General features: G+C 45.6%; 4 protein-coding genes across 7 annotated transcripts; 2 read left to right on the top strand and 2 right to left on the bottom strand.

The window, feature by feature from the left end:
• Nucleotides 1-44,634: 44,634 nt before the first annotated feature.
• Nucleotides 44,635-53,671, bottom strand: Chchd4 (coiled-coil-helix-coiled-coil-helix domain containing 4). Of its 2 annotated transcripts, XM_055628536.1 has the most exons (4): nt 53,472-53,671; nt 48,757-48,949; nt 48,064-48,162; nt 44,635-45,658 (listed from the first exon to the last, which is right to left on the bottom strand). In XM_055628536.1, exons 2-4 carry the CDS (start codon nt 48,851-48,853, stop codon nt 45,363-45,365), a joined length of 492 nt encoding a protein of 163 aa, XP_055484511.1. In that variant the 5' UTR covers nt 48,854-48,949; nt 53,472-53,671; the 3' UTR covers nt 44,635-45,362. The 2 variants fall into 2 exon arrangements, with proteins under 2 accessions (XP_055484511.1, XP_055484512.1); XM_055628537.1 differs by lacking the exon at nt 48,757-48,949 and having other exon boundaries at nt 53,472-53,669.
• A 141-nt stretch (nt 53,672-53,812) lies between these two features.
• Nucleotides 53,813-69,509, top strand: Tmem43 (transmembrane protein 43). Of its 2 annotated transcripts, none has more exons than XM_055628620.1 (12): nt 53,813-54,056; nt 57,496-57,645; nt 58,534-58,668; nt 59,061-59,155; nt 59,951-60,000; nt 60,268-60,337; nt 61,193-61,263; nt 62,484-62,605; nt 62,789-62,863; nt 63,512-63,613; nt 66,151-66,268; nt 67,690-69,509. In XM_055628620.1, exons 1-12 carry the CDS (start codon nt 54,045-54,047, stop codon nt 67,890-67,892), a joined length of 1,203 nt encoding a protein of 400 aa, XP_055484595.1. In that variant the 5' UTR covers nt 53,813-54,044; the 3' UTR covers nt 67,893-69,509. The 2 variants fall into 2 exon arrangements, with proteins under 2 accessions (XP_055484595.1, XP_055484596.1); XM_055628621.1 differs by lacking the exon at nt 53,813-54,056 and adding an exon at nt 57,172-57,215.
• Nucleotides 69,510-70,333: 824 nt separating this feature from the next.
• Xpc (XPC complex subunit, DNA damage recognition and repair factor) lies at nt 70,334-99,010 on the bottom strand. Of its 2 annotated transcripts, XM_055628487.1 has the most exons (16): nt 98,851-99,010; nt 94,177-94,381; nt 92,124-92,233; nt 90,263-90,383; nt 88,778-88,862; nt 87,978-88,135; nt 87,404-87,524; nt 82,816-82,905; nt 81,128-82,006; nt 79,890-80,050; nt 77,153-77,234; nt 73,999-74,133; nt 73,734-73,903; nt 73,172-73,265; nt 72,268-72,357; nt 70,334-71,319 (listed from the first exon to the last, which is right to left on the bottom strand). In XM_055628487.1, the coding sequence occupies exons 1-16, from the start codon at nt 98,942-98,944 to the stop codon at nt 71,104-71,106; spliced, it is 2,811 nt and encodes a 936-aa protein (XP_055484462.1). In that variant the 5' UTR covers nt 98,945-99,010; the 3' UTR covers nt 70,334-71,103. The 2 variants fall into 2 exon arrangements, with proteins under 2 accessions (XP_055484462.1, XP_055484463.1); XM_055628488.1 differs by lacking the exons at nt 92,124-92,233; nt 94,177-94,381; nt 98,851-99,010 and having other exon boundaries at nt 88,778-88,864; nt 90,264-90,332.
• Nucleotides 99,011-99,162: 152 nt separating this feature from the next.
• Nucleotides 99,163-105,498, top strand: Lsm3 (LSM3 homolog, U6 small nuclear RNA and mRNA degradation associated). Its single transcript, XM_055628586.1, has 4 exons — nt 99,163-99,228; nt 99,997-100,107; nt 102,452-102,547; nt 105,142-105,498. Exons 1-4 carry the CDS (start codon nt 99,208-99,210, stop codon nt 105,220-105,222), a joined length of 309 nt encoding a protein of 102 aa, XP_055484561.1. The 5' UTR covers nt 99,163-99,207; the 3' UTR covers nt 105,223-105,498.
• The last annotated feature ends 17,818 nt before the right edge of the window (nt 105,499-123,316 follow it).

Here is a 123,316-nt window from a genome sequence, read left to right as displayed (position 1 = left end):
CATTCTAATATCTGATAAAATAGACTTTCAACCAAAATTAATAAAAAGTTATGGGGAAGGACACTTCATACTCATCAAAGTAAAATTCCACCAGGAAGACATCACAATCCTGAACATCTATGCCCCAAATACAAGAGCACCCACATTTGTAAAAGAAACATTGATAAAATTTAAACCACATATACATCCCCACACATTAATAGTAGGAGACTTCAACACCCCACTCTCAACAAAGGACAGGTCAACAAAACAGAAATTAAACAAAGAAACAATATCTCTGACAGAGGTCATGAATCAAATGGACCTCACAGACATTTACAGAACTTTACACCCAAACACAAAAGAATTTACCTTCTTCTCAGCACCTCGTGGAACCTTCTCCAAAATAGACCATATAGGTGGTCACAAAGCAAGCCTCAACAAATACAAGAAGATAGAAATAATCCCTTGTATCTTGTCTGATCACCATGGAATAAAGCTGGACTTCAACAACAACAGAAATAGCAAAAAGCCTACACACACATGGAAACTGAACAACTTGTTACTAAATGACAGCTGGGTCAGGGAAGAAATAAAGAAAGAAATTAAAGTCTTCCTAGAAATCAATGAAAATGAAGACACAACATAGCCAAACTTGTGGGACACAATGAAAGCAGTGCTAAGAGGAAAGTTCATAGCACTAAGTGCCTTCAAGAAGAAATTTGAGACAGCTCATTCAAACAACTGAATGGCCCACTTAAAAACCCTAGAAAAAGAAGAAGCAGCCACACCAAAAAGGAGTAGATGGCTGCAAATAATCAAACTCAGGGCTGAAACCAATCAATTAGAAACAAATGAAACAATTCAAAGAATCAATGAAACCAAGAGCTGGTTCTTTGAGAAAATCAACAAGATCGACAAACCCTAAGCCAAGCTAACTAAAAGGCAGAGAGATACCACCCAAATCAACAAAATCAGAAATGAAAAGGGGGACATAACTACAGATACTGAGGAAATCCAAACAATCTTTAGTACTTACTTCAAAAGTTTATATGCCACTAAATTTGAAAACCGAAATGAAATGGACAATTTTCTTGATCGATTTGACTTACTAAAGCTGAATCAGGACCAGGTAAATCAAATAAATAGTACTATATCCCCCAAAGAAATAAAAGCAGTCATCAAAAGTCTCCCATCCAAAAAAAGCCCAGGACCAGATGGCTTCAGCGCAGAATTCTACCAGACCTTCAAAGAAGAGCTAACTCCAATTCTCTCAAACTATTCCACAAAATAGAAACAGAAGGAACATTACCAAACTCATTCTATGAAGCCACAATCACCTTGGTACCTAAACCTCACAAAGACTCAACAAAGAAAGAGAATTTCAGGCCAATCTCCCTTATGAACATTGAAGCAAAAATACTTGCAAACCAAATCCAAGAACACATCCAAGATATTATCCACTACGACCAAGTAGGCTTCATTCCAGGTATGCAGGGGTGGTTCAATATACGGAAATCCATCAATGAGATCCACCATATTAACAAACTGAAAGAAAAAAAACACATAATCTCCCTAGATGCTGAAAAAGCATTTGACAAAATCCAACATCTGTTCATGTTTAAAGTACTGGAGAGATCAGGGATACAAGGCACATATCTAAACATAGTAAAGGCGATTTACAGCAAGCCTATAGCCAACATAAAACTGAACGGAGAAAAACTTAAAGCAATCCCACTGAAATCAGGGACAAGACAAGGCTGCCACTCTCTCCATATCTCTTCAACATAGTACTGGAAGTCCTTGCTAGAGCAATAAGACAGTTGAAGGAGATCATGGGGATACAAATGGGAAAGGAAGAAGTCAAATTATCACTATTTGCAGGTGATATGATAGTATATATGAGTGACCCCAAAAACTCTACCAGGGAACTCCTACAGCTGATAAACACCTTCAGCAAAGTGGCCGGATACAAAATCAACTCAAAAAAATCAGTAGCACTCCTGTATACAAAAGACAAAAGGGCTGAGAAAGAAATTAGGGAAACAACACCATTCACAATAGCCACAAATGACATAAAGTACCTTGGTGTAACCCTAACCAAGCAAGTCAAAGACTTGTATGAAAAAAATTTCAAGTCTCTGAAGAAAGAATTAGAAGAAGATATGAAAAGATGGAAAGATCTCCCATGCTCATGGCTTGGCAGGATTAACATAGTAAAAATGGCCATCTTACCAAAAGCAATCTACAGATTTAATGCAATTCCCATCAAATTGCCAACACAATTCTTTACAGACCTAAAAAGAAAAATTCTCAACTTCGTATGGAATAACAAGAAACCAAGAATTGCTAAAACAATCCTCTACAATAAAAGATCTTCTGGAGGTATCTCCATCCCTGATCTCAAGCTGTACTATAGAGCAACAGTTATAAAAAACTGCATGGTACTGGCATAGAAACAGAATGGTGGATCAATGGAATCAAACAGAAGACCCAGAAATAAACCCAGACACTTACGGACACCTGATTTTTGACAAAGATGCCAAAACCATACAATGGAAAAAAGATAGCATCTTCAACAAATGGTGCTGGTCCAACTGGATGTCTACATGTAGAAAAATGAAAATAGATCCATACTTATCACCCTGCACAAAACTGAAGTCCAAGTGGGTCAAAGACCTCAACATAAAACCAGACACATTAAATCGGCTAGAAAAAAAAGTGTGGAATACCCTAGAACTCATTGGTACAGGAGAAAACTTCCTGAACAGAACACCAACAGCACAGGCTCTAAGGGCAACAATCAATAAATGGGACCTCATGAAATTGAAAAGCTTCTGTAAATCAAAGGACACCGTCATCAAAACAAAGCGACTGCCTACAGATTGGGAAAGAATCATCACCAACCCTTTATCTGACAGAGGACTCATATGCAATATATATAAAGAACTAAACAAGCTGAAAAGCAATAAACCAAGTAATCCACTTAAAAAATGGGGAACAGAGCTAAACAGAGAATTCTCTGTAGAGGAATATCGAATGGCAGAGAAGCACTTAAAGAAATGCTCAACCTCATTAGCCATTAGGGAAATGCAAATCAAAACAACCCTGAGATTTCACCTTGCACCCATCAGAATGGCCAAGATGAAAAACTCAAGGCACAACACATGCTGGAGAGGATGTGGAGAAAGGGGACCCCTTCTTCACTGCTGGTGGGAATGTAAACTGGTACAACCATTCTGGAAATCAATCTGGCGCTTTCTCAGACAACTAGGAATAGCGCTTCCTCAAGATCCAGCCATACCACTCCTAGGCATATACCCAAAAGAGGCTCAAGTACACAAAAAGGACATTTGCTCAACCATGTTTGTAGCAGCTTTATTTGTAATAGCCAGAAGCTGGAAACAACCCAGATGCCCCTCAACTGAAGAATGGATGCAGAAACTGTGGTACATCTATACAATGGAGTATTACTCAGCAATGAAAAATAAGGAAATCATGAAATTTGCAGGTAAATGGTGGGACCTGGAAAGGATCGTCCTGAGTGAGTTGTCCCAGAAGCAAAAAGACACGCATGGTATATACTCACTCATATAAACATACAACATAGAATAAACCCACTAAAATCTGTACATCTAAACAAACTAAGCAAAAGAGAGGACCCTAACTAAAATGTTCAATCCCCATCCTGAAAGGCAAAGAGGATGGACATCAGAAGAAAAAGAAAATAGGAAACAACCTCGGAACCTGCTACAGAGGGCCTCTGAAAGCCAGAAGAAAACAGGAAACAACGTTGGAACCTGCTACAGAGGGCCTCTGAAAGCCTCTGCAGTATAGACTGTCAAAGCAGATGCTGAGCCTGATGGACAACTGATGGGCAGAGTGAATGGAATTCTATGTAAGAAGTGGGAAATAGTAAGAGCTGGAGGGGACGGGAACTCCACAAGCAGAGCAACAGAACAAAATAATTTGAACACAGGGAACTTCCCAGAGACTCATACTCCAACCAAGGGCTATTCGTGGAGATAACCCAGAACCCCTGCACAGATGTAGCCCATGGCAGTTCAGTGTCCAAGTGGGTTACATAGTAATGGGAAGAGGGACTGCCTCTGACATAATCTGATTGGCCTGCTCTTTGATCACCTCCCCCTGAGGGGGGAGCAGCCTTACCAGGCCACAGTAGAGGACAATGTAGCCACTTTTGATGAGAACTGATAGACTAAGATCAGAAAGGAGAGGAGAACCTCCCCTATCATTGGACTTGGGGAGTGACATGCATGCAGAAAGGGGAGGGAGGGTTGGATCAGGAGGGGAGGAGGGAGGGGCTTATGGGGGGATACAAAATTAATAAAGTGTAATTAATAAAAAAAATTTAAAAAAAATAAAAAATTTAAAAAAATTGAAAACATCTCTATCGCTTTTATAACCTCAGATTTCAAATCTTTTTTTTTTTTTTTAACATGCTTTGGTTATGATAGTAACTCCGGGGTGTACTATGGTAGACTACAGATTTCTGTTGCTGTCAAGTGGCCTTGGAATTTGTTGTTTGTGTTCTCACACTGACTTCTACCCATTTGATGTCTTCTGGTGGTAGCAGGTTTAGTCATCTCCGATGGTCAGAGAATTCGGCAATAGACTCTAAATTGAATATTGTTTGGGGCTCATACTGGCCTCCTTGGGATGGCAGATAGATGATGTGTGTCTGATTCTGAGTACAGCTTTCTCTGTTGGTCTTTTCCATTTGTGTCAAGAGTCATCAGGGAGTGCTCTCTAATTTGAATGTTTCTCTGCCCAATTTGGACCTCAACTGCATACAGGACCACAGGCTGGAGGACCTCTCTGCTGGCTGTGCCCTGCTGTGCCCTCAGGCAGAGCACGCAGATTATGAATGGGTGTTGGTGTTTAGGGTCAGCAGCTGCAACAAACAAACAAATTCATGCTGGTGTCATGGATTCAGATTCAGCCGTGCAGCAGCTTGCTGGCCCAGCAGGTGCGGAGTTCCTAGCACTCAGATTTGGCTTAGCTTTGCCACCTTGGGCCTAGGACCCTGAAAGTTTGTCTTGTCCAGCTGGTCTCTATATCGGGTCCAGAAGAACCCTGGGTTGGGATTGGGGTTCTCCTCTGGTCCAGACACTGCCCTTGGAAAATGGGAGTGATCTAAGGTCTGGCTGATACAATGAAGTGCTCCTGAGCCATAGAGGCCCCACGTTTGGGTAGGCAGAAAACACCTTCTTGGTGCAGTGAGCTCTGTGATATGCTTGGTCCCTGGTCCCTGTGAATTGCTGGCTTCAGTAGCCAGGCAGTGGAGTGATCCTAGGTCTGGATGTTGGAGGGGATCTGCTTCCCGCACTCAGGTAGGCTGAGTGCCCCCACATGCCCCCACATTGGTGTCAAATACCCCCCATTTTTGCTGTATTAGCTTTAAGTCACTTTCTGAGTAGTTTAGGCATTCTTCTCTGGACAGCTCAGAGGTCAGTACCACTGGGACAGAGTTTCCTCTAGTGGCTGCTTTAGCCTCCTGATTGGCCCATTGTCTGTTATTCCCCTTTGCTGCCCTGGAAGTTCCCTTCTGATGTCCCAGGCAATGAAGTACTGCATAGGGGCCACCAGACCCACACCACGCTAGGCAAAAAGCACCGTGTTCTCAACCATGTCCTGGAGACAGTCTTGGCTGGAACCACGCATTCCCTGCACCCCGTAGGTCCCCTCCCCTGCAGGTGAATCAGCAATGTCAGTGTTTTGAGGTTCCTCCCTAGGTTATTCTTTGATCTTCTGCCACACAGATATAGTACACCCTGGTCGCTGCCATCTTGGAAAATCCTCAAAGTGTAAGACCTGGAGTCTCACTGCTCAGGAGCTCAGGATTGCGCCCTTCCCAGGAATTCTCACAGACCACAACTCGATGCAAAAGCAAGAGGTTTTATTGCTATCTCGATAGGGTGGCCCCTCCAAAAACAGGAGACAACCCTGAACATGCAAAGCACAGGGTTTTTATACCTGAAAATCAGATCATTTTGCTCCATAGTTTACAGCTGGTTGTAGATAGTTTACAGCTGGTTGTTTCTCAGAACAGTTCACCCCACCCTTCAAGAGCTCTCTGGACCTGGCTTCAATTCAAATAATCACAGTTGTTTTTTCTCATTCCCAGGTGGTCCCTCATTCCCCCCTTTTCTTTTTGCCTCAATTTTAACCCTAAAATTGTGGATCAACCTCAGGGAGAGGTTGATACTGTCTCTGGAGCATCAGGACCTGAACTGCATTTACATGTTCCCTGACGAAGGCGAGTACTGGTCGGAGAGTTTATTATTCCTGATGAGTTTCAGTTTTTAGTGGGTTGCTGGAGGCTTGGACTTTCCAGGTGTCTGCAGGTTGATAAAAAGCAGGCTTGACGTGTGATGCGTGGATCCAAGCTGCGATGCCCTCTACTTTGACGGCAGTTGGTATAGTGGTGAGCAGGACGTAATAAGAACCCTTCCACCGAGGTTCCAGATTCTGGCTGCAGTGTCGTCACACATACCAGATCAACCTGGAACTGATGGGGCACCTCCAAAGACCCAGGTGCATATGCACTGCCAACCTTGCTCCAAATCTTTCTGAATAAGCTGCAGTCCTTTCAGCCTGGACAACAAGTCGGAGTTACCACTAGTTATGTCAAAAGGATCCACAAGAAGAGCCAGGGGAGCAGGAACCCCATATAGTAGTTCGAAGGGAGTCAGGCCCAGTAAGGAGGGAGTATTTCTGACTCTAAAAATGGCCAAGGGAAGGAGCACCACCCAATCACTGTCAGTCTCCATGGTCAATTTGGTGAGAGTCTCTTTTAGAGTTCTTTTCATTCTTTCTACCTTTGAACTTTGGGGTCTATAAGCACAGTGTAATTTCCAATCGAGCCCCAGAAATCTGGCCACCTCCTGACTTACCTGAGCAATAAAGGCTGGCCCATTGTCTAACCCAATTACCTTTGGAATACCGAACCGAGGAAAAATGCCTTCCAGTATCTTTTTGGCTACAACCAGAGCCGTTTCTCTGTGGGAAAAGCTTCCACCCATCCTTCTGACAGGGTTCACACTCCCAAGTCACTCTCTCAGTCAGGGCAGTGAGGTTTCTTTCTGTGGTAGAATGATCTTACCTTTGGAGTCAATACATGCCCCCACATCGGTGTCAAATACCCCCCCATTTTTGCTGTATTAGCTTTAAGTCACTTTCTGAGTAGTTTAGTCATTCTTCTCTGGACAGCTCAGAGGTCAGTACCACTGGGACAGAGTTTCCTCTAGTGGCTGCTTTAGCCTCCTGATTGGCCCATTGTCTGTTATTCCCCTTTGCTGCCCTGGAAGTTCCCTTCTGATGTCCCAGGCAATGAATAATGCTTACCTTCACGGGCAGCAACAAGGCATTGAGCAAAGCCAGAATCTCAAGTCCTTTCGCCATCCCTGTTCCTCTGCTAGAAACTGCAAACAATCATGCTCCGGGGGCTGGATTTCTGGATCCAGCAATAAGGTGGCAGGGTTTAGCCCTGTCACTGGGGCAAAGGTGACTCTATAACTCTATCGTTATTCAAGAGCAAAGCCTGGTAATGCGTCATGCAGGCATTCATGAGCCAGGGATCAGGTGGCTGCCTTATGACACTCTCAAGGGCATGAGGAGCATAGATGGGGAGGTCCTGTCCCAGAGTCACTTTGTACTAGTGCCGCCACTGCCACTACTATTCACAGGCAGGTTAGCCATCCTGCTGCTACTGAATCAATCTTTTTGGATAGATAGGTTACTGGTCTCTTCCAGGGTCCAATTTTCTGTGTTAGCACCCCTTTGGCCATTCCCCCATTCTCAGCCACATAGAGATGGAAGGGTTTTGTCACATCAGGGAGTCCCAACACTGGGGCCAACATTAAGGCTTGTTTGATATTATCAAATGTAGCTTGTTCATCCTTTCCCCAGATGAAAGAGTTGTTGCCCTTTTTAAGGGCATACAGAGGTGCTGCCATCTCGGCAAGTCCCGGAATCCACAGTTGGCAAAACCCTGCTGTACCTAAAAATTCCCTCAGTTGTTTAATAGTCTGCAGAGGGGGAATATGAAATACAGTCTCTTTTCTAGCCTCCGATAGCCATCTCTTTCCCTCTGAATATATATCCCAGACAACTGACCTGTTTCCTGCAGAGCTGGGCCTTTTTCGTCTATGCTCCATAGCCAAGGTCACCCAGCTCTTGCAACAGCCGGTCAGAAATGAATAAACAAGTAAGAGAGACAATAGCAAGATGTGGGAGTATAGTTTTTATGGAGCTTCACAGTGTCCTTCACCTTTGGATTCTTTATTTTCACACACCAGAAAAAAAAATCACTCACTAAACATCTTTTTTTTAACATTTATAAATGCTGAGGTTAACTTTTTGTGATATGAAATTCTATGAGTTTAGACAAATATACAATTAAGGAACCATCTCTCTGTCAAATACAGAACAGTCCTTCACCTTGAAAGTCCCCAAAGCACACTTTTGTTTTTCATTTACTCACCACCATTACATCAGCCATCAACACTCACTTACCTGTTGCCCAACAATGTTGCTTTGAAGGATTATCTTATGAAGTAAACCAGTAAACACTGCCTTTATGGTCTCCTTTCACTTATGATGATTTATCACTTACCTACTCTTCTTTGTACTTCACAAAAAGTCACTGTATGGAAGTCCATCTGTCCATCCATTCCCTTATTGGGGCATCATCACTCTTCACACCTTAGAGTGACTGTGAAGAATGCTGCTGGAAACACTAGCCTAAAGGACTGTGTAGACATATGTTTTCACATAATATATATAGAGCCAGGAGTGTTCTCCATTATTTTGGATCTGAGTGAGTGATTAGAAAAGGCCCTCAAATTATACAATATCTTTACACTGGATTTTCTCAAACTTTTAGAGATCATTTCTCCTATTAAATTTATATCATTTGAATGAATTCCAAACTAATTCTTATGCCTTCTGGAATATGCAGAAGATGTGGCAAGGGCCTTTTTTCAGCCATAAAAACATGATATTGAACTATACTTTTACATTAGAAATGATATATCAAATCCTGTTACATGTGTATTTCACATAGGTGACAGTACTGTGTATCACTCAATATCTTGAAAGATCAACTCACAGAAATGTGTCAGTGCTAAACACACATTCCAGACCTGGCACAGTCACTGATTAAACTTGTATATCACTAGCTTTTAGGACTTTTACTGAGGAAGATAACTCAATCACTGGGTGTGGTGAAAGGTTAAGTTGGTTTTTTTTTATTAAGTCATATTGCCTGACAGTGGGTCATATGTAAACAAAATGGAATAGGATTTAACCTCTAAAAGTACTGAAATGTCGAGAGTAACGCTGAGGGCATGTGAATGGAGCGAACCTACGGCCCATAAGCTTCAGCCTAATCAGTATTTGCCAGATCACTCCTGCCTCTTCAGACACTCAAAGGCAAATGTAGATTTTATGCTCAGTCAAAAGCCAAAGAGCAGCTCTATTATTCCGGTAACTGATATTTCTCATCACAGCTTTGTCTACAGTGACAGCAACCACATCTACACTCTCAGAGATATCTTTTGCTGTGCCTACCTTGGGCCAGGCAAATGGACGTGTCCTTGAAGGAGGATACACTAAGTCAGACTTCACTGAGATTCTTTAGAGAGCACTCACTGGACACAAAGTGCCTACTGTCTACTACTTCCTTAATCCCACAACACCCTGGGAAGTAAGCCCTCCCCATCTGACAGATGAGTAATGTGTTCTCTGACAGGCTGCACCTCTGTTCCTGCCTCTATCATTATGTAATGGAACTGACACACTCTAGAGCTCTGGCCATGAACAAGTACTAACAGCTACACTCTAGGGCCTCTCTGGAAGCTTCTGTGAAACCCATCATCTGTGAACTACTCACTTTCTGCAGCATCTTATTTAAATTAGAGATGTAGAGCCCAGTCATCAGAGACTGTGACTTCCATCTTATTTCATCCTCAATGTCAGTGGATATAGAACGATTTAGTGTATGAACATAAGGAAGGGATTTGGGAGATGGCTCCCTAGATAAAATGATTTTTGTACATGCATGAAGTTTAGAGATCAGATCCCCAACAGCTGTGTTAAATGAGGCATATAGATTTATGCCTGTATGCCTGCACTGACCTGTCATCTCTGTTCAGAGAGGAGGAACCTCACTGCTCCTCTAGTCTAGTTGAAACAGTGGGGCTCAGGGTCAGGGAGGGACTTTGTCTCAACAAATAAGGAGGAGAGAAACAGATGACAACTGAAGATGATCCCTGGCCTCCACACACAAGGAGTCCTCAGCCACATGAGTATAGCACATACATCTCTCTCTTACAAACATAGAGACAGAGAGACAGAGACACACAGAGAGAGAGAGAGAGAGAGAGAGAGAGAGAGAGTCCTAGAGTACCCTCAATACCCTATCTTCAGAGCTTTCCAGAGTTTGCGTGTAGGGACAGCGTACCAGGTATAAATGTGACACACCATGCCGGAGTGTAAGGCAGAACTTTGATCTGTGACAGGCAGAGGAGGGCAGGGTCCAGGATGAGGCTGGACGGTGGTGAACATGTTTTCACAGTAAAAACAGGCTGTGGCTTCCTCCTCCCTGGATGAACACCACCTGATTACATGTGTGTTCAAAGGCTTATTCAAGGACTGACTCTCACTTCATATTCAAAAGTTTTTTTTTTTTATTGAACCATTCCTGATGATGAGCACTTGCCACCTTGCTTTGAAATCATCTGTACCTTTCTTCTAGAGTTCCCATCCCTCTCAGGGGCGTCCATGATCAATTTTAAACTGGAAATGTACAATATTTGATCATCATATTTCCTCTTTTTTTTCTTCCAGGTTTTAAATTCTCTCTGAAAGTTGCTATTTTTCTATCTATTGTGTGTCTTAATTTAGACATTGAGATTAGTTATAATAAAGTATTATTTGCTGATTCTAATGTCTGAGTATTTGAGGGTTTCTTAAATTGACTGCTCTTCTCGTGAGTTTCCCAGACTAGTCTTAAACTAAGTATGCTCCTTCCTCCTCTCCTGAGTCCTGGGTGCAGGTGTGTGTACCATGGCTTCAGGGGAGACTGAGGCAAGGTGCATATAGTATCACTCAGGCAAAGCACAGCCTCTTCCTGAATTCTTCATTGAGAATGAGGTGGCCATTCCTGCTCTTCAGAGACTCAGGTCCAGTCAGACATGACCTCAGCCTCAGCTATGTTCCACCTGACCGTGACCACCTCAGCTCTGACTTTTGCCTCTACTTCTCTGTTTTTCATTTCATTACTTTTTAGATTCACCTTTAAAATTTACTCACACCTGGAATCCTGAAACACGTACCAGAAACCAGGAAACAAAAAATGAATACTAAATGGAAGCCACATTCTCTCTGATAGGATTACCCCAGGAAAAGTGTTGCCTTTCACAGAGTGTAAAGAAAGCACACTTAGGACCATGGGTAGTCATGGGAGGCTCAGGAGTCCTCATCTCAGAATAGAAACATCACAGTGAATAAAAATTTGTCTGAATTAATCTGAGGAGTGAAGTGAGAAAAGTTGAGGTTGTCTATATGTCATAAACTTTTTTGATCCCTCTCAGGTGTTATAAGTGAACTTAGAGTGTGTGCTCAGCCCTCCCCAGGTGGCTGTTGCCCAAGACAGAGTGAGTGAGACCAACAGGCAGGTAAGATGCTCCCTGGAGATGTCTCATTTCCGTGCTCCCCAGCGGGAACTTCTGACCTTCAACAAACATGAAAACCACAGTCTGCAGAGATGTGTTAAAGACCCCTTCACCTAAGCTGTGCAGGATCTCCTCAGGCGCAGAGTCCTCCCCTGCCACATCCATCTGGGTAAGTGCTCTGGACCTAAATGCAGAATCAGAAGTCAGGACTCAGGCAGGCTGTGGGAGGAGGAGCACTGAGCTGCAGGGAGGTTTTCAGCATCTGCAGAGGAGACACTGAGCTCTGAACACAGAGGACTGTGTTCTGTTTTCTTCTTAGGATATGTCCTGAATCTCCTGAAAATAGTTAGGTTTTTTTACTAGAAACATCAATGTTTTATTTATGTTTGACTGAATTAAATAACTCACAATGAAGCACGATGTTCAATGCTCCTCAGATGCAGTATGTTTTAGTGATTTAAATTTACTTAATAATATGTCTACTATGGAAGTTGATTTTTTTCATTTTATATTTTAATTAAAAATCTTTACTGTTACTTTTGTCATTTTGTTACAGAAGTATTTGTGATGTGACTACTGTAATTTAAGGAATTAAAATTCCTTCATTGTATTTGGAAGGAAAAATCCTTTCTTGCAGCAACACAATCTACTAGAGGACACCTGATCTTACTTCAAGATTCCCACCAATATTTTCTCCTGAAGTCATTTGTCCCAATTCAGTTTTTTAAACTGCACACTTGAACCTTGGATCATTGTCTGGGCAGTAAACAGTAAATCATGTCCTCTAAGAGGACATCCAAGAGGAGGCGTTGGAATACTAGGTATTTTATACACAGTGGACACATGGTAGGTTCCCCTCCTGCTGTCTAAAGAGCCAGGAAGCAAAACCCAAGAACTTGAGAGGAACGTCTGTGTCCATAAATGTTTCTGGTGTTCTGGTCAGAGAATTCAGGGTGTCAGCAAAGCCTCATCCTGTCCTTCTCTGGGCTTGGTTGTCAGGTGTTCTCAGTCTATACCTTTTCATATGTGTTTAGTTACAAAACCAAATACAACATCAAATTCTCCCTGGAGTATATATCTTGTGTATGTGATAAAAGTAGGCGTCATTCAATATTTCAGAATCAACTAAAGGATCTGTGACAAACTAAATACAACTCAATTTTTCTGACCTAGTGACAGCCATATTTATACTTTGGTTTTACAATTTTAGGATTTTTTAAAATAAATAACTTTAAAATGGGGTGTAAAGTTGGGTATAGTGATAAAGAATTTTAATGCCAGCACTTGAGAGGCAGAGGCAGGTGGATCTCTTTGAATTCAAGGTCAGCCTGGTCTATAAGGTGAGTTGCAGGACAGCCAGAAGACCCCGTCTCAAAACAAAAAAACAAACAAACAAATAAAAATAAAGCAAAACAAAAACTGGGTGATGGAAGTAGATAATTTGTAAAAATATTAAGTTATGTGGACTTTCTACATTTGAACCAAATGTTGACAAAATGAAAATTTCCATATTCAATTGACATACTAGGATATTTGCAGCTATTAAGAGGTCAAGAATACATGAGGAAATGAAAGAAATAATACAACTGATACAGGTAGAAAATTCGAGAAGAGCGTGAGATGTGTGGGTGTATGTCTATTGTCTTAGCTATGAGGAGGCTGAAGTGCCAGGGTCACAAATTCAAGGCCCGCCTTTGCTACGTAATTAAATCTATTCCAGCATTCACTACTATGTCTCAAGAAAAGAAGACAGGAATAAGCCCTCCAAAAATAAGATATACAAGCAGTAAAGAGGCTCATGAAAAGATTTACTTGAACAAGGTGAATAACATTAAAGTCACATTGAGATACTTGTCAGTCATCAGAACAGCATCAGTCACTGACTGTCAGAGGGAAAGACAAACCCAGAACCTTTTGGGAAAGGTGTGGCAGATCTTGCTTCATCAAACACTCTCCATATGAACCAGAAATCACACTCCTTGTTCTACATAAATCATGTGAAAACATATGCCCACACAATCCTTCAGGCTCATGTTTCCAGAGACATTCTTCATAGTCACTGTAAAGTGTGAAGAATGATGATGCCCCAACAAAGGAATGATGGACAGATGGATGTCCATACAATGACTTCCCGTGCAGGGAGAGAGAAAGTAGGCTAGTGATAAATCATATTTTAAATTTAACTTTATTTTTTATAATTTATTTGCTTTACATTACAATTGCAGCCTCCTCACTCGTCTCCTCCCTAGCCTACCCTCCTGCTTCTCTCCCTACCCCATTCCCTTCTCTTATTTCTCAGAAGAATCTGGAAACAACCGAGATGACCCTCAACTGAAGAATGGATACAGAAATTGTGGTACATTTACACAATGGCCTACCACTCAGCCATTAAAAACAAGGATATCATACAATTTGCAGTATATTGCTTTTAGACCGATGCTGTGCACATGTTTCTGAGAGCTGGACCTAAGTGTTGGAGGAGAGCCTTGTACACCATGTTTTGGATGCTGATTTCAGTGCCCTGAGGTATGATTACCTCCTTGCCATAACATTCATTGTTATGAATGTTGAACCATCTCCTGTACCCACGTAACGTAAGGAATGTTCCAAAATTATCCATGATTGGTTAAATAAAGTTGCCTATACTCCTAGGCAGGGCATTAGTTAGGAAGGCATGCCCAAGATTCACGCACTAGGAGGAGTAGAGGATCAAGGGAAGGAGGAGAAGGAGACAGGTATGGAAGAAAAAGAAGGAAGTAGAGTATCCATGGGGTAGCATGGAGAAAAGTACATGGCTGGATAGGCTTGGCTGGGGAAAAGCAGCACAAATAAGAAGCATGTGCAAGTATTTATGGATTATTGATGGGAAGTAGCCCAGATAGGTATGATTAGAGAAACTGACATAGGATGTGAGCCTGGGAGATAAAGGGTAGATTAGGTGGTTAGTATGTGCCTTGCACCACATGATATAAGGGGGGATAGAAGGAAGGGAAGCACACACACACACACACACACGTACACAACACCAACACCAAAATAACAGGAATTAACAATCATTGGTCATTAATATCTCTCAACATCGGTGGACTCAATCCCCCAATAAAAAGGCATAGGCTAACAAAATGAATGCTAAATCAGGATCCATCATTCTGTTGCATACAAGAAACAGACCTCAGCAACAAAGACATTACCTCAAAGTAAAGGGATAGTAAAAGGTTCTCCAGACAAATGGACCCAAGAAGCAAGCTGGAGTAGCCATTCTAATATCTAATAAGACAGACTTTCAACCAAAATTAATCAAAAGAGATGAGAAAAGACACATGATACCTATCAAAGGAAAAATCAACCAGGATGACATCTCAATTTTGAACACATATGCCCCAAATGTACTGACACCCACATTTGTTAAAGAAACATTACTAAAGCTTAAATCACACATTGAACCTCACACATTAATAGTAAGAGACTTCAACACCCATCTCTTACCAATGGACAGATGATCGAGATAGAAAACAAACAGAGAAATAATCAAACTAACCAATGTTTTTAATCAAATGGGCCTAACAGATATCTATAGAACATTCCATACAAACATAAAAGAATATGCCTTCTTCTCAACACCCCTGAACCTTCTCTAAACTTGACTACACAGGTGGTAACAAAGAAAACCTTAACAGATACAAAAAAAAAAAAACTGAAATAACACCTTGTATTTTATCACACCACCATGGATTAAAACTGGACTTCAACAACAACAAAAACAACATAAAGCCTACAAATTCATGGAAACTGAACAACTCTATACTCAATGACCACTATATCAGAAAGGAAATGAAGAAAGAAATTGAAGACTTTCTAGAATTCAATGAAAATGAAGGTATAACAGAAAGTGGTGCTAACAGGAAAGTTCATAGCACTAAGTGTCTTCTTAAAAAATTGAAGAGATCTCATACTACCAATTTAAAAGCACACATGAAAATTCTAGAAGAAAAAAGCAAACAAGAGAAATATATGGCAGGAAATAATCAAAATCAGGACTGAAATCAATCAATTAGAAACAAAGAAAACAATACAAAGAAAAATAAAAATTAAAAAAAAAAAAAAAAACAAGAGCCGGATCTTTGAGAAAACCAAGAAGATTGACATACCCTTAACCAAACTAACCAAAAGGCAGAGAAACAGTATCCAAATTAACAATATCAGAAATTAAAATGAGGACATAACAAGAGACACTGATGAAATCCAAACAATTATTAGGTCTGATTTCAAAATCCTGTACTCCACAGCATTTGAATATTGTTAATTTTCTTGATAGGTACCATATATTAACTTTAAATCAAGATCAGGTAAACAATTTAAATTGGCCTATAAACCTTAAAGAAATAAAACAATCACTGAAAGTCTCCTCCACCACCACCCCCAAAAAAAAGCAAGCCCTGGGCCAGATGGTTTTATTTAGCACAGAATTCTACCTGACATTCAAAGACAAGCTAATACCAATAGTCCTCAAACTATTCCACAAAACAGAAACAGAAGGAACATTGTCAAACTCATTCTGTGAATCCACAGTCAGCCTTATACCTAAACTACATAAAGATCCAACAAAGAAAGAGAATTCCATACCAATCTAGGAAGAATACTGATGCAAAAATACTCAATAAAATACTTGCAAACTGAATCCAAGAATACATCAAAAACATCATCCTCCATGATCAAGTAAACTTCATCCCAGGGGTGCAGGGGTTATTCAACATATTAAAATCCATCAATGTAATCCACCACATAAACAAATTGAAGGAAAAAAAAAAAACATGATCATATCATTAGATGCTGAAAAAGCATTTTATACAAATCCAATACCTCTTCATGTTAAAAGTTTTGGGGGGAGGGGCTGGAGAGATGGCTCAGAGGTTAAGAACACTGGATGGTCTTTCAAAGGTCCTGAGTTCAATTCCCAGCAACCATATGATGGCTCATAACCATCTACAATAAGATCTGGTGCCCTCTTCTGGTGTGCAGGCACATATGCAGGCAGAATGCTGTATAAAAGTCTTAGAGAGATCAGGGATAGAAGGCACATACCTAAACATAATAAAGGTAATATATAGCAAGCCAATAGGCAACATCAAATCAAATGAAGAGAAACTTAAAGCAATTCCACTAAAATCCAGGATGAGACAAGGGTGTCTGTTCTTTGTATATATTCAATACAGTACTTGAAGTTCTAGATAGAGCAATAAGACAACTAAAGGAGATCAAGGGGATACAAATTGGAAAGGAAGAAGTCAAAGTTTTGCTATTCACAGATGATATATGATATACATAATTGGCCCCCAAATTTCTACCAGTGAACTCTTACTGCTGATAAACACTTTCAGCAAATGATTGGATACAAAATCAACTCAAAATAATCAGTAGTCCTTCTTTACACAAGCAATAAATGAGCTGAGAAAGAAACAACAGGGAAACAGCCTTCACAATAGTTACAAATAATATAAAATATCTAACTTTAACCAAGCAAGTGAAATTCTTGTATGACAAGAACTTTAAGTCCTTGAAGAAAGAAATTGGAAAAGACATTAGAACATGGAAAGATCTCCCATGCTCATGGATCGGTAGAATTAACATAGTATAAATGGTCATCTTACCAAAAACAATCTACAGATTCAATGCGATTCCCATCAAAATTGAAACAGAACTTTTTATAGACCTTGAAAGAGCAACTCTCAAACACATATGGAAACATAAAAGACTCGGAATAGCTTAAACAATTCTGTACAATAAAAGAACTTCTGGAGGTATCAACATCCCAGATTTCAAGATATACCACAGAGCAATAGTAATAAAAATTGCATGGTACTGGTATGAAAAGACAGGTTGATTAATGGAATAAAATCAAAGACTCAGAAGTAAACATACATACCTATGGACACCTGACTTTTTAGAAAGAAGCCAAAACCTTACAATGGAAAAAGAAAAACACTTTTAGCAAATGGTTCTGGTCCAATTAAATGTCTGCATACAGAAGAATGCAAATAGATCTATATTTATCACCCTGCACAAAACTCAAGTCCAAGTGAATTAAAGACCTCAACATAAAACCAATACATTAAATCTATTAGAAGAGAAAGTGGGGGAAAGCCTGGAACTCATTGGCATAGGAAAACACTTTCTGAACAGAACACCAACAGCTTAAGCTCTAAGATCAGCAGTTAATAAATGCGACCTCATGAAACCGAAAAGCATCTGTAAGGCAAAGGGCACTGTCAATAGAATAAAACAGCAGCCTAGAGATTGGGAAAAGATCTTCACCAACCCTACATCTAACAGAGGGCTAATATCCAAAATATATAAAGAACCCAAGAAATTAAATACCAACAAAACAAATGACCCAATTAAAAAAACGGGGTGCAGAGTTAAACAAAATTCTCAACAAATGAAACTCTAATGGCTGAGAAGCACCTAAAGAAATGTTCAACATCCTTAGTTATCAGGGAAATGCAAATCAAAATGGCTCTGAGATTCCATCTAACACCAGTTGGAATGGCTAAGAGCTAAGACTCAAGTGACAACACATGCTAGCAAGGATGTGAAGAAAAGGGAACACTTCTCCATCGCTGGTAGAAGTGCAAACTTCAACAGCCACTTTGGAAATCAAATCTGTTGCTTTCTGAGAAAATTGGGAATAGTTCTACCTCAAGACCCAGCTATACCACTCCTGGACATATACTCAAAAGATTCAACAATACAACAAGGACATTTACTCAACCATGTTCACAGCAGCTTTATTTGTAATAGCCAGAAACTGGAAACAACCCAGATGTCACTCAACTGGGTTGAAAACTGGATAGACATTTACACAATAGGATACTACTAAGCTATTAAAGACAAGAAAAATACAATTAGCAGGCAAATGGATGGAGCTAGAAAAAATCATCCTGAGTGAGGTAACCTAGACCCAGAAAGACACACATGGTATGTACTCACTTATAAGTGGATATTAGCCATATAATACAGAATAACCATACCACAATCCACAAACCCAAAGGAGCCAAGTAACAAGAAGGGCCCAGGGAGGATACTTGAATCCCACTCAGAAGAGCAAATAGAATGGGTGTTGAAAGTGGGTGCAGAGAGGAAACTGGATGAGAAAAGGTATGAGGAAGGGTACGAGAGTGGGGATCAGATGTGGAAAGATAGGGGATGGGAGGTGAGAGGGCAGAGAGAAAGAAGGGAAACCAAGGTGGGAGGACATCTCTGAGACAAACTGGAGTCCTATGACAGAGTAGGCTCCTGGGAGGATATGGGGATGACTCTACCTGAGACTCCTTGCTGCAGGTGACATGAAGACTGAAGGGGCCACCTCCTAGCCAGGCAGGACTCCCAGTGGACAGATGGGACTAACAATCCACCCACAAAGCCTTTGACCCAAAATCTACCCTGCCTACATTTGTGCAGGGTTAAAGATGGAGCAGAGAAATGGAATAGCCAACGAATGACTGGCCCAACCCGAGACCTACCCCTGAGAAAGCCCTGAGACTATTAATGATACTCTTCTGTGCTTGCAGACAGGAGGCTAGCATGACTTCCCTCTGAGAGGCTCCGCCCAGCAGTGGAATGAAACAGATGCTGAGTCCCATAGCCAAAAATTAGGGGGACCTAGGGGAATCTTGTGGAGGAGTGTGGAGAATGATAGAAGGTCCCAGAGAGGACAAGAATCCCTCAAGAAGACAACAGTGTCAACTAACCTAGGTCCAATGGGGCTTACAGGGGCTGAAGCACCAACCAAAGAACATGCATGGACTGGACCTAGGCACATGACACATGATACATACGGATTGGCAGCTTGGTCCTCATGTGTGTTCTTCAGTAACAATGGGAGTGTGGGTCATATGTGACATGGACTCTGTTGCCTGCTTTGAGATCACTTTTCACCTATCTGTGCTGCCTTGCCTGGCCTCAATGGAAGATGATGTGCTGAGTCCTGATTCAACTTGATGGGTCCAGGGTAGGTTTGTAAGGGGGTACCCCTTTTCTGAGAAGAAGGGGAGGGGTTAAGGAGGAAGAGGGTAGAAGAGTGGAACTGGAAGGAGAGGAGAGAGGGGGCTGTGATAAAGATATAAAATCAGCAAATTTATAAAAAAATAAAATGGCAGGTGTCTGTGACTTTTATTCATTATAATAATGGGTTAAATAACATTACTATAATATTTATAGGCTTTTCAATAATAAACAATATTAGCCATGTTTTTTTATTTCCTACAACACCTAAGGGTGTCTTTGTGCTGACATCGTTTTCATTTTTTTTTCTTTTTTTTTTTTTTTCAGTTTCCTTCTCCAATCCCAATGTTCAGCTGTAGTACAGAGAAGAGTCTGTCTTTCCTCTGTCATCCTCGATGCAACAGCCTTGTTGCAGTTGGCTGTAAATGGGAGGTTGATTGTCTGGCGTTCTCTTTATGAAAAAGTTATTTGCAAACAAGCAGTTTTATCTCTTCCTTTCCCACCTGCATTTCTTCTATTCCCATTTAGTGTTTCTCCTGTTTAATGTTATTACAGGGCCAATGAAATAGCCTAGCAGGTAAAGCCTGGTGACCTGGGTTTGATCCCAAAAAAACCGTAGAAAGATCTGATTCTTACAAGTTGTCCTCTGATCTCCATGCCCGTGTTGTGGCATATGTCCAGAGATGACACTTGGCATTCCACTGTTAATCATGGCTTTGACTCTTCACGGTTTCCCAACTGTTCTTTATCAGGCTGGGATAATTCTCCTGTTACTTGTTTTATCATAAATGGGTCATGAATTTTGTCAAATTCTTTTCCTGCATCAGTTGATAAAATTCTATGTCTTTTCTTTATCTGTTGAGATGGATTCTATTTGCTGATTGTCACCTTCCAGCCTGGTTAAACACCTAGAGTGACTCACACTTGTTGTTGATATAAGTATCTTAAAGATCTTGACAAAATTTAAAGAATACTAAATGCTTGAGAAGGAGGTGGAGTCTGTGATGAATACCTGTTCTCTTAGTGTACACAATCACAATGTTTCTTCAGGAAAACTTCTTAACCAAAGTTTACTGTAAAAATTACAAGTGAATGGCATTAACTCCTAAACATAATAAAAGATGTGTCATAGATGCAAAACCAACTAATCTGTTTTCGAGTTCACACTCATCCATTTTTGCTTGGGTGATACAGTAGAATGCATTTCTTTGGTAATACAAACAAACACACACATGCACACACACACACACACACACACACACACACCACTGAAATAATGTGTCTATGATTTTATTCAGTCCATTGAGACTCAGTGCTGGGTAGGGCTAGAATTATCCACAAAAAATGTAAGCCTTCCACTTCAATTTGCCAACAACTGTAGAAGTTTTACAATGCACTTGACTCAAGAGGAAGTAGTAGTTGGCAGTACTTTCTGTAACACCTGGTAATCTTTAATGCATATGAAAGCTTAGATACTAAAAGGGCCCAGCAATGGCTGTGCTCTCCAGCCAAAGCAGAGAAACCACAGGACAGATGATGTTAATGGTGATGAAATCCTTTCCACTGTTTCTCAGGCATTTGTCTGTGGTTCTTCCCTTCAAATATGGGGGGGGGGGACAATAGACTGTGTTATTACTATCCTAAGAAGCCCCCTTTCTCTAATTGGTATCTCATCTAAGGCCCCACTCATTTTCCACAACCTCGGGTTCTTTCTTGAACAGAGGCTAAAACCAGCTGATATTCCTATTCTGACTGTGCTGAGCCAAATTCTCAACTTAGTTTTAGTTCTATCTCTATAATAGTTATTAGTCAATATGGTTATTTTTCTTCTGTGTTTACTGGCCATTTGAATCTCATCTCTTAAGAACTGAATTCTAGTTATTCATTTTTTGAGTCTCAATGTATTCTCGACATTAATTCTGTTGTGCTCAGTAGTAAGGTCCTGTTCCACCACACGCTATAAACAAGCTCTCCTAGGATGGTCATCCGGTAATGACCTTCAGCCCTCATCCTGTTCCCTCAGACTCTGAGATATGAGAGAAGTCTGGATGGGCAGAGTAGCGAAGGCTCAGATCAATGGCATCATCAGGAGGTGCCAGCCAGCCCAGGTCTTGGTCCCTGAGCACTGTCTTCTGACACAGCCCCCTTCAGTACAGACAGTTTCTGTGCAGCTCTGAACACTTGGATGCTTCACTGACATCTGCCTAAGATCAGAAGAAGAGAAATGGCCTAAAAATGAGTATGTGTGAAAAGTAACTTCCAAGCAACTCACATGCTAATTAATAAGTATCAAATGGAAAGGGAAAGCACACAGGCACGTTTCTTCCATGGTAGAAACAGCCTTCACAGGTTTCAGAAACAGACTCCCCTGTTCATCTTCCTCATGGTGCAGGAGGTTTGGCCCAGGTCTTCTTCAGTTCCCTTTTCAGCAGCACACGGTGGGACTCACACACACACTGCCAGGCCTAGTCCTGGCTGCCTGGTACTAGTCTCCAGGCTACCCACAGAGCCATCAGCCCTTCTATTTTCTTACACTGCACAGGGTCTTTACTAAAGATGCTGTGAGACTTCTGAGAGATGACTGTAGGGCTGTACTAAAATGGAAAACTATGTCAGTCACTCTGTGAGTGCAGATAACAGCCCCCTTATCTCCACAGCTGTGCCCTGAAGCAGCTGTTTCCCCTGTCATCCACACAGATTCCCCGTCCTGGAAAGAGAACAGGATGGAGCAGACCCGTGGGACACCAGACCAACTTGAGTTCACTCTGGGTTGGCAATGTCTACTCTTAAAGCACATAAAAGGGTCAGGAAGGTCCTGTAACATGAAGCTACTGTTTGGATGAGATTCTGCATCCATGTGGTCCACACCCATGGCCTGGAGAATGATGTGGCTTCCAGTCTGTCCCACGTTATCAACTGTCAGGAGTCACCTGTGAGCCTGAGTCTCTGTGACCTGATAAGCTCCAGCTACCTCTTCAGTTCTTGGCAGAGACATGTGACTTTGGGCCTATGGCTATAGAGCAAGGAAAACTTACAACCTGCCAGATTCAGGAACCCTAGTTCTCTCTTTGATCCCCTGCAGAAGGGGTGTCTGCCTGCCTCACTCCCTCTGGATGAACATCCACAATCCCTCTCCCCAAAGTCCCCACAGTCACACCTGGGCTCATGCTTCACATGTCTAACCAAGGCCTCCAGCTCCCTTTTTGTCAAGCCTATGATGACAAATTATGGTGGCAGGTGTGGTAAGCAGAGTAGCCAGAAAACAGAGAGCAGGAACAAGATGAGACCAGGATCAAAACATACCCATACAAGTCACATCCTATTGACTAACCTTTAATAGTTCTGCCATTTACCAGTAAGCATTTGAATTATCACCCACAACATGTGCCTCTAGACTGTGTCTGAGGACCCACAGGCATCCCATGAGCTATGAATGTAATCTAACACATCTGTACATGCTGTTCATCACAATGTCAAAATGTGGACGGACTCCTCAGAACATGAAGATTATACCAGACACAGGTGTGTGAGATTCTATATTTCCTGGAATCTCCCAATCCTCAGAGCTTGGGTCAGTGATTCAGACCATCAGGAAGCATTGGGAGAAAGCAAAAAAAAAAAGGTCACAAGTGCAGCATTACAGTGAGACATTGTGGGGGAAAAAAAACACCTCAAGATCTGAGATGAAGCACTACAGTGGAACTATGTCTCCCATATGCCTCACCATGGGGCCAGTCCCCAGTTATACATACCACTCCACCTCTCTTTCCCAACACAAGTGTAGAGGAGTGTGGGTGTAATGATTATAGTTACAGAGACTATCTTGGGAGGAGGAGAACCAAAGGACAGACAAGAGGCTCTCAGGGGAGTCAGAAACAGCTATGGTGGATCACATAGCCATGAAGATGTAATGCATTCATACACTGGAGCCACTCTACTGTTCACCTGTGTGCCTCAGCCTGGGTAGGCTCCCAATACCAGTTATGATTGTTATCGCTTTGGTACAACAATGCTGGGGAGATGTGAGTTCAAAAGCTCATTTGCCCAGTCCATATTCATCATGTATTCAATCCCTGCACAGCACTGAGGCCCTGGAAGGTAAAACATGAATGTCGTAGGTCCCACTCATCAGAGATCACCACCTGTATGAAGCCCTTCTCTTCCCCCACTCCATCTCCCAGCTCCCTGCAACCCTACCAGGCACTGTTGTGACACCCATGACTTCCACACCTTGTGTGGGAAGACATTGGGCCAGACACAGAAAGAGGCTCAGAAAATGTCACAGAAAGGGGACTGAAGAAATGAATGTCACTCAGAGAAGGTCACTTGAGTGTTAAATCACCAAAGTTAGATTGTTGCAGAATATTTGATCCCACTGTGAACTGTAAAAATCTGTTTGTTGTTTGGTGTGGTTCCACCCTCACACACACCTGGAATCCAAGAACTTTCTGTTTATTGTAAACACGTGATTATGTTATGGCTCAGCCCTAGCACACACCTTTAATCCAAGAGCTTTCTGTACACAGGATTTAATAAAGTTCACCCTAGGTCAAGAGAGCAAGAAACCAGCTGACAGGGATTAAATAATAAGCAGAGACTTGGAGAGAAGAGTATTTAAGACAGTGTGGAGAAAAATAAAGAGATCTTTGGCTTTTAGTTTTTAGCTTTTTTCTCCTGGCCTGTCCGGTGAGCTAGCAGGCCTTTTTCTTCTGGGACATGAGCCGAGTCAAAAGGCTTTTTCTTTCTGGGACATCGGCTGAGTAGGAAAATTTGCTACGTGCTTTCTCTAACTCTCTGAGCTAGTAGGTTTTCACCCCAGCCTTTGACTCTTGGGTCTTTATTGGTAAAATTGAATGGTTGGGATTTTCTTTTTTTATAACAATATCAGATATTATTCCTCAATCCCCACCTTCTCCCCAAAACCTACATTCTTCCGGATGGTTTCCAGGAGCCTGGGAGAAGACAACAACTGAGACCATGCTTGATTTTTATTCCAACTTTACTTTTTCAGAACCTTAGTAAATTTCCTACAACTGGAGCTGTTGGGGTGACAGTCACATCAAGGACAGAAATCTACCTGCAACCTTTGAGCATTGACAGGATGGAAAGAGAGGACACTACTCAGGTCTGGAGGAAGCAAACTATGGGATATAAAGAGACAGACTGAGGCAACGCTGCCTGAGGAGGCCCAGGGAGGAACTGGAGGAGGCCCAGAGACTCCACACAAGGAAGAACTGATTCACCCCTCCTCCTGTTGCTGCCACATGCTGCTGCTCTGCCCCCAAAGCAAATTCCAAAGCAAAGCTGGCCTCCACCACAGTCTCTTCTCTGCACTGGCTGGCCACACCCCAAGTCCCTCCAGGACCCTGCTCTTTCAGCGTCTTCACTTTGGTCCTACTTGTCCATGACCTCTGGCCCACCTCGAACACTCTTTCTGCTAGCTAGCTGACCAGTGTCCTCAGGGCAGCCTGTCCACAGAGAAGTACCCTGAATTTGGGGGATAGCTTCAGAAGCGAGGTTTAAGATCTCAACAGAGCCTTGGAAAGCCTCCTGTCCCTCAGTTTCTTCCTGTAAATTGATCTGGCAGCAGTCCCCTCACAGCCATGCTGAACTAGATCAGCCTCAAACACCTGGTGCTTGCTTGCTGTGAGAGGCTGCGGCTGTTGGTTCTAGAAGTGGAAGCTGGGCTCACAGCGTGACCAACTTGGAGGAAGAATCCAACATAGATCAAAAACAGAGGTGGAGGAGGCTAGATGATCAAGGGGGCAGCACTGAGAGAGGAAATAAAGCACTCCACTGTTCAGATGAGACTTTTTCAAGTTTTGAGCTACTTTGGTTCCCAGGACTCATGCACATGTACCTTACTTTGTCTTTGTAGGCAGGACGGCAGTTGGCTGCCCTACAGAGAATTTCTACAGGGCTCTGCTGGGGTCTTGCAATTCTAATTCTCATGAACTCAACCTTGACACAAATGGGATAGCATGACCTGTAGTCATCTAGAGGTGACAGATAACTAAAGCTCATCCTTTCCTGAAGACTATCTTCCCCCAAGCCCAGAAACTTGAACAGGAGGACAGACAAGCAGGTGAGGATAGGAAAGGGCAGTGTGACCTTTCCCTCAGGAGGGGACCAGCCTTTTCAGACACAGCAGGCTCAATGTCCCACACTAAATGCTGTGAAAGGCATTGTTTCCGGTCACAAAATGCTATGTCAGGTCACATTTCCCCATGACTAACTGGGACTCGCCTGCACAGGCCTGCCTTGGCATTCACACCTTCCCAAAGACCTTCCGGGTTGTGCATGTGGACACAACAGCAGCCTGAAGTTCCAGCCTGGCTCACTGCTGTGGTGGTCTCAGTCCTCACCAGGATGAACTCACCCTATGGTTCATTATCCTCAAGGCTAAAGGGCTGCCCCCTCAACACTTAAGAGCAGAGAAACATGAGAGGGAATCTCTTAATGACTTTGAGACACACAGAGCTTACACCTCGCCATGTGATAGCTGCCCAACTGATTCCTTGGGTCTTGACCTTTGTCTCCTTTACCACGACTTCTCCCTCCCCCTGCCCCATCTCTGGTCACTACCTTTTGCTGTCCACATACACTCCAAGTTCTACATGAGTGAGTACTGACTTGTCCTTTTGAGGTGACAGACACATAAAGTCACACACTCCATTCAGGTGCACAGTTATCTGATGCAGGTTGAAAAACACAGAACAGCACAGATGAGGTCAAATTCATCTCACTGCCTCACCTCCTGGCTTTGGGTATCATGCCACTCTCCTGTCCTCTGACTGGAACCACTTTGTTCCTGGAAACCTGACTTTGCCTCTGGACTGGCACACAGCAGCACAGTTTTGTTACCCAGTCCACTACCCTCCTCATCACCCTCTTCCAGCCTGGGCAGTGTCCGTGGATACAGGTTACCATCACACTTTCAGGATGCTCACTGGGCAAGGACATTGGTTCTGGCAATAGATCTCCAGAGGATGTGCTTCTCTCTGTTGTATAAGCACTCTTCTCAGTCAGAGCCTGAAGTTTCTCCCTGGGAAGTGAGTTGTTTTCTGGTCGTGTGCCTTGTGAGCCCACATGGCTTTCTGGCCCAGCCTCACAGCTACTCTTGAAATGGGTGCAGAGGGCAACCTCATCACCATGATGGCAGGCTTCTCTGAAACAAGAGATGGTCCTCTTCTTCAGGGAGCATTGGGGAGTAGCAGGCATGATGGCCCTTCTTTCCATCCTTAAATGTGTCTCATCCTCAGGAAGCTGACATTTATAGAGGGAGGTGTGAAGGGCAGGATCACTGACTCTCCTGTTCAGGGGAAGAGGGGAGGCAGAAAGTTCTTCACGGGTCGCACAAGGTAAAACTTCCGGCTGCCCAGGCCTCACTTGGTTCTCCTGGCTATCCTCACAGGAGTTCTTGTGTTGTAATATCAGATATGTAGCCATTGCTTCATTGAAGGTTTGAGCTTTTAAAGATTCCAGGACCTCATTTGGGTCATACCCTAAATCAGCCATGTTGATTAAGATAATGGGGTTTGGGAGACTGGGAAACTCCTCCAAGGAAAACTCAAGGGAAGGCACCTCACCTTGTGCAAGCCATGGGTGGTGCATGACGCAGTCTATAGTGGCCCTCTTGCTGGGGTCCAGGGTGAGTAACTGTCTGATTATGTTCAGCACATTTGCAGAAAGGTGAGATGGGCTGTAGTATTTCGCACACAGGATCTTCTGCTTTATCCCAGGATTGGTAGGTGCTTGAAAAGGGAGGCAGCCTGTAGTCATAAAGTAGAGGAGGACTCCCAGGCACCACATGTCAGCTGCAGGACCATCATAGTCTTTTCCTTGCAGGAGCTCTGGGGCACAAAATGGGAGGCTGCAAATGAAAGAGTGCAGCTTCTGTCCAGGATTCACCTGAATGCTCAACCCAAAGTCACTGAGTTTGATGTTGCCCTCACCATCCATTAGGATATTCTCTGGCCTCAGATCTCTGTGCACCACACCTTTTGAATGACAGTAATGCACAGCGCTCCCAATCTGCTGGAAAAATCGGCGAGCTTCCTGTTCCTGCAGATGGCCATCCTCCTGGATCCTGTCCAGCAGCCCTCTTCCACTCACGTACTCCATCACAAGGTAGGTGTTGACTTCAGTGTCAATTATCTGATAAAGCTGGATGATATTGGGATGGTTGAGGGACTTCATGATTTCAATTTCTGATGTGACAATGGAGGAGTTCTTTGGCAGGACCTTCAAGGCCACCTGGGTCTGGGTGAGGAGGTGCCAGGCAAGCTTCATTTCCCCAAAGCTGCCTTGGCAGATGGTGTTCAAGATCTTGTAGCTATTTCTGAGGAGTGCCTCTTCAGGGACTGTGACCTTGAGGTCCATCACCATCATTATCACATAAATTAACAGTGCTAGGTTAAAAATTAAAATAACTAAAATCAATTCTCAGAGGGAAGTGTGGCTCTAATTCCCACATCAGGAAGGCAGAATGGGCAGTACTGTTGGTACCAGCCAGCCTGCTGCACCTACTGTGTGCCTATAAACAAGTGGTCCTAAAAGAAACATATCTCATATAGAAAACTTAATGATGCTCCTTAAGGCCACAGAAAACCAAAGCAAACCAAGAAGAGAGAGAGAGAGAGAGAGAGAGAGAGAGAGAGAGAGAGAAAGAAAGAAAGGAAGGAAGGAAGGAAGGAAGGAAGGAAGGAAGGAAGGAAGGAAGGAAGGAAGAAAGAAAGAAAGAAAGAAAGAAAGAAAGAAAGAAAGAAAGAAAGAAGTTGCGGATGAAGAATTGGCAAGACGGAGTAACTGAGGCAAGAGCTGAGCTGAAAGCCTGACCACAACTCACAGAGAAAGTGAATAAAATAAGAGACAAGAAAGGCTGTAGGATTATAGCTGATACTGCTGACATCCAGAGCATCTGTGGGACTATTTTGAAAACCTACATTCCAGTAAACTGGAAAGTCTGGAAGAAAGGCTAGGTTTCTAGACACACACAGCCCACCAACATCAAACCAAGACAAAATTCCTTATCAAGTGCAAGCAGCAAAATCAAAGTGATTAAACAACCTCCCAGAAAAGCCCTGATCCAGAAGGACTCACTGAGAAATCTGAAGACCTTTTACAGAAGGACTACAACAACACCAAGCATTTCAAAAAGAAAAAATGGAAAGTGCTTACCCTACACACCCAGGGATACCCTGTTATCAAAGCTGTACAGAGACACAATCAAAGAGGAAACTATAAGCAAATCTCTAGGACAAATGTAGATATGAACATCTTTTATAAGAATACTTAATACACCAAATTCAATAACACATTAAGAAAGCCATACTTTATGACCAAGATGAGTTCACCAAGAAACCCAAAGATAAGTATATTGCAACATACATGAATTGATAACAGAGAGACACAGACAAGAGAGAGAGATAGATAGATAGATAGATAGATAGATAGATAGATAGATAGATAGAGGCAGAGAGCGAGAGAGAAGAGAGGGAGGCAATGAAACTAAGTACAAGACTGACACAGTTAGCCATAAAGAACAACTGTCATTTTCAGGAAAATGAATGCAACTACAGATCATGTGTTATGTGTAATCTTGTTCTAAAAACCTACACAGGGCTGGGCCAGGTGGCTCAGACAGTAAAGGTGCCAACCAAGCCTGACAAGTTGAGTTCCATCCCTGGAACCCACAGTGAAAGGAGAGAACTGGCTTTCAAACATTATCCTCCTAAATTTATCTATATGCTGTAGTATATGCACAAACAGACAAAAAAATGTAAAACAAACAAACAAAAAAAAAAAAAGAAAACCTCAATACCTACCTATATACTAACTCCTAAAGCCCTAAAACCAAACCAACAAGCCATGAAACGAACTTACTATGTCAAAGCCCAGCAGATCACCAGTGTCAAATGCAACAAATCTCCAATGTCCAAGTCTACAACCCTCCAACCAAAAGCTGGCCACAGCCCACCCACACTTCTTATGAACAGGGACTGTGCATTGCTCACAATGGCTCCATGTGATGTCAGAGCAAGGGGAAAAAAAGTAATCCCAATCAGGCACACCCACTGAGGGATTCACATTTTTCCATCACCAGGACTATATTAGGCTTCACAACATTGTGAGCAAAGACCTGAAAAGAAGCAACTTAGAGGAAGAAGGAAGAGTCCTTGGAGTCATGCTTTGAGGGAGCAAGGGAGACACTGTTGACTATTCATGCTCACTCCAGTGGCAGGGAAGGCTTTCCTGTTGTAAACTTTGTATACTTTGCAGGAAAAGCGTCCAAACCCCTGCCTGAGGAGCTCTAGCAGCCAGGTCTGGCTGCTTCAAGTTTTGCTTCTGGGCTGGCCCTACACCCTTCTTCAGCTCCCCTGGGTGCCAGCCCCTGTGGTCCCTGAAAGCGGTGCTCGGATCTTTGGGCTGTGCTGCTGGCCTCTCTGCACTTTTGAACAGCAACAGCCCAGGACTCCAGAGTAGCTGAGGCTAAATCTCCCCAGCCCTAGGACCAGACATCTGGAGAAACTGAGAAGCTGAAGCCACAGAGAAGGAAACAGCATCTGAGGCCTCAGTTATAGCTGCTGGAGACAGGGAACTCTGGGCGAGGGAGGCCTGTCCAACTGGAGGTTAGTCTGTGGGCTTCAGCACCATCTTTGTGGCAAACAATGTATAAACCTAACAGTTCCTCCAAGACCGAGCTTTACACGGTCTGCCACTGCCAGCTAGGGAGAGGACCAGGAATCTGACATCTTAGTATAAATTTATATATAGTTCAGCTAAGGAAAGTTGTTCTGTTTAGTTTTGGAGTTCAAGTCTGTGTAAACCCCTTGAGGCATGAGTTAATAGGCCCCTCCCTAATATCCCTAATACCTCTCTATCATATCAACCACCTCTAGCCCCTCAGTGGGATGCCCCCCAGATTTATGCTAATTTTAGGGGAAAAGTCTGAACAAAAACCCACCAATCCCTAAGTTCCCCCATGCTCAGGACTTGAAATCCCACAAATCCTCACTCTGGAACTCTGCCCTAGAAAGCTGCACACCCTAAAAGCTCCTATATAAAGGCTGTGTTTGCTCAGTTCTCTGCTGTCTTCTCCAGGGAGTTCCTGGGAGCAGAAGCAGCCATTTCTGGATTCATCCCTCCTCTCCTGGGTTCATCCCTCTTCTCCTGAATTCATCCCTCCAATGAATCTCTTTTAAGAGATTTGCTGCCTGGTGTGACTCTTTCATTGGAAGAAGCCAAGAGATCCAGAAGAGAAGAAGTGAGGAAGGAGCTGGGCTTAGGATCCTGAGCTCCTCAGCTCAGCTGGGGATACCTTCCTCTAGGAGCTGCAACGTCTCTGCTGAGGAAATCTCCTCTCAGAGCTATGTGGTTCCTGGGCCCCCGTGTCTCAGGATGCCCTTCTATTGGAATGCCTTCCCAGGCTTTGGAGTTGTGGGCTTCCTGGACACCTTGCCATCCAAGCAGTTCGATCAATAGACATGGTGGTAAGGCAGAGGCTGTGGCTCCTTGGGGTAACTAGTCATAGCATACTCCACACCTCACACCAGTTACCCACTTCTCTGAGCTAGATCCCGACTCCTCAGGGTTCTAGTACATCCCCAAGCACCACCTGCTGGGGATCCACTGTATAAACACAGAAAACTCTGGGGACATTTCAAAGATGTCCCCAGCTTAACTGTGTCTTCCAGAACGCCAGCCCCACCCCCACCCTCCAGAGAGGATGTCGAGTCTGATACATGCAGAGAGTGGGAGGTGAGGAACCCCACAAGCACTGGTGGGGGAGGGCTTCACTCACTGCTGGGGTGCAACATATGAACTTATTAACCAGTTAACCAACCTGTTAGAAATTTAAGTCCTTTTAGAGCAGTTTTAGACAGCTTTTGGTAAAATGCATTGATTTCTCATCTGGTCCCACTGAATAGCAGAGAAGCCTGGCATTGTTGCCCTTGCTTTGTGTGCGTTTCCTTTCCTTTCCTTTGAGTGATGTGCTCACCTGTAGGTGAGCACATTCATTCTCAAGGAAAGCTGAAAGAGGAGAGTTAAGCCGTTACCTTGAACTTGCAGCTGTTTTAGATTTTTAAACTTATTTTATGATAATATATCAATATATTATGTATCATATATGATATGCTCTGTGATATTCATAATAGTATATAATATGTAATAATACAGTATATATTATATTAATGTATCTATTATATTATTGCAAAATAATATAAGATTTTAATATGAAAATGTATACATAATATAGTAAATAATTTTATGTACTATATTATTACGTTTGAGTGTGTGTGTGTGTGTGTGTGTGTGTGGTGTGTGTGTGTGTGTGTGTGTGTGTGTGTGGAGAGTGTGTGTGTGTATGTGTGTGTGTGCACACCATGGCTCAGGTATAAAGATAAGAATTTGTTCTTTCTACCTGCTGTGTGTTCCTGGGATTGAACTCAGGTCTCCAAGCCTGTGCAGCAAGTAGTTTCATATGCTGAGCCATGTTGCTGGCCACTACTTTGAACTCCTGGGCTCACCAGAGTCTCTGGGACAGCCTCCATTGGGCTGGGTTATCTTGGCTAACTTGATTGGACATGGAATCAACAAAGGACTTGCCTCTAGGAGAGGCTCTGAGGTTGTTTCCTGAAGTGATCAACTGAGTGGGGTGTTTCACCTTGAGCTGGTGGCCCAGATATAAAGACACCTAAAGGAAAGCTGTTGCTTCTTGCCTGCCCTCTGCCCCTCTGTTGCTGCTTGCACCACCCTCTTCTGAGAGAACCAAGCTTCTGTGGCCTGCCAGCATGGACTGACAACCTGTGGCTTTCTAGGATTCCTCCAGGCCTTCAGTACCAGAGCAGGCCTGCTCAAGTACCAAGCTTTAATACTGGGCAGCTACTGAAGTCCCAGATTCTTCAGCGTGTAGACAGCCATTATGAGAGTACCCGGCAGTTTTCATCGAGGCTGGTCTAACACATCTCCTTTGCAATTTATAACCATTTTACCACACTGTTCCTCTAGAGAACCCCAAGTAACACTCAGGGCAAGGCCATCCCCTTGAGCAGATGCAGTTGAAGGATGTACATTTCAGCTCAGGCGGAAGTCAACCATGACCCCACTAGGATGAGAGAGTCAGGTATGCCCTCAGCTCACTGGCCATGGGTAATACGAAGCCAGAGAAGAAATGAGAGGGAAAGGTAGGGGTTGAATGTGGTAATCCAAGAATACCAAAGGCCGCCACAGGCGCTTGTGTAGGACACCCTTCTCATTGGCTGCAACACAACGAGGGCCCGGCCCGGCCCTCTTCAGCTCTCATTTGACCAAAAGAGTGCTGGAACTGTCAAGGAGGCCCCTCCCCCTAGCCTTGTCTCCAACTGCCCCTGTCAGAGGCCACTTTTCAGAGCCTCAGGTTGGAGCCAGCGGCTGTCACCACACGCGCCCGTGCTCTCACAGCGTGGCTCATACTCGGTCCAGGGAAGAGGGAGTGGGAACTGAGGTGCAGGGTCCCGGCCTCTGCAGGCACATCTGGACACAGCAGCTACCTCTCTGCTGGGCCCAAGCCTTATGTAGGGCTTTCCTAGCTGCAGGGACCGGCAGTGATCAAAGCCACCCCAACCTGTGCAGGGGAGAAAGCTGAGGTGGTCCACCCCTGTGACAACAGATCAAGCCCCCACAGCAGAGCCCTGGCCTGCCGCCTCAGCAGAAAGACTGTCACCTCGGTAGATCTGCAGCCCGCTGCCTCAGCAGCAGCCCACAACAGCACCCCCACAGCGGACACACAGCCCCAAGCCGGCAGGCCACCCCAAGCTGCAGCCGAAGCAGTCCCAATGGCCCCAAGCTGTGATGACCCATTGCAACCCCCTCCCCGTCGTGGTAGCAATGAATGCCTGCGGCCCCCTGGGCCCCTGCTGAGGCGGCCCACTGCACCCACCCACCAAGAGCTATGTCTAGCCCTTGAATAGCAGGCCACTAAAAATTCAAGTGGCTCACTGCCAGTCCCCCTTCCTGCCTCAGGCCAGTCAGTCCCCTCCTTCCTGTCCTGGAGCTGTGAGGGCAGGAGGGAGACAAATTGGCAGCTCCTGTCAGCACCTCACAGGGAGCTGTCCATTGTGACTCTTCCTGCTTCAGCCTACTGCCTTCTCAGTGGACTCTTTGTAGAGTCAGAACACTTCATATACAGCCCAGCTCTTCACCCCTAGACCTCTGTAACTGTTGCCCCAGACCCTCAGTAGGACTCATCCCAGATTACACAAATTTGAGGTGAAAAGTGTGGACAAAACTCCACCAATCCCTGAGCTCCCCAAGCTCAGGACTTGAAATCCCACCAATCCACACTCTGGAAATCCATGCCTTAGAAAGCTCCCCCAACTAAGAAATCCTATATAAAGGCTGTGTCTGCCCAGTTCCCTGCTGCCTTCTCCTGGGAGCAGAGGCAACCACTCCTGAATTTGTCCCTCTTCTCCTGGATTCATCCCTTTGCTAAATCCCTTTTAAGAGATTTACTGCCTACTGTGACTCTATTGTCAGAAGAAGAGAAGAAACAAAGGAGTGAAGCTCAGGCTCCTAGGATCCTCGGTTCATCAGTGGTTGGGGCAACCCTCCCTTGTTAGCTGCATCAGCTGGAGAAGAAGACCTCAGGCTCCTAAGCTTTTCAGCTTGCTAAGAACTGAGGCAACCCTCCCCTGGGAGCTGCAATGTCTCTGCTAAGAAAGCCTCCTCTCAGAGTCGTGTGGTTCCTAGGCCCCTGAGCCTCAGTATACCCTTGGGACACTGCCCCACCTCAGAGCTGGGATACCTTCCCAACCCTCGGAGTTGTGAATTTTCTGGACACCTTCCCACCCAATCAGGAAGGCAGGCCAGCAGCAGCAACAAATAACAACAGCTTGCCCTTCATTTCCAAGTGAAACAGGTAGAGGAAGGAAGAAAGGAATAAGATTCCTGATGAGACTGGAGGTTGTTAAGGAAGAGGGAAATTAGAGTTCCTCAGAGATTAGAGAGCAAGTCTTACCTCCTAGGTGGCTCACCAAATAAGCTCCAGAGTAGGACTCAAGGTTACCCTATGAAGCTCAGGTAGTTTGTGTCTCAAAGAATTGAGTAAGATACAGGATAGTAACTGCAAATATAGATTAAACAAAAGTAAAGGCTGGAGAGGTTTCTCAGTTTCTAAACTGCTTGTTACACAAGCATGAGGACTGGAATTCCTACAAGAAGTACTGCCGTGTTGCATATTTGTAGACCAAGGCTGGGGATATAAAGGTATCTGGATAGGCTTAGAGGTTGTTGAAAATGAACCCCACCCTCGTCCTCCATTTTGGACTCAACCCTGTGTTTCCTTGGTAACACTAGAAAGGGAAACATCACAATTGCCTTAAAATGATGTGTAAAAGTGGAAGTATGACAGTTTTGTAGAGGCCCATCCTGGGCAAGGCCAAGTGAAGACAAGACATTCTAAGTTTCACAAAACATTGTATACTATTGTCCAACCTTTAAAATGTAAAAATAATATAATTACTCATTCTAGCTCCTAAATAATGACACAGAGACCTATTACATTTATTAATATGCTTGAAAGCACTACAGCTGGGTAGATATTGATCTATTCTAACCCATCTATTCTAGCCTGGCTACTTTTCAGCCACAAGCCAAATGCTACTTGCAATCTTAGTCTTACCTTAGTTGCCTCTGCTCCATCTTTGTATTCTCATGGTGAACGCCTCATGGCAACCTTCTCAGCTCTACCTCCTCTTCCTCCCCCTCCTCCTTTTCCTCCTCCTCCTTCTTTATCTTCTTCTCCTTCCTCCTCTTCTTTTTCTTTTCTCTGGTCCCTACCTGAGACTCCCCTGACTGGGATCAGAAGTCCTGCCTCCTGTCCTCTCTGCCCAGATATTAATAATAATAGCTTAATTAACCAATCAGAAATTATGGAGAATAATTTTTCACAACACTGAAACAAAAGATTCTTCATAGGAATGGCAACGCCCATGTCTGGACTGCAACCAGATCTTGAGGCACAGGAATCAGCATCTGAATACACAGTGCTCAAGACCACCCCCCAACATCTCCTTATTTTAATCCAATAAAAGGCTCTTTCTCTTACATTAATAAACTATATATAATGAGAGCAATTATAAAAATTATCCGGTAAGAATTACATTCGCAATGTCCAGTCCATTTGTATTTGGCAACTTTGGAGAAAGTACTCTACTATCTATCCTATCTTGGTGATTTCAGAATTTTGTACATAAATCATTTTCTTCTAACATAACTTGCATTTACCAACCTATAAATATGGTTTTTGACCTAAAAACATTTTTCTTTCTAAACAACTTGAGCTTATATGTGATCTATAACTATCTAGCCTTCCACCACATCAGAGACCTGAGAAGAAATAAATATATCCTGAGTAGACAGGCAGGGCAGAGCAAGCAGCTTCCAAAGCTATAGAAATGACAGAGACAGCTGGCTGCCTGGACAGCCACCTAAGATTCCTCTGCAACACTGGGTATCATCTTCAGTCTTCTCATCCAGTATATGACAGACCATTCTGTGAGGCAGGAATTATGAAGGAATGCTTACCTTCTCTTGGCAAAGCTTGGCAGCCGACACCCCTGCCAATATCTAGTCTGGACAGATATTGTCTGTCTGCAGTTGAGGCAAAGGCAGTTTTTTGTCCAGTGGATAGCAAACTCCATATGGAAGTTCTTCAATGCCCATCATTATCTTTGAAGCAGGCTTCAGATGCTGCCAGGAGCTGACATGCCTCATTGTCAAAAAAGACAGGTGTGGTGGCATACACCTTTAATTCTAGCACTCAGGAAGCAGAGGCAGGTGGATCTCTGTGAATAAGAGGACAGTCTGGTCTACAAAGTGAATCAAGGACAGCCAGGGCTTGTATATATAGAAAAAATATGTTTTCTATTAATAAAAACATCTTTAAGTGTCATATTCTGTAGATCTCTGAAGTTTTTGAAGACTGTCTATTTATAAAATATCTGAATAGGCAAATGTTGCTTGTTTTTAGCTATTTAATTAAATGTGACCATAAGTTTGATTGACTTTTAACTTGTATTTTCTAAAGAGTTTAGAATAACAGCTTACAAAAGGACTAGAACTTCACAATGTATTTTTTAAATGAGTTGCATAGGTATAAGGCTTTAACAAGAGTTGAAACATATATAGAATATATTGTAACAAAAATATCCTAAAGTTAGTATTAAATATACAATAATATCAATATAAAATATTTGAGAATAGTAGTTGCTTTTTAGTTTAAAAGTAGATTAAATAGTCTACCTATCATTTCTATATTCTCCTTTTTTCCCATCCATTCTACCCCCTGTTTCATAATATTAGATAAGAAAATAATGATACAGATAAGAAAAAGAGAGAAATCCCTCAGTCTAACTTCCTATTCTTTGTTTCCTCTATGACCAAGACCACTAACAACTTGCAAACAACCCCCCTTTAACAACAGTAAGCATCCATCACCCACTGAACTACCATAAACCATTCACTCCACTTTTTGGGAATGGGGCATTGTTCTCTTAAAATTGTGTCCTTCAGTCTGTGGGCAAAATTTCCTTCTGGGGACCCTAAGAAAATTGGGATAATGGCCAAGTCCTGAGAGAGCTAGCTGTATCGTTTACTGGCCAGTTTCTGTGTGGTGGGAAAGTATATTGAGGCATTCTGTGATGTTGGACCACCCAGTCCTTCTCTGTAAACATACAAACTTCTGCATTAACACACATATAGGATGTGCTGTGTGCACAACTCAGCTAAAGAAGATTCTCTGCTCCTTATTTGAGCAGATGAAAGGCATTTGTCTTTCTGTATCAGTTAGTTTGAACTGTATAAAAATCTGTAATGTAAATTTTCATCCACGCAATATGAAAGGATGGCATGATAAGTCCTGAGGACTCTGTAGCCAACAAGATTTGTTGGCTGTTCAGTGACATTTTTTCATGTCTCAGCCAGTCTCAGAGCTGTTCCCATGAAGAGGGATCATCAACTTATATTACCTGTTTTGTTTTATTCCTTGGATTCTTTTTTCATGCCTGAAGTCGAGAACATCAGGAGGTCTCCCCTGGCCAAATCTAATCTTTGCTGATTTTGAAGGAATCTATAGCTTTTCTTCTCCTGTTAAAACAAAATCAAAACCTCTGACCCAATCTAACACATTTCCTGTCTTCTAAAGTTAAGTCATCCTTAATATAAACAGACTGATTTAGCTCAGCAGTGTTTTTTTTTCCATAATCCAATGTCTCTCAGTATCTGTTGTTGTTTTTTTTTTCTCATTGGCATTTTAAAAATTTAAAGTTAATAGAGCATTATATAATCTATCTCTGATGATCTTTGTTACACCCCTTCTGTTTATTAAGAATTTCTTTAAGATACGATTAGATCTTTCTACAAGTGTTACTCCTGTAGGATTGTGACATACATATATATGCTTTATATTATAATATGCTAGAGACGTATGCTGGAGGACTGTCAGTTTTAATTTGTATAGGTATGCCCATAATTGCCGTAACTTCTAACAAATGTGTAATTAGAATCAACCTTTTCAGAACTTAAAGCCTGTTGGAATCCTGAATATTGTTTATAGTATGCTGCACCAAACTCAGAAAAATAAAACACATCCATTTACCAAATTTCATCTCTTTGGGTACCTGTAGGGTTACTTTCTGCAGGTAATGGAGTTTGGTTATACAAAGAACGAAGAACATTTCCTTAGTTTCCTTGGCTTGTTGCCAAGCGGTAGAAAAAGCTTTCCTTAAACCTTTGCTGTTAACATGGTGTTTCTTATGAAATTCCGAAGTTTCTAGCATGTTTCCTGTATAATAGCTGATTGGTGCTAGAGGGCCTGGCTGACCTGTATGGAATGTAATATATATTATGTACAATGGATGGTTTCTATTCCTGATCACTTGTAGTTGGATAAATAGTGAAGTTATTTCTGAATCGTCCTAAATAAATTCAGCAGTTTCTATATGTAAAGTGACTCCTTCTATATAGGCAGTAACTATATTAAGAGATTCAGGAAAATCATATAATACCATAAGAATAGCACACAACTCTATTTTTTAACCGAATCATAAAGGCTCTGAACCAATTTACTTGTTTTTTTTTTCTGACTTTTAATCAGCCTTTTCTGATTTATTTGCATCAGTATAAAATGTAAGGGCTCCAGAAATTGGTGTCCCTTTTACTATATGATGAAGAATCCAATTAATTCTCTTTATAAACCGAAATCATTTGCTTTTAGGGTATTTGTTGTTAATTTCTCCCCCAAAATTACTGCAAGCTCTTTGCCAATGTTCATTTTCTGCCTATAATGAGGCAATTTCAGCATTAGTAAAAGGTACCACAATTTTTGTTGGATGAAGTCTCATTTTTTTTCTTTTAGAATCAGTTAAGAAACCTGTTCAGTATAGGTCTTTAATCTATAATCTTTCCTTTGCATAAAACTTTCTGTGGGAGAATAAGTAGATGGCAAAATAACTAAAATACAGTCAAGCTTTGGATCCAAGCAATCCACATGTACACCTGTAATTGCTTTTCTACCGGAGCCAATTCTCTCTCAGCCTTAGCTGATAATTTTCTTGGAATATTTAAGTCCTTATCACCTTGTAAGGTTTGAAATAAATTACTTGACTGAGTATTTAATCCAATTGTGGACCTTAGCCTATTAATATTGCCCAAATTTTTTTTTAAATCATCAAGAGTTCTTAGTTGGTCTCTTCTAATTTGCACATTCTGTGGTCAAATTTTCTGAAGACCTGTCTTATAAATAGGTATTTAATAGATAATTAATAGAATCTCCTCTTTGCATTTTTTAGGGAACAATTTGTAATCCAAGGCAAAATTTTCTTTACTTCATCAAATATATTTTCTAGGGTATTTCGATTTGCATAAGGCAGCAAAATTTCATCCTAATAATGGTAAATTATGGAGTGTGGAAATGTATTACATTATATCAATTATAATATGTTATATAATATATTATTTATTATATAGTCATTGTTTCGAATGACTACTGTACAAAATATTGACATAAGGAAGCACTATTCAGCATCGCTTACGGCAACATTCTCCAGTGGTATCATTTAAAAGGTTGCAAATTATTACAATTAGGCCTTGTGAAAGCAAATCTTTCCCTATCTTTTTCATGCAAAGGGATAGTGAAAAGCAATCTTTTAAATCAATTACTATAATAGGCTATGCCTTAGGTAACAATGAAGGCAATGAGATTCCAGGCTGTAAAGAAACCATTGGCTGAATGATTTTGTCAATTGCTCCCAGATCTGTCAACATCTTCCATGTGACAGATTTCTTCTTAATGACAAATACAGGAGAATCCCAAGGGCTGGTGTACTCTTCAATACGTTGAGGCTCCAGCTGCTCTTGGACCAGCTGCTCTGGCGCCTGCAATTTTTCCTTTGCTGTTGTTCTACCCAAACACGTTTGTCAGTTAACCACTTTTAGTGGTGCAGCAGCTGGTCCTCTATCTGCACTGGCTCCCCACATAAAGTTGAAGAGTCAGTCTCTGCTGTGCTTTGCTTCTGGACAGCCTGCACAGTCTGTAACTATCTTTGATAACATTTTTTAACTTCTTTATCAGGAGCATCTCCTATTTTATGACTTGTCCCTGAAGTTGGAAGGATGCCAATCCATGCTTTCCATTGTTGCAACAGATCTCTTTTTTATAAATTCATGACCAAATATCGGCTATATATGGCCTTAATTTTCCTATTTGACCTTCTGGTCCTATACATTCAAGCCACTTTATCTGTTTATCTGGGATAAACTACCAACCCCTTGAAATTTAATATCTACCTCCTAAAGAGGCCAATCTGGAGGCCAAGATTTTGGTGATATTATTGTTACATCTGCTCCAGTGTCTACCATTCCTTCAATTTCAATATTATTCATAAATACTTTTAATTTGGCATCTGATCATCTGTAGAAGTTTACTAAAACACTTGTTTCTTGGTGTTTTCTGGATTTTCTTGCTTTATCTACTAAAGTTGCACAGACCATGGTGTTGCAAAATATTTGACCCCATTGTGAACCCCTAGATCATGAACAGTAAAAACCTGTTTCTTGTCTTGTGTTGCTCAGCCGTAACACACACCTCTTGGATTCCAAGAGCTAAATAAAGTCAACCCTAGGTCAAGAGGCAGAGTAAGAAACCATCTGACAGGGATCAAACAGAAAGGAGGAACATTAAGAGAAGGGTATTTAAGACAGCATAGAGAAGGAGCTTTTGGTTTGTTTGTTTTTTTGTTTTTTGTTTTTTGTTTTTTTATCTTGAACATGAACTGAGTAAGAAAGGCTTTTTCCTTAGAGACATGTGCTGAGTAGGAAAGTCATCTGGGTGCTTTCTCTGCCTCTCTGAGCTAGTAGGTTTTCACCCCAGCATATGGCTCCTGAGTCTTGATTGGTAAAATTGAACTTTGGGGATTATGTGTTTAAAAACACCTTGATATCTGGGATTTTAATGTCTATATTCAGAGCAGTGTTGTTTAATTGTTCTGGAGGTGAGTAGCCCCTCTGCAGCTCTGAAACGACTGGTTTGAATTTGGCATTGGGACTGCAACAGCCACTCCACTTGGCTTTTTTGACAAGGGGTTGCCCCATTTGTCTCATGTTGATCTACATTAGTCCAACACCAGCCTTTGCCATATTTTCTGTATATTCCGGAAGGTATAGGCCTTCTTTCAGAATTCGTTTGGTTCTTTCTACAGTTCTTTTTCAAGTGATCTTGCTCACCACAATCAAGACTTTTGAGAGTTTGGATTTTCTCAAAACTTTTAGATCACTTCTCCTATTAAAGTCATATAATATGAATGAGATCTAATGTCAAGTGTATTTCTAATCCATTCATCCATTGGTGTTGATCTTGCCTTTAGAAGCCTGGTCACTTTCTGCATTTGGCATTAGTGTTGTTAAAAGCTAAAGATCTGATTAGTACTTTCTTAGCTTGTGGATCTGATATCCTTCTGTCTTTAGCTTTAATAAATCTTTGTGAAAAGTCAGTGCATGATTCTTAAGGACCTTGCAGAATGTGAGTAAATGGCTCAAGGTTTCTTCAACCTTGTCCCAAGCGCTAAAAGCTGCCATGCAGCATAATGCCAAGGTTGTTTCATCATATACCACCTGCCTCTGTGCCTCAGCATACGGACCTTCACCAAGCAACCGATCTTGGGAAATACTGATACCTCTGGCTCTATTTGTCTGCGCTATCTCCTTAGCCTCTTCTCTCTGCCATTAACACCATTGTAATTATGGACCAAGTTCTCATATTGCTTTTGTCATATCCTTCCAGTCCTGGGGGATCATTCTATTTTGAATTGCCCAAGAACTTAATATTTGTTTCATAAATGGTGAATGTATTCCATACAGGAAGACATTTTCTTTAAATTTTCTCAAACCCAGCACGTCTACAGGGTGCCACCCATATTCTTGAGGGTGGCCACCATCTGTTGGCACTTGTCAGATACTAACCATATAAGCTAAGGTTGGTTTTCTAACAATCTTTGGCTGGCTTTCCTGATTTCCATTATATGGTGGCGCAATAGGCTCTGGCCTATTTCCTCTGTCTCTATCTTAGTATCTTTTTTGTTTTTATAATTTTTCTAATTTTTCTTCTAAGACTTGTCTTCGTTTTTCACATTCCTTTTTTCCTTGTATCTCTATTATCTTAGCACTTTTTTTCATTACTATTTTTAATTTTTTTTAATTTTTCTTTTAAGGCTAGTCTTCATTTTTCACATTTCTCCTTTTATTGTCTCTCTAAAGCCCTTTTGAGAAAAGCCATGCTTTCATAGGCCAGGATGGGGTGGGGGTTGAGGGAGTAGGGGGGGTTGGGGTTGGCATAAAAAGCCATTGTGGCTATCAAGATTAGAATAAGTATGACCAGCATGGGAATAATCATAATCGGCATGGTGTCAGTTTCAGTTAAGTCATTTCTCTCTTCCTCTATTGTCTCTATTTTTAAGCCATCTAAAATGTAAATCTGTGGAGTCCAAATCCTTATATGTCTTATTCCTTTTAATTCATCAAGTTTAAGGTCAAGTTTAAGCTTTCCCTCTCCTGCTTCTTGAACTGTCACAAAGATGGAAAAATACAAGCCAGGAAAGCTTGTTACTAGATATATATGTCACCACGATGAAAGACAGCCTTCTCTGGCCTATATGGGCACCAGGCAGGCATGTATTGCAGTCATGCATGCAAGCAAAACACTCAGTTACATAAAAATCTTATTTTTATGTGTGGGTGCCTACATGTATGTGCGCCATGTGCATGCTGCACCTAGAGGCCAGAAAAGGGCATCAGGTCTCTTAAAATTGGACTTATGGGCATGGGTGCTAGAAAATGAACCTGAGTCCCCTCTCTGCAAGAGCAGGTGCTCTTAACCACTGAGCCACATTACCAGCCATTTTTCACTCTGAACTAAGTAAGATTCAGAGCTTTCTACCGCTCTGCATCTCAGAGCTGCAACTTTTTTAGGTGTTGTATTGGCTAGTTTTATGTCAACTTGACACATGACCAGGAAGGAGCCTGGATTGAGAAAATGACTCCTCCATAAAATCAGAATATAAGCAAGCCTGTTGGGCATCTTCTTAGGGATTAATGGGGAGGTAACAATCCCTGGGCTGGTGGTCCGGGCTCTATGAAAAAGCAACCTGAGCAAGCCATAAAGAGCAAGCCACTAAGCAGCATTCTTCCATGGCCTCTGTATCGGTTCTTGCCTCCAGGTTCCTGCCCTGCTTAAGTTCCTGTCTTGACATCCTTTGATGAAGAACTGTGATGTGGAAGCTAATCCAAATAAACCCTTTCCTCCCCAAGTTGCTTTGGTCATGGTGTTTCAACATATAGCAATAGAAACCCTAAGACAGGTGTTTTTCTTGCATGTATGTCTTTACCCTACATGAACGCAGTACTCACACAGGTCAGCAGTGGATGTTCAATCCCCTGGTCCTGGAGCTACAGTGGGTTGGGAGCCATGTAGGTGCTGGGAACTGAACTTTGGTCCTTTGGAAGAGCAGCAAGTGCTCTTAACCACTGAGCCATCTTTCTAGCCCCAACTTCACAAAGTTCTGTGCTCTCAAGCTTCACAGTGAGTGGTGGCACCTGCCCCAGTGTGACAGAGCAGCATCCTGGTACTCAGGGTGAAGTATGGGCAGAGCCACTTCTCACAGAAAGCTATGGCAGAACAAGTGACACCACTGACGGGGGCTCTGTGAGATTGCTTGGTAAGTGTCCCCAGGTTTTCAAGATTAAATTACAAAAAATGCTGTGCCTTCCATCTTATTCTTTCTTGCTCTAAGGTAAGGCCAACATGGCAAGGAACAGAGAACCAGAGAACTGAAGCTTCAATCCAACAACCCGTAAGTCCTGCCAAAGGTGACCCTAGAGTTTGTGGGGAGCTGACCAAGCCTGGAGAACAATCTGCACTGCCAATGTTCACCTGTCTTGTCCGCAGCGGTGTTCTGAAGAAAGAGGAGCTTGCTCTGCATTCAACACTGGACATTTTAAACTCAGCCTGGTTTGGCTTTGTATAGCCATTGCTGTCCTAAAACTCACTATATAGATCAAGCTGAGCTTGTAGTCTCAGAGATCCACCTACCTCTGACTCCCCTGAGATTAAGGCATATGCCACCATCTAATTGGTTTTACTAGTTATCTTTGAACAGGACTTTCAATAGAACTAATTTTTCCTAATTTATTATTTTTTTACATTAAAAAAAAAAAAAAGCCAAATAGCTTGGATGCTATTTGGAAAGATAATACAGGAAGATCAAAGCCATCCTGGTCAATTTAGTGAGACTGTCTCAAAATTACCAAGGGCTATGATGTGGCTTAATGGCAAACTTCTGCCTGTGTGCAAGTCCTCACACATCAGTATCCACCATCACAAGAGAGCTAATAACTTTCTAACTAGTGAAAAATAAATAAAAAATCGGACAGAAATTGTTTCTTTTTAATTGAGTACTTCATTCAGACATTCCTCGTTGGCGTCTGCTCTGGAAGCAGCTAGGTCCCCACCTCAATATCAGATCTGAGTGAACATGGGCCCCAAACCAGGGCTTTCGGAACAACAAAACAATAAACAGAAAACTCAGCCTCTCCTTTCTCTTGGGAGAGACTTCGAGTCACAGGGTTCAACTCCTGGACATGGACTGCAAACATAGACACTTGGCTGTCAGGAGCAAGGCAGCAGCTGTATGCACTCCAGCTCCAGGACCTGACCACCAGCCTCTTCCTGCAGGAATACACCCACTCTTGAAGGAGTTTTGGCATGTACTTACTTAATTTCCCAAAGAGGTGTGAAGTCTACCAAAAGGGATACAATGGATCAGAATAAATCAGCTTTCTCACAATAAACTTTCCTGAGTAATAACTTTTGATTGCTGAGAAAGTCTCAGCACATTATTTCAAAGTGGCAAAATCCAGGGCAATCACAGAGTTCATCCAGCAGTGGCCTAATGTTCAAGGACAGGTTTATGCAGGACACAGGTGCACACAGCCCCTTTTCTTCAGTGTATATGGCAAGTAGCCAGAAACCCTGATCATTAAAATAAGTTATTTTGTATATTACAGTGCACAAAGGGAGAGAACTTTCACAGAGGTGACCAAAAGGCATTGTGCAGAAAGTCCCATGGAGTGGCAGCCAGGGCCCACTGGCCTTCAGGAACTTGACCCCTGCTCTTTGGCTGCAGAGGCCTTAGAGTCGGTTGTTTCCTCTTCCTGCTCCGTTGGCTTTGCCTCCTCTTCCTCTTCATCTTGCGGATAGAGATCAGGGTATTTCTGCATGCACTCCTGCATGGCCCGGAACTGGTCTATACAGTCTGACCCCTTGATCTCCTCTGTGCTGTGGTGGAAGCAGGAAAAGGCAGACTTGAACTGCTCCCCACAGGGGCCGCTGGCCATTCCCCCAAGACATGGGCAATTCCAATTAATGTCTCCATTGGGCAGAATCAATCCTGGAACAGGAAGATAGACAAGGGAAAGATGAGAGGCATTCTATGCTCTCTATACGTAAAGCCTGTTTGGTCCTTATTGTTGGAAAGCATCCCCTGTGACCTCTATGGGCATTCTGGTCTACTTTCTAAGCTGCCTCCAAGAACTGGGATCAGAACTCTGAGGCTTAAATACCAGGAATCTCCTTAATCCCTCCCCAACCCTCTCACCATACTTCTGCTAGCACAGCCTAGAGACTGGTGTAAACATATGGATGTGAAAAGATCCTAAAACCTGTTATACAAAGCAAAGCAAGTGCTATTAGGCTAGTGTGGCTGTGTTCTTCCTATAAAACTCAAACATTAGGGCTGGGGTACAGTACAAAGGCAGAATAGAGCCTGGCACTCATGAGACCCTGGATTCAGTCCCCAAAAGGGTTCAAAATGACAACTCCACTTTAAGCTTTGTGATAGATACAGATGGCAGTTCTCTGGCTAATGAAGCAGAGAATGCTGACAGTTGAGTACAAGCTACCAGTAATGAGGAGCCTCAGCACTACTTTAAAAAAGAAAGGTAGGGAGGGAGGGAGGGAAGGAGGGAAGAAGGAAGTCAGTTTATACAAAGCTACGTTGAAATGCCTCATGATCCTTTACTCCAGTGGAATGTCAGGGAGTGGCTAGTGTCTAAAGTCCTAGGCTTAATCCCGCCTCTCAACTCTAGCTTCACTGATCAGCAAATCTGTCCCAACTGTACCTCATTTACAAAGGGGACAGCAGATGGCTCATCACCAACACCACAGTTGCAGAGTAAGTTCCCATATACAAAGCTGTGTGGCAACTGGAACAGTCCTTCTGACATTGTCTGCAGGTTTCTTGGCTTCAGAGGCCAAGTCAGGACAGTAGCAGGGCCCACTAGATCCCCAGAGCTGTGACCTCTACCTGCTACTTACAGCCTCTCAAGGACTCTCAATGCTGAATAAAATGCTAGCACTGTAGCTTCCAACATGCTAACCCACAGAAGAGCTTTCAACAGAAATAAAATTAGCATTTCAAAACTATAGTCCAGGTGCTAGTTATGGTAGCACACACCTGTGACCACAGCCTGAGCTATTATTTTGAGACAGGATCCTGGCTGATTTGGAACCTGCTTTGTAGACCAGACTGGCTGGCCTTGAACTCACAATTGCTCCCGCAGAGGACCCAGGTTCCAATTCTAGTACCCATATGGCGGCTCACAACCACCTGTAACTCCAGGGGATCTAACACCCTTTTCTGTCCTTGGTGGGCACTTCATGCACATGCAAGCAAAACATCCACACACATAAAATAATAAATAATTAAGGAAAAAAAAAAAAAGACACATGAGGTCTGTAGAAGTCCTTGTTTCATTTCTTCTCAGAGCCTGGCAGAAGACAGGGTAAATTTGGACATAAAACACACATCCACAAGATGGCAGCTTTAGCAGTTATAGGACAGAAACAGACATAGCCTGTCTGCTCATACCTCTAAAACTCTGTGACATATGTGCAGTTAAAGTGGACTCAAGGTAAACAAAGGACCAGAACTGACATGAGTTCATTCTTCTTAAGAAAGGCTGACCGGAGATCTGCTACAGCTGTCACTCTCAGAATACTAAAACTCTGTGACATATGACTTCCATATTCCCAGCATGGTGCTAGGCATTCACTGTGCTTGGCACAAGGCTAACAGGTGAAGGATCCCATGTAGGAATATGCATCTGCTTTACATCAGGTCTGACAAGTTCTAACCACAAGCCAGTCCTCCAGGGCTGCCTGCTCCATGTTCCTCATCAATCACCAGTTTTCAACCTGAAGCACTTGTTCCAGTGCTAAATTGAGTCTTGTTGACCCTACTCGGCCTGGGAATGCTGCATACACCTAGCCCACACAGACTGGAGTATGGATGAGCCCAGCCCAAAACCTACAGAGTGACATTGTGTGTCCAAGGGGCTACTGTTATATTCGGAGACCCCAGAAACAGGTGACAGTTCTGAGTACCTCTGCTCCTGGGCAACTGGGTAACTGTTAAGACCCCTCACCACACCATGTGCTCCTAAGAGCAGGACCAGCTGCCTGGCTGCTGCTCTCTTGCCTGCAAATTCAGCTGGTACACACAGCAGGGTTCACCCTAATAACCTGACACGAGCAGAGATCCCTGTCAGTCCTAACTTCAGGAATCCAGACAGTCTCCCAGTCACTCCTAATCATGTCAGTACAAACACATGAAAAGACAATGTTTCAGTAAGAAGAAACTGTTGCCTGCTAGCTTGGCACAGTCACAACCCTTAGGAGGCAGACACAGTGACCACAGAGCTGGACAGCTGTCCATGACCAAGGGAGACAAAGTGGGAAGCAGTGCTCAATACTAAGCCTCCCCTAGGGTGTGACTATGTGTCCCTCATCTCTCACCGTGCTCCTCATAGGGATCGTTGGGGTCATCAGCCACCAGTTCTGCACTGCTGGGAGTTTCATGGTCTTCTTTGGTCACAAATATGATCCGATCCTTCCCTAGGGTTTGGAGCAGAGGAAGACATTTACTGGAGGGAAGTGAAAGACAAAGCAGCCCATCTGAAGATGGTTCCCTGTGTCTGTCCCCATCACTAACAGACAAACAGCCCAGCAGCCACTGATGAGAGCCAGCTGGAATGAGGACTCCACTCAGGTAGTAGGTGAGGAAGAAGGAATACCATCCAGCTCTTCAAACCTACAGGAAACAAAATCCACACCCAGCTGTCTAAGTTTGCTCCACCCCACATCTTGCTAACAACCCTTGAGTTTGACAAAGTACTTTCTCTTCCCACAAACAAAATATTGGTACTCCCCTCTCCTAAAAGAGAATGAAGACACTTCTCTCAGCCTGGGAAGGGCACCATTCATCCTCCCTGCTTCTGCCCTCTCTTGCAAATTGAAGGAAGGGTCAGAGGAAAAGCACAAGGTGGAGAGGAAGGGAGAGGGAGGAAAGAGAAGGGAAAGGGGAACAGAGAGAGAGGAGGCAGACAGAAACACAGACAGGTAGAAAGACAGAAAAAGACAGATCAACCTAGGTCTAGACCAATCTAGGGACCCCAGCCCACAGGTGACACAGCTCTAGTGCTTGCTTGCCTTTGGGAAAATGGCCCAGGCACCAGCCTCTCTGAAGCATGTCCAGGGCCAGACATGGTGAGAAGAAAGGAACTTGAGCAGGACAAATTTGGAGCATTCCTCAAAGTGAGATCTCCTTCCCTCTTCTGTAACAGGCCCTCTGAGGGTTCAACCTTCTCAGGACCCTCCACCCTTAGTTAGGTCTGGCTAAGGTCTAGGAAAAAAACACAAGGAGGCAGCTGTGTTTTACATTAGAATTTCTCCCAATGGTGTGAGGACAAGAATTATCTAGTCAACAGAAATCCTTAGTGACCCTTTAAGGAATCTTGATGATCCCAACTACTCAGAAAGCTGAAGCAGAACATTGAGTTCAAGACTAGCCTGGGCTACATAGAGAGACCCTACTTCAAAAAGCAAAAACAAGTCAATTTTTAAGAAGGAAGAAAACAAAGGGCTAGAATGGTTCTCCTGGACAACCTATGGCTCACTCTCTGAAAAATTTTGGCTCTCAACTATCCCCCTCCCCCTCACAGCAGCCACATGAAGTTATTTCCTTAGTGCTTCAGAGAACCTTTTCTCAGCACCCATAATGCACAGGGAGTCATCTGTTTCCATGGTGGTCACTTGGGGGAAGACTTGGACTGCTTCAATTCTGGATCTACCCACCACTCCTGAGAGGAACAGAAGTGCCCTCTGTGCACAGTGCTGACTTCAATGGGCTGGAACCTCCACAGTGCCTCATACCCAAACCTTTCCAGTACCCACAGTGTCCTCCCCAGCACAGATCATCTGACCTGAGCACTGAGCATAACAATAAGGGAAATAGAGACCCACCAATCCCAGCCCCAAGCTGAGGAGGAGGAGGAGGAGGAGGGGGGGGAGGAGGAGGAGGAGGGGGAGGGGGAAAGGTCAATGTCTTTCTAAACCTCCCAGGAAAAGTGCAAGACAACCTGAGCTTTCTAACAGCTAACCCTGACACCAGGGGACCTATGATCATTTGACTCTCATCCAGAGGGCACATTGGAAGACTTTTTCAGGTATGAGAAAACCTGTCCTGAGTGAGGTAGCTAATGTGAAAGCTGGGGCCAGGCTGCAGACAGGTGGCTCTCTGAAAATTGCCAGTACTGTGTCCACTTCTCCCCCTACATTTTGGAAAGTTCAGGTACAGGTATATGAAGAAAAAGTAAGGCAAAGGGTTGGGCCCATGCTTGGGCTAGAATACCCAAGAAAGAGGCCTGGGGAAGGCAAGTGTCAGAGAGGCTACCTCGGTGGAAAGGTCTCATGCACTGGTGGGCAATAGCAATAGGTAGGTCTCAGCACACAGAGCTAGCTCCACTGCCCACTTGCTAGCTTTCTGCCCAGAGGTAGTTTTGGCCTCTGCACATAATAGTATGCCAGATTATTCCTCCCGTAGCTGAAGAAAGCATATGGACAAGGCCACTGGGCCACACTAGAGTGCCTAGTAACCCTGGAGACTCTGGCCAGTTTCCAGAACTCCCAAAAGCAATTTGCATAAATGCTGAACTGAATGTTAAGCAAAAGCTGCTGACATAAAGCTCTCAGCTCAGCTCTGATTGTTGTGACCTGGGCTGAGCATAGGCCCAAAGGGAAGGGGACAAACCTGGACAGTTCCTGAAACACCTGAGGCAGTATGTGATATATGCAGAGGCCAGACCTCACCCAGCAAAGCTCAAACTCTCTGGCACATGGGCATGGCTCCTACCTCCCAGATACAGACTCCCAGTCAGGTTGGAATGAAGCAGCTTGAGACTCCTTGAATCTGTGAGTTGTTAGCCCTCACATCAATGCAAAGGGAGGAGGGGGCAGGGCTCCTCTAATCTCCTTTCTTAAAAGCGAAGCAGAAGCCTACAGGTGCTAAGAAACAAACCTAAGCAAACAATAGGCCAGAAATGGGTAGGACATGTGCTTTGAAGGACCCTAAGTGTTTCCCTTTAAAAGTAACTGTAATACTAGCCTGATCCCACGAGGCCTGTGCTTGCTGGAAAGCAGACACCAGAGGGCTGGAGTATAATTCTGGGCTAGAACATCTATCTAGTGCATGCCCTAGGTTCCAGCATGGTAAAATGAAAAATAAGAGCAGATGCAAGAACAAATATAAAAATCAATGATGATTTACTTGGTTTATTCTTTGAAACAGGGTTTCCTATGTAATAACCCAGGCTGGCCTAAAACTCATCAATCATGGCCTCTTGATAGGATTATGTGTACCAACACAACTGGCTTTTTGTTTTTAAAGATTTATTTATGTCTTTATGTGTATGCTGTATGTGAGGGTGCCCCCAAAGCCAGAAAAGGGTGTTGGATCCCTGGAGCTGTGGGTACAGTTGCCTGACATGGGTGCTAGGACCCAAATTCAGGTCTTCTGAAAGAACTGCAAGGTAAGAGTTAAAATGTTTGATATCTGAGCCAAGTACACACCTATAATCCCAGCACTCAGGGAGGCAGAGGCAGGAGGATCTCTGTAATTTCAGGACCAGCCTGACCCTAAGTGGGGGAAGAGCCTTACCAGGCCACAGAGGAAGACAATGCAGCCACTCTTGATAAGACCTGATAGACCAGGATCAGATGGAAGGGGAGGAGGACCTCCCCTATCAGTGGACTGGGGGAGGGGCATGGGAGGAGAAGAGGGAGGGAGGGTGGGATTGGGAAGGAATGAGGGGGAGACTACAACTGGGATACAAAGTGAATAAACTAATAATAAAATAAATAAATTTAAAAAAAAAAAAGACCAGCCTGGTCTACAAAGTGAGTCCAGGACAGCCAAGGCTACACAGAGAAACCCTGTCTCAAACCCCACATAGACCACCCCCCAAAAAAAAGGAAAAAAAAAAAGTTTGATATCTGATCAGGCATGGTGACACATATCTTTAATCTCAGCACTCAAGAGGCAGAGGCAGAGGCAGAGGCAGGCAGATCTTCATAAGGGCTATCACAGAGAAACCCTGTCTCAAACAAAAGAGTTTGCTATCTGGAGCAGGGCAGGGAGGCACAGGCCTTTAATCCCAGCATTTTGGAAAACTGAGGTAGGTGGTCTCTGAATTCAAGGAGAGCCTGATTTACAAAGATAATGAATTCCAGGCTAGGCACTACAACAGGGAGACCCTGAGTCAAAGCATAAGTCAAAGCATAAAAGTTTGTTATCAGGCTGGAGAGATGACTCAGGGATGGAGAAGTTCTAAAGGACCTCATGCCCTCTTATGACTGCCTCAGGCACCAGGCACGCATACAGTCAGGCAAAAACACTTAAATGCAAAAAGCGCAAAGACACTTTTAAAAAAGGAAAAGAACCATGTCCATAAACCTTCAATACTTGCTGCTTGTATCAGAACTTGATGGGGGAGGGGAGTAAGAGCTGACTATGATGCATGCATCAAGTGGAGAAGACTAGTTGGGGTAGGGATTATCTACAGAAAGGGGAAAAAAAAAGTGGGTTGGGATTCTATCTGGGGCTAGGATAGTTTAAAAGGGACTGGGGCTCAGTTGGTAAAACGCTGGCTGCGCATGTGCACAAAAGGCCAAGTTTGACCCCTGTACTAAATAAAGGAAGCACAGTAGCCCACACCGGCAATCCCAACAGAAGTAGGGGAAGGATCAGGAAGGATCAGGCGAAGTGAAGCCTGAAAGCAAAAGGGGTGGCTCTAGGAAGTCAGGGTTCATTCTCTCCTGGTCTAAAGACCAGGAAGGTTTTGAGGAAACACTATCTGAAATGGTCTTCAAAGCCCTGGCAACCCCAGCAGAGCCTCGGTTCGGCGTGTGCACTGTAGATTGGGACCTTCTAACTGGACGTACCTTGGGTGGATTACTTCCTCCTTTATACTTCAGGTGCTCTAGGCTTACAGTGAACGAGCTGGCCTACTCCTCCGAAAATTCTGGGTGACCCAAGTCTCTCCGTAGCTTTGTATTCTCAACAGTTCTCCAACTCTTTTCTACCTTGGGCACGTGCTTGAGCGAACATCAGAGTAAACGATGCCCAACCTCTCAATTTACCAGACTGGAAACTAGAGCCTGGAGGGCTTGGCTGGCAGCTCAGACATGGGGAGCCAGTGAGTGCCAGGAGGCCTTGCCGCCACCGACTGGTCTGGATTCTGCTGGGCTGCTGCCCACAGGTAACAGCAGGGAGAGGAAGTAGTCCTCAACGTGGCTAGCGACGAAAGAAAGTCAGTCTTTTCATAGAGGGCTCCCAACTGACACTGCCGCTTCGCGACCTGATCGGCTCTGGGATCAAGTAATCTGTTTTAGTTTACTGTTTGACAAAACGTCGGCAGTAACAGAATCCGATTTATAAAGATCGCTCAATAAAGTTTAAAGAGTGCCCAGTATACAGGAAGAGCTCGATAAGTGCTCCTAACTGTGGCACTTCATCACGCCAGCACAGCCCACTCCAGCCCAAGTGGTAATTTTCCGGGATTGCTAAAAAGCCTGAGCGGGACAGAAACACGTGGGGAGTGCTAGGAGCGACGGTGACTAACTAATTCCTAACAGTTCGGGCCAGACAAGGTGCTCCTCACTCGCGGGGCACACGTGAGGTCCTCCGAGGCCCGGGTTCGGGCTTCACCGTGACCTTGGACCTCGTTCCTCACTGAGCCTCTGCTTTCTCATCTGGAAACGGCCGCGAGAGGCCCAAGAAGGGCCCAGGGCCGCCCTGTGGAAACCACCCGACAGCGTGTCCCTCCCGGGCCCGCGCCGGCCGGTCTCCATGGCAGCGCCCGACCCACCTTCCTGCCGGCAGTAGGACATGGTGTTTCCCGACGCTCGCAGCTCTCAGAGGCAGCGGACGCGGACGTAGCGGATACACCTTCACGCTGTGACCTCCCTCTCCTCTCCTCCTCTCCTCTCCGCAGGCCTGGCGAGCGGCACTGAGGCCCGCGCGGACCCGCCCCCTCCAGGCCTGCCCGCCGCACGCCTGATTCCGCACCTCCAAGGCACTAGCGCTTTTCCTCACCCGAACACTACATTGACCGACAGCCCCTGCGCCCCTTCAAAGAAGCTAATACTACGTTTCCCAGAAATCGTGCAGCGCACGCGCACTAGTGAGGTTGCAATTTTGCGGCAAAAATGTCCGACGGAGGACTACATTTCCCAGCAGACCGTAAGATGCGCAAGCGCAGACAATTTGCAGCCAAGGCGGGGCGGTAACTCCGGTCCTGAGACCCGCCAGGTCCTGGATTCTACACGGAGTCTTGCAGCTGGTTCTTTAGCAGGCAGGAGGTCACCAAATTCTGCGTTCCGGTCTTCAGCCCAGTTTCTAGTGGAGCAGAGCGAGACGGTGGTGGCGAACCAGGCCTACCATGGCCGCGAACGTGAGTGCTTCCTGGTCTCAGGGTCACACCATCCTCCCTCCCGCCTTTCCAAGTTGCGTCCTTCGGCTGCGCGACCCCAGTGGGTGCGGCGCCCCTGATCTCCCTGAGAGATCACTCACCCTCAGGCTGCGCGCGTTTGTGGGATACCCCCCCCCCCTTAGTCGAGTTCGATCGTGCACGCCTGTACCTTCCACCCATAGTTTCTTGTCTGGGACCCTGGGGATACGAAACTTGTGGGACTTGGGGAACAGAAGAACAAAGGGGAAAGTGTTCGTCGGAGGGCTGGTTAGTGAGGCGATCTTGCCTCACTGTCCAGCAAAGGCTGCTTTGGTCTCCGCGCCCTAGGGGGCGTGTACTCCTAGGCTGTAATGCTACTGTAGCAGGACAAGCCTGGCTGGATGACCCGGAGAGGGAGGCTTTTCTCTACTGTCCGGTTCCTTGTGCCGCTGATTTGGTTAGAGACCCTGGCTGAGGATAGTTCCCCCCCATGCCTGTGGCCTCTTCCTACTGCAGCTAGTCCTTGGGAACCTTCCTAGTGAATCCTAACATTCATTCAACAAACGGAGCAGCTCCACCGACTAGGGAACAGGGTGTGGGAGAAGCTGGTGATTCACCACTGCCTTTGGCGAAAGCGCCTCTGAAGCCAGCTCAAGGAGCACAGCCAGCTCCAGGCACACCCTCTCTCCCTCCTTGGTAGAGTGCCATTGCTGTCCTCTCTGGACCTGTTACACCCTCTTCCCAGGCCCCTCCTCTGTCCGGCAAACCCCTTCTTGGCCTTCTACACCTCCTGGAAGGCCAGAGTTTGTTTCACCCACTGTCGAAGCAATGTCTGCTTGGCAGTGTCCGGCCCTGGAAGGGGAGGAGAACCAGAAATTAGGAATGCTGCACTGTGGCCAGAGAAGGCAGCCACCAAGCCTGGCAAGAGCAGGTGGGCTCCTGCTGACCTCCATCATCAGCATCGTATTTTACAGTTCCCCAGCAGAAGACACCTGCTCTCAGGCAGCTTGGCATGCTACATCATCAGCCTGAGAAGGTGCTGATGCGGTCAGGCTTTGGAGTCAAGCCTAGAGGCAAATCCAAATTATTCTACTCTAACTTCTCTGGGTTCACTCTCTCGTGGGATCAGTTATGTTGAAATTTGAGGAAGGTTGTAGGGTCCAGATGCCTGGTACATGGGAGGTACTTAATCCATTGGGAAAAAAAAAAAATCACTCTTATAGGCTAGTATACACAGTCCTGGTAGGCAGAGACCAACTTGGATATGTTTGGGTCTGACTGTCACGCCAACATAGACACAATGAGATATCTTCAGTAGCCATGCCTTTGTCCTTCCATTGTTACTTTACTTTCCTGGGAAGACTTGAACAAACATTCATTCGTGTCAGACAGGATAACTGTAGACCAAAGGAACAATTCTACCAACTCTATCTTGGTGAGCCAAGGAGGTTATTGGGCTTACTTGTAGGAGCATGGGCATCACCTCACAGCAGCCTGGATAACCACCTCTGGAAAGCTGCGTAGATGGAGGTGTGCCACTCCCCTTCAGTTAGCTTTCTGCCTCCGGTACACTCTGGCAGCATTACATATGTCTGGGGATGGGACATAGGAGAAGGTGAGTGGCTGGAATCTCGGGTGACGATATAAAGACCCTCTTCCACTCTTCCAGGGAACATGCCTGGTCAAGTGAGGAGCTCATTTGGGTAATCAAAGCTATTCTGATTTCAAGATGGCAATGGCTGTGTCATGCCAGGGACAGAGTACCAGAGCATCCATACAGTAGCTGAGCCACCAGGCAGGGTAGGCAAGGAAATCTTAAGAGTGGAACAGAGGTACCTGAACTAAGCATAACAATTGTCCTGTCAGGTAGGTATTATCACCAGCAAGTGAGGAACCAGTCAGTACCAGAGAGGTGGAGCATGTTACCAGGATCACACAGCAACAGAGCTGGGGTTCCAACCCTGGTGTGCAAGTTTCTAGGCCCAGTGTGTTCCCGCCTATTGCTTCATTGCTTGTTGATTCTGAGCCCATTATGCTGGAAGTGGAATGTGTTACTGAGGATACAGAAGTGTGTATATACACAATCGTATACCTACACTCATATAGGTGCCATTTCCCATTTCACCCCTCCTCCAGCTGAAGGAACATCTTCCTGGCCTCCCTTCCTTCCAGGCCATAAGGGGAGCCAGCAGGAGCAGAGATCTCCTTTTCCTGCTTCCAGTTCTGCAGCTCTAATTACAGTTACATGATGAAGAATACAGTCTAGGGTAGAGGGGTCTACCTGAGTTGAACACCCATTCACTATTTATAAACTATTGATCTAGGCAGATCTCCCAAGCAGTGAGTCTCGATTTCCTCATCTGTGAAATGGGGTAGTAGTAGCCTCTTTCCCCTTGAGCCATGACAGGCCTGTAACAGACGAGTATGCCACTGTGGGCATCTTGCTGGCTGATGGTCACCTTCTTGTCTCCAGTGATTGTCTCCACTGAGGTTTAGGTGCTATATTCTGGGTATAGTGGAGAACAGCCAGGAGAAGTGGCATCAGCTATGTTCAAAGATGCCATCTCAAATCCATCCTCTGATCATGAGCAGGAATGGACCTGGCTCTCTGAAGTGCCTGCCAGGTGACCACTTTGTATCTCTGTGACTTTCATCCACACCCACAGCCTGGGTGGCAGCCCCAGTTTCAGTTATGGAGAAATCTGATAATGTTCCTATTAACTGTAACTCCCACAGGTGCCTATGAGGCCCTGGTATGGAGCCACCACCCCAGCCATTGGATTTTTTCCCCCACTTTACCCATGAGGAAATGGAGGGACCATAGCTAGTGGGTAGCAGAGCCAGGATTCAGGCTCAGCCTCTGCTCTTGGTGATGAAGCACTAGACATCCTTGAGACAGTAGCAAGCTGGTTGAAGCCTGCTCCACTGACCTGTGGCATGTGGCCTATGGGAACCTGCCTGGGCATGCCCATCAGCTCTGTCTCTAAACAGCCGTCCACAGCTAGAGCAGACAGGCTGCTGCTCCACACCATTGCTCCATAGCCCTCTACTGAGGGCACCCTTTCTATGCCCCCTTCTCCAAAAAGCCTGTCTTGATTTCCTAGCTGGAAAGTGCACCTAGCACAGAGCCCACCTTTCATTGGACACTCAGTGAAGCCTCCTGTTAGTTCTTAGATCCAAAAGGCCACCTACCACCCTCTCAGCACAGCACAGTCCTCAGGAAGCCCAACCATTACTCCTCCAATTTAAATAAAATTACATTTCTCACTGCTTTATAAATAGCTTGTTGGCATCTTAAACATTTGCTTAACATATGGTCCAGAAATTCTGGGGGGACAGTATGGCTAACTCCTAATGTCTATGAGGAAGAGAGGTTATGGGAAATTCCTTGGATATCAAAACCCTTTCTCGAAACTCATCAAACTATCAATTTTCCCCTCAGTATTCCAGCACCGGCAGCAGGAGAGAACATGTCAAAGTGACATCTGACCCCCAACCAGGCTTCCTAGAGCGGCTGAGTGAGACTTCAGGCGGGATGTTCGTGGGGCTTATGACCTTCTTACTCTCCTTCTACTTAATTTTCACCAATGAGGTAAGATCCAATGGCTGGGCTCGGAGACAAAGGACGTAGGTTTTACAGGAGGGAGAGGGGATACTGAGGTAATGAGACATCTCTCTGTTGTGACACACCTCAGTGTAAGCCAGAGGAGCAGTGAGTCAGTTCACACACCTGAAAACGTGCTTCAGGCATGGCTGCACCCAGGTTGTCATGCTGGGTTACTAGGAACCTCTGCCTCTTTATCGTGATACTTTTCCTGGGTAGCCCTTTCCCTGTGGGGGCAGATCTGGCCCCAGCATTTCCAGTCTCATATCCAAGCACCTTAGACATCTGAGAGAAAAGGGGGAGCCATATCTTTTTTCATCCGTTTAGCAAAAGTTACAGCCATCTCTCAGGTTCTTGGCTAGGTCTCGGTCTTTTGAACCAGTACGGGATTCAGCCCCACCTGGACTACATGGCCTAGGAGGGGAAGAGAGTAATCAAGGGATTCTAGAAAAGGTTCCCTGCCACCCTAGGTTCTCCCAGACATGTCTTTCAGCCCAAGGCCAGGGGTCTTTGGGTGAGCCAGCTGAAGTGTGTCAGCTAAGCTGAGAACACATCTGGTTGGTCAGGCCTGGCTCACATGATTTGAACAGTGGTTCAGACTAGCTTTTGTAAGCTACATGCATTGGGAACCAAGGGAGGGGAAGGCAAGTGGAGGCACAGGATTAGTATAGGCCAGGGAGGCACAGAGCTTTTCCTAGCTTCAGGCTGAAATTGTGGGGTGCACCTGAGAAAGCAGGAATCCTGGGATCTAGTCTTGAGCCTGCAGTTGCTAGACCTCAGCATCTCTGTTCACTGAGGTCCATCCCTCCCTGTGCCCACAGCCAGGTGTCAAGCAGCACCTGAGTTGCTGAAATCTTCTCTTCTACCCTCTGACAGGGCCGAGCACTGAAGACAGCCACCTTGCTTGCAGAGGGGCTGTCACTCGTGGTGTCCCCTGACACCATCCACAGCATAGCTCCAGAGAATGAAGGGAGGCTGGTGCACATCATCGGCGCCCTGCGGACTTCTAAGGTAGGCTGGGTGGGTGGCAGTTGCTGACAGCGATGGCTCTGGGCTGGGCCTCAGACACAGACCCATATGGGTGTGATGTACCCTGTGGCTTGGGTAGAAAAGTCACTTCTCAGTGTCCCCTGTGCTAATGACAACAGTCTCACAGCCCGGTGGTGAGAACATCTCAAATTACAGTTAGTACACAGATGGTCTGATGATCCAAGCTCAGCTGTTGTCTGAGCTCAGGGTCATGGGCATTGTGTTGAGAGCTAAGGCTGGAAGCTTCATGCTGGTCTTCCTCACCCTCACTTCCAGTCCTGCCCATCTTTGTTTCTCTTGCAGTTAAACTGCTCTGGGCTGGGGACTCTGGACTGCCATGAGCTTGGCCTTTACACTTTTGTTTCTTTTTGAAGCTCTTGTCTGACCCAAACTATGGGGTCCATCTACCGGCTGTGAAACTCCGGCGGCATGTAGAGATGTACCAGTGGATAGAGACAGAAGAGTCCAGGTGAGGAGCCAGGCATTGAGGGATTGGAGGGCGTGAAGGGCTCAGGTGTTAAGCTAAAGGGCAGTGGCTTTCATGCAGATGCCATTTAACCAAATTCAGTGCATAATCTCTGCCTGTCAGAAGAGTGTCAAACCCCAGCATTAGTGCATGGTGACCTTTTATTTGGAGGTGGCAATCATCTAGTGCAGAGTGTGCCGAAGCAGAAATAGGGCTGCTCAGCTTCCTCACCTAGACATTCTAGGGTGTACAGCTCAAGGCATGACAGTCCAGGCTCAAATGGTGTCACTAGCATCAGCATGGCCCACCTACCACCAATCCCTGCTCAGCTTTTCCTGCATTGGTCCATCCTCTCACAGAGGGCACAGGCCACTTGCCAGTTAACTCACAGCCTGTCAGAAGGCCCAAGGGCAGTCTCAGAGGCCAGAAGGAGTCACTGGAGCCAGGACTGGACTCAGCCCGCCTGAATTACATGGCCTGTGAGGAAAGGTCAGGGGATGCTGGAGAAGGTCCCCTGCCACCCTAGTTTCTCCCAGAGGCTGCAGCTGGATATGTTTGAGCCAAGGCCAGGTGCCTTTGCATGAGCCAACATAAGTGTGTCAGCTAGGCTGAGAAAGCTTGTCGCTCCAGAGATAGTGTCTGCTCCATGGAGGCTGGGAATTGTCTGTTCCTGAGCTCACCAGGCTTTTACTTCCTGTGGAGAGCTGGTCCTTGAGACCACGTCTGCCCTGAGACACTTGGAGAACAGATGGCCTTGGTTAACTGAGCTGACTCCTGCTGACTGTGCTTTTTCTGCAGTGAATACACGGAAGACGGACAGGTGAAGAAGGAGACCAAGTACTCCTACAGTGAGTTCAGACCTTTTGGGCCTCTATCATTCCCAGGACACATGACCTCCATCCTAGCCCAGGCTGGCAATGGCGGGCAGTACAGTGGGGCTGCCAGTGGGCATGTGTGGAAGGCCTCAGCGCCAGGCAGAGTTTCTGGGTCCTGCATGCCCACGATCCAGGGAGGCTGGAACAGCCACCCTGGTCCCAAGGGCCATACGTGTTAGTAAAAGGATGCTGAGGCTGCTCTTAACTGGTCTGAATTGTCCCTTCTTTCTCTTCATGCAGACACAGAGTGGAGGTCAGAAATTGTCAACAGCAGGAACTTTGACCGAGAGATTGGCCACAAAAACCCCAGGTAAAAACTTGTTCTGGGCCTGAGTCCAGGCTTGCTTACCTTCGCAGGCTCCAGCCTCAATTTCTTATCTGAGTGATAGGTTGAATTAACTCTTCCAGTGGGTTGGCAAATACACAAGATGTAGTTTTAACACCAAACCCCGTGTTGGCGCCAGGAACACATATCAAGGTCTGGTCTTTGCTGACCCTCAAGTTAACACAGGCCTGGTGAAGGACTGAGAGGTCCCTTTTTGCAGCGAAGTACCTCGTTACTGTTAGCCCAGTTTGGGGGCTCTAGGAGTAGTGGCATTTGTTATGAGCTTTGTTAGGATTCCTCAGGAGGAAGTCACTCTGTGGCATGGGGTGAGAACAGTGTTGTAGCACTTGGGCTTGGCTAGATCATATGGAGCCATGGTCCAGGTTGAGCCAGGAAGATGGTCAGTGCTTGGAGGCTGTCCAGGCTGGCAGCGGTATGATGTCCAGAAAGGCTCCATTTTATGGCTAATAGAGTGAGAAAGGCTGGGGGTCTGGGTAAGAGAATATAAAGCTCTCAGTGGGGGTGCCCAGCTCAGAGAGGGAAACAGGTGTCCTGGGGGTCATACTATGCCTAGATTTGCTGGATCCCCTTCCTGGGTGGGGACTGTACCCAGCACATTACAACTCAAAAGGTGACCAGACAGCTCTACAAAATGAGTCCAGGACAGCCAAGGCTACACAGAGAAACCCTGTCTCAAACCCCACATAGACCCACCCCCCAAAAAAGGAAAAAAAATGATATTTGATCAGGCATGGTGACACATACCTTTAATCTCAGCACTCAGAGGCAGAGGCAGGCAGATCTTTACAAATTATTGACTGTTCCCTATCTCTCCTACAGTGCCATGGCAGTGGAGTCTTTCACAGCAATTGCCCCCTTTGTCCAAATTGGCAGGTTTTTCCTCTCAGCAGGTGAGTCTCAGGCCTCCTTTGGAGGTGTCTATCCAAAGGCCTTTCTATCCCCTTTGGCCTCTTGCAAGGCTGGGCCCCAGGGACCTAACAGGCCCACAGCCTATGGTGGTTGATATCAGGGTCCACCTGGCCCCTACCTCAGAATCATACTCTGGACTGGGACCAGAGGGAGGCGAGTCCTCAGAGGTAGAAGCCCCACTCCAGCCAGTTCCTCTGGAACCTGAACTGTTCTAGAAACTACTCCAGGTCCTACATCCTTGCCACATTTCTGTGCATGTCTATTCTAAGCAGATATTGCACCAGAGACCTGCCTCAGGCAGCCCTCAGCCAGGAGTTTAGACAAGGCCCTCCCTCCCTCTGACCGCTGGCTCCACCTGTGAGCCCTACCTGGCATCTAGCTATGCCTTACAGAGATGCGTCACAGCCTATGCTGTGACTAAAGAGAAACCCTCAACATTTAAGGTGGCACCATGACTCATAGTAATGCTGGAGTTCCATCTCTGAGCCTAACCCAGTAGCATGACAGAGGAGATTCTTGAGACCCAGATAGCCAAGCTTAGCCTGGCTGCCCCAACAGCTCTGTCACTCAGCTGGTGCTGTGGTGGAGGGAACTCCGACCAAGATGCAGATAAGTGTCTTCTGAGGAGAGATGGCAGAAACCCAGACCACTCTCAGAACTGTGGCCAAGCTAGCTGAGCAGGAGAGGTCATGGGAAAGCCTTCCTGGAGGAGTTAGTGATTGAACTGGGCTGATTCCAGCACAGACAAGTCCTGGGAAAAATGGAGAAAAGGGGAAGAGGGCATTGCAGTTGGTATGGTGGCACATGTACTCAGGGAGCTGAGGCAGAAGGATCACAAGTTTGAAGCTAACTTGGGCTACATAGTGAAACCCTGTCACAAAACAAGAAGCCATGCATGACAGCATAGACTTGTCATCCCAGCACTTGAGGAATGAAGGCAGTAAGGTCAAGAGTTCAAGGTTACCTTCAGCGCTAATGAATTTGAGGTCACCATGGCCTATGTGAGACCCACTACCAAAAAAAAAAAAAAAAGGTTCAGTCCATCTGGGAGAACCATATAGGCAAAAGGCAGAGGTTATAGCTAGGTGGTAGCACATGGCCCTGCCATCTGAGGGCACCAAGGATAGTGTCAGGCTATAGGGATAGCAGATCAGGGGTTCTCAGTGGAATCTATGGTTTCTGAGCATTCTCGTTCCCTCAGGCCTCATTGACAAAATTGACAACTTCAAGCCACTGAGCCTGTCCAAGCTGGAGGACCCCCACGTGGACATCATTCGCCGAGGAGACTTTTTCTACCACAGTGAAAACCCTAAGTACCCAGAGGTACATGGACCCATGGGTTGCCCAGATGGCAGAGGCCATGGATTCTGAGTAGCACTGAGGGTAGGGCCAGTAAGGCTCAACATGGGCAGGACAGTCTGGGCAAAACAGTGAAAAATAGCCAGGTATTGAAGATTTGATGGGATCACCATTCCCTAATTCTCTCCACTTCCCTTCCACCCTCAGGTTGGTGATGTTCGTGTCTCCTTTTCTTACGCGGGACTGAGCAGCGATGACCCTGACCTGGGCCCAGCTCATGTGGTAATCTGCTTCCCAAGGGCTGACCCCAGTCATCCTTCCCTGGGCCCAAACACCTTGGCATATGTCCTGGCCGCTCTGTGCCTCACTCATTTATTTGCACAGTCATCAGGCATGCATGCTCTTGGGCACTTACAAAGGTCTGTGTTACCGCAGTGGTCCCTGGGCCCCGTGCTGGGAGCCACACTCCTAGTGGAGCTAGTCCAATCATGGCAGCTCCTTCACCCAGCCACAGCACTTGGTCTTGGCTCTTCACAGCTCATATAGTCAGAACTCTACACCAGGGCCTGACTTAGGAGGCAGACAAAGAAGCCTTAGGGCTCAGGCAGCCCTGGTGGAAGAAGTACAGATGATGCAGCCTGGTCTGGTTACTTGATATGCATGTGTACTGTCATTTCACCTGTTGCCCGCTGTGACCACCAGGCCTGTAAGTAGCTCCCAGTCCAGAAGGGCAGCAGGGCCTTTCCCTGTGCAGGTCTGCCCCAACACCAGCTTCGTCCTAAGTGCCACCCCATAGAAGCAAGGCAAGACAAGCTCCAGTCTCTTCACCTCCTGGCTCTTGTGGAGTCTGAGGGGTGGGCTGTGGGTCTCACCCTGTGCCTCTGTCCCTCAGGTCACCCCACTCAGCTCTAATACTGACTCCTCTGACAGGTTACTGTGATTGCCCGGCAGCGTGGTGACCAGCTAATCCCATATTCTACCAAGTCTGGGGACACCTTACTGCTCCTACACCATGGAGACTTCTCAGCTGAGGTGAGTTGCTGCTGCCTGTGTGGGGACAGGCATCCCCTGCCCTTCTTCCCAGTGCTATTTAAGAAGCCCCACTACTAGAGGTCATGGCCAGTGCCATACAGCAAGAAAAGGAAATGAGACAGCAGCCTCCTATGTAAGCAGGGCACTGAAGACTGACAGTGCCCTCTCAGGCTGTCAGCCTTGTTGGGGGAGAATAGCGAGAAAAGCCAGGAAGTAAGGATAGGCGTGTGGGCAGCCATGCTCCAGAGCAATGGATTTCTAACTGTTTTGGTGGCCAGGGCCTCTGTGGCAAGCCATTTTTGTGGAGGCCCTCAAAATGGACAGGTCCACCCTAGAATAGTCAAGTCAGGCAGAAAAGGGTCCACTTTGTAAGTAGGTACCAGACAAGGCCACTCTGAGGTGCCTCTTCTTCCTTCAGGGGCACCATGGAGGGTTTGGAGCTGTAGCATCAGGGCCGTGTGAGTGAGGCGATCGCCCACACACAGGTCCCACAGTCCCATGGATGTGCCTTTGGGAAGGGTCATGCCTTACCCAGGGCTAAGGAGGAGGGATGCTGATTCTCAGTTCTGTGCCTTGCACTGTTGATTCTAGCTCTTGCTGGTGACCCAGAGGATCATTGCTGGGGCCTCCCTGTGTATCTTAAGCAGGTAGAGGGGGTGGCTAAATCCAGAACAGCCAGCAAAGGCCAACGGCACAGCCAACTCAGAGCATAGCTGTGGCCTTTCTGCTGCTATTACTGTGTGCTCAACTGCCTTGTGTCCTCGCGACCAGCCACAGCCAGTGAGGTATAGTCTGGGCCCAACCTGCTCCTTTTACCTGGCCAAGATAGGGTGCGGTTGGTCTGTTGTTGGGGAGCCTGGTTACCAGGCTCAGGGTGGGGCTACTTCCTCCCAGCCTGGCTGACTCACCCTAGGGACTGCTCTAAAATTAGGAAGCCCTCTCCTCTCTCCTAGGGCTTTGCACAGCTACTGGTTTCCAGCCTTGACAGGTAGTCTCATGTCTCAGAGATGACCTCCAGAGAGTGGTGGGTGGGATGTGTGGCCAAGGAGGCCTGAGAGGGAAGGTTTGACTAATAACAAGCAGGCAGGCACACAGAACTGAGAAGAAGGCTGGGCCTCAAAGTCAGAAAGCTGGGGCTTCACGGTCTGAGAAGTTCAGGGCCCCCAGACCACAGCACCGCTCACAGGCCTGACAAGCCCCTGCCTAGTCCTGGCTCTGTCTCTTACCAGCCACAGACCTCGAGCCAGTGTCTTACCCTCTCTGAACCCATTTCCTCATCTGTAAAATAAAACATTTTAAAACCACCACTGTCACCATCCCCATCTCATGTGGTAGCACAGGCATATCAAAACAGCTTTCAACTTAACTCCCTATGGTGAGGCCATGGAGTTTTGTCACACCTCACAGAGCCTCAGCTTCCCGTCTCTGTAGAATGGGGAAGAAGATTGTGATTGGATTAAGAGTCAGGTCAGTGTGCTTGTAAACCACAGGGCAGTGACAGCTAAATACTGAGACAGGTAGTATCTGTCTTAGTGTATTGTGTTAGAGATTGGACAGTCAGAGTGCTGTTCAATCAGAGGCTGGGAAAAACTCTGAGAAGAAATAGCATCTAAGCCAAGACTGGAAAACAGCACAGAGTTGCTGAGCTTCTGTGGACACAGTCTGCACATGACAGTACACTTGACCTGGCCTCACCACATGTGGCCCAGGTCCAGGTGGAGGGTCAGAGGTGGTGGAGCTATGGCAGTTGCTGTGAGAATGAGGTGGGGGAGGAAACAGTGAGGCCAGCAAGGCTGATCCCAGTGAGGAATAGTGATGTTGTGGATCGTGGTAGGCAGTGGGGAAACAGCTGACAGAGCTTGCTTGTATTGTGAGGGGACAGCAGGCCACACCTGACACCCAGGTTTTGGCTTGTGCAGGTGGGTGGGCAGTAGGGTTATGTGCTGCCATGGAGAAGACAGAATCAGGTAGGGTGGGGCTCTGAGTCAGTGCTCAGCATGCCATGAGGGTGGGACAATGTCTAGGAGGCAAAAGGAGCTGGGCAGTGTGGCCCAAAAGCAGTGCGGGGTATGTAGTGTTATGTTTCAGTTACAGGCGCATGGGGTGCATGGGAGGTCCCGGGCAGAGTGGATAAAGGAGCCAAAGGATGCCAGCATTTACAGGCCAGGAAGAGAACCAGGGACAGCAATGGGAGCAGAAGGCACAGCCTACAGAGTATGAGTGACACAGGTGGGGTCAGGGGTCCTACAGCCGCAAGCAGTGCCCTGGGGTTGAGGGCTAACCCAGCATGCATGCTCATACTGTCCACTCAGAAGGATGGGAGGTGCCCCCATATGGGACAGCTGCAGTGGAGAGGATGGTGACCTTTTGTTCAGGTGAGACCACAAGCCATAAAGATCTCTTATTCCATGTCCTTGAGCCAGAGCAGGCAGAGACTTAAACACAAGTGAGTGCTCTGTAAAGAAATGATCAAGGACACCCCCACACCCCCACAATGCATGGCCCGGGTCCTTATACCATGCCACCTTGTCCTACAGGAGGTGTTTCATAGAGAACAGAAGAGCAATTCCATGAAGACATGGGGCCTTAGGGCGGCTGGATGGATGGCCATGTTTATGGGCCTCAACCTCATGACACGGATCCTGTACACCCTGGGTAGGTGTGGAAGGTGCATGAGCTAGCCTCCCCTTTTGTACTCTGTGCTTGTCATACTTACTGACAGTAGTCAACCTTTCAGGCTGATGGGATCCTTGAGAAAGACACCAAATATCTGGCCTGTCCTTATGTCCCCCCTGGGTAGCTTCAAGATGAATAAGGGGAAAGGCAAATGTGAGGGACAGGGTGCTTACACCTGTTGAGTGGGAGACTGTTTCTATGATCGGGCCTGATCTGTTCATCCCTTACTCCATAACTGAAAAGCTATGGGCAGGTGGCTTGCCAGGCTATGGTATGAACTGTATCTATATCTGAAATCCCTCAAGTCAAAGTCACGGATATCCCTGTCCTGGGCTTCTTTTTCTCAACCCTGCTTGGGAGTTTCATGTATGAAAATACCTTCTAAAGGCAGGCCAGGTTTGCAGCAGCTAGCACATCTGGAGCCTGGGGAGGGGCTACTCACTTGCCCCGAGTCTGGTATCAGAGATCCCAAGTTTAAGTGTCTCAATTTGGTCCAAGAGCTGGTGCCCAGGACATGGAATATGCCAGGCTGACATTGTCCATGCAGGATGAAAGCCTGCTCAGAGAGACTCAGTACCAAGACCTCTGCCCCAGTGTGTCCCCATCTAGCCCTCTTGTGGTGCTAGTGTCCTACTGAGGTCTATGGGCCGGAAGAGGTGTGGCTGGAGGACATCCCAGATTGGCAGTAAGTGCTGGGGGTTGAGGGAGACACCCTCATTTACAGATGAGAAACTGAGGTCATCATCATCTGGACAGCTGAGGTGTGCTCACAAATACCACCCACATGGTGGGCACATCAGAGAAGGATCAGAATTTAAACCAAACTATCTTGGCCATTGACTGAGGACAGGACAAGCCCTCTGAGTCTCCACCATATTTGAGACACTGTCTGTGATCATTTCTTCCGTTGGAGGCATGTTGGCGCTTCCATTGGAGGGCAGTTGTAGTGTGGAAGGATAATGGGAGCTGTGGCAGAACTGCTTAGTCCTCCCTGCCCGTCAGTAGATGTGACCTGCCGAAGCAAGGTGCCAAGGCATAGAACAGTGAGGACAGACAAGCCCTGTCATCTGCAGATTTGGCAGTGGCTCAGAGCTCAGGCTCTGACTGAGCAGTGTAGAGCATCAGTTATTGGCTCTGTGGAAGAGAAGCTATTATGTGTCTTTCCAGTGGCTTCAGCATGGACTTTGCAGGTCCAAAGCACTGACACTTGGGACTGGGCTGCACAGGAATAAAGTTGTAGCCACTAGCTTGCTGAGCTTCTCCTCTCCTGGGTATCCTAAGTGGGTGTGAGGCTGTTTGGCTCTATCTTGTTGACTCTTTGTCCCTTGAATGGCATAGAGAAGCAGTCTAGCACAGGGAGCAGTGTCCTCAGGGATTCATGGCCTTTCCTTTCCCCACAGTGGACTGGTTTCCTGTCTTCCGAGACCTCGTCAACATTGGCCTGAAAGCCTTTGCCTTCTGTGTGGCCACCTCACTGACCCTGTTGACTGTGGCTGCTGGCTGGCTCTTCTACCGACCGCTGTGGGCTGCTTTAATCGGCTGCCTGGCTCTGGTACCCATTATCATTGCACGGACCCGGGTGTCAGCCAAAAAGCTGGAATGAGAGGCCAGGTCCCCATTACCTCTGCCCGGCTCCTCCTGGAACAGGCATCTGCACACCCCATTCTTCAAGGGGCCAGTGTCCACACCTGCATGTAGGGTTTGCTGTTCACAAGCTCACATCTCCACTCCACTTCTTGCCAAATGCAGCTTTGGTGGGCAGAAACAGCCTGAGGATGGCAACCCCGTGAGTACTGTCCTGCTTAATGCCTTCTCTCAGCTATAGCTGACCTGCTGGTGAAGGGCTCAGCCTTCTTCTCACTGCCCATCTCTCATTGCTAAAACCAAGTGCCAGGACTGCTGCAACCACCAGCTACAACGGAAACCCCAGAAAACAGCCATTACCCACTTCTACTGGCCATGGCTCATCAGTAGGACACACCATACCCAGGCTTGGAGAAGGAGATACATCCGAAACCAAATCCCTGAGTAGAGGCTGATTTGGCCTGAAGAAACACTGAAGAGCTTATTCAAAGGTCACTGTCACTGTGGCTGGACAGAGTGCTTCGGTATAAGCCCTCAGGCCTCTGGTTCCATTACTCCACTTTTTCACGAGACTCAAAACCTTGTGAATGGCTCACTTGACAGTTGCTGTCACTGAGATTAGCTCAGCAGGAATGGTGTTTCAATGGGTATGGCTTTACTGGTTTTAGTTCCTGAGGCCATGAGGAAGCTTTAGCTTTGCGGTGCTTTTGAACCAGTGTTAATGGATTCACTTTCATGCTGGGTTGGTTGGTACTGTGGAGGAAGCACCCCTTTTATCCTCTGCCATCACAGACCACCTCTTCACTTGAAGGTGATTTTGATATTGTAGTCAATGTTACAGGAAAAAGCTAGCTTTTTTAAGAGGGCCCATTCACAGTGATCTCTAGTCAACTGAAACCAAGAATCAGAACTGAGGCTTGCTGTAGGAGGCCTACATCCAGCTGGTACAACCCTTTTCTGTGGGAATGCTTTTGACTTTGACACTCCAGCCTCAAGTAGTTGCTGCAGAGTGGTTCCTTTTGCATTTAATACCCATCATTTTCCTCACCCCAAATAAAATTCACCCATACTAATGGACATTATTTCTAAGTTTCCTTGCTACTGTTAATACCATTTGAAGGAATGCTTAGCCCTGATGTCATCACGGAGCCTTGGTTTATCCTGTATCTCATTTCTATTTGTCAACTGCCCTAATGGTTGCTGTACCAACAACAGTGTGCTTGGTAGCTAAGGTGTCAGAACCCCTGACCCTAGTGAAACATAACAGTCCCTTTCATGTCCTGTGGTGTCTGTGCTTTCAGCTGGGGTTCTTGGTAAAAGTGCAGCCAAAAATGGCTTACTGGGTTTCTGATGGAAACAGTATTCACTACTGTTCAGTGAATGCTGGTGCAATCTCATCTAAACTCCAAAAGATGGTTTGAGAAAACACAGTACAATTAGTGATGGCTAAATATATAATCTTTGGGACTCAGTCTATGTAACCTTTTCTTATATGGGTTTTACCTGCCAGCTCAACAGTGTTAAGAGCAAATTATGAAAGAATAATTTGATGTCTTTGAGAAACCATAAGGTTTGTATTCTTTGTATTAAATTTTGAAATAAATGTCTACCTATCTTTTGGTATAGGATCTTGCCAGTATTCTGTTTGGGGAGATTTTGTTGTTGCATTCCTTCAGGGATTCAGACTCATTCCAATCCACTCGGCTCCTCATTGCTGTTCAGTTCTTTCAGAAAAGAGAGCTCAATATTCACCTTTAAGCCTACTTTGTCCTGGCTCTACTTAAAGTAAATGACTCATGGTTCACAAACCCTGAGAATGTGCTAGAAGTATGATTCAGTGCTGAAAGCACTGATTTTGAGTGGCCCACAGATCAAGTCTGTCCTACTGAATCGTGCTGTTGGGCCAACCTATTAAAATTGCAATAAGGGGACAAGCTGTCACCATAAGGCTGTCATGAGTAAATAAGCTAAAGCCCAAGTAGCTGGTGCACAGCACTCTTGTTTCCCTCCTGTCGGAGGCACTGTCATGGTGCTATCTCCAAACCTAATGTGTCATTCCCATCATGCCTCCTCATAGCTGACACCTGCCAGAATAGGTTACACATCCAGAGATAGGGCCATGCCTAATCAAAACCCCATAAATTAAATTGTGTTTAGGAAAACTGTCAGGCTCTGGTGCAGGAAATGCCAGACTGGTTTCTATAGTGACCCTAGTCTGTTTCTCCACCAGAGTGTCCAATATGAGTCATAACCCAAATGTTTTGTTTGTTTGCCTTGGTAAGAGTGACTCAACATTTTAAAGACTCAAAGATGAAGCAATAATTGAAAATAGTCAAACACAAAAAGCTTCCTTGGTGTATGAGGAGTTCTCAGCCTCTAAGTCTCAATGAACAAAGAAGAAGTCTATCTCCTGGACCCTCTTAGCTGGCTTAATAACCTGAAAGAAAACTCACAGCTAAGTGCTTTTAGGTAAATGCTTTATTTTCTGTAAAGATTTTATAAAAGGGCTTTCTCCTGAGTAGCTGGCATATAGCAGCTTAGTAAATGTATCAGTACAGAGTAAATGTATCCAGAACTGGATGTAGTCTAAGACTAATCTTTTACAAACATTTTCATAATTCTCAAATTTTTCTCCTTTTCTTTCTTGATTTTAGCTCTTTGTTCTAGTCTGCCACTGTAAAATCAATTCCAAAAGTGCACTGACAAGAGATGCCTGTGTCTCCAAGAGAAAAGCATTAGGCAGTACTGGAAACCTGACTCAGGAGAAGTCAGGCCTGAAAAGCACATGCCCTGTGTCTGTAGGAGAGGAGAACAAGCATTCATGAACTGCACTAAAGGAAGTGTGTCCCAGTGCTTCAATACCCATAATTTCCTAGTGATTTCTATTTAAGACAGAAGTAAAAAAAAAAAAAAAAAAAAAAAAAAAAGATAAGGCATTGTGGCATATACCTGTAATCTCAGCCCTCAGCGTAAGACAGGAATTTTGAACAAATAAGACCCTCTAAAACAAACATTTCCAAAGACAGAATCCCAAGGTCCAAGGGTCAGAAGGTATCACCCAGAAAAATGTTCCAAATGCCAAAGTGGGCTCTGGGCAGCTTCCAGCACCACCCTATGGGGCTTTGGCTGGGGCTGGTGTCAGACTGACCTACAGCTCAACTTCCATCTGGCTTGCAGTCCCCAGGGCCCATCAGCTGTCTGCCTTCTCTGGCTTGGTGGACACTCACACTTTACAGCTTCTCAAATGGGAAGAGATGGGAGGCCTCTGCCGCCCGCCTCCTCCGGGTCCTCTTAGGGTATTCAGGCTTCTGCTCTTGTTTAACCTCTCGGTTTTGTGGCCAGGAAGCAGCCAAAACTCTGGCTGCTTCTGCTTGTGAGCTGGTCCCTTCTTCTTCATCAGAAGAGAGTCCACCTCCTGCATTTGCATGGGAAGGTACTGCCTCGCTCTGAGGGGAAGAAAATAGAGGGACCGCAGTTAATGGTCAGCTACATGCAATTGATTTTAAAAGGCAGCAAAGTTCCCCAGAAGAACTCAGAGTTGAGTCTGCCTGGGTCCCTTGGAAGACAAGGGTGCTTAGTAGTGCTGTGGGAGCCCGGGCTGCCTTACTGGCCTTCCCCAACCTAGATGCTTGTCTAAGCAGGTACATAAGTGAGAACTGCTGGTGGAAGAGGGTGCCCAGGCAGGCAGCTCAGTCAAGTCCAGGGGCAAACAGGTTGCTGCTGTGCATGTCGTCACACTCTGACATACATGCACGGTATTTTAAATTGCTCAGTGCTTATGACCAACCTTCAGCATTAAGGGATCTGGAGTGGTACCCCTGGAGGCTGGCTGGAGGGGTCCTGGACGGAGAGGAAGATAGTGTCTGAGTGGCCATGGGAAAGTGAGAACAAGCCCGATGAAGGGGTCCCTAACAGGATTCAAGTGAACATATGACTCAGCAGGCAAACAGGCAACGGGAAGGGAGATTATAAAGGGAAAAGAACATTTAGAGCAGACTGCGGGGTCTGACTTAGGACCCATCACTCAACTGTTCAAAGCTCTGCCTGCATAGAGACGAAAACCCTCCCCAAGACCCATCACTGTAGATAGGTACTGTAGGTGTGTGGGGTGTGCAGGCCTGCAGCTGGTCACAGTACTGGGAATCCTGGAAGGTAAAAGGTGCAGACACACTTGAACTGCCACTGTACTTGAACTTCAACTGTAGCAAACTAGACCCAGTCCAGGTGTTCAGGTGAGGACAAATGGCAGGGAAGCAGCAGCTGAGGTCAATAGGCAGGCATCCTAACGTAAAGTCATCTATAACATGATGCCACGGAATCTGGACCAGTGACTGAGTGGTAACCTTAGGAATCTGACCCCAGGCTTGTTTTGTCTACGAAGGCCCCACACTGACCTTGGCCCCATATCGGAGTCTCAGCCGCTCTCTGATGAGCAGCCCTCTCACCAGCAGCTTCCAGTTCCCCAGCGCCCGCTTCTCCTTTTTCTGTAGGCAGAATTAAAGGGAGGAAAGGTGAAGCAATGGCATCATCAGAAAGTATTAAGGTGGGGCCTGATGCTCTGACATCTGTATCCATGCAATTCCTGCCTGGGCAGATGCCAAGTAGTTAAAGCACTTGCTGCCCAAGTGTGAAGACCAGAGTTTGGGTCCCTAGAACTCACAAAAATACTGGGTGTGCATGGTAGCCTGCCTGCAACTCCAGCCTCAGAGGATGGAGACAGGGTCCCCAGAGCAAGCTGGCTGGCTATCAGTGAGCTAACTCTGGCTTTGACTGAGAGACCCTGCCTCAATGAATAAGGTGGTGGAATGACTGAGGAGTCCAACATTAACCTTGGACCTCCACATGTATGTGTGCTACACCCCCAGGCACACATAAACACATGTACACACGTTAAAAAAAAAAAAAAAAAAAAAAAAAAGATAGGGGGTCCCACCACACCAAATCTTCCAAACCACGAGTCAGATTTAGTAAGTGACAAACATAAAAAGCCCAGCAACAAAGTCTTTTGTAACCATCACTGACCAGCAATCAGGTCTAGAACCTGGGCCTTCCAATTCAGAACTCATAGTCCCTGGAACTTGCAGGTAGACAGGTAGGGGACAGAACAGTGGACACAGAGTGTGGGCAGGAGCTGTTTTACCCATCACTCATCCCCAGGATGCCCTCTATCAAGTCAGAGCTCCAGAAGAGCTAACACATGGACTCTCCCACCTTCATCCATGATGCAGGAGTAGCCTGGGCAGGGGACCCCAGCTGGAACTTACTGCTCTCCTCCCAGGCCCTGTTCACACTACTCACCTCCTTCTCCTTCTTTTCAATGAGGGCCTGTTCATTCTCCCAAGCAGTCAGCAGCACATCTTTGAATTCCTCACAGACAATGTAGCCATCAGTTCTGTGAAGACATTAACATGGATGAGCTCCACCAGCTGGCTGACTACCCTGTCCCTCCTCCTCCATTGTTCAGAAGCCAGAGGTCCTTTCTGAGTAGCTAGGGTCCTGATGGACATTTCTGGCCAGCCAGTGGCATATGCCATCCATGCAGGAGGCAGGCTTGCAGGAACCTGTACCTCTTCCCCCAGAGCGCTGAGCACTGGGGTGACCTTCCTCAACCCTAGGACTTCAGGCAGGAGTGCTCAGGAACCAAGAAGGACACTGTTTATGCCTTGGTCCCCAGCCCATGAGCAGCTTGAGGGGGCGGTTCTTCAGTCTAGAAGTACAGGACACTTACAGATTTGGGTCTGCTGCTTCTTAACAGAACATGGGACTGATGGGGATACGTCTAACTTTAAACCCAAAGTCCAATCTGGAAAGTGCCACCAGCCTCAGCCTCCCCAGCTGCCACCGAAGGCCCCTCACGCACACTGGATGGCAGTAGCCTCCATGGAAATCGAAGCCAGTGATGGCCTGCACACAGTCGATGCCCAGCTTGCGAGCCACACGGTGCAGATTAGGCAAGTTCATCTGGACACAGCCAACAGGCATCATGCTGGGCAGGAAGAGATACACGTTCCCAAACTCATTTCGAGGTACCTGCAGAGATGGGCATGCCAGGGAGAAGCTGGATAGAAAACAAGGCAACCTACTCTGACACCCCCAGCCCCCACCAACCCCAGAGCTGTCCTTACCTTCCCATCTACAGCCACAGGGGGCTGATATTCTTCTGTCTGCCAGTGACCATACAGGGCCAAGTCATTGTGGTCGTTCATCTGGGGGTCTGAAAGCCGGGCTCTCCGGGCGCGGTTAGAGAAGCCTTTCACCATCTACTCCAGAGGAAATGGCCAGGTTGTAAGAAAGGCTCCTGCTTGGCACTCAGCCCACACCAGGCACTGAGTGCTGTCAATCTGACACAGGTAGACCGTCACTAGCCAGCTTGTGTGGGGCACTACATGGTTCTCTCTTTACATTAGGGAGGGGAGGCTAAAACAGAACTTATGATCTAGAGCCCAGGCTGGTCTCTAGGGATCACAGGTGTGACATCATGCCTGACCTCTGTGCTTTACACTACTATTGATCTCAATGAGCCCTGGAGGTTCGGTCCACTCACTAGTGTGTGCCTAAAGCCACAGCTCATGAAGGAAGGCTTTGAAGTTCTGTCCTAAGTTCTGAGTAGCCATAGACATGAAGTGACTTACTTCATGGTTTACAGGTGACAAGAGCCAGGATTTAAACCAGATAATTCCCCCATCTCTCTGCAGAATGGATCAACCACTATCCACCTTAGTGTCCCCTGTGGAAAGCAGTGTCTCTTCAGCATCCCCAGTGCACAACAGATGCCTAGCAGCCAAGATCTAGATTTTTCCTGGGGAGCTGAGGAATGAAAGGAGAGGAGTGGCAAACAGAGGTTGCACAACACAGACAGGGGCAGCAGAGGCAGTGGGCTAAGGATTGGCTCCTGGGCCTGGGCACACAGGCTCCTCTAGTGCAGGGGTCAGGTCAGCAAAGACTGCTGGTAAATGGTTACATGTGGCCTCTCTCATCCTTTAATTCTTTTCCTTTTAAAAAGCTTTGGGAAAACCACTTTTAAGATGAAGAACCCACCAAAGGGACTCAGGCTTGGTATGGTCCAAGCTACATGTTTCTTGCACATGCACGTGCGTGTGCGCACACACATACACACACACATTCTCTCAAGCCTAATTCTTTCGGCATAACCTCTCAGCTAGCCCTGTGGAACTCAAGTGACTTTTGGTTCTGATCTCCTGAAGCAGCTGTTTGGTCTGGTTAGGTTTTTACTGTAACTTGACACAACCTAGAGTCACCTGGGAAGAGGGACCCTCAACTTGAGAATTACGTTGATCAGACCTACCTGCGGCCGTCTGAAAGGGATTGTCTTGATTGAGGACTGCTGTGAGAGTGCCCAGCTACTGTGTGTGACACCATACCTGGGCAGGTGGGTCTGGGCTGTGTAGGAAAGCTAGCTAAGCATGCAACTACAAATAGTTTCTCCTTGGTTCCTGCCTTGGATTCCCTCAATGATGGACTGTGACATGGAAGTGCAGGCCAAATGAGCCCTTTCCTTCTCCAACTTCATTTGGTTAGGGTGTTTACCACAGCACCAGGAAACAAACCAGGCCACTGTTCACCCAGCAGTATTCAGTAAGGTCACTGAGCATCTCTTACATGCCGTGACAACAATCATGGGAACACAGGGAAGGGGCAGGCCTGGCTGACAGAGCTCAGGCTGTAGGGGAGATGTAAGGAACACAGGGTAGAATGGGAGAGGCCACAGCAAAGCTGAGACATAAGTGGAACAGGGAAATGCTGATCAGAAAACTGGAGAGAAGGGCATTTAGGACCCCAGGATAGAGAGAACACCGGCATCTGGGGCGGGTGTGGTCTAGAAGGGAAGTGACAGGTGCCACAGCATTAATCATGATCACATGAGACCATCCAGCTAAAGAGATGGGCAGCTAAGGCAAGTTTGCCACACAAGGCACTATGTTCCTGAAAGAGCCACAGAACTATAATACCGGGAATGCATTTGATCTAGGAAAGAGGCTGTGACTGTTAAGAAAGAGACACTAAGGCAGGTGCCAGGATGAGGGAGATCAGAACAAAGGGAAAAATGTGGGTAGAAATACAAGCATGTGTGTTACATGACCAATGATGGAACTAGTCTGAACTGAGACACTGAAAAGTCAAACACAGAATTGCAAAGAAAGACTAAATAAAATTTAACTATCTCAGACATTTATACATATAAATTTATGTATGTGTGTATATATACATATATATAAAACACTGAAGTGCTATTTTGAATGTATTTAAATACTTCGTGTATTTAAATACTAAAAAGTGTAAATGTGTGACTCTTACTGTAATTCCACTGGACAACATTAGCACTAGTCTGGGAGGGAGAAGGTAGCGCAGATCCCAGCAAGCCTGAGTCTAGCAGGCAGCTCCATGCATTCAAGCCACTGCTGGAAGCAGCCACCATTCAAACCCGCCACCCTTGCCACTAAGCTGAGGGCCCACCACCAGCTCCATAGTTACAGCCCCAGCAGGACTCCACTTCCGTCTGACAGAAGAACAGTAAGTAAGAACCACTGTGCTCTGCTACTGTGATTGAGCCACGTCTAGAGAAACGTCTCTAACACTCTGCTAAGTTCATGGCCCTCATAGACAACTAACCTAAAGATGTCATAAAGACAGAGCAGAGGCAAGAGCTGAGAGCAGGGCCTGTGAGTCCTGCTGAGCCCAGGATATTAGTAACTGCAAAGCTGTCTGAACCAACTCTAACCTTCTCATCTGTAAAACTGACATCATGATATTGATTCCTAGAATCACTAGAATGCATCGGACCACACATGATCCCTAGGGTCATCAGAATGCAACAGATCACACACAATCCCTAAGATCATGGGGATGCAACAGGTCACATACGATCCCTAAGGTCACTGGAATGCAACAGATCATATATAAGCAAAATGCTTGGTGAACGGTCATGCAAGGCAACCAGGCTAGTAGGTTTCTCTCTATGAAGCAAGGCTTCAACTTCAGAAGAGCCCAACAACCCAGTTCTAACCTGCTGGCCTTTGAGATCATAGCATGAGTTTCCAGGCTACTTTCTAGCCTACAGTTCTTATTTGGAGAACTTATTTGCTATATATGCCTTATTTATAAATAATTTAAATGCTTATCTCCTCACACCCTGCTCGGGGGAAAAGAACAGGCTATTTCTGGCTGACTATCCAGGCGTGCCCCAGTAGTGCTTTTTCACTACCTCTCCTCCCAGTTCCTGCTGCCAGGAAGATCTCTCTGCAGGTATCTCACTGTTACCTTATAGGGCACTTCTCCAAGCCGCACCACTCTTGCTTGCTTCAACCACGTGTCCCTGGAGTGCAGGGTATGCACACAATCCCTAAGAGAAGACAAAGGACAAACTCAGTTCACACTGTAAGGATGCAGGACCTCTGGGCCTCACCTGAGCTTGTATGTAGCAGATGGGGGCAAATGTGTTAACTCTCCTCCCAGGCTTGACATCATAGCTAGAGCAGGCCCTGCTCCTTTCCCTTCCTGTATCACACAGTGTAAACGGTCTTACCCTTGGACTGCCTGTGCCCACCTGTGACCCGTACCTGGCTGGAGATTTCTTTCTGAGGCTTTGTACCTAGCTTTGGATGCCCCTTTCCCAGGACTACAATCCAGAACCTATGGCGGGTGCTCTCTCTGTGGCGTGTGGAGTAAGGTGCAAGCCACCACGAGCAGGTAGCAGTACCTACTGAGGGTCTGACCACTACTCAACACAAGGACATGCAAATGTCCACAAGGTGTGGTACACTCAAAAGAAAGCATGGGAAACTAACTGGAGAAGTGAACAGACTGTGGAGGAAGATGCATACACAAGCAACAAATGATCCAGGGCCTGCAATTAGGGGGACAGTTGCTCTGATATCACTGAGCTCAGAACCATACCATAGGCCTACAATTCTTTCCGTGCAGTTCGACATTCGCTTGCCAAGCCTTCAACAGACATGCCTAGCATCTCTTCAGCTCTCAACGCTAACCTGTTTGAGGATAGGGGCTCCTACAAGCAGGAGCATCAGGTCTGCAAACATCAGTCTGTTCCACAGCCTGAGCTTTATTCATTCGCTTTCTTCTGCTGTTTATCAAACCTGAAGCATAGTTCAGTGAAGCACAGCAGGGGGACTCAACTGGATTGCTAGTAGGCCCGCACCAGTACCTTTACACATTCCTGAGCCCAGCAGCTTGTCCATCTGCTCGTCCTCTCTACCATGCAAGTGGCTTCTCTGCAATGACAGAGGCTCCACCCTGCACTCCCACTAGAGCCAGATCATCTTTGACTGCCCAAAGGACTTCAGACAGGAGTAGACAAGGGAGCAGGCAGGGAGGCTAATGGATAGGGATCCCTTGGAAACTCCTTAGAAACATAGCCAGAAAGTACACCCAGCACTCCCAGAGAGAATGCCAGCTTCCAACCATTTCACACTCATCAGAATGGCTATTACCAGCAACTTGTGGTGAGGACATGGGATGACTGGCATCACTGAGCACTGTTGCAGGGAAGGTGAATGGTATGGCCACTGAGGGAACAGTTCAGCCATTCCTCCGAAACTTCTGTAGTACGCAAAGCGTGGACTCAACACACATAGCAGCATCACTCCAAACAGCCAAAAGGAGGGGCTGCAGCATCCACTGACATGAGTAGACAAAATGTGGCCTCTCTGGCAGGGGAGATACTTGGTTTTAAGGAAGGAGAGGCCAGCAAGATGACTCAAAGGTAAAGGTCTGTTGTGACTCCCCAACAGGGCTCAGAGCAGGACTTGCTCCCCATCAGAGGACTCACCCTCATGCTGGGTCCCCTGCATTTCTTTTTTTCTGTGTCTTGCATTTATTTAAAGCAAGTCCCATGTTTTGGTCCTTACATCTCAATGTTTTTAAAAAGCCCTTCTTTCCTTTGTTTTCTACTGCTATTGATCAAAATCTCTGATTCTATTTTTTCCCCCCTCAGCTCTAAACTCTAGTCCTCTTTCTTGAGTTTTAACTTTATAAATATTGTACATGTGTTGTGGTTTGTTTTGTTTTTTTACAGTACTTTTTTGTTGTTGTTTGATTTTTTGGGGTTTTTTGTTTTGTTTTGTTTTTTGTTTTTTGTTTTTTGGATTTTCAGGACAGGGTTTCACTGTGTAGCACCGGTTGTCCTGAACTCACTTTGTAGACTTAGGCTGGCCTCACACTCACAGAGATGCGCCTGCCTCTGCCTTCAAAGTGCTGATTTAAAGATGCACCACCACCACCATCTGGCTTACAGTACTTTTTTGGTTGCTTCTTTTGCCTGAAGTACTCAAGCACACATAGAGTACTTGTGTACTCACGCATTCTTGAGGACACAGCTCAGCAGCACCAGACACACTTGCTGTTGCATGGCCACCACCAGTATCTATTTCCCAACTGGTTTATGACAGGCAGGGGCTTGGCACACCTGTCATGTGTCAACTCCTTTCTTTCTCTGCTTTGATGTGCATTAACTGAGAGGAGCACTTCTTCTGTATTTTTTTATATTAATTATAGTTTATTCACTTTGTATCCCAGCTGTAGTCCCCTCCCTCCTCCCCTTCCAATTCCCTCTCCGTCCCTCATCTCCTCCCATGCCCCTCTCCAAGTCCACGGTTAGGGGAGGTCCTCCTCCCCTTTCATCTGACCCTAGTTTATCCGGTCTCATCAGAACTGGCTGCATTATCCTCCTCTGTGGCCTGGCAAGGCTGCTCCCCCATCCGGGGGGAGGTGGTCAAAGAGCCAGCCACTGAGTTCATTGTCAGAGACAGTCCCTGTTCCCCCAGGAGCACTTCTTGATGGTCTTGTATTTTAACTGCCCTGCAATTACAGAATTTCCTCCACAGCTTTTTGTTTTTGGTCTTTTACTACATGTGTGACTGTGAGCTCTAATCTCTTCTTCACAGAACACACACAGCATGGCTCACTCATGAGAGTACCTGTCTACGCAACAGGTGCTAGTCCCAGGCCACCAGGAGGACAAGGAGAATGCTTCACACACCTGGAATAGACAGCTTCTCCACGACAATACCCGAGAACTGCAGCTGTCTCAGGGTAGATGGCCTGGAATTTCAAGAGGTGGCGCTTCAGGGCATACAGGGGGTGGTCCTTATACGTGCCGATGGAGGTGGGCAAAGACTTCTCCAGGTGCTTTGCCTGAAACTGCAAAATCCAGACGACAGTTGTCAGTGCGCTCCTAGACTAGGAAGGGGGTGTGATGGGCTGCTGTACACAAACCTGTTCCAACAACAGACTGTGGAGCCCCGGTGACATGGTGGCACTGCCAGACACCGTGGCCATGAGGTGCACTGAGGATCACCCCAAAGCCAGAAAGCGCTGGTAACTGTGATGTGCACCAGCGTCACATAGGTACCTGTCTTCAAGCCTTTGACATCCTAAGCCTTAGCAGACCAGGCCCACTCTACCGAAGATCTTCATGGAAGAGAATGCCAATTTTTCCACTGTAAGGCCTGATCTCGGTGACATCACCATCTTACAGCAAAAGCAGGCTTGACAGGCTTACAACAACCACCCTGCAGCTTTTCTGAGACCCACACAAGTTTTGTACTTCGCTAAGAATTGTGGGTTATCGGTAGGAAATCCCACTGCTATGAAGCAAATCCTGTATCCCAAGCTGACTTAACTTTCTTTTGGCCTCCCTTCAAAACACCAAGGTGCTCCTGCAGACTGATACACTGTACCAGGTTGGTTGTTTTTTGTTTGTTTGTTTGTTTTTTTTTGGGGGGGGTTGTTTTGTTTTTGCCACCTTGACCAAACCTAGACATATCTCAAATGAGGAACTGCCTCCATCAGACTGGCCTGTGGGCATGCCCTTGTTTGCTGATTGATGTAGGAGGCCTAGCCCACTGTGGGCAATGCCACCCCTGGGCAGGTGGTCCTGGAAGGTATAAAGGTAGGTGAGTGTGAGTGTGGAGAGCAAGTCAGTAAAAAGCTTTCCTCCAGGTTCCTATCTCTACTCCTGCTTGAGTTCCTGCCCACAAGGATGGACTTTGATGGGGAGGTTTAAGCCAAATGTTGGTGTGATTATTACATGCAATCAAATAATCAGAAAAGTATGTATTTCTATAACTTATATATATTCAGAAATATAGAATTTCTAAATGTAAACCACCACTAAAATATCTACACGTTGCCGGGCATAGTCATAAAATGTCTATAAACTGCTTGCAAAGAGTTTGATTCCTGTCCAGCACTAAGCCTGGGCAGCCAATGTCTTACCTCTAAGTCTTCCTTCTTCTCCCTCTCCGTAAGTGGGCTCTGACAGGGTCTCAAAGTCTCAGCCCACCACTCAGCATTAACCCGGAACTTGCGGGTTGCTGTCATCCAGAATGGGTCGTATCTCTGAGTGACATCTCGGACCCAGCCATCACTGTCAATGCCTACAACATAGGTCATGGGCTTGGTGGCATATTTGTAACAGATCACAGACTGGCCCACCACACCATGCACACAGTCCACACACACCCACTTCGCCTGTGGCTCACAGAACACTTCCAGCCACTGGTCTACACCAGAAGCTTTCCAATCTTCCGTCTCCTCAACGCCACTGGAGACCTTCTTGCCTCTCTTACTGCCTAAAGAACCTGAAGATGCTGCTGAAAAGCTTGGCTGCTCACGCTGGCTTCTACACTGGGTCTTTGAAGCACTCTTAGACCCAGCCTTTGTCCTCTGAGGAGCAAGGGCCCTCTTCCGCCTTCGATGGCCAGGCTCAGAATCTTCATCAGAAGAATGCTGGCCTTCTCCACTGGACAGTTCAAAGTCAGAGCCACTGCCCGCCTCATCACTCCCACTCTCTTCTTTGTAAGACACCTTGGCAGCCACCCGCTGCTTTCGCTTTTGGGTATGTGAACAGCTCTGGATTTTTCGCTTGGCCTCCTCTCCCTCACTGCAGGAGGACTCTCTCTGCTGTCTGTTGCCCACAGCAGCCTTCCTTCTCTCCCCTCTGGCATCTGCCTTGCCATTCCCCTCAGAAAAGGTTTCTTCTTGCTTGATTCTTTTGCTGGTTGTGGGTTTGTTGTGGCTTTTGGAAACTTTACTGGAAGGTTTTGAAGAGCCTCCAGGACCCTCTAAGGATGTTTCCTTGGGAGATTTCTTCCCCTGTAACAGTAAGAAATTCTGGTACACATGGGTATGGTGCTATATGCCTGTAATTCTAGTACTTGGGAGGAGTTCAAGGTCATCCTCAACTACAGTGAGTCTGAGGCAAAAATCTGGGCTACATAAGACTTCCTTCAAGAAAACAAAGAGAGAAGGAGGAAGATATGTATTAATTTTGCTGTTCTATGTCTTATTTGTTCCATGAGTACAGCTGTGGCCAACTTATGATAATCCGCCTCCAATATTGCCTGATGTCAGATGACTTGACAGCCCAGTGAGGCAGCACTACCTCCTTCCTCATATATTTAAGAGTCCTTTATCCATCAGCCTTCCACAATGCTAATGAGCATGGGTGACTCTCCTCCTGGCGCCCAGGCTAGAAACAAAGAGCTCAGAACCAGCCCTCTCTCAGATGACTCTGTGTACACCAAGCTCAGGATGCTAAACTCCCACTTGTGTGTCCATCTCCTCTAATACAGGGGATGTGCAAAGCAGGCTCAAAGGAGCCCAGGCTGCTTGAATAACAACTCTTAAAAATATAACATCATTAGGATGGCAAGATAACTCAGTGGGTATGGCGCCTGCTGCCAAGCCTGAAAACCTAGTTTAATCCCTGGGACTCACATGGTGGAAGAAAATAGGCAACTTCCATAAATTAACTGTCCTCTGACCTCTATAGGTGCCATGATATACACACACATAAATGTAAAAGAAATCTAAGATAATGTCCAATTTTCTTTTAAATGGAAGGTTTCTTCACTCTTCTCTAGTGGCAACTCCTTTTTCTCTAGACGCCCCAAAGACCTCACCTTTGTCACAGATGACTTCAGTGAAATGGGCTGTAGAGACAACACCAGCCGGGTGAACAGCTGCAGAGCCCGAAGAATCAGAAGAAATATCTATGATGACAAGAGAAAAACATATTTAACTGACTAGTGTGAGGAAGGTAACCCAATGGGCTTTGGTGCTTAGATGGGAGAGGGTGAAAACCACCCCAGTACAGGACACCAGCCCTTGGGACACTTGTAAATGACACTGCAGAGACTCGGCTCACAGGAAAAGTCACCATATTTTCCTAAGAAGGATTACATGTAATATAATTGATATACATTACGTAATTAGCATAGAGACTACCTGCATCCTTGATAGCATTTATCACTGGCTGCGGGTTGTCACAGAGACTCTTTCCACTTACCTATCTTTTGATGGCCCTGTAGTCAACAAGTGTTGTACATGTGATTAAAAGGAAATAAAATGAAATAGAGTCAGGGAAGAAAATGTAGAAATACAATTGTTACCAGGTCACACATCTGCTTTCTGTTTTCCACTCCCCACACTGAGCCTTTTACCTGCAGTCCTCAGCTCTGAGTTACTGCCTTGTGAGGATGGAAGCTGCTCCCGCAGGGACAAGCCTAGTCAGTGATAACATATTGCAGAAAGGTCTCCCCTAGACCACCACACTAGCACCTGACCACTCTCATCAGTTATTATAACACCCTGGTGAGAAAGTCAGAGGTGAAGACCAGAAATAGGAAGGCGGGCCATCTCAAAAGTCATGTGACCATGGAAAAAGCCATTACCTGTGACTCCCTTTATTTGGGCTTTTAAAAAGTAATGTGTAAAGTAATGGTCATGTGATAATGGCACACACCCCTAGTCCCAGGACCCAGCAGGCTGAGGCAGAAGCCATGATTCTGGGCCAGCTTAAACTACATAAGAGATCCTGACTGAAAAAAGAAGAGCTGAAGGAAGCAGTTCAATGGAATAGGTCTGGCATCTCAAGTCCCTGCCTTTGATCCCTGGCATCTCCCTACAAAATTGTGAGATCACCAAAGACAAAGAAAGACCAAGAAACCATCACAATCTGGAGGAAACTAAGGGATCAACAACTCAGTGCAGCATGGTATCCTAAAACAGAGAGAGGCAGAGCCAGGTACTGTCTATAGTCTTGTTGACAACACTGCACCAAAGGGGGCTTCTTAGTTCCTTGGAGATAGGGCTGGAAGTCTGAACTAGCACCTGGCACTAGCTGAACAGCAGCCCCTACCCAGGCTTTTTCATATGGGGCAACCCCTGCTTCTCCTTCCCCACAGCACTAACAAGCTGGTGAGAGAAGTTGATGACAGTGACAGTACCTGACATACTACATTCTTCAAAGCCAAATCTCAGGAGGGCTAAAGAAGCAAGGCATTTGGCATAATAGGTGTGCTGGCAAGTCTTATGTCAACTGACAAAAACTAGAGTTATCTGAAAGGACAGAACCTCAATTGAGAAAGTGTTTGCATAAAATTTGTTTGTAAGGCATTTTCTTAATTAGTGATTGATGGGAGAAGGCCCAGCCCATTGTGGGTGGTGCCACCTCTGGGCTGGTGGTTCTGGGTTCTATAAGAAAGCAGGATGAACAAGCTAAAAAAGCAAGCCAGTAAAGAGTAACCCTCCATGGCCTCTGCATGAGCTCCTGCCTTCAGTTTCCTGCCCTTTTTGTGTTCCTGTCCTGGCTTCCCTCAGTGATGGACTACAATGTGGAAGTATAAGCCCAGTAAACCCTTTCCTCCCCAACTTGCTTTTTGGTAACGGTGTTTCGCCACAATAGAAACCCTAACTAAGACAAGTTGGGACCAGAAGTATTGCTGGTCTGGGGAGGATTGTGGAAGGACTTGGGAACTTTGGACACGAAAAGCTATTAAGTGTGCAGTGCTTATTGAGCTATTCTATAGGAGCTTGGGAGATAACGATATTGAGGGAATGTAGAAGATGAAGGCCTGGCTTAGAAAGTTTCAGAAGGAAGTTTAAAGACTCTATCAGGGTCATTTGTTATTTTGAATTAAGATCCTGTGGTTTAGGTTAGCTGGGGCTGAAGAATCAGCTGTGATTGGCAAAACACCAGAACTACTAGAGTAAAACCTTTGCTTTGCTGAGACAACTGATGCTGGTTAGCTGGAGCTAAGAAATTAGCAATGACTGAGAAGAGAACAGCATCACTGAGATCAAATCTTCCTCAGGGTCAGCATACGGAAGCTGTGTTTCAGAAGCGGCTATGGTTGTTCCTTGTGTTTGCAGAAAAACTTGGTAATGAAAGTCATTCAATTGGTGCTGGTTTAAAAACATGAAGGAGTCACAGAGAGCTGGGGCTTGGCACTGTGAGAGGCCAAGAGAGGCCATTGGTGAAGGTGCAGCCTCAGTTGGATTGAAGGCCCAGGACTGAAGAGGTCATGCAAAGAAGTTGAGGCTGGGTACCAGGAAGAGAATCTATCAGAGGTTACTAGTGAAAGCACATCCCAGTTGCAGCAGAAGACCCAGCATTGTGGAGCCACTACCATGGGATAACCACCAAGAACAGCAGCAGCAGTGAAGTGGAACCAGCCAGACCCTAAAAGATAAATTGTGTGTGCTGCAGAGGGCAGAACTGGAGAAGTAATTCAAACTTGTGACTGTGCCCTGATTCTTCCCTTTTTTAAATTTTTCTTTTTTTCGAGATAGGGTTTCTCTGTGTAGCCTTGGCTGTTCTGGACTCACTTTGAAGACCAGGCTGACCTCACAGAGATCCTCCTGCCTGTCTCCTTGAGTGCTGGGATTACAGGTGTGCACCAACATGCTCAGCTTGGTCCTTCCGTCTGGAAGAAGGTATTTAATTTAATTTTAATTTTTACAAGAACCCACAGCTGAAAGACTCTGAACTTTTAAAAGAGATTTAGGTTTTTAGAGAGATTAGATATTTTAAAAAGACTGAAATTTGAATTCATAAAGACTGTGGGACTTTAAAGTTATTTCTGTTTTTAATGTGAAATCCTGAGGATGAATAAAAAGGAAAAGCATGGCCTAACAGTGATGTGTTCACGTGTCAAGCTGACAAGGGGTCAGTTATGCTGGCTAGTCTCACGTCGACTTGACACAAACTAGTTATCTGAAAGGACGAAACCTCAATTGAGAGAATGCCCCCACAGGCAGAGCTCAGGGAATCCTGCAGAAGAGGGGGAGGAAGGATTGTAGGAACCAGAGGGGTCAAGGACACCATAAGAAGAAGGCCCGCAGAATCAACTAACAAGGCTCACAGGGGCTCAGAGACTGAACCAACAATCAGGGAGCCTGTGTGGTTCTGACCTAAGTCCTCTGCATACATTATGGTTGCATGGCTTGGTGTTCTTGTGGGACTTCTAACAGTGGGAGGGAGACTGTCTCTGACTCCTTGGCCTGCTTTGGGGACCCTTTTCCTCCTACTGGGTTGCCTCATCCAGCCTTGATTTGAGGTTGGTGCCTAGACTTATTGTAACTTGTTATGCCATGTTTAGCTGATATTTCTGGGAGGCCTGCTCTTTTCCTAAGGGAAGCAGAGGAGGAATGAATCTGGGGAAGAGGGGAGGTGAGCTGAAACTGCGAGAAGAGAAGGGAGGGGAAAATATGGTCAGTATGTAATATATGAGAGAAAATAATTTTTTGATGTTATCTTAAAAATTCTGGCTGTAAGGCATTTTCTTAATTAGTGATCGATGGGGGAGGGCCAAGTCCACTGTGGGTGGTTAAGAAGGAATTTTAATCCAGCAGCATGGCTGCTCTGATCACAGCCAAAGACCTTCTATGTCTGTGTGATCCACCTGCAATGCAGACATGCCATATACCTTTAATCCCAAACAGTGAAGGTAAAGTTAGTTTGTAGAAAGAAGCACCCATATTTGAAATGATGTCTAATTGAGAGGCAGACTAAGTGACAATCAGAGAAAGATCTGATAGACTAGAATATGCCCAACTCTCACGAGAACAGTACAGAAAAGAGATGCCATTTAAGAGAGGGCAAAAGGAGACAATTCTACCAGGACAGTTTTACAGAGACAGGTTTTAGAGAGAACAAGCTAGACAAAGGTAAAGACAGATAAGCCAGAGAATGAGAAGGAGCCAGAATATTAAAACAGAATACTAGAGTTAGTTTGAGGCCAAGCAGAGCAATTCAATCAGAAGCTGAGAGAAGTCAGTTTGAATCAGTGTCAGCTTGGAGTTTGAGCCAGAGTAGCAGAGTTGAATCAGCCAGCCAGAGTTCGGAAAGAAATAGAAAGAAATAGAAAGGGTGTGCTTATTCAGTAGTAAGCCTCCAAGACGACAATTCCATCTGGTGAATAAAAGTTACTGTTATAGGTGGTGTCATCCCTAGGCTGGCAGTCCTTGGTTCTGTAAGAAAGCTAGCTAAGCAGGCAATGAGGAGCAAGCCTGTAAGCATCACCCCTCCGCCACCAATGCATCAGCTCCTACATCCAGGCTCCTGCTCCTTTTGAGTTCCTGTCCTGACTTCCTTCAATGATGAACAGAGCTGTGGTCATGATGTTTTGTCACAGCAACAGAAACCTCCCAGCATGACATCAGATCTCATCTCCATTAATGAGCACTGCCACCAGTGGAGCCACTTACATGGACCAACTCTTCATTATCCCTTGCAGAGTAAATGGCGATTCTCCTTTCCAAGGTTGTTTGCAGGCTGTCCTGCTTACTGGCTGAAAGGTCCGTATTGACAGTGAAGGTTCCAATAAACCTGGGAAGAGATCAGGTACTCCTCTGTACAGCAGTCAAGGTGAAGGAGAAGTACCAGTCTTTTACAGGCAGGAAAACCAAGCACAAGTGACTCTTAGACTCACCTGCCTGCACTGGCTCCTCAGCCCAGCTGGTCAATGCAGACCATCACTGACTCAACTCAGCTGGCACCTCCTTGGGCACCCTTTCTATGCTGCCCACCTGAGGGAAGCACCCAGTTTCCTGTACCCCTTTGCTCCTCACACTACCCTGAGTATGCAGTGCATATGGAACTTTGGCCAGCCCAGGGCTCTCATCTAGGGCCATTATAGTTCTGGTGCTTCCCTCTCCTCAATGTCATGCCCCTTCCTGATGCCAACTGACCACTTCAGGAGAGGTCTATAGAAAGGCCTGAAACAGCCCAAGAGAAACCCAACCCTACACCCCAGTGCTGGAGGACAGTAGATGGCCTTACCACTTCACCAGTTTTGAAAGGTAGAAGACGTCCCTGTTTTGAAGGGGCACCTTGGTAAAGTGAGCTGGGATGATGGAGAGGCCAATGGCCAGCAGATCTGGCTGCCGGCAGATGTTATTTCGATAGAAGCCACTGGCCAGCAGGCACAGCAGGTGAACCTGTGGAACAGGAGGAAGAAGCCAGCACAGCAGGAGAGTTGAGGAAAGCAGGGGTGTTGCTGCCAAGTTCAATGTTTTGTAGACAGAAAACACTGGCTGGAAGCACAGCCAGACTGGCAGCAGACATCTCCCAAGGCTTTGGTCTCACTCTCTTCTCTCCATGTACTCCCTCAAAGATTTCACTAGTCCTTCTCTCAGCCTTCCCTTTACAGGCACAATACAGGATTTTCACATAAAATGTCCTACCACCTGGGTCTGCTGCAGTAAGGTCAGCAGGGAGAGAGGGCAGGAGACACAGGCTGATCAGAGCACTATCTGGAAGCCAAGCATGTATCTCCAATGTTTTGCCCTCACCCTGCTCATCTGAACCTACCCTCCAATACTCAGCACCCCACCTTAATTGCCAACCTCAATGTCCCCCTTCACCAACCTGCTGCAACAACACCCAGGCTGTCTACTTTCTGTCATCTCCAAACAAAGCTTTCCACCTCCTTCCCTCACCACAGCTTCTTTCTCCACACCAAGGTGGAAGAAGCGCCACTTAACCACCTCCTGTAAGCCCAGCCTCAAGGATGCCACCTAACTTCATGCAGGCCTGCCTGTCACCTCTGGACCCGCTCTTCTTGCCCTACTTGCCATCACCTTGTGCATGTTCTCCTGTACTTCTTTATTGAAGCGCTTTATCATCCTCCTCAGGCATGTCTCAAGCTCCATCTTTATCTTCTCACTGAAACACACGAGAGACCCAAGATTAAAGCGGGAAATAGCAACTCCATAGCACGACCTGGGAGTCCCTCACTCTGGCTCCTAGACAAGGCTGTGATATGCAGCCAAATCAACAAGCAACCACCACCTGCTCTTTCTCTCTGGGAAACAGAGGAAGCCCTGAGTAAGTGATATCCTGAGTGAATGTGTTATTGACATAAACGTGGCCATGTCATGGATCCCATAGCCTCAGACTCATAAGCCCTAGCCCATGAGACTCAAAGAAATGGCATAGGCTTTACCTTTCTCAGTGGTTCAAGTATGAATGTAAATAGTGTATGCAGAAAATGTCCACCATAGCTCCCTACCATGTTTACAGCCTGAAGACTGGATCCCTACAGAGACCGCTCCTACAGAAATGACCAGAATCTGCTCCCTTGATCCAGCTGTGCACCATAAGCCTTTTTTCCTTGTTTATCTCTGTAATAACCCTGCCTTCCTGCCCAACTTTATATAATAAATACACTGAGCTTCTGGAGGGTTGAGGTTTACTCTGTCGAAGATCCTAGACCACCTAACCAGCCGTCAGTCCATGTGTCTGTCTTTTCCTCTTTCCCTTCTTGTCCCAGTCTGGTCCAGCCAGGGGCCATGTGGGATGCAGCACTTCCCGTCTACAAACCTGCTTACAGATTACTGTGCAGCCACATCTGTAAATCAGCTCTTAGACACTGTGCAGCCCATCTACCAACCCCTCCCAGCATGCCATGCCTCATCCACAGGCCTCAAGTTCCCTTCCTTCAGAATCCTAACTACTGACTTTCTCCTCAAACCACCACACTGATGCTAAATTTAAAAAGATATTTCCACAACTGTTCTGCAAAACCTTTCACCCATGGCCCATCAACCTGCAGGAAAACCTTGCACTTCCTAAAAGACACATATGTTTATGATGCCTAATCTCATGCCCATTGAAGTGGACCTCATTAGCTAGCTTATATGCTCCATTTTCCTAGGCCAACAGAGGCTAAAAAGGAATTGGATGCCCTGGGAAGGCTGGGTGATCCTTGGACAGTGGGCACAATCTCAAGTCTGGCAGTGATATGTGGTAGGGAAAGCATGAGTGCCATGTCAGCCAAGAGAGATTCGGGCGTTAGATGCTCCACTCACTAGCTAAGTGCCTCCTGGACGGTCACATATGCGCTCATTTAGAATTCTGCTCTAAGGGTCAGGAAAACTAAGGGTCCTTGTCATGTACTCCCACCTCCCACCCACCCAGCCAGGACATCCAGGTGCCTCCTTTCAGTCCTTCAGACAAACCCAGGCTCTCCCTGTAGCTCCAGACCACTATGACATGCAACGGCTTTCTTGGTGTATCTGCTGCCTGTTTTCAGGACAGGAGCACAGAAGCAGAGTTCGGCCTACCTTTTTTTCCGTGCCTTCGCCTGCTCTGGTGTTTCAATTTCTATTTCCACTGCCTTCTCAGGCAAGGCAGACAATGAGGTGGCAGAATTTTCTCTCATGTCCAGCACAGGCTCAGTAAGTTCTAGCAACAGTAATTTTAAAGGTTAGTAATAATAATTGGGATTGGAGAGACGGCTAAAGAGTTATGAGCATTGATGCAGAGGACCTGTGTTCAATTACCAGCACCCACATCCATCTGTACAACCATCTGTAATTCCAGTTCCAGGGGAGTCAAGGCACATGGTACACAGACATATATGCAGGCAAAACACATACACATAAATTAAGTTAACAATAATAATAGCTAATATATGGAACAAAATCAGGGTTTTGCTAGAAAAAACAAAATCAGATATAGTCAAAGCCCCTGAGATTCCTGACTATTTATCTGAAAAAAAAAAAAAAAAAAAAAAAAAAAAAAAAAAAAGGAAACAAAAAATTTTAAAACAGGCACTGCTCTTAAAAAAAAAAAAAAAAGATGAAGAAGAAGGAAAAAAAAAAAGTGAGTGCCTGGTATTGTGGCACATATCTGTCATCCCAGCACCTGCCTAGACTACACAGCACATTCAATACCTCACCTAGAAAAAAAAAAAAAAAAAAAGGCTAAAGGCTGGAAACATGGCACACACACATACCCTGATGACATGACTTTGGAGCTGGAACCCACAAGATGGCAGAAAAGAACTCTTGAGAGCTGTCCTGTGATCCATACAGACATCATATACATAAAACATACACATTTACACATGCATACACACAGAGACACACACACACACTTTAAAAATAAAACCAAGCTGAGCCTGGTGATGCATGCCTTTAATCCCAGCAGTCAGGGAGGCAGAGGCAGGTGGATTGCTGTGAGTTCAAGGCCAGCCTGGTCTACAAAGTGAGTCCAGGACAGCAGAGTTACAAAAAAAAAAAAAAAGGGGGGGGGGGGATAGGAGTGCCACCTTCCTAACATTTCTAAGGACAGGGTTTATTGTCAGCACCACAAGAAATCAATAAAGGGGCTTTAGATTAAAAGAAACTTACAAACACATAACAACCACTGGACCTGGATTAGAAAAAAAGAAAACAACAGAGCTATAAAGGCATTTTGATATCAACTGGGGGTTGTTTGGGGTGTAATGATGTTGCTTTGCCAGATAATACAGCACTACCTTCTTAGGAAAGGCATGTTCAAATATTCAAAAGTCAAGCTTTGGGGATTGCTGAAACTCATTTTCAAATACCTAGAGAGAAAGGTACATTCAATATAAGGGACCACGTATACAGACTACTCTTACATCTTGATAGATCTGGACCTTGTCAAAATAAAATGCTAGGGGGAAGCATTCCCCACAGAAGGGATGAGGGATTAACATTAGCTACCACTCTCAGGGCGTGGACTTGATGCTCAGGCCTACTGAACCAGCACACTTCCTCCCCAAATCCTGCAGCCTGACTGGGCACAGCTCACAGTTGCATACAGTTTACATAATGCTGGCAGTGAAGAAATCCGCCTCAGGCAAGCAAAGAACTTGCTCACACTGCAATGTGGTGGTGCTGGGCTAGAGTCAGGACTCCACAACTCTTCCACCTGCACTGCCTCTGTTTACAGTTTCCCCACCAAAAGCCACTGGAAGAAGAGAACATACAAGCTTCTCTGGTAACCTACAGGATTTTGTCTAAAAAAAGTCCCTACTACTAGTTATTTGTTTCAAAAAAGGGCTTTTTTTTAAAAAAAAAAAAAAAAAAAACAAGACCACAACACAACACATGACTTGGCTCCAAAGGACAAATAAAAAAAATCAAAGTTTGGAAAACAAGACAGACACTTCACCTTCCACCTCCTCCCAGTCATCTTCGCTGTCCTGATCTTCATCACTGCTTTTGTCCACCACCTCTCTCTTTGGATGTTTCTTTACCTTCTTGCAATCACCTGGAGAGTCCCTGTGAATGGATCAGATGCAGAAGGCTCACATATCCTCCTGTTACACTCAGGCTAATCAGAACCTACAGGATTCCTTCTCCTGTTCGCTGTTGCAATCATATCCATGAAGATGATGGACAGCTGGCTCTCAAAGTCTCCAGATATGAGGTGGGGAGAGCTAGAGTGTAAGGTTACCCTGGCTACTAAGCAATACCTGTTTCTTAAAACAAACCCAGAACCTATTAATGCACAATGTATGTGGGGAAAAAGAAAAAGCAAAAGCACAAACACAAACAACAAAACACTGTGCCTGGAAATAGTGAGGTAAAAATTAAAGAAGCCACTCTGTGACAGGAGTCACAGAGAGCTGAGATGTTCAAAGAGCTGGAGCTACCTGTGAATCACTTCAGGAACTGCTTTTCTCCCATTAGGAAATGTAGCCCAAGGACACTGAAACTGGCACAACTTTAACAGGACAAGTAAGGACAAGTAAGGTGTGGTTACACATGGACCTGCAACCAGGACCAGGCTGGGCAGCTGCCAGTAAGGGAAAACCATGCAGACAAGTGGCTGAATAGACAACACATGCAAGGTAAACAGTTGCCAGTATGTTGACATCATTCTTCAGATCCACATATAAATCCCCTCTACAGTTCTGGGTTACTTTTGGCTTTGTGTAAACATTATGATACTTGGTATCAAGTGGAAACAGGCAAGATTTTAGCACAGACATCTACAACTATCTCAGTCATGAGCTCCAAAAACATTTTTGTTTTTGTTTGCTTCTTCTTCTCAATTACATGGCAACAAAAATCTCCCCTGTGTCAAACAGTAAAAATGCTTCTAAACCACAGGTTGGAGCAGTCCACCCTCAGGTAAGAAGGAGGATCTGGAGTCCTCCGTGGCAGCTCTTGACTCACGTTTGTATGGATATCCCCAGAAATGGAATTCAATAATGGGATGGGGGTGATAGGGAAGGGGGGCCAGGAAGCATATGAACCATGGTGGAGAATATCGGCTTCCTCTGGCCCACTACTGCCCTCTGCTGAGCTGCTCTCCCATCATTAAAAGCAAAAGATCTCTTACCAGTTTTTCTCTATTCCCCTCCTGCTTGCTTAGGCTAGATAATGAACTAGTCTCGTGTTCACTGTCCCTCATATTGAAATAAGACCATTCATCTGCTATAAAGGCATTCAGCCACAGGCCCTATGAACACGAATGAAGCTCACAGTTCTCGCTGAGACCTGAGAGTGTGATCACCCTTGAAGGTAGCAAACCTGGGTACACAGCACTGTTGTGAATAATTGTCATCCTGGCAGGGCAGACAGGGACAGTAGGAAATGAGGGGGAAACAAACTAGAATTTGTAAAAACTAGAGCTGATGGCTTCAGACAGGGATCACAGGGGAAGAAAGTACTCCAAGTGGAAAGAAAACAAGAGCACAACATGGGGGGAGGGAGCTGGAAGTAGAGCTCAGTGATCAGTGCTTGCTCCCAACACAGGAGGCCCCAAACCATGAGAAAACAAAAACAAGAATATGCCCAGTGAACAAAGTCCACCTGGGCGGGAACTGCCGGTGCCAGTGTCAAGGTGCCCAGTGAATACTCAAAAGTCCACCTGGGTGGAAGCTGCCAGTGCCAAACACGGGGTGGCATGAAGTCTCCTGCCTCTCTGTGGAGTATCTGTGAAGATGAAAGAGCACTGGACCAAAAATCAGGATCCTGAATTCTGCTCCTGAGTGCTCCTGGACAGCTGTGTAAACATGAATAAATCACTATCTGTGAGCTGGCACTGAACTCATCGGAAAACTTGAGGCCTCCAGCTCCTCCTAGCCTGCATATCTAGAAATGAGTAAAGACTCTCCTCCTTCCCACATCCCCTTAGAGAGCAATGAGTGACTTCCACTATCCTCACTCCTCTGATGGGAACAATTGTCACTGCGTTCCAGGCGTGGTCACCTCACCTGAAATCGTCCCCATCGCTGAGGGCTTCCTCCTTCAGAGCCTTGGGCTTCTCAGATTTAGCAGTGGCTCTGGCCACTTTCTTTTTGGCTGAACAATTTGTGGCGTCTCCTGGATCACTGAAGCCTCTCTTCTTCCTCTTTCCTTGGGAAACTTTTGAAAGAAAGTCCTTTTTGGGGGGCTTCTGTTTCTCATCTTCAAAGTCATCTAGGTAACAACACAGAATGAGAGGTGAAGGGTGGTAAGGAAGGTAGAGGCAGAGTGACTTACGGGCGAGGGTCAGGAAAAGGCTCATAACCTCTGCCACCCGGCAGCACCCACTGCTCAGCCTTTCACCTGAAGGCTTCTCTACGGTCACAATACAAACCACAGATCAAATGCAGAACCTCGTGTACCACCAAGCTACACTACCAGTTCTTATCGTATTTCTCCTAAAACTGAAACCACCTACAGCTAAAACTCTACTCCAACCTTAAAAGAACTGTACGAGAAAATTCTCCAATCTACTCATGACACCTTGCTTGTCAACCACCTGCCAAGGCCTGCTGGAATCTACTGCTCTCGGGTGAGACCCTTCCAGTTCACAGACCTTTTCGCACCTTACTTTTGCTACTGTGCTTCTGCCATGTTCTAGACCAACTGCGCAAAGCACACTGCCTACCTATCCTGCGTGGCACATGTAGGCCAACCGCCTCAGCAGACTCAAGACTTACAACAGGACTGTGGGTGTTTCTAAACTACTTGGCATCACTACCAATGTTCAGATTCCAAAAGGTTTCCAATTTTTCGAAATATCTCCATCAACATTACAGGTTCAAATGTTCAGCAAATCCAAAGGATAAACAAAGCCTTCCCATAACTCCACTCCAACTGACTTTGGGAAGTGAGATTAGCTTTGATTAAGACTCCAAAGGGGGTTGAGCAGTGGTGGCACCCACCTTTAACCCCAGCAGCACCCGGGGGCAGAGGCAGGTGAATCTCTGAGTTTGAGGCCAGCCTGGTCTACAGAGCAAGTTCTAGAACAGCCAGGGCAACAGAGAAACCCTGTCTTTAAAAAAAGGGGGGTGGGGAGGGCAGGGGTTCCAAAAGGGAGTGTAGAACTAAGCTAAATTATCAAATTAGCCTATTCCTGTCATCCATGGTTTGTCTTGCGGACTCTCTGGGCATGTATTTATGTTCTCAGAAAATGTATTTTTGCATGTGGAGGAGGCAAAGACTCTTCTGTTAGATCTAAATGAAATAGTAATTTAATTAAACTAAAATTCACATTAAACATTTGTTTTTATGCTAGGTAAATCACTAAATGTTATTTGTTTGTTTTTTATTTCAAAGACAAGGCCTAGAACTTGTGATTCTCCTTTCTCAATTTCCATGTTTTAAACACTTCAATACAATGGCAAACAAAACAATGAAAAAATAGTTCCTGGACACTAACAAAACTTGTCATTTGAAAGGCACAGAAGTTGCTTCTGTGTTTAGAAAAGTGAAGAAGATATTTTTAAAAAAAGCATTATGTGACGCTTATTGTCTTAGGGTTTCTATTGCTGCAACAAAACACTGCGACCAAAGCAACTTGGGGAGGAAAGGATCCACCTGCCTCTCCCTCCCAAGTGCTGGGGTTAAAGGTGCACCACCATGCCTGGCTTAGCTAAATCATTTTTAAGACAAAGGAAATGACATTATAGATGTTCATCAAGAAGCGTTGTTTTGGCTGAGTGTGGAAAAGCACAGACAGGAAGTAGATGGACTGTTATGCAACAGCAATAATCTCTTGATGGCAGAAATAACATGGCTTTTCAGTATTTTTTTGCTGTATTTATTTTTTTTGCAGAACACAGGAAGGAAGCCTCTCAAAAGCATCCCAAGATTAGTTGCCAAAATTGAGAGCTGTCTAACATACCTAACCAGTCTCCTTGAGCTCAATGTCATTTCAACAGTTCAAGAAGTGCCACTGTGGCTTGCTCATCCAACTCCTGAGATTTTCGGATGTACGTGCACCTTCCTATAACCTCCCGAGACACTGAGGATGAATTAAGATTCCTTAACATGATCTCCAGGCTGAGGTCCCTGCCCTTCGGCCACCTCAATTCTCACCCCTCACCTCTTCATACTGTGTCTAGCCAAGACCCATAAAGCATTTTGTTTTCTTTGCATAGGAACATTTACCCATCCACACCCACCCCACCACCCAACTTACGAAGAGCTCAAAATTACACACAGTAACTGGCTACAGTACCTGAGCACTGAAACCACCTCTACCCCAAACCAGTGGTAGTTCGATTAGAGTAACCAGATTTTCTCATCACCATGTGAATTTGCCTCTGCCTCCCTCCCCCTACCTCTCTCTCTCTCTCTCTCTCTCTCTCTCTTTCTCTCCTCTGTTTTTCAAGACAGATTTTCTCTATGTAAGAAGCACTGGCTGTCCTAAACCAAGCTGGCCTCAAACTCAGTGACTCACCTGCCTCTGGCTCCCAAGTGCTGGGATTAAAGGCATATGTCACCACACCCAGCTTTTTTTTTCTCTTTTTAAATCTTGATATGTTGCCTTGATTTGCCTCCCCAAAGGATATCAGCATCCTACTAGCAGGAACCTTGCCTGCTTCATTTACTAATATATTCCCAGTACTTAAGAGGAGTGGCTGGAAATCAATGAATAAATAGAGAAACTAACAAATTCTCCAATGAAGACATTAATACAAGAAGAGTGATATGCTCTTTGTTCCCAACTATCAAAAGGAGCCAAGTCTCCTCTTCACTTTTGCATGCACAGGGTGCTCTTCAAATCTTCTCTGTAGAAGCTGCCTAACTGGTGGACACCACATAGCAGATAATGAATGAGTAAATGAATAAGATGAAGCTTACGTGCAAAGTAAGCCAACTCCTCTAAAGTTCAGGAAGTATTAATATTTCCTAGTGGGCAATGAATTTATAATCTGTATATAACCAGATTCCAGTGTAGTAGCAGCCACAGGGTGGGTGGGGGGTAAAGGTCACTGAACCATTCAAGTTTTCTACCTAGTTACTTTAGAGGTCCTAGCTATCCCTTCTCTAGCAGCATACCTTTTGCATATTTTTAAATGTTTTTGCAGGGCAAAAGAGATGCCTCAGGAGTTAAAAGCACTTGCTGCCCCTCCAAGAGAACCCAGGTTCAATTCCTAGGACCCACCTGTAACTCCAGGACCTTCTGTAACTCCGATGCTGGGGCTCCAACACCCTCATCTAGCCTCTACAGGCACAGCACACACGTTGTGCACTGACATGCATGCAGGCAAACACCCATGTTTATAAAATAAAAAACTAATAAATTGGGATGGTTTTTCAGGGATGAAACCAAGAGGAAGAACAAAATAGGATATGGAGGAAAATGAGACTTGTTTTTAGGAAGCTTACATTTTCCTCGGGAAATCAGAAAAATGAACACAGTAGAATGAGAGGCTGACAGGGCAGTAACTGTCGGTAGCAGATTCTGTGGTAGAGGGTACCCAGGAAAGACTACCTTAAGTTGATCACAGAGTGTCTTAGACCTGAAGCAGAGAAGAAACTAGCCTCAACAGGAGCCATGAAGAATATCCTAAGCCAAAGAAGCAACCAAAGGCCAAGCCTCCAGATAAATAAACAGCAGGTCTTAAGAACAGAAAGGTGTTCACTGGGAGCCAGGAATGATGGCATCTGTAATCCCTGTGATCAGGAGGATAAGACCAAAAGATCCAGGATCTAGACCAGAACAGAGTTCTGCTTTTTAAAAATAAACAGGAGGAAGTCAAAATAAGAGTATCTGGAAAGGAGACACCAGTAGAGTGGCAACAGCGTCCAAATCCTGTAGGAGACATGCTAAGTGAGGTAGATGCTATACTTAGCGTTTTAAGAAGACGACCTAGGCATACAAGGAGGTTTTGTTGTTGTTCTATACCATTTGGCTGCTGGATGGAGCTCTGACGCAGAGGGATGAGGGGAAGACAGAAAAGAGGCAACTTCACTCAAGTAGAAGATGGCATGGACACTCTAGCTATGAAATTAAGAGAATTAGGTAGTTTTCGGTGTTTCTGAAGCTGAACTGCCCAATTGGTAGTTAACAGGTATTTATTTTAACAGGTGGGTTGAGGGGGTGATTTACTGAGATGGAACAGCTGGAGAAAGGATATGTTTAAAGGGGGAAATTGAGTTTTTGCTTTGTTCAAGACCAAGGTAAGAAGCCCATGTCAGCCGGACGATGGTGGTGCATGCCTTTAAAGCCAGCACTCAGGAGGCAGGCGATCTGAGTTCGAGGGGCAGCCTGGTCTACAAAGCGAGTTGTTCCAGGACAGCCAGGGCTACACAGAGAAACCCCCGTCTCGAAAAACAAAACAAAACGAAAGGAAACAAAAGTGCAACCCAAACCCGGAGCTACACGGGACGGAGGTCTGGAACTTGAAAGATCTGAAACTGCAGGGTCTCCCTCTGTCCTAGTTTTGGCATCTCCCTGAGACACCAGGCAACCGAGAAGCTTTCTCCTGCTCGGCCCTCAACATTGGCTGAACCTGATTCTAGAAGTCACGGAGGAGTCCGGGCGGATGGTAGAGGCCCTCGGGGCGCCGCGCATCCGGCCGTGGAGACTTTGCAGCAGACGCAGATGCGCTCCACCGCCTGCCCCAGCCTCCGCCACCGTCGCCTTGCACGCCACAGATTCGACCTCTCACCCGCCTCGCTCTCCTCCTGCCGGGCTGCTTTATTGTCCTCGGCTTCTCGGCCGCGCCTCCGCCGCCTTCCGCCTGCGGTGCGCTTTCGAGCCATGTTGCCCAGTAGCGTCCCTCCCGATTACCAAATCTCCGCGTGCCCGCTCCGCCCCGCGGAGGACCATGCCTGGCCGCGCCCCCTGATCAGGGTAGGACCACGCCCCCAAAGAAGTCCCGCCCCCACGTGGACTACAGGGAGCGCGAACGGACAAAAGTAATATAGTCTGCTTCCAGCGCTTTTTTTTTTTTTTTTTTTTTTTTTTTTTTTTTTTTTTGCGTGCCTGTTCTCGCGAGAGGTGGAAAGGGCGCAGCGTTTGAAACATGGCGGACGACGTAGATCAGGTAAGTTAGTTCTGCGGCGTAGAAGCAGCGTTTTCGCTTCCTGGCCCGGCCTGCTTTTGCGCACTCACCAAGGAGTGCCTTGTCTCTTTTTTCCCCCGAGTAACCAACGTCTTCCGTAGCAGCGCCTGCTCCTAAAACTTCCGCAGGCCCTGAGTTTTCTCTACCCGCCTATCTGCCCATGTTGCTCGTCTTCACCCTTTCATCAGTAAAATGCAAAGGCCTGTCGATACCCGCCTCTAGGAGATAGCTGTCGGGATTCCGACAGAAAGCGTGATGTGGTAGTGGGCACCAGCTTACAAATACGTATAAGCACCTGGTACACAGGCAGTGGCTTCCTTGGCGTGTATTATGAGGGAGGTCAGATAAAAGGTGCGGTTTTACGAGCTAGAGAAACTGCTAAAGATGTAGTACACAGATAACAGGAGGGCCTACAGGCCTCTTCACCTACCCCTTCCTATTCCTTAGGTGTCTATGGAGTTCCCTGGCCACCGAAATGACTTGCACGCCCCCCACACACAGACTATTCCCTCCTGTGTCTCTCTTCAGAAAATGTGTTTTTTTAATATGTATTTATTTAATGTGTTTGTAACACAACTAGGATATAAATTAATTGGGCTGAAGAGGTGCCTTAGCGGTTAAGAGCACTTGTTGCTCTTATAGACGACCCTGGTTTGTATGAGCACCTACGTGTTGGTTTCACTGCTTAGCAGTGATCGAAGCATCAGGCTGCCTCTTGTATTCCATTGCTAAGACGGCTTCTTTCATCAGCAACAGACTACTAATACCGTAGAGGAGCCCCTGGATCTCATCAGGCTCAGTTTGGATGAGCGAATTTATGTGAAGATGAGAAATGACCGAGAACTTCGAGGCAGATTACATGTAAGTCTGTTAAATTGTCTCAAAAGCAGATGTTTCCCTGCCATTCCCCCTCTACCTCCTTACAAATTTAAGAAATGCAACATAAACATACCATTTGGAAGTATGCAGTTTCTTTGGGAATTGGAAAATCCTAGACAATATGATTTTATTCGTTTTTAAAATCTTTTTTTCCGTAACCAGAATGTTTATGGGGGTGGGGGAGCCCTGCTTACAGAGACGCATCCGAACCCCTGGAGCTAGAGTTACAGACAGTTGTGTCCTGCCTCCTATGGGTGCTGGGAGCCAGACTCCATCCTTTGCAAGACTAGCCAGTGCTCTCTCCAGCCCTATAGAACGTATTTGTTTCCTTCTTTTGTTTATTTATGAATAAACTTATTTATCCTCTTTGTCTTTGACAAGGTCTTGCCATGCAACCCAGCTAGCTTCATACTGAAAATCCTCCTGGGTATATTTCTTTAGAGCTGGATTATAGGCATGCACTACCATTCTTGGCCTTGTCCTTTATTCTTAAAGGTTATTGGGCAGGGTGTTTAGTTTTTTTACGTATAAAACTGTGCTTTGTATGGAAAAAAAGAAAGTAAATAGGCTAGAGGTAGCTTGCATAGCATGTGGTAGAAGCGAGATCCATAGAATCAAAGGTGAAGTCCCCTTTTCTCAATGGATGACCATTGTTCAGAGCTCCATAGATCTTTTCTGCATGTGTATATGCCATCTGTGTTTAAAGGGAGATCCTAGTGAGGTATGGTAGCATGTGCCCATTCTTCCAGTACTTAGATGACTGAGGCAGGGAGATCATGTTTGAGGCCAGTCTCAACTATAGAGTGAAACTGTGTCTTGAAAGGCACAAGCACGTTTATGATTTCTGTGATATTGACCCCTTGGAGTGACATCATTGTGTACTTAAGGTTTTGTTTCTTCTTAATTTGTTATTTTCCTTAGAACTCTTTGTTTACAACACGGGAATTGCACTGAGTCTTCTTAGTTCAGCCTTAGAAACAGCCCTGTGTTATCAGTGACAGAGCCACTGTAGGGACTGAGCAGGTGCACTTCAGTCGCACTCTTAGACACTATGGCAGAGAAGCTCCGGGGCTGGGAAGGAAATCTGGTCATTGATCTAGAAGCTAGCCATATGGAAAAAGCAGTGTCAGTTTGATGAGAAAAGTGAGATGGAGCTAAATCCATGGGTCTTTGGAACATGGAATGACAACCAGGCCAGACCAGTCAACTTTACCTTTCTGTTTGCTCCCTGCTCCCCAGCTGAACATTTTTCTCATTTGTGTAGCTGCCAAGCAGTTCCTTCCCAGTGTGGCTTTTAGGCTATTTTTATCTTGATATGAGAAGACAAAACCACTTAGCACTTTGTTAGAACATGTAAATGCGTTCTGAACAGGCCACAGGGAGTTTGCCATTTAGTAAAAGGAATGAACTTTGGAGGTTGCACTGAACACTGTGGTTGCAATCCTTCCTGACTGAGTCCACAGAGCCTAAAGCACATGGTTATAAATGGGCAAAGTGGAAGTGGGAGAGATGGTCAGTGGGTAGAGGGTGAAGACTGGAGTTTAGATCCCCAACACCTGTAGCCCCAGCCTCTGGAGGCAAAGATAGGATCCCTGAGCAAGCTGGCTAGCTCGTCAACAAGCTCTGTGTTCAAGTGAGAGACACTACCGTAATACATACAATGGGGAGCAGCTGAGGAAGACATTCAGTGTTGGCCTCTGGCATCCACATACCGATGTCCACAAAAATAGGCCAAGTTTTGTTCCACTTGTTTCACTTTTGGGAGGATCAAATGCTTAAGAACCACAGTGCCATCACATAGCAAGTAACAGGACTTTATGCTGTTTACTGTCCCTGAAAGAAGTCTGGCAGAGAATTGTCTGTTTTTGTTGTTGTTGTTGTTTTCATAATAAACTGTTATGAATAGTAGAACTGCCTTGGATAGCAAATAACATAGATAATGAAGAATTATTTTCAGTTTAATTTGAGTGAACTCAGTTTGTTTGTTTTGGTTTTGGTTTTTTTTTTTCTAGACAAGGTTTCTCTGTGTAGTGCTGACTGTCCTTGATCTTTCTTTGTATACCAGGCTGAACTCAAGAGATCCGCCTGCCTCCAGCTCCAAGTGCTGGGATTAAAGGCATGCGTCACCACGCCCAGCTGAGTGAACTCACTTTTGATCATAAATAGTATTGTCACTGGGAACGGCTTATGAAGACTGGATAGACTAGCACAGAGGAAGTGTCTGTTATTTCCTTGCAAAGTTTGGGGCATAAGTATTAAACATGTTGCTTTTAATCCACTTCCATTTTTCAAGCCCTGTTTCTCAAATCTCACCCTTCCACTTCAGGCTTATGATCAACATTTAAATATGATCCTGGGAGATGTAGAAGAAACTGTGACAACAATAGAGATTGATGAAGAGACATATGAAGAGATATATAAAGTAAGTGTCTCGCAAGTCTTCTCTTTGACAATTGTAGTTCTCAACATGTAACATATTTGTGGAAAGTACATTATGTTTTGGTACCTACTTAAGGATTATTGATAGAGTGTAGTAGTAATTAAAGGTACTACATTTAATTAAAAGGGTTTTGAAGTCACACAACCTGTTTATTACACTGAACTTAAAGACAGCTGTATCACCAAACCTACCTCAACATAAGTAACAGCTCACAAAGCTGGGAACCTGGGACACGCTGCACAGCCTGCAGGCATCGCACAGGTTAGAAAGCATCCTTTCCAGTCAGCTGAATCAGTCTGAGCCTTTTCCGTAAGAATACTGGGATTAAAAGCTTGTGCCATCACACCAAGCCCACAAAGACAATAATCTTTCTTTCTTTTTTAATTTATGTGTATGGGTGTCTGCATATATGTTTCTGTGCTATAAGTATGGCTGGTGTCCAAGGAGGCCAGAAGAGGGCATCAGATCCTTAAAACTGGAGTTATAAACAGTTATGAGCCACCCTGTAAATATTGGGAATTGAACTTGGGCTCTCTGGAAGAGCAGCCAGTGCTCTTCACTGCTGAGCCATCTCTTCATCATCCCTATAATAGTTTGATGTTATAATGTGTCATGTGTTTACTACAGACACAGACAAAACCAACTGTGATTTGTGGATAGTATCTATAGTCCATTTTTTGCAGCACTGTGGAGAATATGTATGGAGAAGCACTGTCTTATATGTTCTTATCTTTGAGATGGGAAGCCAAACAGCAGCCTCCCCTTGGCCCTTTGAATGGTTAGCCCTCTCTCAGTTGACATAACTAATAAGCACCAACATTCCCAAAACTGGAACGTGACCACAAACCACTGGAATTCTCAGAACTTTTTCCCACAGCATGCATAATTGACTCCTGGATGACTGGATTGATACCAACTGGCCAATAAGAAGACCGAAAGCAGTTTGGCCCTGTTTTTTTGGTTCTCGCTCCACCACAGTTAGAGTGTTGTTTTTGTTGATTACTAAAGTTCTGTTATTTGGCTCTAGCCCACTTTCCCACTGTCCATACTATTTACCTCCTTTCTTCATCAAACAGCTCACAGTATGGCTTACCACCTGGCATCTCTTGGTGATTCTGTGCTCTTTGAAACAGAACCATCTTGCCCATCATCCTGAAGCACCAGTCCTCACATAATTACAGATCTGCTGGAAACTGTGGAGAATAGCATCTCCATCAGATTACCACGATTAGCCGTACCCTGAATTTCAGCGGGATGCATGGTCTTTCCTGAGGACAAAGTGTTTTTAAACTGAAAAGCTTATTCATGGCAGCCTTCTGGGGGAGGGGGGTATGCTTATATAGTTAGGCTTAAAAGCATCCGGCATTGTTTGTTTTTGTCTGCCTAATAACTAGCCAGGTCTTGCCTGATCTCCATGTCATACTTCCCTGCTGACTGTATCTGTTACACCACAGCACTGGCTTTTTCCAGCCTTTGTCCCCAAAGACTGTAGGTTTAGGAGGTCTTTGGGCTGCTCCCAAATTCTGCCAAACATTATGCCAAGGCATGGCAATGACTCCCAATCTGCCATGTTTGCTGAGTGCCTCAAGCTTGACCACTAAGCTAAAGCCTTAAGAATTGTGTCCCATTTGTTCTCACAAGAGTACACAGAAGCAGGTGTGATGTGTGGGCATACCGGAGGCTGAGTGCCTGCCTACAGGTCAGCTAAGTGGCTTTCTTTCAGGTGTGAAGTTAGGGACATTAGACTTGTATCCTGTTCTTTGAGATCTCAATGTTTGGGGTCCACCCATTGGTAAAACAGTGACTACCCATTGACACTCAGAGGAAGTTACTCTTGAAGTCCATGGCTGAAATTCAAACTCAGTAGTAAAGCGTTTGCTTAAATGTGCAAAAGTTCAATCCCCAGCACCCCCTACCTAAAATCAATCCAAAACCAGATGTAGTGGCATACTCCCGCAATCCCAACACTGAGGGACAGGGCTGGAGAGACAGCTCAGAGACCAAGAGTACTTGCTTCTTCCCCTTTTTACTTAATTTTGACCCGATCTTACTCTATAACACAGGTTGTTTTGGAATCTGCCATGTAGCGACCTGCCTGCCTCAGCCTTCTCCATGCTGGCATTACAGTCATGAGCCACAAATGTCTGACTTGTCTTTATTTTACATGTATTTATCTAACGTTTATGTGTATGTGTGCATCTCTGTGAGTTCATGTGTATCTTGTACATACAAAGATGCCAGAGAGGGCACTTACAGACATAACACAGTGAAAATAAATCTTAAATTTATAATAATCCCTGCACTTGTGGCTGAGGTGTGGGGATTAGAAGTTTCAGACTAACGTGGGACTGACCACTGTACGGTGAGACCCCATCTCAAAAAAATAGCACAATAGCCCTCTACTTGTGTCCAGGTTTGGTTGCAAAGAATTCTGGGAAGTAACATTCTAGCAGTATACAGGAAGAGGAGAGTGGGTCTAGGTTTGTTGCAATGGTCTCTGCTTCAGTCATCCAGGAAACGGGAATGCTCAGACTGTTTAATCTGATTGTACTTTTCCCTTTGTTATTCTCTTGCAGTCAACAAAAAGGAACATCCCCATGCTCTTCGTCCGGGGAGATGGTGTTGTTCTAGTTGCCCCTCCATTGAGAGTTGGCTGACTTTGTGGAGACTTCGCCCATTGAGATGTAAAGGACACTCACAGAGAGAAGCTCACATGTGTTCTGATGGTCAGAAATGATCCAAGGACCCCTCCACCCTCAAAAGAAGTTCATTTGCAAGTAACTTACAACCTCTCCAGCTAAATGACATGTTCTTTTCTCCAGCCCTCTACTAGTGTAACCGCCTTGCTCTTTTCAGGAGTTGCTTTGCCCATTGTTCTTGTGGTTACTTTCAGGTTGTTTTTCTTTAAATTAAATTTGATGTTTTCTTTTTTACTTGTTTAATGTGTCTTGTGAATTCTTACGCTTTTACTCCAAGTATACAGTTTGTCTCTTGTCTCTAGGGCACCATGTTGAATGTGAGAAAGGAGGCTAGCCCGTCTGCCCCTGCGTTTATCTGAGATAGAGCAGTTCTGGGGCAAAGAGACCATCGTCAATAGCCTTACCTGTCTCAGGGTCCTCAAGAGCTCAGGTGAGCACCCAGTGAGAACTAGGCCAGAGGGGCAGCAAGTGACCTCAGCTGCTAACTACCAGGAGAATACAAAGCATGACTTCTGTGACTGAAGAAACTGTCTTCCACTCATGCCTCATAGGCTGGCAGTGCCAAGGACCTGAAGAGTCTGAGCAAGGAATGGCTGAAAGCAAAGCTGCTTCCATTCTGGCTTCAGTCAGCCTGTGCTTCACATAGAATCACAAGAACACTTAGAGCCAGATAATTTCCACTAAGGAATTATCCTGTTGTAAAATGTAGAAAATTGAGCTCGGGCTGTGGCTCTCAGAGGTTGGCTACTCGTCCTGTATGCATTAGGGCCTTAGTCCCCAGCACCACAAAAAGAAGAAAAGTGTAGCCAGTCTGCACTGTGGAGGACATGTCTGTAAATGTGCTCGGTAAGTTTTGCTAATCCCCTGTCAAGTGCAGCTTGCTCATGTGCTCTGAGCCAGCGTCATGTTGAAGAGGCTTTGTTTTCATTATTTATTGTACCAGTCCCTACAAGTTAGAGAAGAGAAAAACAAGTGTGACTAAGCTAATGGAAGTTTTGTCTTCAGTGAGGAGGCAGGGCAGAACTCTCCCTTTACCTTGACCAACCCCACACTGTCGTTAGCTGTGCTAGGTAATGTCCTGTGGGAAACATGGACTTGGGATTTTGGCTGTGTTCAGTGGTCAATACTTGGGATCCCCTTCCTGAGTAGACGGTTTAACCAAATACTAACACAGTGGCCATAACTAACTTGCTGAACAGCATGCCTGGGGCAAAGCCTCTTGCCATAGTCCTCATAAGACCTGTAGTCTTCAAAAGATCTAGCTGGAGTTTTCAAGGTTGCAATCCCCTTCAGGTCTGGGACTCAGGCCTCTATCTTGACAACTCAAGCAGAGCCCTGCCACTTGCCCCCACATGAAGGCTACCTTTATTAGCCTGAAGTGGTACTGTCCAGGCTGTATGGCAAACGGCTCCTAGCAACTGTGCCTTAGACTTAGGCCAGAGAACACTCAGCTGGAACTTGCGGGAACTAGTAACTGGCTTCTGTAACAGTGTCTATCACAGTGACAACGTGGGCTATCCTCCACAGGCTTGGGTATTTGAATACTTGGTCTCCAGCTGGTGCTGCTGTTCAGGGAGGCTATGGAGCCTTTATGGAGTAGTTGATCGAGGGGTGGCCTTAAGGTTTTGTAGGTTTTGCTTCCTATTCCAGCTGTGAGCAAACCTCACCTCTACTGAACACAGAAAAAAACACTGGAATTGAGGGACCTACCTTGGCTTATCCCAGAAGCACAAGATTTCTGTTGTGTAAGGAAAGAAAGCACAGCAGATGCCCCTGTCACATAGCTTTCTGTGGAACTCAGGTTGGGCAGGCACTTCTCTATGGCAGACTCAGACATCTTGCGCTCATCCACAGGCTGCTCATTCAGCTAAGAATGGAGGCTTCCATGAGCCAGGCCTGGGTAGGATGCTACCCACCTCAGTCATTGGAAGTCAGACAAAGAGACACTACCAGAAAGTCAGGCAAAGAAAGTCTGTTTTGTAGGTAACACTTCAGTCAGATGTAAGTTGCTGAAAAGTAATTGGATACTTCATTAGTAGTGACAGCTTTTTTGGACATACCTCAGGCCTCGTGGGGTAAAGCTATTGCTGTGGAATCTCATCTGAAGCTGTGGAGCCTCTCAGGGAATCAAGGTGGGCAGAGCTTGTTCAGTAACAGAAGGGCCCCCATGTGGCAGCAGGGCCCTGGAGGGGGCAGTGTTCCTGTAGAGTCGTCCTGCAGCATTGGGTGGGGTTGCTAAGCTGGGGGTAGGTACGCTGGGTGGGGTTGCTAAACTGGGGGTAGGTATTGGCTTCCTCTGCTTCTGAGAAACTTAAGAGTTGAACACAGTCCCACCAGACAAGTGGCTGCTTGTATTCACAACCCCAGACTTGAGGCCTGGCCAACAGCTTGTCCTCCAGCAGTGCTGAATGGGTGAAGATTAAATGACAGCAGGCCTACAGTGCTATGTGATTGTGTTGCAGGCAGAAGGGGCCAATGGAACTTTGGAGAGGCAAGCTGTGTGCACCATTCCCCAGTACTTAAGTCCCCACAGCTCAGCAATGCTTACCTTCCTTTCACCCCTCACCCATCATCTGTGCCTGAGACTACCAGTAGGCGCCAGCTGCAGGCACCTAGCCAGGCATCAATTTACATGGAAAACACCAAGAAACGAGGTCTACAAGGCCCAGTGTTTTCAACTCCTGCAGGCCTGTTACTCCACTCTCGCCGCAGAGCATGTAGATTCTTATTTTCTTGGCTGAGGCTTAAGTTTCATGGGTGTGGGCACAGCATGCCCCACTGTGGTTTCTGATATTGATTACCCCTGAGGGATTCTTTTCTTGGTATTCTTCCCATCTGCTTATTATGCCATGGAGATCCAGAGTGAGGTGTTGACAGGAACCCCCTGTTGTCCTTTGTGAGTTGGGAAAGTTCCCATGGAGGATCTTGCAGTGTTGTGGAGTCAGATAACGGCTTCAAAGGGTGTCTGTGCCATGTGCCAGCTGGGCAGATGGAGTACTGTAAGGTCAGTTGTGAGGACTAAAAAACAGCTCCATTAGCAGCCCAGGACAGCCCTGGGATTGTCCCCAGGTTAGAAGCAACACTTGAGGAGTCATGTCACAGTGGGCTGAAGTCACTCCTTTATCTGCCTTAGTCTGGCTGCTCTCCGCTCTCTCCCTGAGTAGTTTTTAGGACAATCTGGCTTTGAAATAATTTGATTTGTTCAATTAAAACTTTGCAAGGGCTGAGAAAATGGCTCAGTGCTTGCTAAGTGCACATGAGGATCTAAGGTCAGATCCCAGTACCTGTGTGAAAAGGCAGGTGTAGTGGAGCATTCCTGCAAAGCCAGCCCTGGGAAGATCACCAGAGCTTGCTAGCTAGCTAGTCTTGCTGAATCAATAAGCCCCAGGGTCAGTGAGAGACAGTGTCTCAAAAAATAAGGCAAAGAATGGTAAAACATCAACCTCTGGCCTCTCCAAGCATACACACACACATGCACATATGCACACAAATGAATACATACTCCACATATATACACATCTTCCCTGCCAGAATCTGTCAGAGGACAGACAGGACCAAGAGCCTAAAGGAAGGGAGGTGTAAGAAGGCAGAAGAAGATGGCATCCATGCTCACTAAGGAGTAAATGCCCCATGGAGAAAGCAGAGGCAGGTAGCAAACCTGCCCGTCTTTGCTCTGTCACCAACATGCTCTATGGATTTTGGCGAGCTTCTCTCTGTTCCTGGGTTTCACGTGCTCATATGAGGGGAAGCAGTACTAAGAGAATATTTTTTTTCCCCTCCAATGAAATGTACTTCGCACTCGGGGCTGAGGCAGGAGGATCACAAGTTCTAGGCCAGCCAGGGGCTGTGAATTGAGATACTGTTTCAAAAGACAAAAACATAAAATATGCACACGTAAGTAAATGGGCACTATGTGATCCCAAAATGTGTTTGCATTGGGTGGGATTGAAATCAGTATAAATGTTTATCATTGCAAACATGTATTTAAAAATAATTAAGTTTATTTGTGGTGAAAACTTAAAATCTTCTCTTGTAGCTTTTGAAATACACAGCCGTCACCATAGCCTGCTGTGGCACACAAGGTCCGTTGCTCCTTCCTTTCCAACTTTAGTTTCCCAGGATCAGCCAAGAACATGTTTTGACACCAGGGGGCGCTATACTCTTCCCTATTCTGCTTCTGTGTCTTGGTTCACTGACAGACAACATATTAGATGGCAAACTGTGCCATTTGTTTCCTTCAGTCCAAACTATGTGAAAATTCAACCATAAATTCCAGAAGCACAGGACAGACCCTATATGCAACACAGGCCCCAGGAGACAGTTTTCAGGCAAAATATCCCTCTAACAGTGGCGGCCCCTACAATGCTGAGCTGAAAGAGCACACAGTCTAGGTAAAATGGTTTTCACCAGCATACTGGTCCTAGATCTAGCTGCGTGGTTGAGCCAAGGCCATACTCAACCACCTCACTAAGCAAACCTTCCTGCCCTCAGCCTTAGTGTCCTTGTTTGTGCTGAGTCCTCCTAGCCTAAGAGCACTCTGTTGACACAAGTTGGAGAGTCTGGAAGGTGCTTGAGAGCCATCATTTGTGTGTTACAATGTAAGGATCCAGATGAGGAGTTTAGAACCCTTGCATTTACAACTAGCTGAACACTAGACTCAGCCATTCGATCCTGTTTCTTCATAAGATAGGAGGTGGCCAAGGGCTATGCCACTGAACTGCACCCCAGCCCTCACTGCTATCTTCTGTTCTTTTTTGCTTTGTGGCTTTTCCGGCTGAGAACTTCTAGAAATAGGTTGGATCACAGGTAATGGTGATTAGGTTTGGGGATTGGATGAATGGGTGGAGTTCTTCCTTTGCAGGGTCCTCCGTTCTTCTCTCTCCTTGGTTCATAGCAATGATTTCCTTAACTCAGTTGTCAGGTGTGATAGAAATAAGCAGAACCAGCTTCATGAACAAGGTCACCCAACAGCATCACAAGAAGATGACATCACTGTCAGATTCTGCCCAGCAAAAACCAAGAGCTCAAATAACCAAGGGAAAGGGCAGGTCATCCTCACAGCAGGGTGACACAGACGATGCCAGGCCTCTGCCCCCTATCAGGACCGGAGTGTTGCTGAAAGTTCCCCAGGAGCAGCTCATACCTGCCTCTGCTCAGCCAGTGCTCTCACAAGCTCAGAACAGGAGAGTCTTACCACCAGGGATTCCTGCTTTCATCTTTTCCTAGAAGAAAGGTTACCAACTGCCAGAATCAAAATAGCTATGAACAGAATCATGTGACAAGACTCTTGTCTAATTCAAGCACACTTGATTGCAAGATGCCCTGTGGAGGGCAGAGTTATTGGAACTGCCATTGCAGGAGGCCTCAAGCCAGCCAGCTTTTCTCTCTGGGCTGATAGTTCTGCCATGTGGCATGTCAAACAATCATGTCTTTAGAGACTAGATGCCCTGCTATGTAGACAAGATACATTCAGAACATCATGTAGGGAATCGTTCTGTAAAAGTAATTGGTTGTTCCAAACTTTTTTCCTGTGCTCTGGTCGCATCCACCCACATACTCATATATGTATAATACACACAAAGCGTAAGAGAAAATGTGCCATCTTACCAATGTGAAAGGGTTCAGTTTGGCCACAGTAAGCATTCACACAGTTGGAAATGACTGAAGATGACCCCTGTCTGCCAAGTCCCAGCTCCATAACATAGTACTTTATTACTCTGTCTAGATTTCTTTTTCAGAGGCTTCAAAACCATGGGCAGTACCCAAAATATGAGGCAAAGGTTGTGGAGCACCTTTATCCTTCGTTACAGCCACAAACTGTTTGGGAGAACTGCCAAGATTGGTAGGTAGAAAAAAGGCTGGCCTTGGATTGATGGGAGTGTGGTCCAGCTCACAAGCCCAGAATCTCTATCCCACTGCAGCAGCATCCAGATGTGTAGCCCATCTCACCCTTTCCTACCCCACCTGCCTGCCTCACTCTCCTCCTTTAGCCCAACTGTGCTGGCTGCTCTGTTATTCTTCACAAAAGCCAGGGTCAGGGCCTTCTAAAGCCCTTCCCACTGGAGTCTACCTCCTCTTACAATCATCTCCAGCCCACTTGCCAGGCTCATAAAACTCTTAATGGCCAGAATATCTTACCCCAACTAAGTCATGGTTTCTGGAATCTTCTGGGCTGATAATCAAACACAAACAAACAAATAAAAAGTAAAACATCTCCCCTAAGAAGTCTAGTGTGTAGGCACTTTTGAGAGCCAATGTCCTGTGTGAGTGTTTCTTAAAATGCAATCCCAGGTCAAAGGAACAACAGCAGCAGTATCTGGGGATGTGTTTGAAACACAAATTCTTAGCTCAGTGGTGGAGCACTTGCTTGGCATGCCAGAGACCCCTAGAACAATAGCAAAGCAAGTTTTTCAGTCCCTATTTCAAAGTTACCAAATGAGCAACTTTGGGTATAAGACTAGGAGTGCGCACATGAACAAACCCTGCAGTGACATGCACACCAGGTTCTGAGAAGCACTGGCTTCTATCCTTAGTGCTTAGGATGTCTTGGAGCCTAGGAGCATCAGAATGCCCTGAAGCTGTCAGAGAGTAGATCCCCAGTACCATCCCAGCTAGCAAATATAACCTGTTGGATCAGAACCTGTACTCCAACTGTCCTCAGCAACTCACACATGTTAAGAATTAAAATGTCTCCCAGCCCTGTCCCAAGGGACTCAGAAGCCATGAAACACTGGGAGCAGAGCCCAGCCTGCCTGGGTCTCACATCCTAATTATCTTTGCACACTGAAAGGATCAGCAGGCTTGCTGGAAGAAACAGCTTAGGCCAGGGCTGAGGCAAAGAAAGAACCAGATGATCTTGAAACATCTTACTGTGTCGGAGAGCAGGGGAAAAGCCCGAGGATGTAGCTCAGTCAGCAAAGTGCATGCCCCTGCAAGCACTAAGACTTAAATTTGATTCCCAGAACCCACTCTAAAAAGCTGGGCATGATGGCATGCTCTTGTAATCCTAGTGATGTGTAGATGGAGACAGGTGGATCCCTAGGGCTCATTGGTGAGACAGCATAACTTACTTGAGGAGTTCCTGGCCTGGGAGGGAATGTCTCAAAAAATAGATGAGCAGGTGGTGCCTGAGGATACCAGCTGAAGTCGTCTTCTGGTCTCTCCACACCCACCCATAGGTGTACCTGCATGAATGCACACAATGTGTGCATACACACAAACACACAAAGCAAGGAAACACTTCAAAAATGTGGATGATGTCAGAGAGACAAAGAAGCTAGTTAAAATTTTTTAAATTTTTAATTATGTGTATATGCATGTGTATGTGCTGTGTCCACAGAGGCCAGAAGAGGGCACTGGGCACCCTGGAACTGGAGTTAGAGTATCTGTGAGCTGCCTGTAAATGCTGGGAACCAAACCCTGGTCCTCTGGAAAAGCAGCCAGTACTCTTACCTGTTGAGCCATCTCTCCAGCCCCAGAAGCTAGTTTAAAGGGTTCTCATTGGTCTGATTTGAGACGAATCTGATTGTAGCAATATAAATTATTAATAAGATATAAATCTGTGGTTTTATAGGCATAAAAGTATTACAGAAACAAGTGTGAATGAAAGAAAAGCCCCTCCCTAGAGTAAAACACCAACTTATAGAGTGTAGATTTGATTCAGTGAGCTTCAGAGTCCCCAGAACCTATGTGGGTGAAGGTTTGGTACTGAGACTGTGGTGCCTTTGGGTGGCAGTGGGGCCTCTAGAAGGCAAGACCCAGTGGAAAGAACCTAGTAAATTGAGAGCATGATGTCGGAACTTGGCCCATTTCTCTGCTTTCCTTCCACCATGAAGCAAACAGTTTGTCTGTGCCACAAGCTTCTTCCATGAGATCATATCTTATGATAGGCCCAAAGCAATGGGGCCAAGTGACCACAGACTATCACTTATGAAGCCATGAGCTAAAATTAACCTTTCTTCTCAGATATTTTGTCACATGACAGAAAGCTGACTAACTCACGACTAGTAGGGAGAAGCAAAGATAAAGGCAATTGCCCATGAATGGTAAAACAAATTAGAGCCCAAATATGTATATGGTAAAAATGCTACCTCTTCTCTCAAAAAGTGACATGCCATTACCGAGAGGAAATGTGGACAGCATAGCGGGTCAGCTGGGTGGAGCCCCCCTAAACACACAAAGCTGCCAGCACAAACCAATACCATGTGCCTCCTGCTACCACACACTGAAGATTCCATGTCACCTTGGTGGTATAGCCTTCTAAAGCAGCCATAATCTCAACTCAGTCTGCAGGAACTGTCTGTCAGTCAGACCTAAGTGGGAAGGCTTCCCATGAGAGGGAAGGATGTGCTGTGTGATCCTGGACCTGAAAAAGGGTGTAACTTTAAAAGGCCATTGTTGAGGCAATTGACAAAAGGTGAACATAGGTTATAGATTAGATATGGACTATGGTTATGAGAGGGAACATTCTTATTTCTAGGAAACACACCTCAAAGTATTGGGGCGGAGCAGCATGTTTGCACTAAGTATTTACAGGAGTTCTGAGAAAGGGGATATAACAGGCGTGATGCACTTTACAGAGAGAGGAACAAGACCAGGGCAAAACAGAAACACGTGGTGAATCTAGGAGATGCCTGCTTTACTTACTTTCCCCGTTGCTGTGATTGATTCTGGATCACAAGATCAGGCTCCAGTCCATCACTGTGGGTAAGTCGTGGTAGCAGAAGACAGCCAGTCACATCGCATCCACAGTCAGGGAGCACAGAGCTTCCTGTGTGCTCAGCTTCCTTTCTCCATTTTATGCAGCCTGGAGTCTCAGCTCAGGAAATGGTACCACCCACAGTGGGCTGGTCTTTCCATTTTGATGAACTTAATCAAGATAATCTCCTGCAGCCTGCCCAGAGACCTGACTCCCAGGTTATTCTAGATCTCAAGTTGACAACTGAGAAGAACCATCACCTTGTTCTGTAAGTTTGTAATTGTCTCAAAACACATTCTCTTCTCCTTGCCAAAACAAAAAAGAGGAGGCAGAGAGGTGGCTCTGTGGTTAAGAGCACTGACTGCTCTTCCAGGGGACCCAGGTTCAATACCTGGCACCTGCATGGCAGTTCACAACTGTCTGTAGCTCCAGTACCAAAGGATCTGACACCATCACACAGACAAAAAAACACCAATGTACATTAAATACATGACGAGAACAAACACCAAAGACAGACCTTGGAGAAGCAGAGGCTTAGAGTGCTGGCTCCCAACTAGTGGGTGGCTGTTTTCAACCACTTGGGTCTCTACCCTGTGACATCTCCACAAAGAGGTCCTATCTGTTCACTCATCTAGCCCATCACTCCACTCCCCACCACTCACCAATTTTCTTTTCACCTAGATTTAATTCTCTCTCTCTCTCTCTCTCTCTCTCTCTCTCTCTCTGTGTGTGTGTGTGTAGGACAACTCGTAGGAGCCAGGCAACTTATCAACTTATCTTCACTTTCCACAGTGTGTGTTCCAGGGATCAAGGCCAGGTCCTTAGGCTTGGTGGCAAGCACCTTTACCACTGAGCCATGTTGCCAGCCCACATTCACCTGTTTTCTTATTCTCCCAGCACTCCGTGTTGTAAACCATTCCTGTTTATATATATCTGTCTCCTTGTTTAGGGTCTGCTCCTGCCAGAATGTAAACTTCCTAAGAGTGGAGAATGTTTCTGTCTGATGCATCCTTCAGACCACAGGCGCCTCGTGGGTACATGTTAAACAGAAGAATGAAGAACCCATTTCCCCATCTGCAGGACAAACAGCTCCAGGTCCAACAGCCAGGCTCCTTCCTGGTCTGACAACGAAGCGAGGACTATGAGGATGTGAGTGTGTTAGAGTCACAGGGACTTCTCTGTGTTGCCCAGACCTTGCTTTTGAACTCAGAAGATCCTCCTACCTTGGCCCCCAAGCACGTATAGGCATATGCCACCATGCCCAGCTTGGGCCTCAGCTTTAATTCTTCTTGTATACTTTTCACCCTGATCCTACAACTCTGCTTACAACACTGAATTCAGTTCGTTGGATGAGCTGATGGGTACCTAGCGCCTGTTGTCTGCTGGATACTGAGAACCCAGCGCCTTGCCCCTAAGGAGCTTGCACTGTTAGCAGGAACTTGACTGAGGAAAACCAGGACTTGGAATAGTTGCCTAACTGGTCAGCGTCACACAGCAAATACACAGCTGAGCTGGGAGGTTCCCTAACTCTCTGAACTGAAGGGGACCTGGTACCACAAGACTAGAAGCTGTGGAGCAGAGTGCTGCTCCAGCCCAGGTGGCTCCCTTCAGAGCCTCCATGCCCATCAATGTCTGGAAACCTCAGCCTTCATCCTCTACATCCCCTTCCCTCAGAGATACAGACTTGTGGGATTTCAGCCCTTTCTGGTTGTGTTTCTCATTATCCCATAGCCTCTAGGTTCCACTTTCTTTAGAAAAACCAGAGGCTGCTCTGCTTCAGTGGGCAAAGGTCAAGTTCATAGCAAGAAGTAATCTAAATTGGAAATGCTATCAAATAACCTTGCCAGGAAAAAAAGCAACAAAAAAGAAAAACAAAGTAACAAAACAAAAACCCACTTCAGAAAATGTCTCCTGAAGAAACTGAGCATGAAGAATTGAAAAGGATGTTTTATTTCTCTTCAGCTCATTGATCCTGTCCCTCCCTGAGAGCTTGAAGGCTTTCTCTGCCAATTAATCGCTACACTCATTACCAGCCCCCACCCCTTTATAATCTTCAGCCTCCAAAGCAAGGACCACAGTTAGCAAGACAAATGTTTGTCTTGGAAGATCAATTACCACACTGGGAGGTCTGAGATTCCTGGGGTTTAGTGCATGCCTTGCCTTGGACTTGCTGGGTGACCTTCGGCTCTTTGTGCAAGGGGTGTCTGAGACTGCACAAGGAGCCATGTCCTGAGATCGCCCTGAGTTCCCCGCTAGAAAGTCAAAGGGGGTACTTGGCCAAGGATATGATTTATCTGTGCCCATAAATGCTTCTCTCCCTCCTTCTGGAAGCCAGCTAATTATGTTAAGAATTGAAAATGCATTCTCTGTGGGCATCTGAAGGACGGTATTTACAGGAATGTGTGGCAAGCGGGTCTGTAAATAAAAGAGACACATTAACAAAGTTTTGTTATTCTAAAGAAAAAACTGTCACGGCTCCTTTTTTTTTTTAATGGCTGTAAAGTTCAGAGCTGAGGAGGGGAGAGAACAATATAGCATTATTGTTGGAAGTACTGCCCACAGATGGCTCCCCAGGGGAGCAGCTTTTTCCACGTTGTGGAATGCCAATATTTCCAAATGAGCCAGGATAGTGGCTGTCAGGAAGACCCACCACCCACCTTCTACCGAGTCTTCTGACCTCAAACTGTAAATGAGCAAACAGGCCGGGAGATGATGTGTAGTTGTAAGATCCTTCAAACTTGGCTCAGTGATCCTCATCTCTTGGTGCTACACACTCAACTCAAAGACACCACACCTCCTTGCAGCAGGACAGAGGACAAAAGACTTGGGGCAGGGGAAATTCACAGACCTTTGACATTCAAATCACAGGAAAAAAGCATGGCTCTCTCACTGGAATGAAGATCACAGAGATGTTCCGGTCTAGCTTCTGCTGCTATTACAGAATGCCACAGACAGGGTAATTTATAAACCAGAAGTCTGTCTCCAGATTCCAACCTGGAAAATTCCAAATCATGGAGGCAACATCTGGCAAGGGGCTTCTTGCTGCATTATCACAGGGTGTACTGAAGGTGAGCATGCCCAAAAGGAAGAGAAAGTGAACCCACCTCTAACAGATCCACCCTGTGAAAACTGGTCCACTCCCATTATTTCATGATCGATCCCTGCCACCTTTTAAAGGTCCTGGTTCTCCATCCTCTTACGGCAGCTAGTAAATGTTAACATTGAGTGAGTTTTGATAGTTGCTCAGACCATAGCAGAAGGGTACACTCTATGCATCTGAGCAAATCTCTCTCTCTCATCAGGCAGGGCTGTGTGCCAATGACTCCTAAAACTGAAAGGAATTCTGGTGACCTCTGAGATCCTCCTGGCTATAGCTTTCAGCCATAGGAGGCCTCGTGACAGATGGGTGATGGATGAACTCAATATGAGATACCCAGAGAGGGTGAGCACAGTGAGACACTGAGGATGTTGAGCTGGGTGTGGCAACATCTGTAATCTCAGCACTCAGGAGGCTGCTGAGGCAGGAGGTTGCCATGAGTTTGAGGCTAGTAGGTGCTACAGAGTAAGACAAAACCAAACCAAACCAAAACAAACACAGGAAAAGAGAGAGAGAGAGAGAGAGAGAGAGAGAGAGAGAGAGAGAGAAAAGAAGGTGAATTTATAAATTCTTTTTCCATGGGCATTTTTAATACTCACCAAAATAAAAAGTCCAGAAGGTGCCGTGCACAGGTGTCAATCAGATTTTTTATGATTAGACATGAGGGTTGCTGGGGAATTAGTTTTCTCCCCTGACATGGGCAAGGTGATGACTGTTAGTTCATTTTGTTTTTTACCTTTCCCAGGGACAGCAGGCACCATACCAACAGGCATTGGTTTTCTGTGTCTGCAGTCTCTGAGGCACTTTGTTATGTACTTTGGTGCTACCAGACAGGAAGCCTACAGGGTATCAAAAGAAGAGAAAATCACAGACAGTCCAGATGTGCTGCCCAACACGACCAGGCCAGGGGAGACCCCTCATGGCACAGGACTGCCTAGCCTGGCTCAGGTTTATTGACTGGCTGTTGACCGGAGCTCGGTTTTCTTGTCCATTCCCAGCAAATGGCCTTCTGTAAATTGCAACTGAACTTCCTCTAAACTTTACTCACCCCGACAACTCTGTAGCTTAGGATCCCGGAGGCACTATTTGAACCTCATAGTCTTAAGTCAAAGCAATACCCTTTCAGAGTGGAGAGCTGACTCAGTGGTTAGGAGCACTTGCCACACTTGCAGAGGGTCCAGGTTCAGTTGCCAGCATGGAGGCTCAGAACTGTCTGTAGTTTCAGTTCCAAGAAACCTAAGACTTTCTTTTGTTTTTCTTGGGCATCGTATGCACATGCCACACATACATACATGCATAGAAACACTCATACACATAAACTAAAAGAAAATAAATACAAACAAACAACAATAATAAAAGCCAATATACTGTAAATGAAAACTTCTCACAGGCTGGATAGATAACTCAGTAGTTAAAAACATTTATTGCTCTTCCAAAGGACCCAAGTTTGGTTCCCAGAACATCAGGTGGCTCATAATATCCTGTCATTCTAGCTCCAGGGGATCCAATGTCCTCTTCTGGCTTCTTAGGACACACAAACACACACACACACACACACACACACACACACACGTGCGTGACATGCATACATATATACATGAAAGGAAGAACTTCTCCAAGTTGATAACCACCCTTCAGATCCTGAACCTAATATTCCCTAAAGCCTATTTTACAAACACTTCCTAAGATACAGTACCTGGCAAGTTTCCTTTGTCAGGGAGGCGTGGGGACTACAGTATGCTTTGACTTCCTGAGTCATGCCACAGAAACTAAGGGCCCAAGGTTCACTGTACTGGTGTCGGGGGGGGGGGGGGGGGGCCCCTTTCCCTTTTTTTTAATTTCTAAAAATATATATGCCTAACTGGAAAATAACTTGGGGAATACCACTCAGACTCTCCCAGGACATGCAAGATGGACTGTGACACTTAGAGATGGGAGGCAGAGTCCTGGAATTGTCCCTAGTTAATGGCCAACCTGAGCCTGGAATTCCATGTTTACAAGCTCCGGGTTCAATGCTCTTATCAGCAGCCACTCCCAGCTAAGGCTGGCAAAGAACTATTGGGGAGACAGCCAGGTAATAAAGCACCAGGCGATAACGACCTAGTTACTGTACTAGACAAACTGATTCTAAGTTTATTGTACTGAAAAGATAACTGTGAAATGGGCAACTTTGGTTCCTCCCAGGTCACCTTCCCCTTCTCCAGAAGGGAAGAGAGGGCACAGCTGTGGCTTCATGGAGGAGTAGGAGAGGGGTGGAAGGTGTGTGGTTTGAGTCCAGGTGCAGCCTCCAGCTGCATGCTATTGACAACAGACTTGATCTCACAGAATGCCATTGTACTGGTGCAAGAAAAGCGAGATAAAAAATGCACTATACATTCCTGGCAGCGCATACTTCAAGGGTTTTATGTCACAATCCCTTCGTGGGGAACATTGGGGACCAAATACAGGGCTGTCTGACTTAGAAGGAAGTGTTTCAGTGACACAGTGAGGCTTGGCCTCACAACCCTGGGCAGGTTGGAACAGGCAGCCCAGGGCTGATTGGGACACACAAGAGAGGAGAGAGTGGGTAACAATCTAGGCAAAGATAAGACACAAGATGCTGCAGGCTTCCTTGAAAATGTGAAGGGCTGTGCATGCGCGTGTGCGTGCATGCGTGCGTGCGTGCATGGGTGTGTGTTCATCCTGCCTCAGCCTGCTAAGTGCTGAGGAAGACATGACTTTAATGAGAATTAAGGCCAAGAGCAATATAGAAATGAGCAGATTATTTCAACCAGGATTCTATCTATCTATCTATCTATCTATCTATCTATCTATCTATCCATCCAAGACAGAATCTCACTGCGTAGCCCTGGCTGTCCCTGGAATTCACTTTATAGGCCAGGTTGTCCTGGAACTCAACAGAGATCCACCTGCCTCTAGAGTGCTAGGATTAAAGGCATGCACCACTTCCCCTCCCCCCAAGCTCCCAACTTTAAAACAAAATTAAAAAAAACCTTGAACAGACTTAAGGCAAAAAAAAAAAAGAGAGAGAGAAAGAAAGAAAGAAAGAAAGAAAGAAAGAAAGAAAGAAAGAAAGAAAGAAAGAAAGAAAGAAAGAAAGAAAGAAGAGAGAGAGAGAAATAGAAAAGAAAATCAGGTTCTCACTTCAGATGTGGCTGCATCCAAGTGCTCAAGTACCTTGCTTCTCCCTGGCTGTTCTCATAACGTTGCTGACTCCTCTGAGACAGGTTATCTGTCCCTACTGCAACAGAACTGATTGAATATCCTGCAGCTTGGCTAACCAGCTCTTTTCCAAAGATCTGACTATAGCCCCAGCATTAACTGATCCCAGTGCCTCTAGAGATAAAGTGAGCCACCCACAAAGGGTGCTGGGAACTGAACTAAGGTCCTCTGCAAAAGCATCGAGCACTCAGCCACTGAGCCATCTCTCCAGCCACCTCACCCCTGCCTTTTTTTTTTTTTTTTTTTTTTTTTTTTTTTTTTTTTTTAAGACAGAAGTCTCTTGTAGCCTAGGCTGGTCTCATGCAGCTGAAACTAACTTCTGACTCTCCTGCCTCCAACTCCAAAGAGCTGGGATGTCAGGCATGTACCACCACTCTGCTGTTCTGAGACAGTATCTCAAGTATTGAAGGCTGCCTCTGAACTCCCTTGCATTCTGAAAGGCTCGCAAATGAGGGATCTTCTGCCTCCACCTCCCAAGCTCTGATACTGAAGGCACGCACCACACCCAGCTCATTCTTAGCTCATTTGTTTGGGGTGTTTGTTTGTTTGTTTGTTTGTTTGTTTGTTTGTTTTAGGTCTTTGCATATTCCAGATATCAATTCTTTATAGGGAATGTGAGTTGCCTGTGATGTCTTCTGAATATAGGTTTCCTTTTCACTTTTTTTTTTTATGCACAAAAGTTTTAATGGTCAAGTCCAGCTTGCCTATGTTTCTTTTGCTGTCTGCACTTTTTTGTGGTATCAGAAACTATGGCCAAAACCCAGGATGGCATCTTTGCTTACTTGTGTGAGGTTTTCAGTTTCAGCCCTTATGCTGAGGTATCTGGTGCATTTGGGTGTAGCCCCCAATACTGTGTGATGCATGGATCCAACTTCATTCTCTCACTTGGGCTGTTCCCACTGCCTAGAATAGAGTATTCTTCTTCAGTTAAAAAGTCGTGACTAGGTGTGCAGAGTTGGCTCAGTAGTTTAAGAGCAGGGGAGCTGTTTCACCTTCCAGCACACATAGTGATTCACAACCGTCTGTAACTCCAATTCCAGGGGATCTGATGCCCTCTTCCACCTCTGAAGGCACCAGGCATACATACAGGACACATTCATACATATGAATAAAAATTAACACAATTTTCAAAGGAAACGGAAGTCTTGACAGCCTTGCTGAAAACCAGTTAAACACAGATGTCTGGATTTGTTGCTGGTCTCTTCATTCTATTCCCTTGACTTCTGTATCCACCCTCACACCAGTCACATTCTATTGTGATTACTGGACTATTGCACTCAGTTCTGACATTTGGAAATTCAAGCCCTCCAACTTCACGAATCCTTTTCAACACTGCTTTTGCCACTCAGGGCCCTTTGCAATTCCTCATAAATTTTAGGATCCATTCAATCTGCTTCTGCAAAAACAGGTCATTGGTAGGGACTGCACTTAATCTCTTAATCATTTTGGGAAGTACTTTTTTTTTTTCTTGTGTAATTGCCCAGGGTGAAATTTGTGCTACGAGGCTGAATAGAAGCAATGACGGAGAACATCCTTGGTCATGACCTCAGGTAGACATGTCAGGTTTTCAACTTTTAATCATTCTTATGGTGAAGAATTTCCCTTTTAATACTAGTCCGTCAAGTGGTTTTTTTGTTGTTGTTTTGGTTTCGATTTTTTGAGACAGGGCTTCTCTGCATAGCCTTGACTGTCCCAGACTTGCTTTGTAGACCAGGCTGGCCTTTAACTCACAGAGATCTGCCTGCCTCTGCCTTCCCTTCTCCACCCCCGTGCTGGGATTATAGGCAGGTGCCACCACACCTAGCTGGGTTGTTTTTTTTTAACATGAAAAGGTTTTGTCAAGTCCTTTTTCTCAAAAATTGAGATGATCACAGTTTTTTGTTTTTTTTTATTTTAAATTTAAATCTATCTTCAAATATTAATAAAATAACTTTGACTGTGTTAATACCAGATAGTTCAGAGTATAGGGAAAAGGAAATTGCCAGAATCAGGAAGAGATGTTGTGAATGAATCAATGTGTGAAAATACAGGATAACTGGGGTTTAGTTTATCTATTTACCTGGTCTGTCAGATTGACTAACTTTTGTGTATTGAACCATCCGTGCATTCCTGAAGGAAATCCTACCTGCTAATGATCCCTTTATGAGTAATATATGGAAGATATTATTACATTTTTACCCATGAGGATACTAGACTGTAGTTTTCTTGTGATGTGTGAACCTGGCTTTGGTACCATGTCAATCCCTGCCTTAGAGAAGTACCACCATCAGCCTTTGAATGTAAGCTGACTAATGCTCTTGCTTACTAAGCCAGTTGCTGTTCTCACAACTTAAAAAGAAAAAGAAAAAGAAAAAGAAAAAGAAAAAGAAAAAGAAAGAGAGACTTATTTTAGCTGGGCATGTTGGTATGTGCCTTTGATCCCAGTACTTGAGAGGCAGAGGCAGGCATGAGTTTGGGACCAGCCTGGTCTACAGAGCAAGTTCCAGGACAGTCAGGGTTACTCAGAGAAACCCTATCTCAAGAAACAACAGCAAAACAAAACAAAAACAAAAAAGAGTTATTTTATCTTTAATTATGTATGTAGGTGTGCATGTCTGTGTGAGGATAGGTACACAGGTGCAGGTGTCCACAGAGGCCAAAAGAGGATATTGGATCCCTAGAGCTGGAGTTACAAGTGATTGTGAGCTGTCAAAAATGGATTCTAGGAAACAAATTTTCAATGTTCCACAAAAGCTGTACATCTTGACCCCTGAGCCATCTCTCCAGCTTCCACTCATGCATTTTTTACATGTATCATGCTGAATAGACCACCATGGCCATTTTCAGATCTCAAGCCCTGATCTTCCAGTCTCAGCTTCCTAAATGCTGAGCTGAAAGGCCTGCACCACCTCACTGGGCTCCACTTAGACCATTTCTATTAATGTCGCCTGTGTGGAAGCTGTACTTTGCTTCCATGCAGACTCAAAGTATTTTTGTTAAAAACAACTTTGTGTGTGTGTGTGTGTGTGTGTGTGTGTGTGTGTGTGTGTGTGTGT

The sequence above is a fragment of the Psammomys obesus genome, unplaced genomic scaffold (assembly GCF_907164565.1).
Source record: "Psammomys obesus unplaced genomic scaffold, mPsaObe1.curated_primary_1811, whole genome shotgun sequence".
Classification (NCBI taxonomy): Eukaryota; Metazoa; Chordata; class Mammalia; order Rodentia; family Muridae; genus Psammomys; species Psammomys obesus.
Note: the sequence above shows the minus strand (reverse complement) of the source record. Positions and strands in the feature narration are given on the sequence as shown.

Bases quoted from the DNA above. Each gene is read 5' to 3' on its own strand.
- Tmem43 (XM_055628620.1), top strand. The intron at 60,001-60,267 runs GTGAGTTCAGAC...CTCTTCATGCAG, and splicing joins GGAGACCAAGTACTCCTACA to ACACAGAGTGGAGGTCAGAA. The intron at 66,269-67,689 runs GTAGGTGTGGAA...CTTTCCCCACAG, and splicing joins ACGGATCCTGTACACCCTGG to TGGACTGGTTTCCTGTCTTC.
- Xpc (XM_055628487.1), bottom strand. From the start codon at position 98,944: ATGGCTCGAAAGCGCACCGCAGGCGGAAGGCGGCGGAGGCGCGGCCGA. The intron at 82,007-82,815 runs GTGAGGTCTTTG...TTACTGTTACAG, and splicing joins TGAAGTCATCTGTGACAAAG to GGGAAGAAATCTCCCAAGGA. The intron at 73,904-73,998 runs GTAAGGACAGCT...CCATCTCTGCAG, and splicing joins CTGTGGCTGTAGATGGGAAG to GTACCTCGAAATGAGTTTGG.
- Chchd4 (XM_055628536.1), bottom strand. From the start codon at position 48,853: ATGCTCCAAATTTGTCCTGCTCAAGTTCCTTTCTTCTCACCATGTCTG. The intron at 48,163-48,756 runs GCAAGCAAGCAC...TCCAAACCCTAG, and splicing joins CCTGGGCCATTTTCCCAAAG to GGAAGGATCGGATCATATTT. The intron at 45,659-48,063 runs GTGAGAGATGAG...TTCCTGTTCCAG, and splicing joins CGATCCCTATGAGGAGCACG to GATTGATTCTGCCCAATGGA.
- Lsm3 (XM_055628586.1), top strand. From the start codon at position 99,208: ATGGCGGACGACGTAGATCAG. The intron at 99,229-99,996 runs GTAAGTTAGTTC...TTCTTTCATCAG, and splicing joins TGGCGGACGACGTAGATCAG to CAACAGACTACTAATACCGT. The intron at 102,548-105,141 runs GTAAGTGTCTCG...ATTCTCTTGCAG, and splicing joins CATATGAAGAGATATATAAA to TCAACAAAAAGGAACATCCC.